We start from the raw sequence: 135,727 nt of genomic DNA on the forward strand, positions 1-135,727 counted from the left end.
TCACAGGGATGGCAGGAAGGACTTCTGATTGCATGAAAGAAAAGGGATTGGCTTAGATATGGGAAAAAAAGATTACTGAAAGTAATCTGAGCTTGATGCATCCATTTCTACCCATCCAAAAAAACCCAACAACAGCAAAAAAAGCAGTGTCTATGATGCTGCCTGTAGTCAGTGGAGAAATTGGGACCTAATTTTTAGGCAGGAAGAAGGAATTCATGTTCAAAACACTGACACCAAGCAACTACTATAGACACCATTTCTGGTAAAGCTGTGTATATATTTATTTTCAGTTCTGAGGCAGGTAATACTCAGAGCTCGTGGAGTTTGTGCATCTTGCACCCTTTCTTGCATACGTATACTTGTGTGTCTTTATTTACGTATATAAATAAGTTAAGAGATTATTTACATCACTGTACAGAATAGATCTAAACTCAGTTATCAAAATGCATACACCTGCCAGTGGATTTAGTCTGTTAACACTTTGCATTTCATCTTCAAAGCACCGAACAAACATTAATTATTTACCCAGGCAACTTCCCACTCACCAAAAGGATTAAGAATAACAGGCAGGGTAAGGGATGGAGCTGAGGGAGTGCAGTGTGTTCATAAAAAGGCAGTTTATTGTGTCTCTCTCTCCTGCCACGAGCACTGTAGATTTATGCCTTTATAAACTCTGCAGTCCAAGTGTAGGAGTAACCTTTGTTAACACCAACTTGGCAAAATGGGAAATCCTCATTCAAAAGCAAATGATCCGCCCTTCATCTTCAAAAGCCTTGGCCTCTTCTTGGCTTATCAGGTTCCCGTTCAAGCTGGAGGAGCACAACAAAAGGGATGTGAGAGAAAGTAAGGCAGTGACTGTTGCCCATCTCCTACTTTTCCAAGGCTTTGGTGCAGAGGTTTGCAATGCCACAGTGGGCTGCATGCTTCTCAGCTGGGAATGGGTGTTAGGATACAGCAGTGCTGTTCCCACTGCACAACCGAGGAACAAGGCTTCTCCCTCAGAAATAAACCATGAACACACACCTAAACTCCAGAAGCTGAACTCGGCATTGGAAACCCAGCTGTTTGCATCTCAGCAAGCAGCACAGAGCTGACAAAGGTTCTTACTGTGCAGTGGGCTGGTTTAAAGACATTTAAAGTCTCCAGAGCATCTTGTGTCTTCCATGACAACATGGGAGGAAAATTCGATGAACTACTCAGGCATTATTATTGTGAAATGACCAATAACAAAATTTTCAGTTCTGGCTTTGTAAAGATAATCTACATTGATACTTACACCCCTGAAAATGAGCAGCCTGGTTAAGTGCTGCTCTCAGAAATGCTGAAGACATTAAACCATTCAGATTTATGATACTACTTGGGTTAATGAATGCCTCTGAACATTCAGGCCAGAATCAAAAGACAGATTCAGAAGAATCTTCATTCTGAAGATTCAGAATGATCTAACGGGGAACTGATGCCTCTTCTGTAAGAAGAAAGCTGACAGTGGCTTTTGAAAAAAGTACCTCTTCCACATCTCCAGGGAACACACTAGTCAGACAGTGAGTCATTGTCTTTCTAAGCAAGAATTCAGTGTCCTTTCACTAAAACAAATACTTATATTTAAAAATAAATTTCATGTTTAATAATAAAGCAGCAGTGCTAAAACCAGCTCAGTTCTATTGACTCCTGAGCTCCCCGAGGTGAGGGAAGGAATGTGGCATTTGGCTTTCTGCCTTAAATGTACACGTGGGACTATGTGATGCCCACCTAATCTAAAACAAACAATTCCTACAAAAAGTTAATCTCCTTGTAGCTTAGCACTTTCAGTATATTTGGAGCACAGCCCAAAAAAAATCCAAGCACAAATTCTGTGAACCAGACTAGTAATGCTGATTAAGGGTAACCATCTCCTGCTTGTTTGGCATTTAGGTCCTGAAAAGCATGAACATATTCAGAAGTTTAAAAATAAAAAACAACAAGCAAAACTTGGACTCTAAATTCAGGCCCTGATTCTGCAAACACACACGTTCTACAAATCAGTGGTACAGACAGATGTGAACCAAGAAAACTGCCTGACATTCAGAACATACAAGGAAATGTTTCAGTGGCAGTGGCTTTTTCCCTGTTTGAAATCCACAGCTGGAAGTACAACCCCTGCCTCACATAAACTTGCTCTGAATTTTTTAGGCTGGGAAGTAGTAAGGCCAGTAGGGTTTTAAAGGGAAAGAAAGTTTACAAAGTGAGCCTTTGACAAAGGGACCTTTACCAGATTTCTTGAATAGTCGTGTTCTCCTTGAGAGCTTCACTGAGGCACTTCACCCCTTTGGCTGTAATTTGATTCTGGATAAGCCTAAAAAAAAAGCATTTCAAATCAATCTAACATGAGAACTATTTTGCAGCACATGCACAATCTATGCTCAGCTTGACATCAAGGAGCAAAGCTGTCTGCCACAAGAAAATGACTGTGATTTTATCTGCAAGAACGGTACACAGAATTGGTCAAATGCCCCACATGCACTTTCAGAAACAGAGCTCGGAGTATTAATATTTTCCTTTTAATCTTGCATGTGGTTGCATTCTGGAGATACTGAGCAATTTTATTACACAGCTGACAAATTTCTGCTATAAACTGTTCACTAGTGGTATGGGATTGTGGTGTTTGGACTGAGGCAGACAAACCCCTGAGCTCTGCTTTCTTACCAAGAAGACTGTGAGACATTTTTAAGTGATGTACAGAAAATTCTGGAGTACAGACCCTGTGTAGGCCTAGTGTTTTAGCAGTTCTGATCTAGAAGCTGCCAAATCCTCCCGTCTTGCTTATCAGACCAACAAGATCTTTGAAAAATAAAGCACTGATTTTGACTCTGGTATGAGCAGGTGCAAGATTCAGTGAAGCCAACTTACCAGCCATAAATTATGTCTCATCTGAGCTTAGGGAAGAAAAAAAAGCATACATAATATCCTCAAGCGGGGAAACTGATGAAGCAGTAGATAACTCTTATTAAATACTGTAGACTATCCCACTAGCTAAAGATGAACAAAGGCCACTCATCTGCATGAGTATAAAAATACTCATCAGCCTAGCTTAATTCAATACTCACCTTTGAGTCTGCCATGGTGAGCCCCATAGCTGTACCATCCCATGTGACTGGTTGCATGAATCCCTCAGGATTCAGGATGAGGCTGAAAATTGGAATGTATTGAACAATCTCATAGGGAGGGAGGGAAGCAGGCATTCCCATTAAAGGAGTTTCTGCACTTGGTATATGAATCAAAATGCAAAGGGATCCAGTAGAATCTTTCAGCTACTGGAAGAAGACTTTAACTCAGCCTCAAGTTCAATTATCTGTACAGGTCACCACCTTTTGGAGGTATCCACTGGTGTAACCAACAAAGTAGGATATGAATCTGTCCATTGGCAGGCACCCTTGGACAATACTGAGCCATGACAAAGACATTTATCTCGATTACTATGCCTGCTTTGGCTGGGCTAAGTTTTATTATGAATTCAGCCCAAACTGCTCAGTGAATTAGATCTGCAGCTGTGCACAAAGAAATCAAGCACTTCCCCCACTGCCTTTTCATTTTCAGGGTGATGGGCACCACAGCTTCTGCTGCTTTCAAAAGAGGCTACAAGTACTTGGCACCCATTACAGCCAGCATGCTTCCTAAGGGTCTGGAACTAGGATTTATACAGGGAGTGGCTACAGCATGGTCAGCCAAGTCTTTGTGAAGCATGTAAAGGGACTCCATGTCTGACGTTGCCTTGATCACTTGAAATGAATGGATGGCTGGTTTTTTTACAGCTCACATCTGCCCAGCCCCATCCATTGGCAACCTCTGGATTAGAAAAGCCAACGCTGCTTTTTCTTAGAAGTGTAAAATGTCTCACTGTGATTACGAGAAAAAAATCCTTGGTTTCCTGGGGATTGATGCCTTCTTGCATCAGTGGACTGCTAGCCCGAAAAGAAAGCACTGGGCAAATGTGACATGTCTTTAAGTGTCTGTCATGTAGGTTCTTGTTTTAAGAGTTACTTTCATAGCATGATGATAAACAGAATTGTAGTAACCTTATTCTATTCTAGCTGTCTGCTTGGGGCGTTGTTTTTTGGTTGGGGTTTTTTTTTGAAATTTTTGGTTTTGAGGCCGGTACTGCTCCCCTAATGAGAGATGAAATCAATCATTAGTTTGAAAGTTACCAGAAACAGCTTGAACTTTTTTCCCTGTATGAAAGCAGGTTCCAAATGCTAGACAGCAGCTTTATTAACTTCCCATTAGAACTGTCTACAAGCAGTCAGCTGCATCCAGACCATGCACAGAAGCTGTTACTCTGACCTACATAGACTTGGAAGGTGAAGCTTTAATGTAGTGTCTGCCAAAGAGCCTGTGCCACTGTGGAATGTAACTCACCATAAATGCACCAGTTTCTTGTTGACCTTCAGCATCTCTGCAAAACTCATTGCTGCCTCATCATCCAGCTCATTTTTAGTCAGCCTAAGTGGGAGAGAAAATGTTCACTTGGGATGTTGACATTATTTTTCAGCCCCCTGATTTTTCAGCTTGTCTGTGACTTAGCTTTAGACAGCCAAAGGGGGATGTGCCGTTCCTGCCTTCAGCATTTGTAAAGGCTGAACACAAAGAGATATTGAAGAGAAGCCCTGGAGGTAAAAGAGACAAGAGTATCAGACCTTTATTTCTCTGAGCAATGCTGCAGTGATACTTTCTGATGATGCTTTATAGTGTTTAAAAGGTAGATGAGGTGCAGTGGGAAATGGTACAGACAACAATGAAGAGGTGCAAAAACTGAGGACAAAGAACTTGACTTCAGATGATGGAAAGGAGAGAAGATGGGGAAAGCAAGACGGAGAGAGCAGAGCGAGGCATGACACTGGGTCACTGACATGGTGCTGCTGATCCATTACTCATGTCCACATTCTTCAAAAGGGATATCTTGTAGCTTGCTGGTAGTAAAAGCATAGGGGATGAGGGGAGGGAGAGAAGGAAGAGGGGAGAGCAGGAAGGGAAATGGGATTAGAGGAAATACAACACCATTTTGCTCTGGAAAAGGAAGCAGAGGAGAAAGAGACCACAGTGTCAATTACCAGAATATCCTCACGGAGTTGTTGTGCTGCATGGCTTCAGCAATACTTTTGCCTCCCTCTGTTGTGATACCGTTGAATGCGAGACTGTGAAGTAAAGATACAAATGTCTAAGAAGCAGCACCACTTGGCTCTCCCACTGCCAAACACAAGGCAATATCCTGGATAATCTGCTTCCCAGTTGTACAGCTCAGCATTTCTGTGTTTCAAAGGCTCACCTACTTCACAAACCACTGAGCCCTTACAAGTTTTACAAGTAAGAGCAATTCAAAGGCTGCAGCCTGAGTGCAGGTCTATCATACAGTCCACAAGGTTTGCTCTTGGGGCTGACAGCAGAGTTGCACCCAGTAATTTTGAGAGTTGAGGCTTTTAACAAGGACAAAGAGTTGTGCTTAGCAGTACACAGGTTTTTACATGCATTTATCATCCCTGTACAAACTGAGGCACTTTGTCCTTTAAGTCCTTCAGGCATCCAAATACCTCATTCTTCTTCCAAATACAACACCTTCTGTTGTGTATGGAGAGATGAGCTTGTAAATGCTTTCCATTGCAAACCAAAACCATTTCTTAGTCTGCCCTTCATTCTTTGAATAGACATTGGCAAAATCATCCAGTTAAAGTTAAGCTCTGGGCTTTCAGAATTCAAAAAGCATCTCTCCCCTCAAAATAATGCAAGGCATCAGAAAAGGTAGAAAAGGGAAGCAAAGAGAGCAATGGCACAAGTATGGATTGGCATGAGTCCATCCTAGCTTCAGCTTAACCTGGATATTCTCCGTCCATCATGACTGGGCCTAAAAATGGCAAATAAAGTAAACTGATGTAGTAGGGATTATCTTCCTTTGGTCTCCACGTAAAGCTACCACAGGTGCTTAATATGAATTCAAATCATGGAGCAGGATTAGCCAGTGGGAGATAAGAAACAAAACCAAGAGCAAGTACACTGCAGAGCAGAGGATTCACCTTGCACAAGTGCCAGCAAACCCGAGCTCAAGACGGCACAGTTACTCCTCTTTATTTCTGCAACCACGTTCATCAGCATATTTGCCCTTGTCTGAGAATCCCTGAGCTCTGATTCAAGTTCAAAATGTTTTCTTTTGAAAAACGCAAGTCTGCAAGTCTGATGCGTCTGGATGGATTGTGCAATTTTGGGAAGATGGCTATTTCAGATGGCTTTTAAGTTTAAATATATCTAGGTCACTGCACCTGTACAGCTTTTAATTTTTAAGCTTGACTACCCACTTGCAGAAAAGAGGACAAGGCACCAGCTCTGAAATCCCTGGATCTGAAGTGGCAGCAATAAACTCTCCAGAGATCCCCAAACTCCCAGAGTATTTCCGAAGAAACTAGTGCCATGTGCCACCTTGTGGGGAAACTAAGGAGCCTTGCCTGCTCCCTCACAGTGGAGGCCAGTGGAACTGGGAGACAAATGGAAAGGGTCCCCATGAACCCAGTGCTCCAGCTGTGTGGAAGGACTCCAAAACATCTTTAAATCCCCAGCCAGCATTTGAAAGTCTAGCAGGAATGGACTGTATAACACTGCTGGTTTCTGCTGTGCTTCCTACCTCACCCCTGTTATGGCTCCCAGAAGGCTGGTTTGAGATCCATCCCTGAACTCCAGTGAGGATGACATCTCACAAGCACTGAATGTGTGGTGGTGTAGCTCCACTGGAGCACAGGATGAGCCCAAATGTAAGAATGTCCCAGGCCCTACCCAAACATATTATGGCCTAGAAAGTACTTTGGTAAGAGCTGCTGGACTTTCTCAGTAGGAACTGTTAATACTGAGCCCACAGGGAACCCGATTCTGTGACAGCTGGTGCCTCCTTCTTCTAATGCTCCCAGATCAAAATGGCACCCACTGACCATGTGCCTTCACAAATGCCAGAACTCTGTGCAGCACGAGGGGAGGAGGTGCACAGAGAGGAAAGGATGCCAGTCCTGTGGTATTTTTAACTTGCCTAAAGGCTGCACAGGGCTCTTTGAGAGTCTGGCCTCTTGCTTGCACCAGGGACCTCTTGGTTGCACAGCAAAGGCTGCAATACCAGATGGCATTCCAGGCCAACACTTGGTAGAAAGAGTCATTGCTTCACAGCAGGATGGAAAACCCAGCACTACACCGAGCTGCCTGGCTGTGCCAGTATTTTACCTCACATTTGTTAACTTGGGGTGGTTCCTCAGGGCCTCTGCAAATGCCTTTGCTCCTTCATCTCCAACTTGATTACCCCACATCCTAGTGAAGAGACGAGAATAGGAGATATCAGTTGTGCTGTCCTACTGACTCTTGACAATGCATTCTCCCTGTTTCTTTCCCCTTCCCTTCCTCCTGATTACTTCACAGTCTTTCAGGCTTGTGAGAAACCTGGCAGGTACCCTCCCCACTGAGGCAGGTGTGTTCCACTCCCTGCACATCGCACCTGTAACCTCTGCTGACTCACCAGTACCCTCAGGCCACAGCACAGAGGCAGCTCTAGGAGACAGCCCCCTGCAGCAGGTGTGCTTTTTGGGATCACCTTGCTGCACACTGGTAAGAAATAGTATTTCAAATGGCAAAACAACCCTTGATTACACAAAGGGTTATTTTGTGAGAAGATAACATGGTACAAGTTGGAGAGATCTGACTGACATTTACTAGGAGTACCTGGACAAATGCTTTCTGTGCAGACTAACCACTTTGAAAATTCATCCTGCATTATGAGGTTTGAAAACACCTCTGCTGAGGTCTACATTGTTGGGTTTTTTACAGGGATCCTGGCTTGATGACTCAGAGCCACACTCAGATTATGGGTAATTAGTTGGCAGCTCTTTTAAAATCAATTGAGCTCTGTGGTACCTAAACACATGGACTTCCAGTAAGTTCCCCAGAACTTCCTTGTCCTTCAGAGCCAGTGCAGTTTGCTATTTAAATATTTCTGTCCAAGTTATCCTAAGTCCACTGGAGTGATCATTTCCTCCACAAGAGAAAATAATAGTCCTTCACTGAAATTACAGAAAGTACAGCACAGCAGACCCAGCTATATGGATGTGTCCAGGTTGCTCACTGTATTTATGAAATGTTGTAGAACAACAAAATTAAAGGCAAAAAATCTGATTGTACAAATCTGATTTTCATGTTTCATGGCTACTGTGATTTTCACAATGGCCAAACAGAGGCTTTAATTCCATGTATTCAAGTACTAAATTTTAAGAAATGTGCTCTCCTGTAGAGTGAAAAACTGGGATTTGCCAGAGGGGGCAGAAAAATAAGTAAAATAAACCTAGCACCTTTGCTGAGAAAGAGGGCAGGAACTAAAGGTTTGGAGTACATTCAGGCCTTGCTCCAATAATATCTCTCTGCAGTTAGGGACAGAATAAGCGAAAAGGATGATGTGAATTCCTTTTTATTCTCCCAGCTCACAACTTTATCAGGATGTGATGCAGAAGGTTTGACAGTTGTAACAATGACACTCAATAACTAGGTGCAGTACCGATTGTCATGAAACCACACAGACTTAAAAATAACCAAGTATCTCTAGAGGAGCTGTGCTGCCATAAAGAAAGTGGCTAGCTTTACATACTGTCCTCTTGTTTATTTGTCTCTCCTTTAAGGTTCTGTCAGAACAGTGAAAAAGAAAAAAAACAGATGCCAAAACCCAAACCAAACATTGTGTGAACTGAAGAACAACAAAGCAGCCCTCCTTTTCCATGGAAAATGTGGCTATGACTCTACACTCATTTGTTCTAATGCTGCTGTTGAAGAGAGAAGGTAAGCATGAAAAAAAGAATCCTAAGGGATTTACAGGTGCCTCAAGCCCTAAGTTCTGCTCCTTAGCACTGAACTTACCCAATTTCAAACATTGTCTTGCTCTTCTGGATGGCCTGGGCAAGGCACTTCCCTCCTTCGCTCGTTATTTTGTTTGCTCCTATTCTGCACAAAATACATAAATTGATGAGGAGCATCTCTTACAACTGCGCATCTATCAGAACACCAGTTCAGGGAGCCACACAAGTACTTAAGGGTAATTAACTCTGGAGGCTACCTGCAGTTATCAAAGATTAACCCAGAATGAAAAAATACTGCAGGCACTTGACCTTTGACTAAAAGACATGACTTTATGTTGTCTTTTGCATATTTTGCATGTCAGCCCTCCAAATCAGAAGTATTGCAGTAGAGTCTTGGGTTTGGTGCTCAGTATGTTAGAAATGAGCTTTAGGAACAGATGATCCTCAGGCTAAGGACCCCAGCCTTGTTTATAATATAATTCATAGTATCAGCAATTGCTACAGAGCTAGTGAATTACATGCAGTATGTTTCATGATGCCACAGGGAACAGAATATTTCTTGACTGTGTGTTTCCAGAGGAGACTGCAGCTCATAAGCATAGACTGCAATAATTCCAAGTCTTTCTGTTGTAAGCACAGGCTCTAGGCAGTGGCATAGGTCAGTGCAGTAGTCAGTCTCCGGCTGTCATTTTACACAAAGCTTTTTCTATTTTTGGCCTATGTGGATGTCAAATGGCTGGAGTTCAAGGGAGAGATAATTGCATATAGATTGATTTAAAGAACAGACCAAACCCAAATCCCCCAAGTCACTACATTTACATAAATCTGACTTGTTTGTCTGACTTCCGGCAAGTGAACCTGCACTCTATCTCAAAATAATCTCTAGGGTTACTATGTAGCCTGAAAGCAACCATCTTTCAACAGGCTTTTTTTTTTTTTTTGTTAAAGCTACATTAAATAAGCAAAGCACTGGCAAAGCGGTGAAAGAACCAGAGTGCTCCTGGGTTTCTAAATATTTCAAGTAGGAAGGATACAGCTAGAGTGGGGTTCCAAACCAAGTCAGATGTAGACCAAGGACTAGAACCCAGGAGTTCCCTGGCTGACAGTTCCTACATTCCCCCTCAAAAGCTGACATTGCTGCAGTTACCTCTAGTTTCTGCTATAGTTACAATTAACCATTGGTTAATGATCTACCTTTATGTCCAACCAATGTGCATGGCCAGACACTCTTATCTGGGGCAGTTCCAGGAATTCAAGGGAACAAGTCACCCAGTGAATTTGGGGAATTCCAGAGTTGAGGTATGACACCAACAGCCTGACCCCAGTGGCCCATAAAAGATCAGACACTAAAAAGCTTGGTACTAAATCCAAGGGATTTTGCCTGCTGGAAGCAGCAGCAAGGTCCATGTACAACTTAAGCCTTGCTCAGGTGCTCAAACTGGATTTAGGTAAAGAACAGGTCTCATGCACTCCTTTAACTCACTGCTATATTGCAGAAAAGACTATGGATTCAAGAGTTTCACCTGCTGCCATCCACTGCTAGACTACTGCAAAATAAATATACAACTGCAACCTAAATTATATTTCATTCCAAATACAATTTTAATCTTTTTTTTCTACTCTTCCTCCCCTTTCAAGTTGCTTAACCTTAATTAGGATAGTGCAGAAAGGAAAAAAAAATCCAACATACTTAACATATTCCAGGCTTGAACACTCTTCAATTAGTTTTGCAACGTATTTGGCTCCAACATCAGTGATTTGGTTGTTGTATAAGCTTAAAGAAAAATCACATTGGTAAAAATAGGTTATTACTGCTGTTAAATATTTACAACCTGAATGTTTTATAGCATCTATTTTTTCTGTATGGCTTTGTACATATTCACAGTTGCTTGTATTTCTGTTTTGATATATAATTCATATTGTGATGGGCTAGATAAAAAATATAAGGAGACCAGACTGCAAATCATGAATATTTATATAATTTTTTAAATAAATGTTCTCCACAAGCAAACAAAGCTTCCCTTTATTCCTGTGCTAGTACAGAAATAATATTGCCAGAAGATAAGTCAAAAGACAAAACACCATAATGTACTTTTGGTCTTTTGAAAGTCATAAAATCCCCTTGCAAATATTACTGAAGAGCAGATACCTGAGCAGTTGTACTTACATTAGGGCACTGGAGGAAAAAAGCTATTCTTGGTATTCATGTTCACCTTTCAAAAAGTCATTTTTATGTAGCTACTTAACCAAGAGCAGGAAGTCAGAGCTAACGTGCCTTCCAGCTTCGACTTCATTAAGAACTAATTAAGCTCTTGAAAGAAATTGGTATCATGAACATGACACTTGAAACTGCATGTTCCTGACACTAGTCTCTACCAAGCTGTATCTGCTTTGCATAGTTGAAATAAATCAGTTTACAGAAGAGAAAACAGCAGGCTATAACTACACATGCGCTCTTGGTTGCAGTCTATGCCTTCCACAGCAGAAGGCTGTTGGTATAAAAATTAGCATGCTCACACAGTTCAGTAACGTGACAGTGGTCCACACTGTCACAGAATGGTTTGATGCCAGCAGGAAGGAGGCTGTGAAGGAGTGTGATGGGAGAGGAAGCTGTGGTCCTTGTCCCAGTGAACTGTTACAGAACCATTTCTGACACAAAAAGCTGCTTTGCTTAAATTAGGAGGTAACTGTAGTTTCCACCCCACCTCTGCTGTGCCAGTACAGACAGCATTAGAGTTTTATTATCTGGTACCACTGCTGAGTGTTTTGCTCCCAACCTGGTACATACCCCAAGAAAGACACAATTTGGTACTTGGAGAGTTCTTCATACAAGATCCTTACGCCGTGATCTGTGACCTGATTTACACTGAGCCTGGAAAGAAGGGAATGCAAAGTCTGAATCAAAACATCTTACAAATGTTCATAACCCGGGAGTTAACAAATAACTGGAGGCCTATGCATTTTCCTTTGATATTTTAACAGGTCCTTATTCCACATATTAAAAGCTGTTAAGGGAAATGTGAGCTCAGCTTCATGTGGCTCACTCCAAACCGATTAAAATCAGAGAGCCCCAGATCTCCTAGGTAATGCCCTGGAAGCTGTCCACGGAACTGAGAACAATAAAATGTAGGAAGTCAGCCATCAGATAAACATCTCACCCTCCTCCTGTGCTTACTGTGATTTCAGGAAGAAAGCCTGCTTGACACCCCAGCAAAAGCTAGCTGTCCAAACTACTAGTCTTGCAATCTTCTCTCTGAGTATGCAGTGAAAGCCAGGCATCTTGAAAGTCACAACGCATTCAGGCTTCACCAAATAAAGGTTGTGAAAAGCCCTGGCCAGAAAACAGAACTGTGCTCCCATGGGTGTGCTAGATGTTTCCAATTTTATTGTCCCAGCCAGACACAAAACAAATCAATGTCAGTCATTCACAGAATAAAAATGCTTCCTCTCACAGTTGTTTTGGGGTGGGGTTTCTGTTGTTGTTGCTTTGGTTTTGTTGGTTTTTTTTGTTGTTGTTGTTTTTGGTTGGTTTTTGTTGTTGTTTTTGTTTTTGTTTTGTTTGTTTGTTTTGTTTTGTTTTGTAACTTCTCAAGCTTTTTCACCTTCACTAAAAGGACAGGTCCAAATGAAGCACTACAAATGCCATGAATCACATTTTCTGGATAAAGCTGTTCCTATGAAAACATTTTAACCAGGTTTAGTTTGCACACAAACTCACTAGCTGAGGCTTTCCTGCTGAGAGTCCCTTATCACCAACAGCCTCCCTAGCCTTTGCTAGTTAGCAACCTGGTCTCTTTGGAATGCACCAGCACACAGGAGAGATCAGCTGATTTCTGCAGATCAGAACAGTCTGCTTCTTTGAAAGGGATGGTCAAGCTGTTGGAAACAACATTTCCTGACCTGCAGAAATTGCTCATTAGAAATAAAAGTTCCAACCTCTGAAGATCCATAAAAACAAAAGGGCAACGAAAAAGACTGTTTAGGTGCAGGGAATGGTGTTAGGATCATGCTGTGTGTGGCACATGATCACAACTGGCACAGAGAACGAAAGGCTGGCGTTTTCTTCTTTGTTTTGTCTTACATACTTATACAGTTTCCCCAGGAGTTTCCTTATTGCTTTCTCTTGGGAGGTCAGTCAATTTGCAGATAACTGGGAAAAAAAACAAGAGTCACTGGCTTTGATTTATTCCTAGAGGAAAACAAGGCAAGGCACAGCCAAACAGGAGGAATAAATCCAGTTGTTAAAAAAAAAATCACATGAGACTGAAGGAGCTTTAAAAAAAAAAAAAAAAAAAAAATATATATATATATATATATCTCATATATATGTATATGATGGATGTTCCTGATTTTCTGCACCTAAATGTTTGGACAAATAAGATATAGCTACATGGTACAACCTCAAAGGGCTGCAGGTGAAACAATCTGGCCTGTGATGTTAGAGGAGTTAGTTCTCCCTGTCCACACCAAGCCATGCCCTCCCTTCACGTCACCTCAGGGAACTACCACATCTGAAAGCGTCAACTACATCCTTCCATGGATGTACATGATAGCTTTTGCCCTATGAAAGCCAGACATTTTGACAGGATGCAAAAGCAAGAGATGCAGAGCTTCAGATCAAGGGTTATTGTGAATAGGAGATCCTCCCTTACCCCTTATGACCAAGGGCAGAGATGGCCTCAGGCAATCTTCAGATAATGGAGGATGCCCTTATGTTTCCTTTTTCCCTTAGGTACCTTCTCTCATAAAAATCCTCTTCTGAGACAAAATAATTTGAGATGGAGCTGACTAAGCCTACAGGTTTAAATAGCCTGTGCTTCTAAGGACTTCTTACCACCCTTTTCATTTTGGTTTCCAAATTCACAGCTTATCTCTGCTCCTGTGACTAAACAAACAAAAATTTCAGAAGATCTGAAACATTAATTTCCAGCAGCACTAATCCTCATCTTTCTCCACTTGCGAGGTCAATTCCTTCAGCCCACCAGTTCGAGGAATAGACGAAGAATACGCAAGGACATGCTTACATACCAAGACTCCTACCTGATCACTGCAAGCTTGCTGAAACAAGGTTGCAGCTGTGTTATTCCATAGTCATTGATGTTGTTGTTGTCCAAATCCAGCGCCAGGTGCTTCTGGAAGTGGTGTACAACAAAGGAGATGGCGCTGCAGTCGGCAGAGCAGGCATTGCAGTAGGTCAGCTTGATGTAGTTGGCATGCATGCGGCGGGCTGCCATCCTCCCCACCTTCTCACTCTGCGTCTCGTACAGGCACCTCAGCATCCACACAAAGTTGGGCTGCACCTGCACCTGGTTGTAGCTTTTAAGCCTGGACCGAGTGTAGCCTTTCAGGTGGGATTTCATGCTCTTCCCAAGGTATGTGATGAGTGTTTTTCTCTTCCTCTTAATGACCGCAGGTGAAACTAAATGTCTGAAGAGCTTTTGCCTGGGTCCTGAAAGTAGGCCACAAAGAAACATGTTGATAAAATTGAAGTGTTCTTTATTTTGGAAAGGATCCTCCCCTGCTAGCTGTTTCTTCAGCCAGGGGATACGAAGGCAAGTAGGCTGGGCAGTCTCCATGGAAGAACATGCATTGAAAAACCCAAGTAACTCCTTGGTACCCACCTTCTCCTCCATAACCAAGAACAAAGCTGTGAAAAAAGATTGAAGGGTTAAGTGCAAGAACTCATAAGTGGCCTGACTGTCACAGCCACTGTAACCTTTAACTGTCCTGAGAAAGCCCAATTGCAAATCTTCTTCAGAGATGTTTGCCAATGAGACTTCCTCCTGCTCAAAGATAAAGGAAGAGTTCTCCATCCCTTTGTATGCCATTTTACCCAAAGCTAGAAGACTTTCCTTTCTTGATTTGAACATCTCTGCTTGGCTCCTGATATTGCTCTTCAGCAAACTTGTTTTCACAGATCGGTTCAGGTGGACTTCAATCATGAGCAAAAATACATCTGTTAATGTAACAGAACTGTCTGGAAGCTCGTGGCTGTCAAACATGGAGTGGAAGTGTTCAAAGCATTTAAAGATAATCCAGCAAAATAAAGGCACTGAACACAAACTGCAGAGATTTGGGTTAGCTTCCAACTGGTTTGATACCAGTGCTCGTCGCCGATCATCTTTGAAAAACATAGCTGTGTATTCCTTCAGGTTATTCCTGGAGAAACCGCGGAGCAACACTTTCTTCCTAATGATGTTTTTTTGGATCTCAGTACCTGTCCTGGCAGTAAGAATTTTCTTGGATCCCTTAAGAAGCTTTCCTCTGAGAAGGCTTACGAGCAGTGCCAGGGGGTGGATGGGTTCAGTGGGTGAGCATATCTCAGGTACGCTGCTGAGATCAAAGTTGGAATAGATCTCATCAAAGCCATCAAAAGTGAAAAGAACTGTATGAGGGAACTGCACGATGTGATGGAACACTTCTGTGGGGTCCTGGTCTGGGTAGCAATTATATTTGAAGAGCAGGTCTTTCAAACATATGGCTTCATCTTCCTTGAAGCAGCTAAACATCCTACACCGAAAACGGAAGAAAAACTTGGCCCCTATGTCCAATTCTTTTCTGGCCCAAAGGTTTTGTATCTTTTGCAGCAAGATGGATTTTCCAATTCCTGCATCACCGTAGACATAAACAGTCTCTCCATCTTCATTAATTAGCCCAACTGCATCATCAAAAAGGGCTTCTAATTGACCCACCTGGCCAAGACTCTCATTGGTAAAACTGATCAGCTCCATAATGCTGTTGGAGTAGATTTCTTCAAGCAGCATCTCCTCCTTCTGAGCGTACAACATAACAAACTTGGAGTCCCGTCCCAGTTCATGCCTGAGTTTCTGGCAATACCTGCTAACTAAAAAGACATTGAACTATTATTAAAGAGACTGTTATTTAAAAACTTATGTATACAGTGACCCACCTCTCTGGGAATTCAGAGGGGGTAATATACAAAAGTAATTCTAAAGTGAAAAGTGTTCTTTGGCAGATTAATTCTATTTGTGCTGCCATCATCACTCACTTGGGAAATTCATGTGCTAAAGAAAGGTGAGCCACCACTTCCTGAAAGCCAGTACTGATGCTGCGTTGGTTTAAGGGGTTGCTATCCTTCAGCTGAGGATCAAAGCCAAGCCCCTGACCCTTTGCTAAAGGCTGCTTAACTCTCTGCAAAGGCTTGTTGGAGTTGTTGGTTACTGACTTCACTGTACTTACATCCCACCTGCAGTTCTATCAGTTAGGTGGTTATTCTTTCCTAACTTCTTTAGTCATTTATATTATTAGAAATAGAAGTGGTTCTATTCTTCTTTTAGAAACCAAGTGCCAGGCACCCCCAAAGATTTTTTTTATCAGTTATTGTGCAATGTTGGCTTGTGTTTTTCAACAGAAACTTTGCTTCAGATGGGGAAAAATTTCTATATTTATGTAGTATGGAAAAACCTCTCCGGAAGAAATAATTTCTGCAATACTTAAACTCTGATTTTTAGGGTTGCTAAAAATCATCATTTAGGATGACAGAATAATTCTGGTTGGAAGGGACCTCAGAAGGTCTAGTCCTATCTCCTGCTGAGAACAGGATATTTCTGACATCAGATGAGGTTACTGAGGGCTTTGTCTAGTTGGATCTTGAAAACCCCCAAGCATGGGGACTGCACAGCCTCCCTGGGCCACCTGCCTCATTGCTTGACTGTTCTCATCATGAAAAACTGGCTAGTCCATGGCCAAAACATCGCAGTGTTGCTAATAAATTGTAGTAGAGGCCTAGAAAATACTTGAGCTGGCACAAGGTGCTTCTGCCACTATGTTACACACCCACAAACAAATGCAGAAAGAGCCTGAGTTTAACAAAAACAGGATGTAATTTATCAACATCACCCTTGTGTTATACAGTGTGCCTTTTAATTTGGATACCACTGCCAGCAAGCACACAGTTATTTCCTCTGGCTGTACCTGATCTCTTACTCTCCTGCCACTTGGTTGGACCTTCCTACACAGCAGGGCAGTTCTAAGGGAAGGGATAGAGATGCATGACCTTACCTGGATCTGTATTTACCACAAGTTTACTACAAATATTCTCTGAAGGCTCGTAGCCTATTTCATCCAGCCAAGGCTGAAGTTCATAGTAAGCATCAGTGACTTTCTGCAGGACATAGACAAAATATTCCGAAACTTCTTCTCCCTTGCTTTGAACCAAGTCTAGAATTTTGCGAACCTGAAGAAACACCACAGAAAAGATCATTGATACATAGCATTTTATCACAGTAATGCTTGTCAACCGCTTTAGGATCCTTTCTGGACTGGAGCAGGGGGCCAAAATCAAAACTGGTGCTTCAAAAAGGTGAAATGAAAATCTAGCTCTGAATTGGAATCATCAAAATCTCAACTGCTGTTTGTGCTTGAATGCTGCAAGAGAGTTGGTTCTGCAAGTTAAGGTCTGAACTTGTAGCTCAATCACACTAACCAGAAACAAAATGGATAAACACCACTCCTCAAGAAGGAACCCAAAGCTTGGCTAGATAGTGTATTTTAAATTCTGTGCTCTTTAAAATGAAAACAGAGATGGTTTCTCAGTGCCCTAAATTCACCCTCTGTTTTGTAAATACTCCAGTCACATTTGGCTTTACCTCAGGATCCAGCCAGGTCCAGAGTAGGGTAGGTTGAATCCCTCCCTGGATCTTAACACTGAGCCAAAACCCTACAACTTTTCCTTCCAACATAGCAACTCGATTCTCCAGGCTCTCTCTGTACAATGGCCCCACTGCCTGCAGTTATTACCAAAACTAATGGCTACCTGGAGCAGCTCAGGACTAAGTGTCACCTCCATGGGCAAGGCAGAAGGTGATCTCTGTGCACCAGTACAAGGCAGTCCTTACAAGTACAAAACCCTCTGCAAGACAGAGCAATCATCCAGGGGCACATTTTGAATGTCAGGATCCCCTTGCTAGAAATGAATGAAGAATGCAGTTCTAAACCAAAGGGTTTCCAGAGACTGTGGTCTCTTGTGAGCTTATATCAGGGTGATGTACACGCAGCACAGCAAACACATGGAGCTATTTCTGACTATTTGTATGCTCTAAAAAGCAATTTTATGCCTCCCAGAGAAGCTCCCACAGAGTCCACCACACTTACACTACTGTGGCCTGCTCTCTGTCTCTGCTTAGACTCCTGATGCATGGCCTCCCCCTCAGCTTTGGTACAACAACCATGCATATTATGCTGAACAATAAGAAATTGAGATAATCATACAGTGTGCATTTATTCAGCTTTGACCCTACACACAGCGTGAGCACTGTGTTACCATTTCAACATGCCAGCAAGAATGATTGTTTTATGAAAATCTGCACTGTTGGTGAAGTCCAAGGTCTTTGAATTTTTTATGGTTTGCCTGCCCCGAACTGTGACAGGGTTCTGAAGCTGCCTGATTGGTTGGTCTGGGAAACAATCTCCTCAGCTGTTTCAAGTTATGATGCAAAGACCAACTGTGTACATGCTAATTTTCTCCTAACAAAAGGAAATAATTTTTGCTACTGATGTCCAAAGATGAATTAAAACCTCAAATATGCCAGGGTACATCAATTTTCCATAGAAACATTTACAACATACATAGGTCTTTAAAGAGAAAGGAAGGTGTTCATGCAGACAACAAACAATCATTAACTTCTAAAACACCATTTAATTTCTGTCTCTCCTAAAGCAGGATGATCTGTCCCACAGCATCCTAAAGCAGATTCTCCTTGCTATACTCTAACAACCATGTGGCCACCACTTTATCAGAGGACAAAGCTGCAGCTGGGAGGGACAGAACAGCAATTATCACCCTGCTAAATTCTTACAGCTGCCAACGGGCAGAACCAGCAGTGCCAGCCCTGCTGGAAAGGGATGTGCTGGAGGCACTCATCCAGGAAGAATGGGGTGGGAAAACTCCAAAATAACAAAGATTAGAATACACACTATATGTAAAATTGTCGGATAAACCCTTAAAATCTTGTGATAAACTGAAAGTAGCCAAAAGCTTCACTGGCCAGAGAAAAAAAAAATATACCTTATCTGCTTGAGTAGGAAACTGGACCACGATCTCTGCATCTTCAGTGGAGAAGTAGTCGTTTTTAATCAAGTTATCAATCAAACACTGCGTGTTTCGGATCCTACTGACCAGGAGCTCTCGGTGAACCTTCAGCAAAGCAATGAAGGACTGAGGGCTTGCTCCTGGAGGTTTTTTCACAGAAACATCCACATTAGCACAAAGCTGGCCTTCCATAGTTGAGATACCAAGAAGCTGCTCCACCAAGCCTCATCTTTGAAAAACTGTCCATTTGTAGTGACAGGTCAGCTTGGATTTGATTTCAGGCAAAAAAGAAATCTGTCCTTCATTTCACTAAACCTGCAAAAAGTAATTGTACAGAGCCTCAGTTTAAACCTCATTTTATGCACATACATCCTTCAGTTAGACATCACAGAATACTCCCAAACTCTGTGTAGTATCATGGCCAATTTTTTAATAATGTTTCTTCCCCAGGTACTTCCACTTATTTGTTCAGGTTTTGAAAAATAAAATATCTACAACAGGCAGTCTCCCTCCTGTACCAGTATTTTACTCTACCTTGCCTCAAACACCACCACTGGCATCTGCTTTATTAACTGCCTATTCCTAGTGCATAATTTAATATTTTTTATTAGCTTTTCATGTTTCAGTAGACAAAGCAGGGCATCTGTCCAAACATAATCTGGACAAGGAAATAAATGGAATAAAATTATACTTCATAGCAATTAATTTTGTAGGAGGAATTAATTTATAGTAGCAATTCATGCTGCTTTTTCCTTGTTACAACAAGAGACTGTATAAAGTACTGCAAATATAATACCTGTTCCTGCAAGCAAGGTCTTGTGAACTCTCAGACAGTTTCAGCTAAGCTAGGGAAAAGAGTTTAGCTTCAGGACACCAGGTTCACCAACACCAGGAGGAATGTTATTTTGAAGCCATACTCTAGCATGAATGTTCTCTCTTTATCTGCAAATATAGGTATGCACAGTGTATGCCCTTGTTCCCTAGACCACCTCTTGGGAGCTCCTTTTAGATGTCCATTCATTCCTATTTTTCTCTACAAGGCATAAAGCAAGAGGAATCAGGATCAGAACTGCTCCCTACTGTATTACTAAAGCAGGGCTTCTTGTAACTGTAGTTAATGTGCCCACTGTATAGTAGGCATGAAGTTATATTGTAATTACAATTCAACAGTAAGTTCATTCAGGTACTATTTTGGTACCAACATGCACATACGATTACCCATGCAGGAAGCTAATTTTTTGCCAAGATGACAACTGAATCTCCTCCACACAGACAATGATTGTCTGCATGATCAATACAAACATCTGACAACCCCCAGTAAAAGTTAAAACATACTGTTGTTTCAGTAGGTCAAGGGATATCTGGAAGAATGTTCTTACATTCTGATTACAGTCATATTAACAAAACCAAAAGACAAAACCCTTCAACAATTCTGTAAATGTGCCAACTCTGCTGCTACAAAATTCTCACAATTTCCCAAGTCAGTGATGGCAAACTTTTTCAAATGCTCCCCAGCACTCCCTCATCAAGCCCTGCCAGCTCACAGATTATTCTAAGTGACCTGCCACTGGAACAATCTCACTTCTATGCGTTTTCCATATCAGAAACTGCTGTCTGCATCAGTGAAGCTCTTCCTGCTTGATGCTGGAGAAAGACAGAGTTTATGCTACTGCATTTTAGTGATACTAACTAGGTACATTCAAACCAGCAGGGCAAACCAGCTTAGCTCCTCTGATTTCCCAGTAGGTCCCAACTTAAGAGTTGCTGACCTGCATGGATGCAGATAACTGCATTAAGAGTTGGGCTCTCCAAGGGCTGAGACTTGGCAAACCCCCAGCATAACTGTTCTGGGTCACAGCCAACTCCCCAAACTGCAAAACTGTTTCAAACAAATGGAATGTAACCAAGTGATCTGAGTTTCTTACCACACCAGTGACTGCGTCTACTCAGACAAATCAACTTTTCATTACCCCATTCCGATGACCCACCCAAGGAAGTGGCTGATTTCTGAGTCACTCAGCTTCCTAGAAGCCACACTGGCACATCTCTTTGTTCAAGAAAGCTCATTCCAAGCATGTTGAAAACATAATTTAATCTTACATCTTTGTGGGCTTTAGTTAAAGAGATAGCATCATCTTAAAACATACAATAAAAATATTAACCCTATTCTTTCAAGATGCTGCATCCACCCAACATTCCCTGCTTGCTTTGGCTATTCTAGGACCATATTATTCTAATGCATACTCTTTCTTCCTACTTTGTAAGAAGAACCGAGACAAATATTCAGAAAGACATTAAGAACCAACCAACATGCTGCCAAGTGTACAAACCGAATAGAAGTATTTTCTTCACTATTTCAGTTCCATCTACAAAAAACATAAGAAAAAGAAGAAGAAATACAGCAGCAGGACAGAACATGAAAAATGTGGAATGACCAGAAGGTCTCAAAGATGTCTGCCATGCATCTGAGTACATCCAAGTCAGTACAAATCATGGTTGCTACTGGAAGGGGTGTGCGTACAAATGCTGCAGGACAGAGCATGTTCCCTTTCACACAGGGTGATCTGCAAGAGAATGGAGAAACAAGAAACCAAGCTAAAAGGAGTATAAAGTGAGGCTAAACATCAGGGAGAGAAGGAGAAACATCAAAAATGCCAAGCAGGGAAGTCAGGATTGGCAATATGAATTTCGTGCGTGCTGACATATTCAGTGATATTTTCAGTAAAAATATTACATTTAATGCAAAACCTCACACCATCCAGTACTACTTAGTACTTTTCATCAGTCCTTTTTAGTAAGAACAATGGAAATGTCCACCATTCACAGACTAAGAAACTCCATACCAGATGAAGAGCTGAACACTTTAAATGATGCTGGAACAGAAAGACTTCCTGCTACACGTATTCATAGCAAATTTTATCATATGAAGAAACTTGACATACATGATTCTGTTTCACTAGGGCTTTCTTTGTGTTGTTGGGATTTTTTTTACTGTTGGGTTTTTTTTGGTGGTGTTTCTAAAAATGTGAGGCCAGTGTGTGACAACATGAGGTCTCCAGCTTATCTGCAAGCCCATCACCTCTCTTTCTGGAAAGAGTCCCAGCTTCCTCAGTGCTTCAATGAGTTTTTCAGTGAGGGAACACAAAGTTACTATGTCTCTTGTGGAAGAGATCTGTCAGTTTTACAATGCTAGGTTACACATCTGGTATGTTTAAAGGTAAATGCTTATGCAGCTTATAAACAGGCATTGAAAGCACTTCCTTATTAGAGTGCATACAGTGTTCTTTGCCTTATCTTGGGCCCTCCAGATGCTGGATTCAATACCAGTGCAATTCGTGTGACTGATGCTCCATCAGTCATGGGGATGCTGTTAGAAAAGACTGAGACATACACTAATGTGAGACACCTCAGTGTACTGCCTTCCATTTCTGAAAGGGCTAAAGTGAATAAAATCGTATTTCTGAAAGACACCTTAAGGCTCTTACAAGTCATGGTCAAAACAGATCACCCATTCTAACAGCAACAGCTTGTGAACACGCCTGTATGGAGATATGAGCAAGAAAAAGGGAAAGATTTGCCAACTTGACAGAATAGCTGAAACAGCAGAACACCTATGGAGGAATGGAGACAGACAAGACAGATGATGCCTGAGTGAAGTAGGAGTCTGGTATGGGGAGACAAACAGGAGAAACACTCATGAGGAAAAGCTTCCTATCTGCGAACAGAATGGACTTCTTGTTCCTAAGAGGAAAAATAAAAAAACCCAATTAACTACTCAAGATGTTGCCAATGATGTTGGAGAGGAAATGCAGGAAATGTCCATTTTGAGGACAGCAAAGTCCATCAGGTGAAGAAGGCAGAAGGAATTAAAAAGAACATTTTTTGGAGCAGAATACTTACCCACCAGCTGTACAAGCCAAGAAGAAAGGGAAGACAGGGTCTTGGCCAAATGAAATGTTGATGGGGACTCAAATTATATGAGAAGCAACAGCAAGTGTGGCAAGCAATGCTATCATAAACCTGTGCAACTGAGAATAAAAAGAGGAAGTAAGATGGGGATCAGGCCAGGAATAAGGAGGGAAATGAAAAAGGGAAATGAAATTTGTCATAGTAAGAGGTACAGTAAAAGCACCAGTACTTCCAGCAAGGTTTTGTACAATCCATGTCAATAAGCTGCAGTGGCGCCGATGCCTTCTGCATGAAGGCACTGGCACTTTTATCTGTGTCTCCTCTGAGTTCCCTCTACTCTGAGCATTGTGCAACTTCTCCTGGCCCTGCCCTCCTCACATCCTCTTTTTACTAAGATCTCCTAGCTCTTTCTTCCAACAAAACTGCAATGCCTGTTCCAGTTCCAGTGCTGCAAGACCCCTGGCAGCAAAGAATGTGCTGGTTTATTGCAACAAGGTCTTGTCAAAGGTAAATGCTGTAGATAAAAGGTCTGAAGGATCTTACAGAACAGCTAAAAAAGATTTCAACTTTTGGGTCAGCTAGGGAATTGAGTCCTTACTAAGCTGGCTGCTCCCAAGGAGACTTGTGTAGGATGAGGCAGTAAAGGCAATACAATGAGCAACTTAATTAACAACTGTCCCTTAAAGCAACTGATTTGAGACCAATCTAGAATTTCTGAAGAGCTGAAAACTCAGTCAATACTACTTCTGCAGTCTTGCTATTCTGACAAGAACTGTTCCTCTAAACTGCCTGTGAAATAAAGTCCTGCACTACTTACCTAGTTACCTGCAAACAGTAGCTGGAATATCTTCACAGCACCTAGCAGCCAGCTCTGGCAGGACAACAGTGAAGCATACAGACCTGAGTGCCAGCCCAGGGCTAGCGGAGTCCCCACCAGCACAGCCTTCTGTCTGCAGCATTCAAAACACAATCACTCTTCCAGAGGTGCTGTATGAAAACTATGCTCCATTTCACATGAAATGGAGCCCTATGCCCTTTGTGTCTCCAAGTCAGTTTTGTTTCCCAAGAAAAGCTATTTTACAGTGCCAGTTCCTCACTACAGAGTCATTACAGCAAGAGGAGAACTGGAAACTTTACTATGCTTGGTAATCTGGATTCTGTCAGGCCAGTATAAATTCAACTTCTTGCTATCATTGGGAAAGACAGAAAAGGGACTGATTTTCAACATCTTATGTCATGCATGCAACAGCAGTCAGTCTATGACTATAATAAGTGAATAAAACACTATTTCCACACAGCAGCTCTCACATTTTAAAGAACTTCAGCTATTTTACTTAGTTCAAGAACAGTAAAAATATGCAGAAATTAGAGGCAAATGGGCACATACGCTGCACAAAAAGTCTGCATGTTTGATGAGAAGCAATGCAGTGTATTCCCAAAGGTACTAAAAAATAGCCTTTTATTATTATAGCAAAAATGGTGCATTGGTAGAGCTTGTACAGTGTCCCTGTGCAGATCTTAAATTATTCTGTTTGTGTGAATTAAAGCACACTCATCACACCCCACTTCACAATCTCTAACTATCATCACTGATGCTACATACATCAATAAATGCCCAGGGAGCCACATGTTAACATCATGTTCCTGTAAATCCATTACAACTCACATGCTCCTGCATCGCTCTGGGGTCACAGAGATCAGCATCTTTCAGTGGTTTTTCCTCCCTCCCCTCTCTCTCTCTTCTGACTGTATCATAAGCTTTTGTAAGCATCCCTAGTTAGTTGAAGAGCAACAGATATAAAAGTACACAGAAGAAATGATTTCTGCCTCCATCTGGTAAAATGACAAGCTTTTCTTTAAAAGGCACGGGCTTTGACAGAAATATTCACATCCCTCACAGGTTTTATTACTACATATCTTAACAGATTCCATTTGTGTAGAAAGAGAACTTTATATATAGTGTTTGGACGCATTAAGAAGCCCCTGTCAAGAAGACTTTATGCGGCTTCCTTGTAACTCCTTCCCGGTGGGAAAAGATCAATAAATAATAAGGAACCACTACTAGAAAGCAAAGAAACTTTGTCCAACCAGAGAAATCGTGGGGATTTTTTTTTTTAAGAGACAGAGGAGGAGGGGGCAATTTACTGCCGTCTATAAAGATGGAACTGCTTTTCTACTGTAATTTACTATTTCCACATTCAGCCAGCAGTGAATCCTACACTGGAAAGCTGCAGCTGATGGAATCACGGAACTGATGGAATCATGGCCAGGCCACGGGCACCATCCCACCCAGCGAACCGCTCCCGCCTCCCGCTCTTCCAGCTGCTTTCGCGTTAGGTGAGCAAAGCACCGGGGCCTAAGCGAGTGCTGCGCGAGCCCGCGCATGGATTGGGACCTCCGCTCCGGCTTTGGGGGAAGCGAATAGCTCATTGCACCCCGCTACCGCCGCTCTCGGGGCAGCCAGGCGGGGAGCGAGGCATTCCTCCCACCTCCTCCCTCCCTGGGACCTCGCCACCCTTCCCCAGCAGCCCTCAGGAACACCCCATCCTCGCCAGCATCTGGAACACCGTTTACGCCGGGCAGCGCTGCTGTGTTTCGTAGGAAGGCGCTGTCCCCACGCCCAGGAGCTGCGGGCGCTGCTGCCCTGCCCGCTCCCCGCTCCCTGTCACAGAGCGCCAGCCGCCGCCTCCCCGGCCGGGGGGGACCCTCCTGAGGAAACACGAAGGAGCGCCGAAGTTTCCAGCTCAGGAGCGGCGCAGCCCTTCCCCTCCCACCTGGCAAGCCTTTCAGGCGGCACCGCAGAAACTTTGCTTTACAGAAAGCAGACATTGCAGCTCACACCCGGCAGCCCTCTCCCCCGGCAGCCCGCCTGCGCCCCGGCCCTTCCCCGGCACTCACCGCGGCGGCCAAGGGACGGAGGCCAAGGGAGGAGCCCACGGGCGCTTCCCTCACCCCCTCCCGCCCCGCACACGGCCTCTCCTCCCCAACGGGAAGCGGCTCCTCCCCGCGCAGGAATGGCCGAAGGTTTCCCATTCAGCAGCATCGCATTCCCCTCCGCACACACCCCTCCTCCCCCGAGAGGTACCAGGGGTCCCTCGGCAGCGATCATTTCCCTCAGCCCAGCTCCCCCCGCGCAAGGATACTGCCAGGGTATTATTTCTGTTTTCTTCACCCATTTAAAGGTTGAAAAGCCCAAAGGAGCAAGGTAAGGGTAAGGCAAAAGAAGTGGTGCTGATGCAGAGTGTTTCACGCACAGTTTTGCGCTCCCCACTGACATTACATCCATTAAAAAACCCAAACAGCCGATGGAGGCTTCAGCTGTATTCCCACATCACCAGTTTTTTATTTACATAAGCAACGCAGTCTGCACAGGGAGATCGTGGAGTCGTCCTCTCCAGAGACCTTCCAAACCCACCTGGCTGTGTTCCTGTGTCCCCTGCTCAAGATGACCATGCCTTGACAGGGTGTTGGACTGGATCATCTCCAGAGGTCCCTTCCAACCTTAACAATCTGTGATTCTGTGATATTCTTGAGGGGTGGACACTGAACAGGCATGGCAGATGTTTGGTAATCACAATTTTATTTACTCAAACTAGACAGTGCTAATACAGAAAGTACAATGTTTTCCACCAGTCACCGTGCCCAGCTCTGGAGACAGGCATATTACATCAGGAGAGCAGCTACACATACCTGGCAGATGTTTATAGAAAACCTTGTATACAGAGAAGACATGGTCAGTCAGTTATTTTATCATTTGTTTATCTAAGCAGTCACACAGTGACATCAATTATATCTTACACCTCTCTGTACATCAAGAGAAAAAATACACTGTAGAGAAGATGAGCCAAATCTCAGTGATTTGACATCTTCCAGGTTGTCAATTTTTCCTCATCCCCCATAGACTAACTGCAGGGGTTGCAAAGTACCATGAAAATAAGCATGTTACAAAAGCTTCCAGTTTTGCATTGGATTGTCAAAACTGTTGGGAGAAGAAACAAACAAACAAACAAAAAAAAATACAAGAGGCCAAGTCTGTTCATTTAGGGTTTGAGACAAACAAAACCATAGAATAAATGTGTTAGGGTTCAAAGGAGACTTTCTGATTTCACCAAGGCCTAGATAGGCAAACAAGCCAGTCAAAAAGGTAATTAAAAGAAACCCTTGGCAATAACAAACCAAAATGAATTCTTTAAAAGTCTCTTGGTTACAGCTAACCAGTTCACCTATGACAATCACTAGACATTGAAAGGAGGAAGCTATGATGGTTTGAATGAGATGCTTTGCTGAATGCTGTCTTCAGGCCTAGGCTGCCTTTTGGACTTACGCTTTAAAACATGGAAGGAAATTAAAAAATGCTACTCTTCTTTTTTTCTTAACTATAAAACAGGAACAGGAAATCCATAGCATCAGATAGGCTGGGCTTTAAACCATTAAGAGAAGTAGCAGAGAAAAAGGTTTAGCTTTAAGAGTTTTGAGTTTACTTTGCATCTAATGAATGTAGTCACGTATCCATACAACTTTAACAAACAGATGACCTGATCCTGCAGCCCTTATTTCTCAGAAGGCAACAGGTGCCAAAACTCGTGGTCTTTTTCTTTTAAAAAGGTCAGTAAACTGGAGGTGAAGCACTAATTTGCATGCAGCACTGCATGACAATTACAGAAGGATAATTCCTAAATCTGCAATGTACTTGCAGCACGTACCCAAGATATACATACAAAAAGAAGTTACCAATGTCAGTATGTCTTCAGACTGCAAGTTATGTCTAATGGTTTACTGTAGATGCATAGCAAACTCATCTTTTCTTGATAAATAAAGAAACTGCTGATCAGCACAGTGAGGAGAGGTATCTAAGTCAAGGTGAATGGCCAAGAAAATGCAGAGGTATTCTATGCAGAATTTATTTTCTCTGCTTTAATAGCAGCTTCAATCTCTTCCATGATTGGCACCGGTCCTGCATAGTTATTAGTTTCAATAGCTTCTAATTTCTCCTGATAATCAGCTGGCAAGCCATTCTGTTTTGCACCCATGCAGATAACCTATAATCAAAAGGGAAAAAAAACCAAAACCTTCAGTAATACAACGGACAGACTCCTCCAAACAATCACTTGAGTAGGAAGAACCATTTAAGTTACCCAGAAAATTTATCTCAAATAGTGCTATTTGTACCTAAGGATAGCCAAAGGCTTCTGGGAGACCACTGAAGATCAGAACAGCATGAACAAAATTACTCTGAAAAGGCTTTTAACTACCCCTGAGATTCTGATGCGTTACTGAAGTGCACAAGGCTCTGTAATTAAGCTGTTACTCAGTTATTCCATTCTTTTTTCCAGACAGGATAACTTCAATAATATATGCTGCTTCTCACTCAGGTGTGACACTAAAGTTGGCTAAAGACTTAAAAAGCAGTTATTTTTAAAACTAAGCTGTCCAAAAGACAACAACAAGTACCTAGACAGGGTACAGGAATAACAGAAACAGATACTTAACTCAGTGAAAAAGCAGAGATTTCTTAGTTTGTTACTGCAGCTTTCCTTCCATACATAAAATAAACTGAAGTATTGGTGCAGAAGAAAGGATGGAACAGGGAGAGGAAAAGAGGAAGTTGTAGGAACACAGCTTAAAGGAGACACCAAGCAAGTTTGCATAGAGAAATGAACATTCTAAATATGCTTTCATGCATTTAACAGCATGCATTTCAAGGATGAGGTGTCTAAAAAGAATGAATTTTGCCACAAAAAGTACATAACAGTAGATGGATGTAGTTAAATGACTGTGTGCTGATGCAGTAATCTTTTTAAGTTTTTAGCTCTCCTGCCTGGTTAACATTAAAAAAACAAACAAACAAACAAACAAAAAACCACAACAAAAAATAAAAACAAACGTGGGGGCAGAGGAAAAGAACAGAGCTAACTGCTGCTCCTGACAGGACTAGGAGGGAATGATAAAGCTGCCAATAGTGGAGGTCTGCACTTACAGCATACCAATGAGAGCTGACACAGAGCAGCAGACTACGTATTAACTCCCTGAAAAGCCCTAAAGATCTGCCTTGCCACGAGGTGGGTTGGCAGGGAAGAGGTTTGTGGAAAAGTAGAGCCTGCTTTCTAAGCAAGCCTTCTCTTCAGCAGTCCCACAGTAGTTGGCCTTAGCTGTGCTCCTGAAAGTCAATTCATAGGAGTGAGTTCCTTAGCATGGAGAAGGCAGCACAACTTGGGATTTAACAGGCTCACTCCTGGTTTCTTTACTTCAGGGAGAGAAAGCCAGCTGCAGTGATGTCTGTGTAGCAGCACTGAAGCTGCAGCACTCAGACAGACACACAGCCACAGCAGCCCAGCCTGGGCCTGCACAGATCTCACAGGCTAAGCAGGTCAGGCCTGCTGCGTGACTGGATCATGTGTCTCTGCGGAGTCAGTGTTGCAGAACAGTGTTGAAACACTTGTGCCTCACCAGCCATCAAGGGGGAACCCTGCAGTGCTCTGCAATGCTGCTGGACTCCTGTGATGTGTCTGGTAAAAGGAGACATGCACTCCTGTATTAAGTGATGGCAAGTACTTCCCTAAAAAGCAAGGGTAATTCACATCCTGGAAACAAGCCAGGTGCTGTATTTTCCCCACAGAAGCTTCCCTCTGTCCTTTCAGTGGAGTACATTAATTTTTCAAACATAGAATTGCCGCATGTATGTGAACAACATCCTCCAGAAATCCTCATGCCAATCACAGCTAATTCTCAAGTTAAATAGGGGCTTCCTGTAAGGTATAACTAAACCAAAAACCCCACAGTGATTTAATAGGCCTGTAAGAGCTAGCAATCTCCTGTGAGCATCATTACAGCAGTACATTGCACAAGGACTGTTATACCTTTGCAGTAGTCGTGCCTTCCATCCCCTGTAATTAATGTACTTATTAAATAGCACAGAAGTACTGCATTATAAACCTCTGTACACTCTCCCAAAATTAAAGTGATGCAACACCTACCTTTTTATACTGTGGAGAAGGGGCACCAGAGACGTAGTCCTTCATCTGGTAGCTCCGACAGGTCAGTACCTTTCCTGCTTGAGTGTGGACATTAACTTCTATTGGGACATAAATGCCATCCTCAACTCCCTCCTGCCTGTAAAAGACAGATTCTTTTCATGTCAATTAACTGATCCATCTTTCAAACCAACCATGCAATTAATCATATGGATTTATTATAACAGAATTCAAGGCAGGCCACTGGTCTGTGCTTTAATATACTGAAAGAAAAATAAATAAAGCAAAACATATTTCAGTGCTTTTTGTGCAAACTTGTTTCATATTAAACAAAATGTTTCTAGAGAAGCAGCAGCATTCACTTTCATCATTTCAGCTCTGTAAGAAATGATGACTTGTGATTAACCTGCAAAATCAGAAAGGGAATACTCCTAAACTAATTACTGCGGAAGACAGGTAGTCTGAAAGAGAAACACAAGCAAGGTTATCAGAATTGATGAGCCAGACACATGTTCCTTAACTGCTACTCAGATAAAGAAACAATTGCAAAGTTTTATCTTGCCCATTGTGTTACATTTTAATAAGGGGAAATTTGCACAACTTGTGCAATGCACTTTCCAATGAATAATCCAAGACACCATTTAACTCGCACAAGACATACACAGCAGTAATGAGCTAGGTCAGGGCAAAAAAACATTTTGGTGGCTTTTTTTTTTTTTTTTTAAATAGCAAAATCATGCTTCAAAACCAAAAACCCAAAACCAAGGCAATTTATTGTCCTTAATCACTGGCATTTAGCCACTAATAAAAATCTAAAGAAACAGTAAGAAGTAAATGAGAAGCTTAAGCAATACAGGAGACTTTATAGCACAATGAACTTTAGATGTACTTTAGCTACAAGTCATAACATGGCTTTAACCCTGCTTGTCCAACATAAATTTAACAACTCATCTTTTTTTCAAAGACTTGTTACCATTTCAAGTTATTTAACATACATAATGTGGGCCATGTTAGGTGAGTAACTAGGTTGACTGCAAGTACAGACTGGAAGCTAACTGCAGATTCAAGGCCAAAAGACTACAAAATAAGTCACGTGGTTGTGTGAGAGCCAGAAAACTGTTTAGTAACATCCATTGCTAGACTCTATGAGGCAAAGTCATGATTTACTCTAACTTACAGATTTGTGAAGTACAGGGGACAAAAAACCCCATAGAAGTGACTGTGAGACAGCAAAAAAAAAAAAAAAAATTTGAAGCCACAGAGTTCTGCCATCTAAACAAAAAGTTCCCCTCCCATATTTGTTTTCTATATATTACATTGTGTTTTTTAGTATTTCAGCAATTACATGCAGCCTCAATTACACCTTCCCTCCTCTGCTTCTGGATAACAAAGCACAGACTACTTTACCCAGATTAGGAAGGGTAAAAAAAAAATAGGTGGGCTTTATTTTTTTGGATACATGGTAATTTCAGGAAATAACTTGGTGGAGAACCTACAAATATATCAGCTTGCACACAGCCTAAGGATCCCAAGACTTTCAGCAGGAGCACCTGCAAGCTCATTTGAGTGGGTTAGGAGCAATTCTTAGAAGAGCACTGTTGACTGTGATTATAAAAACCAAGAGCACATCCCATTTCCAGTTCACCTCCGTGACATCATTGAGGCAACTGGGAAAAAGTAATCTGTAGTGCTAGTGTCCATGCTGCAGATTTTGGTGGTGTTCCAGCACTCAAGTCTCTAGTACCTTAGCAAGCATTGAAATTTATCCCCTGTCAAACAAATACCAGGGACCTGCAGTCCTACACTATGTCAACTGTAAACACTGTGTAAACACTTAGGGAAGTCAAAGTCCAAAATACTGTCCCCATGGAAGGGGAACACAAAGGCAGATGCTGTCAGACAGGATCATCATGCTTAGGAAGTTTGTGCTTCAGGAAAGCATGGGAAATTAGGAGTTTTAAATAAAGGTGAGCAGAAGGGGGTCAGGATGTTGAAGTGCTACTGTAAGCAAGAGCAGAAGAACTCAGGAGATCATAAAGCAGGGACATGTGAAGCTGTCCCCGAGCACAAGCATGCCAGCTAGATGCCCATGCCCTCTTGCTTGAGGCTAACACTCCCAGCCAGGACAAGAGTGCTCAGAGTGGCCATTACCATAAGGTGCTAACAGAACTAGGGCAACGGTTTCTGTTGTATTTCAGGTTCACCCTAGGCAACAAAAAGCACATTGGAATCAAGTTTCACAGCCAGGGTTTTAAGGACATGTTTACACAGTGAAATTGCAACAGTACTAGAGGCAGGAGAACAGTACTGAGGTACTGCTTTCACTGGGTTTACTATTCCTGCCCCGTTGTTTTCACTAGCCCAGATTTCTACTGGAATTGTCAGTGATGAACTGCTCTGAACAAACAACCCTTGTGTACCAGCAGCACCATGATGTGCAGGCACATCTCAAAAGCTGCAACAAGCACATGGCAGCAGGCAAAGTTTTGGAGATTACATTCTAAGCCCTGAATTAAACCCTGCAAGAAGTCGTGCTATTCCTTGCTTTATTTAACCAGGTGGTCTTTTAGACTTCAGCCTGGAAGCAGTTTGCTCAGGGTTCTTTGAATGTCTCTTAATTACCAGGCACAGGTAGAACATTCTCCACCATGCCCTGAAAAAGGTGTAGTCAGGCTCTCTCATTCAAATGGGGAAACAGTAACACTCCAGCTCCCTGCTTGGATGTTCCTGAAGCTCACAAAAGTTTACATCCTTAGAAAATACATGTTGAATAACTTCCTCAAAAGGTCGCTGTTCCTGTATTGAAGATCTCTCTTCTGCAATCTTGTCCTTATCCCTTCCTTTTCTGCTTCAGCTGGAGTCTACAGACGTATACAGACAGACATTGATGTCAGTCTCAAAGAAAATTCTCCCTAAAGTAATGGGAAAAACACCATAGGACAAATACAGATTTTAGAATCTTATAAGAGACAGGAAATTGGAAGACAGGGTAAAAAAAAAGAAAAAGGAGCATGACCTATCAACTTCAAGACAAGGTCCACAGATTGTTAAAATACCCCTCAAAGTAGCTTTAGCTTGAAAACAAAGCTATTTTAATCACGGAAATGTCAGAAATGCAATACACATACTGTGAAATAGAATTCACACATTGAAATCAAAAGCACCTTCTTGATTCCAACACCAGAGTTTCCACACAGCTCTTTACCAAAAATTAACTAATTTCCATTTGCTCTCTAAAGTAGAAGAAGACAGCAAAAGTTAAGTCACCTACTTATCCAGCGAACTTAAATTGCAAGTGTTCATTTTCCACACTATTCCCCACACTTCATCTCCAGGGCTCTGAGCAATGGTAGCTGTACCTCCATGCCAGACAGAGCTTGTCCTCCCTTGATGATGGCCAAACTCGAGCTTAAAATCCTGCAAATGAAAGCAATGCAGAGAATCAACTTCCACTTAAAATAAGGGCTGTTGGCCGTCCTTGACATGAAAGGGGCAGCCAAAGGACAGTAGTACATGTAGGCAGTCGGAGAAGGAAGAACAGACAGGTGCCACCCGATGCCACCTACCTGGTGCCAAATCCTTTGCAGGTTTTTGTGATAAGACTGAAATGCCACTATGCAGGATCCAAGAAAATCATAAAGGTAAAGAAGTCTATAAGATGGTAAGCTTTGGGTCTTGTCCTCACGCACTAGTAAGACTACCCAATTATAAAATACCATCCCTTCTATTTTACAATGTTTTGTGCCATCTCATCACTCATCTGGAACATTCTTGGGTATTTTTAAGTCAAGGTATATGTCCTCTTCAGTGAGCTTATTCAGGTTTTTACAAGTAAAACATTCTTTAAGAAAAGAAGTATCACTTTTTCTTACAAGTAATATCAAATATTAGTATATATAAAAAAGAGAACAATGGGTTATTGAATGGTATCAATGTAATTTCTCACATGACTCAATACACTAAGTATCCTCTCCTACTTATTACCCAGTTTGTAGATCCTTCCCTAGCAGTACAGAAAGGAACAACCCCTCTCTTCCTCCCCTCAAAATCCAAACCACCAAGCTTTAAGGAAGACTACCTGCTTAATAACAACAAAAATAAACCCCAAACCTGGGCAGCCCCACAGCTTCATGTATTTCTTACGACGACCCTCTTGAAGCTATGATTTTGATTTGAAATATACACATGTACACATTAATATTCCCTCTGAGACACACACCCTCTCTTGTAATATGTCCTAATAGATATAGGAAAAAGTTTGCAAGAAGGAAAGAAAGGAAAGAAAGGAAAGAAAGGAAAGAAAGGAAAGAAAGGAAAGAAAGGAAAGAAAGGAAAGAAAGGAAAGAAAGGAAAGAAAGGAAAGAAAGGAAAGAAAGGAAAGAAAGGAAAGAAAGGAAAGAAAGGAAAGAAAGGAAAGAAAGGAAAGAAAGGAAAGAAAGGAAAGAAAGGAAAGAAAGGAAAGAGAGAGAAAAACAGTTGGCGGCTTACACACAGAAAAGCAGCACTTATCAGAAGACAAATCAATTTTTGTGTCTGTGCATAAGTGACAGCAACTTGGCAAAGCCACACTGTTTACTCCATCAACAGAGTCATCTTCCTGCCCCAAAAAATGTCCCCTTTTTAACCAATTCCACTAGAAAAAGGTTTACTTAGATGCACCAAGTTAGTTGCACAAAAGTCCAGTCAAGTCACAAACTGAAGTTACAGATAAGGACAAGTAATTGCAGGGCAGCCCCAAGGAAGTAGCTGGAGAGAATCAAGTACTCTCACTGTAGTCTCACTAAAAAAGAGAGAGAGAGAAAGGGGAAAAAAACCACCAATTTTTACTTTATTCCTCCAGTTATATTTTCTTGGACCTGACCTGCACTGAATAGCTGCAAGGAGCTGTATAAATTCATCAGGCACCACCCAAAAAAGAGCAACAGAGATTGCACAGAAACAGCACACCTCACTCTGGTTCTGGAAGCAGGAAACTCTAAGTTACACCATGTGTGCAACTGAGTCAGGCACGGCTGGGAAGATGGGAAAAAACACAGTAGATACTTTCTTGGGTGAAGAGATTGGTCTTTGATCCTTCTAAGTACCAGTGTAATACCCTGTCTGTGCTTGTTACACATCCCATTTCTTAGCAACTTTTGGCTAAAATTTAACAGAGCTTTAAAAAGTAACATTAGAGGGAAGTTTAGCTAAAGTTTAACTAAAGTTTTTACTTTTAGTTTAGGATCCAAAGTACTCTGGTTACAGGCTGTTTCTCCTTTTTTTAAGCCCAAGTGGCATTATCACAGAGCAATTTTAATAGGAGTCAGCTCCAACCTTCCTGCAGTCCTTCACTCCCTAGCATCAGTGATTTTCCAGCTGGAAGCAGGGGAGTGAAGCCACCCGGTGTCGGCAGGGAACATAGCAATCGGTCAAAGGCTGGCTAGAGAAGGCAGCCAACCTGCAGTGGGGCAAGAGGTGCTTCCTGGCTAACCTGGAAATGGACCTGAGAGCCAGGAGAGCTGAAGAAGCTTGGTTTAATTCAAAGATAGGCTCTAGTAGTGTGTGCTTTTCTCCCTGCCCTCAAGGTCTGATCCTGCAAGGTGCTGGGGTTCCTCACGCTTTACAGGAGCAGGCCTCAGCTGCCAGGTTGATAGTCCCAAGAGACACCAAGTATCTGACTATGGGGAGTTTATCAATGACAAGTTTTTGGAACTTCTTCATACACTCTAATATAGATAACTTCCTGCCAGGTACCCCAAGAGAACCTTCAAGTCATCTTTAAGTGGTATCAATTGATGCTCTGCTCCTCCAAGCATCCTCCCAGTTGCACAGATCTGTACATCAACAGCTTTAATGCCACAAGCTCGTGTTTCCAAGCCTACACTAAAGCCAAGCTGATACAATGGTATTTAATAACTTTGGCAGGGAGAGGAACTGCCCTGTAGGGTGCAGGAAGGTGTCAGCTGCCGATGTGCAGAGCTGGGTGAAAGCTCTCATCTGCCTGTCACACCAGAGACACCTCCCACTAGACTGGTTTGCTCAAAGCCCCATCCAACCTGCTCTTGAACATTTCCAGGGATGGGGCATCGACAGCTTCTCTGGGCAACCTGTTCCAGTGCCTCACCACCCTCGCAGTGAAGAATTTCTTCCTGCCACGCTACGTTTCAAAGTCCGCAGTGCTTTACACACCAGGCCATGGGTCATGGCAGGTAGCCTGAAAGGTTAAACCCTATCGGATAACCCAGCAGCAGTGGGACTACCACACACATTCCTTCTGCTGTGGGCAGCCCCGGCAGCGGGCCCTAGGTCAAGAAGCACAAGATAGCCAGGGTTAGAAGGGACTTCCCGAGATCATCTGTCCAACCCCTCCTGCCAAGGCAGGATCACCTCAAGCACATGACACAGGAACGCGCGTCCAGGTGGGTTTGGAGTATCTCCAGAGAGGGAGACTCCACAACTTCCCTGGAGAGCCTGTTCAGTGCCCTGCCTCCCTCAACGTAAAGAGGTTACTCCTCGTGCTGAGGTGAAACTTCTTCCGTTTTAGTCTACGTCCATCGCTCCTTGTCCTGTCACTGGGCACCACGGCACAGAACCTGCCACCATCGTCTTGACGAGGATCCCCCCGCCTGATCCGTGCTGGGCCCTCCCCCGCGGGAGGGACGGACGGGCTGCAGCACGGGACCGCAGGCGGCCGCGGGGACACGCGGCTCCCCGGCGACGCTCGGGCTCCCTGCAGGAACGCCGGGCTCCCTCAGCCCCCCCGCGGCCCCGCCGGCCGCCCCCTCACGCACCTGCAGGCGCGCCGGGGCGCAGAGCGCGGCCGAGGGGTTGCGCAGCAGCAGCCGCTCCCGCAGCAGGTTGCTGCCGTACGCGAAGTACAGGAACCAGCAGCCGCCCTCGCCGCCCGGCTCCATCGGCCCGGCACGGCCCGGCACGGCCCCGCCGCCGCTTTAACGCCGCCCTCCCGCCCCGCCTTCCCCGCTGCTTCCGCCGCCGGGCGGGAGCCGGCGCGGAGCGGGGTAGTGACGCAGAGCGGCGGCAGAGCCTGTGGAAGGCGTCAGGAGAGCTCCCGGCGGGGCAGTGACGGCAGAGGAGCGCTCCGCCCTCCATCCATCCATCCGTCCGTCCATCCAGCCGGAACCGGGGACCGGCGCTGGGCCGGAGCCGCCGCCGCTGGCAGGGCTGCGGGGCCGAGGCGCACGAACCCAGCCCTGAGCTCGGGGGCTCAGTGTCCTCCCTTATCTGGGTTAGTTCATAACATTGCAGTCTCGGTTTGAACGGCATGGAAAAGAACCCACATTTTAGGAGAAAATTTTCACCTTGTTCAAAATCTACATGCTCTTTGAAAAATCATCACGATTGTTAAAAGTCTTGAGTGCGGAGAAAAAACAGGGGGGGGTTCTTTTTTGTTTGTTTTAGTTTGGTTTGGTTTGGTTTTGGTTTTGTTTCTTTTTTTCTGTTTGTTTTGGTTTTTGTGTGTATATGTAGAATATCGAAAGTTCCAATAGTTTAAAAAGTGTTACAAAAAGCTGTTTGGCTTTCTTTTAGAAGAATAGCATTTTGATACAAAAGAGTATCAATTGCTACGCGCTTCGTTATAATCCCTGCGTGTAAGATTTTTCTATTGAGAAAGAAAAATCCACCTCAGCTTGCAAGGAGCGGCTCAGAGAAAGCCCAAACTGGTAGTATAGGATGCACTAACACCTGGAAAACCTACCTGTTCCAGCATCCCAGCTGCTTCCTGAGGGGCATCCTCTGTGGGGAGGAATAGGCTGTCAGTGAGCAGCGCCTGCAGCCCCTGGTACCCAAAAAAGCATCCTGGCCACCTCTGAGATAAACAGTGCCAATTTGTAAATACATTCCATGAGAAGAAAAGTAGACCAGCTTTTCCCAGCTGGGAGTGCTCAGAGCAGTGTAAGATGGGAATGTACAAAGATAAAAGGTGAGAAGATGCTGGTGTGGGCAGGCAGAGCTGCACACCCATGCACAGAGCACTTCCTCTCCTTCTCTGACATAAGCAATGCTGGAATGGGACAGGAGGAGCCCTTATTGCTGGCTGCTGAAACAATACATATATATATATATATATATATATATATATATATATATGTATGTATGTATGTATGTATGTATGTATGTATGTATAACACAGCCATGGAAGACAGTAATTAACAATAGCATAATCGTTAATGGTGAGATACCACTCATTGATGCAGTTAAAGTAGCCCTCAGCGCAAGTTGGCTTTCTGAACAGAGGCAGCTGCTGCAGGACTTAGCACAGGATCCTGGCATCTCTGGGCACATCCTCATCCTGCAATACAGAAGGGAAAGCAGCTCCTTCCTACAGTGATGTGTTCCAGTACTCCATTTGAGACCCTGCTTTAGTTTTCACAACACAGGCATTGGCAAAGACAGAGTCATCATGAAGCACGTAAAATGATAAAAGTGATTCTGATCCTTCTTGACTAGTACCTTTCTATTTTTAGAGATTATTTTTCTTATGTAGGAACCAAGTATTGTAAAGTGAGAGGCATTACACAGGTCATAGGAATACACAGCAAAACTCTCACTCTCACTTCTTACAACAATCAGTAGCTGAGCCTTTCTTTTGAAAACCTGCTTCTGGTATATGGTTTTAGTCCCTTTTCACTAAGGACATGCAAACTCCATGAGAAGTGTCTCTCTCTTTTCTTCCATCAGCTTCTGGACTGTTGCCTAATTTCAACCAGAAAGCAAGGGGTTTCAAAGATATCCAAATTTCTGCTGATCTCAAGGAAAGAGTCAAGAGGATGGCTGTGAGACAGCAGGGATCCCACGAGGGAAGCTTCCAGAGGAGCCTGTAAAGCCCAAGGAACTAAGCCTGCTGGTGAACAGGTTTTCCAGCCTAGAGCTTGCTGCACTACTTGTTTGGGCTTTATATGAGCTGTCCCTTGTGAGCTGAGATGGACATTTCTTACTAGCAGAAGAAACTTATATAGGAATTGCAGTGAAACATGTAACAATTGTTACTCTTTAATCTCAAAATGACTTTCTAAAAAAGCCCCAATCAGCCTTTTGTAACACTTTTTAGGTTATTGAAGCTTTTGACATTCTGCTCAAAAAAAGCCATTCTTTTTATCAATGCTCAGAGTTTCAACAACAATTGGGATGATTTTTTCATTCAAAAAGCATGTAGATTTTGAACAAGGTGAAGCTTTTCTCCTAAAGCTTTTGTTCTTTTCCGTGCTGTTCAAATCAAGATTTCAATGTTATAAGCTAAGTCAGATGATTGACAAATGAGGAGATGGAGCCCCTGATCTCATGGCTGGGTTTGTTCACCAGAAAGCCTCTGTTAGCAAAGGCAACTAGAAAAATTACCATCAAATTTATGGAAAGATAACCAGTTTAAAACACTGCCACTTGCAATTCCAAGTATTTAATCATTCAAAAAGACCTTTTCAAATTAAAATCTTGTGAGGTTTCCATTTTCTTGCAGTCTGTACTGAATACCAAGCCTATTCTCTTACCAAGAAACATGAGCCAATATTTCCAGGAGTGTGGTTTTGGTATGCATGGTGTCAAGATGTAACATGATGCTAACTCAGGTGCTATTTGAACTACCTAGGTAAACCTCAGATCTATGGTGATTATTTTTCTGAAACTGATTCAATCAATTTGCACTTTTAAAGTCCATTTCTTCCCAGCTGGCCAGTCGGATGGCAAGGCAGCATGGGAGGGAAGTGAATTTGCTCTGGAGTGAAAGCTTTGCAAGTCTTTCAGTGGTGCATGTCCAAATCATGACCAAATGGCTGTATGTGCGTAGATAAATACTTGAACTCTATGGGCAGACCTTGCTTGGAAACCAAGTTTACAACAGCAAAAGCAGGGAGGAGGACCTTTCCTGTAGGAATTTCAGTGGAAACCTGCCAGACTTTGGTGGTGCTACCAGATTTCACACTTCTGCTGCTTCGTGACCTTTCAGGTGAAAATTAACTCTCCAAGAGAGGAGTGTGTTAAATGAAATCCTGGGGCATTTTTTTGAGTTCAGTCAGTTCTAGGTGATCTCCAGAGCAGCTGACATGAAACCTGTGTTAACCTGTTTGAAGCCCCAAACAATTTGGAAGCATTGTTTCCCCTTGCCTGTCGCTACAAAACTGGCGCAGAGTAAGCAGTCAGGAATACGCCTCCCGTTCGGGACCTTCCCAAACATGGGCGAAAGCTCTGGATATCCACACAACTATTTGTACATTGTCTGTGGAGGAGATCAACAGGGTTATTTATGCTAAGAAAGCAGGAGTTTGTTTCCATCAGGTTTTTTGCCTAGATGCAATATATTCCTGAGCATATCTTATCGTAGGTTTTTAGGGGGGAGAGAAAGGAAATTAGGGAAAAATAAGGATTTAGGGGGGAAATGAGATGTAGTGGGATAAGTTAAACTGCCTGAAATGTCTTCCAGTCACTCAGCGTGCCTCCCTGTAACTCCCTTTACACCCCCTGGTTGTCACAGCATGAGCCATAATTGATAATGAAGAAAGAAAAGAGAACCTGGAGGAATAATAAGGACAACTGATGCAAATGAGGTGCGTGTGCAGTCCTCCCCACAGCTTTTCACTCCTCCCTGAGGAGACGTAGTAGGATGTGCTCTGCAATTAGTATTTCATCAAAATGATACCTTTTTGCTGCGAGATGGTTACAGCTGGTGGTAGCTTCTTAATACAGTGTGAAAGGTCTGGGGGTCTGCAGAGATTTCATGTTCATGCAAATGAATGCAAATGATTTTACAAGGTGTCATGATGTTGCTGCGCTTGTTCCTTCCCTACAATACAGGGACCATGCCATCCTGCAGAAACTCAGCCTCTTTCCCTGCCCTGCTTGACAGAATAGCCATGCATCTTGTGGGTTGACCCCACTGATAACCAGGAGAAATATCCAGAACTCATTTTGAAATTCTGTTCTCACGTTTCCACAAATAGTGCAGTCATTTAGGAGAGGAACTATTAAAATGGTTGAGTCTGTGCATGTATCCACCTGCCTTTTTTTTTGCTGTTCTGCCTGATGCCAGAGTGAGTTTTGGACCCATCCTGGGGCAGCCCTGAGCTCTCCCTGACTGCTGCACACTCGATGTGTTTCTGAGATGTCACTGATGCTGTCTGAGGTCTACAGATACTTGCATGTCTGACTTCAGCAACTGGTTTATAAATCTTGCCAAATACATTTTGTTTCAAAGGAAAAATGCTGTGTTGTACTGCAGAGACTGTACCTGGCACCCAGTGTTTTTTATCTTGTGTAGGAATGTACAGTGGGAACAACCTAATAGTGGGAACAACATGAAAAATCCCTGTGTGTCAGAAAAAGAGGTTGACCCTGATCATCTTTGTGGAAGTACATTCTTAATCTGTCTTTTTTTCCCAGGACCTAGTGTTTAACTTCCCTCATTGTAAAATTCTTCTGAATGATAGCAGTTCTCTACTGATATGACACAAATGGTTACAGGAGATTTTCTCAGTCCCTTCTTAATGAAATCTCTTAGTTTGCTGTGTCAACAGAATTTGTCAGTGTGATGTTTCTGTGTCCTGTTGTCTCAGGGTGCATTATCTTCTCCCACCACAGAAGTGATTGCTTCTTCCAGAGAAGCAGTTCACATTGCCATCTGCCTCTGGAAGGGACTTGTGTCTCACCAAATACCAAACAGGTTTTCTATCAAGTCTGTAAAGTACTTGAGCCTTTTTTCCCGTGAAAGTTATGACTATCAAATGCAGACCAGCATATGAAAAGGCTCTATCCTGCAGCTATGCTATTTAGTGTTATTTTTACAATATGCTTCTGGTTTTGGTTTTTAAAAATTAATACTTAGTATTATTTACAGGTTAATGTCAATTTGCTTTATTCCCATCCTTTTATCTTCTGTAGGTTGAGGGCACTGTTGTTTATTTATCCTTTTATTCTCTTCCAACACAGAAAAATTATCAAATAAAGTCAGTTCCAGATGGTGTTTTCCAGTCCTGTATTAACCCTAAGGCTTTACAGTTGAACCCTACAGTGTATTTCACACAAAGTTGATACTTCTCCTTTCATACTGCCATGTCTGTAATCATTTCTGTGCTGCAAACCTTCAGCCTGCAGAGACATCACATGGCTCCAGCCACAAAGCAGGAATGTGTCTCATAGCCACCTCCTTTCCCAGAAGCAACATCACTGAACTTCTTGAACTCTGAGGGCAACTATGAGCAGTTGGGATGGAGAAAGGCAGTAGTATTTCCCTGTTTGTAAGAGCAGTGCTAGAACAGTTGCAGGAACATATGACATGGCTGTCAAAACAGGCCCTGGTTGTACTGTTTCTCCTTGTTCTGCACAGACCTTACAAAACACAGTACAGATCCCCACTGATTCTGGGCAGAAAAGTAACAATTACTGGTAAATCCAATTCAGTCCTTCCACTGGGCTGGTGGCCTGTGTGGATGCTTTTGTTGTGGAATAAAGCGGCACTCTTTTTTCATTTGTTTTAAACTCATTTTAGCATGACATAAGCTAAACCAGAAAAATCCCTGTGTGTCAGAAAAAGACCCTGAGCATTGCATTGGTGGGACAACAGCAGTTTGAGCTCATGCTGTGGCTTGCCATTGCTCTGCTCCTCTGTGTAAGCAGATAGTTGAACCAGTGACAAGACCTGGTGCAGCTCAGCTGCACAGAACTTGACTGGGGTCAGGGGGTTGGCACTATTTTCCTCCCTTCCTTACTTGTTGGAGCAAGTCTAGAGAAGGACCACTAAGATGATTAGGGGAATGGAGCGCCTCTTGTATGAGAAAACGCTAAAAGAATTTAACGTTTTCTCATTTTGCCTTTTTCAGGATTGTTCAGCCTGGAGATGAGAATAGTCTGGGGTGACTTTATTGTGGTCTTCCAGTACCTGAAGAGAGTTGGCAAGGAAAATGGAGAGAAACTTCATACCAAGGGCATGTAGTGTCAGGACAAGGGGAATTTTGGTTAGAGTTAGGTTTAGATTAGAAATTAGTAAGAAATTCTTTACTGTTAGGGTGGTGAAACACTGGAACAGGTTGCTTAGAGAAGTTGTGGATGCCTCATCTCTGGGATTTTTCAGTGCCAGGTTGGATGGAGCTTGGAGCTACTTGCTGTAGAGGAAGGTGTCCCTGTTCATGGCAGGGGATTGAAACTAGACAATCTTTTAGGTCTTGTCCAACCCAAACCATTCTAGGATTCGATGATGATGATGATGCAATGCAAAACCAAGAGTGGAAGAGAGCAGCAAGTTCTGTATCTCGGGACATTGGGGCAAAAATATCAATGCCCCTCTTTCACCTTGGGCACACCTCAAGGAGAAACAAGAAAGGACAAACAACAAATAAGGAGAGACAAGAAATCCTTAGTCTCTCAAAGCTGTTTTTCTTTTCATCTTGCACTTCTACATTGTTGCCTTTTAATGACCATATTCTTATCATTTATTCCCAGTGATGGAGCACTTTGCCTACCTCTTCCCTAATTTGGCTCTTTCTTCCACAACCTCTGCCCTTGCATCAGGGATGTAACCCCTGGAGTGGAACAGGAGAAGAAACTTTCTGGTGAAAAGAGTGCTGGCACTTTGTTGTTTTCTTCACCAGAAGAACCTTCTGGGATACATCCAAGATACATCATGTACGATTTCTGTTACCTTGAGAGTCTTTCATGTTAAAAAAGCCATTCACAGGCTGTACCAGCATATCCCACTCTTCATTAAAATGGATAGCAGTGTTCACATTAAGTCAACTTTTCTCCAGTTGCTGCCTGTGTTGGAGCAGCACCAGACAGGTGGACATCCCTCTCTGAGTGCAGTTATGGTGCTTAGGAAGTGACCCTGGCACATAGGAAAGCCAGCCCTGGCAGCTTCCATGCTGTGGCAGTTGCTGTCTAATTGCCTCATCTTTGCTGTTATAATTTCTTTGCAGAACAACAGCTATGGAGAGATGGATTTTGTTTCATGCAGTCCCAGGCCTTCTAGTCTGTTTTCCTAAGGAAGTGCAACTCATGCTGTCACACTGTGTGCCCACACCACTTTGTGCATCCTTCACCGCCCATCCTGGTGACTGCTGAAAACATTGGGCAACTCCTACCAAGCCTGCAGACAGGTACCGATCTCTGAGACCGTGTGTTCCTGTGAATTCTAGGAAAGATGCAGCTGGGGAAAAAACAAGTCTCAAGCAGGGAAAGGCAGCAGTTTGAGCAAGCTGCTCTTAGACAACAAAGACATTGCCCAGGAGAGAAAGAGGGGCCAGGCTACACAAAAACTTCCAACAGGAGTTGGTTTGTCAAAAATAGAGACAGACAATCTATCAGAATCTGATTTCTAATGAAACAATCACCCTTCAGTCATACAAAAATCACTAGGCCACAAGATCTGAATACAATGGAAGCAGGTTGTCTTAGGTTCAGTGCTTTGTATGGGCTTGTTTTTGTGTTCATCTCTCAGAAAGAGCACTTCAGCACCAAAAATTCAGCTTGCCAGACAAGTTAACGATGTCAGGAGCAACCTTGGCAGAAATTCTGCTTCAGAGCACATCTATTATTCACAGGGTTTGCAGTGTGCAGGGATATACAGAAGTCATGTCCTGCCGAGGCACAGAATGTCTCAATGGCAGACAGAAGGAGAATAACAATATTTTCTTCCAAGGCACACGTGGCCCTGAGCATCTCTAGGGATGTGCATTTGGTAGCTGATTGGAAACAGACTTATTTTATTTCTGCCTACATAGAAGGCCCTGAAATTTATTTTTTTTAAAGAAGCCAGAAAAAAAAAAAAAAAAAAAAAAAAAGAAAAAAAAAAAAAAAGAAAGACATGTTTTCAGCAAGCTAGGACAGGTCTTCATTCCTTCCTTTCCACTCACAGGAGCATAATGAGTGGGCAGGAAGGCTCGTGCAGTGGGTGTGTTGCAAAAACAGTTGTACTTGAATGACAAGGAGCGTTGGAAAATAATGAGTAACAGGACTAATTGCAGCCGGCAGTCGTCACTGATCTAGTTAATCACGATTACTTTACACCGAGTGCTCCTCCGTCATTTTCACTCTACCATACCAAAAAAAAAAAAAAAAAAGTAATAAAAAAATCCGTCTGGCTAGTGCGAGGGCGTTGTGACCAGCAGATGCCACTCTGGCTCCACGGGGAATGCGAGGAGACTGTAAGGCTGGGCACCGTTGACAGGAAAAGCCGAATCGGGCGGCCATCGCTACTATTTCCATCTCTGGATCCTCCTACCGGCTGTACGTAGCTGGGACAGCAGCTTCTCCCCATCTTTCAGTAAGGAGGATGCTGGAAAACCGTGAGTACCACTCACCCTGGTCTACATTCGTTTGCCAGCAGCGTTTTTGCACAGGGAGGCAGGGATGGAGATGGAAAGATGAAAACTGGATCAGCTGCTTGAGAAGACTGCAGCCTCTTTGACCATCTCCTCATTTTGCCATACATGGGAGAAGTTGGTGCTTCCTCCAGCCCACATCCTGATGAACACCCTGTCGAGTTATTTAGCACTGAACAAAGATTTTGTAGTTGCTTTAAGTGCAAGAGTTGCCCCTTCAGTTTTGGCCATGGAATTCAAGCCTGAGGTTTCCACCATGTAGCCTTCCTGATTTTGCTCATCTTGTAGGCGCACTTTTCTGTGTCCTAGAGAACAGGGTCCTGGCGTTTCCTGGTCCTCATGTTCACTCCTGAATGAAATCAATCCCTCCTGGAGCCACAGCCACTGCCAGTCTCTTGGGCCCCAAGTACACTGGTTTTCATGGACAGAAGCTGCTTGTCACCATGAGAATTGTCTCAAAGGCTAACTGGTTACCAGTGTCTCCAGGGGGCAGCCTGTGATGGTGTGCATAAACAACAACATTTTTCAAGATGAAGGGAGTGGGAAAGCACAGTTAGCACTTCCACTCTTGATATTTTTTTTTGTTTGTTTTGGTGATTGGGGCTGATGTTTGAGTGCAGCAGTGTTTGAGAAGCAAAGGGCTTCTAGAGCTCTTAGGGTCAGATGGGCACCAAGTGTACTCCTGATGTAACCCAAATTCACTTTAATAAGTTCTGTTTTGCCTTCTGCTTGTCTTGCTTCTATCTTTCTGCAGGTCTCCATTCTGTCCTGCCCTTAAATGACTCATTAGACTTGTTTTCCGAGGTAGCCTGTAACATCCCAATTCACTTCTCTAATCATATCTCTTTCCATTTGAGTTCCCCGTGGACTAAACAAGCTTGACATTGCCCTTCTTGTCTACTGGTTTATCCTTTATGTGTTTACCTTTTCTCTTCCTAGTTCATGAATAAAAATGTTAAATACAAGGTCACTGGGGGCTGCTGATTTCCAGATCCAGGAGCTAGTGATATTTCAAGATAATTTCCATTATGTGATTATGTTTCACTTACTGAGTTTTCTCAGGGAAATCATTTGTCACAGAACAGCAGGCTCCAGCTTCCTGTAACCCTCTTAAATCAATCTCATCATATCACAGAAACCTTATTCTAATATCTTCTATTGTAATTGTTTAATTGTTTACTTGAAAGAGCCTTCCTGGTGTTTTTAGTAGCAATCAGGTTTTTAAATAGATTGCTATTTTTAAACAAAAGAGCTAAAAATGCTAACCCCCCCCCCCCATCAGCAAAGGAACACCCAAACAAATCCAGGTCTTCTGGAAAAATGATGAACTGAAAAATCTCTTGAAAACTGTCACTCTCATGTTGATGCTGGCCAGCTCTTTGGGGTCTGTCAGGTAGTGAGTGAGGTACCTTTTTTAGGGTTAATAGGAGTTTACAGTATTTTTGCAGGTTGAAAAGGGGGGAATAAAATGCCCTTACTTGAATCTAGGGTGGTTATCCCCATGGAGACTTTTGCAAGCACATTTTCCTGTTGTTCTGATGTGCTCCCTGGAGAAAACTGGATCAGCTGATCTGCAGAAACCTTAAAAAAGATTTTAATCTGCTGTCTTATGTTTTACATGTGTGTCCTGAAGAACCCATGCTTCTGTTAGAACAGGGTGATGTGTTTGTTGAGCTCAAAGTGGTATTTTCATTGAGAATTGGGAAAAAAAAGAATCACAGTCTCAAGAAATCCAAGCCATTGGCTTGGCATCCTGCTTCATATCTCACGTGAAGGATTCATGTCAGGGTGGGAAAAAAGCAAGTATGCTATGGCCTTTTCAACAATGTCCAACCACAGCTGTTGGTACAAGGAGGAGACGTTGCTGCTATTTCTAAAATAGTGGTATTTTGTTGGGCTTGGAGGCCTCTGTTATTCACACACCTGTGCCAGTGATAAGGACTCTATCCTGGCTGTGGCAGTTTTTGGTTAGCTAGAACATTTCACTCTGGACTGTACACTTAATGTTTAGTATCTAGCGTCAAAATCCTTCTACAGGCCAGCCTACAGGTGTGTTTCAGTGATGTGTAGAGAACAATCATCTATAGATTTGTCTGCACCTGCAGACAGACCTACCTGTACTGCAGAACAAGTTCTTCCTGCAGTGATAAACATGCAGAAAAATTTGTCAAATGCAAAGCTATTGCTTGAATAATCATGCTGGCTGATAAAAATTTGCACTTTGTTTTTCCCTCTCACCTCTCTTCCTGAAAGAAGTGTGCCTGTGCAAACGAGAAAGCAAATACCTCTGTTTGTTTTCTGCATGCCTAGTCCAGCTTGCCTCTTTGGAAAGTCTCTTTGCCCATTCTGAATCAGGAATCATCTCTGGAATTAGCCCTGGATCTCCTGCTCCTTCAGAGGCTTCTGATCTCATCTTCCACCCCTGCTCCCTGCTTTAACAAGCTAGGTGAGCCCAGTATGTGCCATCAGAGTGTTGGTTTTTCACACGTGGTCCCTCAGTGTGGTGAAAGAAAGGCGGTAATGGAAAGAATTGCTCCTGCCTCAGGGCTGGGGGAAATGCAGTGTGCCAGCACCAGAAAGACATGGCCCGGGTGTTCTTTCTAGTTCTTGTGTCATATGAAGGCAATACAGGATTATCAAAAGTATCTTTTTTTGTTCCAGGCAAAAACCTAGATGTGATCACATCGTGGGGAAAAGCCCCAGTGACTGTAACTCCTGAAAGGATAAACAAGCACTGTCTGAAAAAAACCCAAACAAACCAAAACAAAACCAAACAAAACCAAACAAACTTGGTGCATTTAAATGACCAGCAGTGATGCCTTGGTCTATAGGGTTGAATGCCTCTCCTAAAGCAGAGCTTTCCCTCATCTATTCTGAATTAACTGCAGTCGTTATTTGCTCTCTTGAGGGCTATACCTATTCCTAGAGCTAATTCAAATTAGCTGTCCCAATTAATTAAAGCATCTTAATTAAAGGAAAAATACAGAGTCTTTATCAGGCACTCCTTGGCTGGAAGCCTAAGAAACCACAGCTAAGCAGAAGAGAGACATTTTCTTTTATGCTTTAAATAGCTTGCCAATATGAAAATGTGGTTATAACTAAACTCTTATGAGGATGAAGTTGTTTTCCCACAACTATAACCCAAATGTGGATTGTTACTCCATTTCCACTCAAACTCCCACTGAAGACAGGGTGGTGTTGCCCGAGGAAGAGCTGGTTCTGTGTGGGATGACTCGCAGAGGAAATGCAAACAAAGATATAAGCAGGGGAGAGTGTGAAAACACTCTTACTCACTTCCCTGTGAGAGGAGAGAGGGGGTGACACACTGGAAGTGGCTGGTATTCTCCCCCTCTGCCCTCCCAGCCCTGTGGTCATCACCTGGGCCAAAGATGGCAAGGAGGAGGAAAGGGATAAGCCATGGTCCTTGCTCAGACACCCTGCCCCAAGCACAGGGTGTGACACCCAGTGGAGCCATCCAAACAATCCCACACGAGCAGCTGCATGGGCCAGGCAGCCAAAGCCACAAGTTCACCTTCCACCAGGACACACACAGTTGCCTCCTCATGGAGACAACATTCTTCTCTTGCTCTTTCCAGACTCATCAACTGAACAGGAGAATTTTATTTGGTCACTAACTTTCTTCTCTTCAGGTTTTCTGGGATTTTTTTCATTCCTGACTGGTGCTTGCAGCTTCTCTGCTGCCCAGGGTCATCTGGCTCCCAGCAGAAAAGGGTCTGAGCAGCAAAGGATGCAAGTGTTGGAACCCCCAGGAGTTCCCTCTGAACAACAGCAGCAAAAAAGAGAAGTATTTTATAAGCACTCACCACTAGGACAAATACAGTGGTACAGTTTTTAGAGGACACATTAAAACAAGCAAGGTAATTACTATGCAGTTTAATTAGCTCAGAATTTAATCACCCTTGCAACTGAGAAAAAAGACCAAAGTCTGTCTGTTTCTAAATTAGGCAGTACAAAATTTCTCAGTGCCTGTCCTGGAACATCAAGTAGGTAAATTTATGTACCTTTTATCTCTCAAGCATGTGACACAATCATCCCTTTTATTCCCCATTCCTCAGTGATTCCAGTGATCCACTGGAACAATTGGTAATAAACAAGAGTGATTGTGAAGCCCCCTAAGTTGCAGTCTGTGCAGTACTTTTTCCAGCACTTAATTTTTTCTGCTGCCACTGATAAAAATGTACTTGGCCGATCAGGACAGGAGAATCCCATTTTTATTCCTGCAATGTTTGCAGGAGAATGCCCCATCCATTCTGGTTTAGAGAGGGAGAGGGATGAGAAGCATTCCCCTTGTGAACACTTCACTGTGCAAAGGCCATGCAAGATGAATAGTTTCTGGTCTGTTACATCAACAAAGCAGAAAATTTCTTCCATTCTTCTTCAAGCTGTTGTGAGCTTCTTTATGCTTGACCCAGACCAGATCCCTCTCTTCCAGTTTGCCTTCATTTTTCTTTCCTGTATTGGCTTTCACTGAGACTGGGAAACTGTCTGACAGTCAGCTGGTGCCCCACTCAGGTGCATTAGGAAAAGAGAGGGAGGATTTTTCCAAACAGCAAAAGACATTGCTGTATTGGATACAAGGTCCTGGAAGGTAGGAACACAACTGCAATAAGGTGTTGTAGGTCCAGCTACCCTTATGGATAGCTGGGCAAGAGGAGTGTACTGAATGAACATCAGGGACATGAGAATAGAGGTAAGTTAGAATGCAGATCTGCAGAGTGTAACAGAGGTAGCTGGAGCTGCTATGAATTAAAAAAACCACCAGGTGATGAGGGTCATTAATGTAAGGATCAGAAAGTTGTAAGTAGAAGCAAAGCAGACTTTATCAAAATGTTAAGGAGAATGAGTATACTGAAGGATGAAATCAAGTCAAAGATGATTCAATCCAAGAGAGCGGTGTGCAATACTCCTCAGCTTGTCAGTATCTGCTTCTCATTATTTGCCATCATTTAAGGTGTCTGTAGCTGTACTGTTAATATGTTAATATGTCCAGTCACTACAATGAAGATTTATGTGCCATGCATGGAATCAAGCACAATACTGTCCTAGTAACCCTACTCCAAAAACACGGGTGAGGGTACCCAATGCACACAGGAATATGTATATTTGTCTGTGAAGAATAGACACACACACACACACACACACACACACATATAAAAATGTGTGTGTATGTGTGCATATATGTATGAGATATATATGAACTATTCTCTGGTATTTCCAAGAGGTGTAAGAGTTGTCTTGTCTCAAGACCAAGTCAAACAGGCACAGCCACCCAGAACTAGTCAGTCTGCGTGAAGGAAGGAAGAATAGGCGACCTCCTTTTCCCAGGCTCTTCCCAGGAAGAAGTAATATTCTTTTCTCTCAATGAATTTTTAGAAGCTCCTTTTACCATCCTGGATTATCTAAAACTTGCTCGATTTTGCAGTGGATTCCCTGGGATTAATATTTTAAGTGCTCCCGTAGTAAGCATTAACAAAATTTGGGAGAGGTCATTGCTGCCTTGTTGGATATTGATTTCTGTCTGATAAGGAAGCATTTTAACTGGGTTACACAGTGTTCTTCTCTAAGATGCTTAAAATAGGACTGAGGAACCATTATGATATAAACTCATCTGCTGGACATCAAATTCAGAGATGATCCTGAAATTGTTTAGACATCGATTCTTTGTTATCTTTTCCTGTGGAGCATATTGCTCAATCCTGTTACCATTGAACTGCTGTCAGAAGGACATTTCAGTGAGCAGCAGGAATATAGAAAATTTAAAAGTCAGGTCCTTTTTTTTTTTTTTTTTTGGTTTTTTTTTTTTTTTTGTTTTTTTTTTTTTTTTTTTGTTTTTTTTTTTGTTTTTTCTCTACGGAAGACTTTGGTCTTTCTGCTATTTTAACCATAGTGGTGTGTAATCAGAGAAATTGCAGTTTTTGTATATTTTTACTGCACCTCAATGGAACAAGGTTATTATTTATGGTTACTAAGCCAGTCGGGTATGAGAGAATGGATGTTTCAAATGTGTCACAATGCTACTCTCAAAACTGTGAAAAAGACATCAAATTAGAGGATATCAGGAAGTTACCTCGTCCCATAGAATTGGTTCATGCAAAAATAGGGAAAAATGGGGACACTTCTTCCCCTTCTAAGTTCATTCCTATTTGTTTACTACTTCTGAGAGCCTAGGATGAGAGGAACAATCCACAGCATGTGCAGTGGGGGCCATAGCCAAACCCCCAAAAATCAATTGGAAAATATCTTTCTTGGGAGATAGACTAAGCTTGGTATTAATCACAAGCTGCCAAACCTTAAGTAGTTGTCTCTGTGTTAATGCAACCTTGTATTGTATAACAGGCCCTGTTCTGATTTAAATCTCTTTCTTCCTGGAAGGGGTAGGTTTTATATTTTAGAGTGCTACTGGCATGAAGTTAACAGAAGCTTTCAAGAGCTGTGGGAAAATGTTCTGGGTTCCTTTTTGTATCTGAATGTGCTCTCATGAGTTTCTCAGTATTTGTGCATCTGAGAGCAGGTTTCACTAGGTAAATTAGAGTCCACCGGTGGTACAGTGCAAGACATGGCAGATCTTTCATCTGTTAGGAACATATGAAGGATTTTTTTCTTTTCAAACTGACCCAAACATCTCAGTCTAAATTATATTCTAAAACCAGCAAGGAAACTACCTGGAAAGAAGTAAAACCTTTCTGTTTCTTAGCTTGGCTCACCATCCTACCTGTGTTTGTTCTTCCCCTCCTTGAATGCATTAACACTTTTTCTCCCCCCATTTCCATCCCCAGCCTGGCAGGTCACAGTGCAGGCAGTGTTGTGGATAGCTTGGCTGTATTCTAAGCAAGTTGGAGCTACCATTTTAAAAATGGAAACATTCTTTTGATTCATGAAGACAATGAAAGAACTGGTCCCCCAAGTGTTCACAGGGCCACAGCTCTGTCCTGGCTCCATATAGTCTCGTACTGAAGGTCTAGATATAAAGCTAATGCATTCATAAAAAGACCCTGGGAAGAAATACTTGTAATTTTTTTTTTTTTTTTTAATAGGTGTTTTTTCCTCTTTACTCAGACCACATTATATTGCCTTTCAGGGTGGGATTAGCTGGGAAAACCAGTCTAACCCAAGAGCCTTGACCACAAACCCTGGGAAGGAAATTAGGTTTTTGCCATGGCTATTTCCTTGCTACCTGTATCCAGAGACAAGATACTGTGGTGAAACCTTTACTGTCTTTAACTCAGTTGATGGTTGAGGGTAGAAGTCCAGACCTAGCAGAGAAAATAGGTAACTCCCACACATTTATCTCCTGATGAAGAGCACAGCCATCAGCTAGTCCCTGTGGCTCTCTAGATTGTGCATGGAGGCAGAGAAGTGTCTCCAAACAGGCAGCTCCATGACATCCTCCTCAGAAGTGACAGCCACAGAAAACAGAGAGGAAAATACAGAGGAGTAAGTCTTAGTTCCTGTTTGTCTCCAGGAGGGAAGAGCCTAACTTTGTGTCACAGAGAACCACCTTGTTCCATTCAGGATGTGTGGCTTATCCTCCTTTTCTCCAAATGGGTATCAAGGTATTTTTTGGGAACTGGCAAAGGAAAATCACCCTTTGAAGCTAAGCAGATGGCAGGTGTTTTATGCCAGAAATAATGTCTGTTAAAAGCTCTCTTCCATGGCATGAGAGAGCCAGATCCAGTTATTGTCTCCTTCAGTGAGGATTGACATAGACACTCTCCCACAATGTTGGGACCAACAGACAATTAACTGTTGTGAGGGGAGGGCTGGGGAAGCACTTTCAGTCTTTTCCTGTTGAACTCAGCCCATTCTTGCATTTTCACCATTGTGTCTGTGGACTGATTTAATGTCATTTTTGCTGAAAAGGATATTTTTGATTTGGAATGAAAATTTTGATCAAAAAATGCCAATCTTATTGACAAAATTTCACCTCCTAGCAGCAGACTGATTTCTAAAAACACTTTTAGGTGAAGAGGTTTTTTAAAGTCTCTGCAGAGAGCAGAGTCAGTAGTCAGTAATGAAATTTTATGAAGAGACATCAATGTCATTTTTATTACAAGTGAAAAGTAGAATACATAAGACTCTTCTTTTGTGTCTCATTTCCATCCTTAGAGAGAGAATGTATCCAGAAGCAACTTTAGCTATCAGTAAAGAAAGAGTGATATGAATTTGTTGCATAAACTAATTAGTTCACACTGTTACTTTGTGTATGAAAAAAATCTGCAAAGAACAGGAGAATTTTGTCTGTGAAGTTTAGCTTTGTAAAATTTATGACTACAGAATTCAATAAAGTCAGTAGAATTGAATCAATAGAGAATCCAACTTCAAAAGAATGAATAACCCATGATCTCAACAGACCAGTTTGTTCGTGGGCTGTCAGCTCCTGAAAATCAACTGCATTTGCTCTGGAAAACAGGGATAACTGTAAACAACTCTAACAGAAACTTTAGAAAATATTACATTCTTTCATGTCTGGGTTTTCTGTTTCATGTACCCAGATCTAAATGCGGCAAAATTGCTACTGACTTGGAAAATGTATTGGGATGTCTCCAGGTAAAAGGGATGAGACAGGCATTGTTGGGAAGTGGAGTGAAAACAGCTGAAATAACTGAGAGCAACAAATTTGCTGTGCATTTTCTGTCATTTTTGTCTTATAGAAATATGAGGTACTTAATGAGAGCTGCTCCTCATAATACCATGCTTCCATGCCCTTGGTGGCAGTACAGAGGTCATATCTTCACAGAACACTTATTTGGTGATCTGTCTGATGTACTGAGCACAAACATGCTTTTCTTTGCCCCGGGCATGCTGTACTACTTCTATTCCCACTTGCTTCTTCAATAAACATGTGCATTGTGTCAGCAATGGAAAGCTGACACTGGCCCCATTTCTGCAAGCTGCCTCTGAGTCTGACTCAACTTATTTCACTGGGAGCCTGGCGATATAGGAGAGCACTTCTCATTTGAGCAGTCTCTTAATTTCCAGTCTGTCACCTTTGGTGAATAGTGACATAAATGTGGATGATCACTGCAGGCACACGTGACAGCAGTAGGTGTAATGTTTCTTAATATTTGACCCTTCTCAGCAAGCCCCTTTTCTGAAGGAAACCAGAATGGAAACATTGTGGGGTTGCTTGAATGTTTGAACTTCCTTTCTCAATTTTTTTTTTTTTGGGGGTTTTTTTTTTTTGTTGTTGTTGTTTTTTTTGTTTTTTTGTTTTTTTGTTTTTTTGGTTTGTTACTAGGATGAGGTGGCAGTAACAGTCTAGTTGTCCTGCTAGATTTTTTCTTATAACTGTATTCAGGAATGGATGCAATTTCTCCATAAGATCAGGTTGTTCTAAAAGTCTATGCAGTCATGCAAATGTATATAATTTAATGCAAAAGTGAGTCTTATGTTTTTCAGAGTGCATAGGCTGAGACTTTTGTTGGTTTTTAAATTCTTACCCTGGGAGCCCCTAAATCACATGGTTTTGTCATGTGTTTTAGTCCAAAAGTCTCATGAAGTTATACCTCATGTGAACTAAAGTCTACTAGAAAAACATGAAGGAGTGGTCAGAGGGACCTGCAGGAGGTGGCATGTGGGTCACAGGTCAGGCCCAGGGCAAGTGCTGACAGTCAGACTCCTAAAAAGAGGTGAAATTTGAAGTTCACGTTTGGGTAAGAAAGCTCTGCCCAGGTACAGCTGTAAAAGTGATCCATGTAATTAAGCTGATTATGAGACAGTTTAGTACCGATGAAATCCAGCTTGTGCAGGGAGCCAGCAGAAAGCCTCTGTACCCCATCACACTTCAATTAAGCTCTTTTTGTTGCTAAATACACCCCATGAAAAGACATTTCATGCACAGCAAAGGCCACATACACTCAATGAGATTTTGTCTGTGATGCTGTTGGAGTCCAGTGTTCTCTGACCAGGCTCCTTCAGATAATCCATGAGGGTGGTTCAAAGTTCAATATCAAATTATTAGTGTACAGACTTTTCTACTCTTACTTAGGCTTTCACAAACAGACTTAAGAATTTAAAGCAGTGACATTAGAGCAATTCATGATTACATTTTTCATCTCTACTTTAAAACTAATAACCCTATCATAAGCAGTAGGCAAACACAAATATACCCTAAAAAAGCCCCAACAGTTAAAAAAGTGGATAAGCATCAAAGTTTATGAAAGAATTAAGCATGTCTCAGAGAATTAAAAAAAAAAAAAAACCAAGAAATTTTTGGATGTTTCTCTGTACAAATCTGGAGCTTGCTGAGAGAGCCAAGCTGATTAAAACAGATCCCTTCTGGCATTCAAGCTCCATTTGAACCTTTAAGAAACAGGCACCTTGTGAATTTGCCTGCTGCACAAGCATTTGCTCAAAAAGCCATCAAATACATTCAGGGGCAGAGAGGTCCATGAGGTGCTATTAAACCAGATATAACATCTGGCTCAAGCAGTCTCTAAGGCCTGAGATGGCAGCAACTGAGAGAGTATTTCAGAGGAATTATCCACATGTGGTAGCCCTGTCCCAACAGCCTTCTCATCAACATCTGCTCCTCCTGATCCTTAAAAAGAAGGCACATCTACCTTCTGTCTGATCTCGTACATCTGTTAGTTCTTTTGTATTAGTCTTGGAAAGTGGGGTTAAATTACTGTGTTGAAGAAAGAGAAGCAAACTGGGAAATACAGTATTAAAGTACGCAGAGGCACACTCCTAAAATACTGCTAACCTTGCTCAGCAGATAAAAGTCAAAATGAAAATGCCTGCCTGGCAGCCTCTCACATGTAAAACCTTGCATATACAGGCTTATGTAAAAAGCTGTATATAGAGAGTGCAAAATGAATCTAATCTGTTCTTGGCAAATAAAACAGATTGGAAACCATAGAGAAGTGATTTGTTTTCCTGTGGGTGATGACTGCTTGCACTGATGTGAAGCGACCCCAGGGAGGTTAGCTTTTGTGCTCGTGGATCTTAATCGAAGTCAGCTGGACTAAAAGCATGTGTGGTTTCATGGAGCTCCATTTCAGGTTTATGATGATTAATGTATTTTGTCACGGCTCAATCCTGTACCCTGGCCAAACGAGGGCTCCACTGTTCTTGGCACCATGCCTCTGCCACTTCAGAGATAATCCCTCCCTCAGAGAGCTCTCTGCACAGACCATGACTTGGGGAAGATCAGAGAAGAGTGCTCTGTCTGTTGGCACAGATTATTCATATATGTATGCATATGCTTTTTGAAGGAGAGGATTTTTTTTAAACCCTGAATTTATCGAAAGGAAACTGCTACCACTGATAGGTAGGAACACTTTGGAGAGAGGTCTTACATGTGTGAGTCATTTGAGGAGGAAAACCAGAACAGCAGAACCAGTGGGAAGAGCTGAAGAAGCCTGAGCGAGGAGCAAAGCAAGACAGGTAAGGTGGTGCAGGATGACTGCCATGCTGAGGGACCAAACACTGGATTTGGCTTTGGAGGGAGAAGGGTAGGATAGGATACCATTAGGAAACCTGACTGGGAGAGGAAAAGAAAAAAACACTTGGGCAAACTGACACCAACTTTCAAAGCATCCTATCAAATCATCACCCTTCTTATTTTGTTCTTATAGGACTGATACGGGCAGGCAAGAAACTTCAGCGTTGACACTGAAGAGACAGACTCTCATGAGGGGCTGGCCAATGGAGTAGCTGCCTTTAACACGTCTGGCTTTACTGTGCATGCACAACAAATCCTGTGGCTGGCAGGGCTGACTGCTCAGGATCACCATAACAGACTCGAGCTGCAGGCAGGACCTCTGTCGTTCCGATTTTAGATTGTTTCTGGCACTCACTTTCGCCCAGGGCTGAGTCAAGGCACAAACCCGCCTGAGGCGCTACCTGTAAGGTTCACAAAGCCGTCAGTCAGTGCTAAAATGGTGTGTGTGAAATGCCCTTCTGCAGGTCATAAACACTCAGGGCACCAGAATGGAGACAAAAGGAATGAAAAAAAATTTTTTTTCACAGATATACCAAAAACTGGAGGCATTTTTCACACCAGGTGCATTATTTACTATTACTACCATGAACTAGATAGATGATACTGTACTTGTGGCTGCAAAAGTGAATGAAGATAATGAAACACAGTCAAGGTTGTAGGAACATCCCAATCAATGTGCACTTCATGCCCTCCACCAAATGCAGCCTTGCACTCCGTTTAGAAAGAAGTTCTCTTCCCCCATACTGGATAAGAAAAAGCTTTTCAATCTGTTGGAATCAAACCAGGCATCTAATTAAGTGCCTCTGTATTTGTTCAGCTAGTGAGAAAACAAGCTGTTTAGTGCAGGCTATTTTCGAGCAGGAACTACACAAGGGTGAGTCTGCAAATTAGGAATGGTTGTTAGAATCACTGTCATAGAGATCATTCTACTCTTCTGTGTGCTGCTTGTTTTCTCCCACAGGCTTCTCGTTCCATACAACTGACTTTAATGCTTACAGTTGCATTTCTGAGCCTGTGAAGGGTCCCAAACAACTGCAGTTTAATGTTAGTGAATGGAAAATGAAGAAAGAACTTGTTATATCAGCTTGGACTTAGGGAAACAAAGCAACACATAAATAACAGTACAGGCAGGTGAACTTGGAAAGAGCTGTAATAGACCTTTTTTCATCTACAGATCTACTCAAAGAGATAACCTGACCTGTACGGAGTTGCAACGGAGAGGATTTTACATAGAAATTTTAGAATTATTCAGCTGATTTGATCCATTTCTGGAAGAGCACAAAAACATGACAGAAATGTTGCCACAGGGATTACTTCATACTTTTTGAAAACATAGGGGGTGAATCTCTTCTCCTGAACCAGCAATTTGTCAGCAATTACTTCTGAGCCATGGAAAGTCAAACATTCCTTTACAGTTGTCAACTGCACAGAAATCTTCCGTGTTGAGCAGTTTTCCATGCAGTAATTTTTAAAGGATTAAATCCTAAGGAGTAGTTTCTGTAAATTTATCCCCATTCACAGGAGGTGGTGCATGTCTTCGAGTCCAATAGTGAATTTCTTTTAAGAGAAGGGTATTTCTTTGTCAGATTCCTGTGTCTGTTTTTATGACAATGGGATATATGAGTCGGGACATAACATATAAATTCACAGGCATGGCTAAAAAAAAACCGGGATGAGTTTGCTGAAAAGCTCGGTGAGCTTGGCTTGCAGCTGAAGGGCAGGGAGGAAAAGAATGGGAGCAGCCACTGTTACTCCTGGAAAGCAGCACTCTTTTCAGCAGCACAGCGTGGCACACACCCTCTCCTGCCGCTGCGGCAGCTCGTTTGCCTTGCTAAAACTCGGGCATAGCAAAACAGACAAAGGGGCTGCCTTTTTCTGCTGCCCCAGCAATCTGCTGCCCTAATTACGTGCCTACAACTTGCGCTGGCTCATAACCATGTGATGAAGGCTGTTCCTGAGGGTTTTTAACTGATTGAAGCAGCTCTTGGTTCTTAGGACAAGAGAGGCAAGGTATAAAGCTCTAAGCCTTAGGAAAGGAAATAAATACATTAGAAAACATTTTGCTTCAGCCTCAGAATGAAATTTTTATTTGTTTCAAAGCCTCCCAAGATGATGTGGACCAGAAAAGTGTTACTACAATACAGAGTCATATGTATGAGGCAGAAGATTCAGAAAATAAATCTAAGACACATCATTAGCTTTAGTGCTCCAGTACAGGAATAAAAGCATAAACCAACAAATAGCTCTCTAAGGTATTCAAAGAAGCCATCAGTGAAATGCTGAAAGAGACAAGGCAACATCTGTATCCAGCCATTACTCAAAACAATGACAGTACCTCGTGAGCAATGTATGAGAATGTATGAGCACTACATAAACTGAATTTCTCCTGCCATAGCTATGAATTTACTTTATGGGGTCTTCATGGGGGTGTGGTCATGCTGTTTGTCAGTAATGACAGAAAACTATAGGGCAGCAGATGCTTTAAGACTATTAAAAATCAGTTTTGCAATGGTGTAAAACAAAAAACCTGCATTCACGATCTCTGAAAAGAATTGCATCTAACATTGCATCTAAATGTAGAGTCCACATGTGGTTTGTGACTTCCTTGCTTGAAAGCCTGGAGAGCTATCTTCCTAAATCTGACAATTCACACAGTATGCTGCTATAATCACAGAATCACTCAGATTGAAAACACCTTTAATAAAATCGAGTCCTCCTGTTAACCCAGCACTGCCACATCCGCCACTAAACCATGTCCCTAAACACCACATCTACAGGTTTTTTAAATACCTCCAGGGATGATGACTCAACCACTTTCCTGTGCAGCCTGTTCCAATGCTTGACAGCCCCTTCAATGAAAGAATTTTTCCTGTTATCCAATCTAAACCTCCCCTGGCACAACTTGAGATAATTTCCTCTTGTCCTATCACTTGTTCCTTGGGAGAAGAGACCAACCCCCACTTGGCTACACCCTCCTATTTCAGGTAGTTCTAGAGAGCAATAAGGTCTCACCCTCTTTTTCTACAGGGTAAACAACCCCAGATCCCTCAGCTGCTCCTCACAGGACTTGTGCTCCAGACCCTTCACCAGCTTTGTTGCAATGCTTTAGATGCATAATATGTAGAATGTTTGTCTGAAACAAATAGAATAAGTGCTTTTTGCCTTGGAATAACATGTTAGTCACAAAAAAGGCCTAATTTTAATGTCCTGACTTATGCTGGCCCAGAGGGCTCCAAATTCTTTTGACAGCTCTGCCTGCATTGCCATTTGTCATAGATGATCCTGAGGTGAAGAGGTGAACGTGAAGGTAGGAGGTCTTTGGGAACAGAAATTGTGAATGGAGGCTCTTCGTCAACACTAAGACAAAGTCCCAGGAGGAAAGTATCCAGGAAGATTGATGGAAGTGATGAACTGAGTTGAAGGGCATCACACCAACCTGCTGACAACACAAATGGTGGGAAAGGCTGTGCAAAAAGCAACACCAATGGTGCAAAAAGCTTAGGATGAAGAAGAGAAGCCTTCTGTTTACTGGACCTTGAAAAGAATGCACAGAAATGAGGGATGGATCTTATTCCTATGAACTGGCAAAGTATGGTGCAAGAAAGCAAATTTCTCTTATTGGAGCTATCAGTGTCTTCTTACCTCCATTTGTTACATTAAGATTTCTCCCCATTTCACCCTTTCCTGTCTCATCAGAGGATACTTTGAGACCTCTTGATATTCCAGCACCCAATGCTGTATGAGCATTACACAAGGAACTGATGCAGTTCTTGGGATGTATAATCATCCTTCCTCTCTCCTGATGTTACTGCTGTCACTCCACAGGGAAATGGGGCAGTATCTGCTGTGGGTCCTGTGTAAGCATGATACCATAAATGCATTGCAGAAATGTGTCTGTAACAAATACTTTTTTCATATCCATAATGTTTTGGTGTCTAGTGACTTGGTATTGATCATAGACACTGGTATTCATGTATGAATCTGCCAATATCAGTAATTGTATCTTTACTCCACATATTCCTGCTCAATGGCAGCAAAAGCAATAAATTTTTCCTTGACACTGTTGGCAATCCAGCTCATTTGTCATTTTTAAATAGACACCTGGGGTAGGTTCTGTCCAAGCAAAACAAATCAATACAGTTAATTACATTAAGTGCATTTGAACAAGGATATCTGAAGGGGGAGAAGGGAAAGGTGCTGCAGCAAAGAAAATTATAGAGAGGTGTGTGTGTGCTGCAGGCTGAGAAAATGGCACCCAGCTTAATCTATGCCTTGGGAGTAAGGAAGGGATGGAGGATCAGGAGAAGAGAACTACAAAAGGGTAGACCAGGCTGAGAAAGAAACTTAAGAAAAGCCAAAGAAGAAGGCTTAGGAAAACAAGAAGATAAAGCAGTGGATCTAAGGTGGGTCCCCTGGGTTGAAGCAGAAGAACCAATGAAACACAGCCACTGGGCATGCTTGGAGGGGAATCTTGTTTCTAGTTTATTTGATTTTGGAGCAGTGTCCTGGACTTTGAACCAGCTGGGGGATTTTATAGCCCATATCACTCGTGCTTCTATCCTGATTTTAGAGTGGCAGTAATAGCCACAAGAAGAGCAGCTTGTGCAACAGCCCAGCTCTTGGAAATGGTGCAGAAAGAAAACAATCTTTTATGTCTATTTTTATAGAAGTAGATGATATCGAAGAGAGGGTTTGCTGTCTTTGCAAGCATTGAATTTTAGTCACTGGTGTAGGACTAGTTGACATTTTACTTTCTATTTCAAAATGTTCATGTTTGATTGTATAAAAATAATAAGCTTTGCCGTGGAGTAAGCAGTCCAGCTCACTTGTCCTTTTAAAATAACACCTGAGCAGATTCAGGTGACTGACCAATGCAGTCAGTTGGACCAAGGGCCTTTAATACATTTGGATGGGAGAAGAAAAATATGCCACATGAATGGAAATAATACAAAAGAAATAAATTACATGCAAAAGACAGGCAATCAGGAGGGATGGGAAGCTTTGTCTTCATGGGCTATAAATAACTGAACTGATCTCCCAAGATCATCATTAAATCAGATTTAATAATGCGTTGTCATCAAAAAGAGAAAATTGCTTCCACTCCCAAAATGAGTAGATTATGAAAAGATGCTTACAGATGGTTCACAAGCCTGCAGCTGGTTTCTTGTTCTCCTTTATTCAAAAATCAAACATACCGTAATTCTTCAAGATCTTTGTGAGAAAAAGAATCAAAGAGGTGCATTTGGGTTTTTACATTATGGGACTCTAAATCCTAGAACAAAGAGCAAATGGTGGCAAAGCAGCTGAAGTGTCTCACTGTGATTCCAGAGCTCGTGTCCATGGCAAACCCATCCAGCAGGCTGTAGGATGATCCTCGGCTGTAGCTGATCACACAGGTCACAGGTTGGACAGGGCAGGATGTGTGATGCTGCTTCTGGGAATGTGCTAGGTCCACTGAGCAGCCTAGGTTTGGCAAGAACTCCAGTAAAACTACAAAATTAGTGGTGCCTGTATGCTAAAACCTGGATGGAAAGGTAGCCCTAAAAGTGGAGGGACTGCTGATTTCTGGGGTCTGAGGAATGCCTTCCTGAGAAAGCACCGTTCCTTTTAGAAGACGCAGGGATTCTTTCACCCACATCTGGACAAACCCCTTTCTGCCCTCGCTTTGGGAGGGAACTGAGGAATGTGATTCAGGGGCGGCCAGCAGCACCGTGCCGCACCAGCTGCCGGCAAATCCCGAGCGGCGTATCCGGGAAGCGGGGAGCCGCCGGAGGAGGGGAGGGGAGGCACGGCCGTGCCCCGGGGGTTCTGCGGCAGAAACTCGGTGCCCTCCCAGCCCCGCTCCCGGTGCATCCTGCGCTGGGCACGGCCCCCGCCGCATCTCCCGCTGCGGTGACGCCTCGGGTGCGTCCGCTCGCCGCAGATCTCCTCCCTCCACTTCAGTCAGTCCATCCGGAATTTCTTTTTTTCTTTCCCCTTTTCAACCTGCAAGTTGTTTTTTCGCTTGTTCGTTTTCCATCGATTCGGAAATACAGGAGCGGAGGGCGGGCACCAACGCGGTGACTCTCCGCAAATTCCCCCGGGAGAGAGGCGCTCGCAGCCGCTCCGAGGGCGCAGCCGGCTCCGGGCACTCCTCATCCCGGGACCGGGCGGGCAAGCCCGGCTTGCGGAGGTACCTCGGGATGTGCTGGGGGCCGGGATCCCGCACCGGGGCCGGGCTGAGGTGAGGGGTGGGCGGCTGCCGCCCCGGCCGACGCGGCGAGGGTATCGCTGTGTCTCTCCGACCTTATTTTGGGGAGGATAATTTGGTGTTTTCTCGCAAATCGCAATCATCGTGTTGAGCTTTCTCATCCGGGACGGCGGTGAGCTGAGGGAAAGCTTCACCGGCAATTTTGTGCCCATGTGCTTGTTTTTACTTCATTTCTCCTCTGAAGGCAGGCGTGTGAAACTGCCTCGCAGGTTTTCATCATGGAGTTTTAAATGCTAAAGTGGATCTTGGGGTTTTAGTGCTATGGGTTTTGTTTTGTGGGGTTTTGTTGGTTTGGGGTTTTTTTTTGTTTGTTTGTTTGTTTGGTTTTTTTTTGTGGTTTGTTGTTGTTGTTGTTTTATATATTTTTTTTCCCCACAGCACTTAAAACATTCACTTGTCGACCTCGTCTGAAATAAATGGTAACGTGTTTGTATCTCTCAGGTTGTTGTGTAAAGAAAGGTGCATGTGCATACTTACCCACCCCTTGAACAAGCAGGTCAGTACCTAAAAAAAGTGGGTTTGGTGTTTCAGGTTACTTGGGAAAAGGAATTTCAGCATAGTCATTTTTATTGGTGTGCATTTAACTTAGTTAAAATGTTGGTGGCATGGAGAAGTTGAGTGTATTTTCCTTTGCAGGTAGGGATTCTTTTTGCTTGCAGGTAAGGTGAAGAAAATGATCCTTCCCGTGTGCTCACGTGTGGCCCAGGGTGATCAACTTGGTGTGGAAAATATGTATCAATGCTGTTTCTTGCTTCATGGATGATGATGTTTTATTAATGGAATGCAACTGGGTTTTGATACTCAGCTAACACCTTTTATTTGTCTTTTTACCAACAAGTGCACAGTGATAGCACGAGTTCCTTAGCTTACAACTCTGTGGAGTGAATGAGCTCCTCTCTGATATCTCTACAGATTTCACGGAATGGCCACATGTGATTGTATTGCCTGATGTGTGAGACTTAGATCTGAGTGTAGCCATAGGTAAACACAAACTTGTGCTTCTGATCCACTTATGTGGCAAGACAGCAAAAGTGTCAGCTGTGTGATGACCTGAAGGGGTCACAGAGTGTAAGAGGCTATTGTGTAAATCAGGATTTGCAGATTTTCTCTGATGAAATTGTACTGCTTGTTGATGGGACAAAATTCTGTGAGGATTGTCTTAAGACATCATTACCTTACATGGTCCCTCTCAAAAAAGATTTTTGAAAAGAGAAAAATCACCTCTGATGAAGAAAAATCCCAGTCCCAGGGAAGCACGTGGGAAATTCAACAAACCAAGATTTCCATTTTCCAGAAATGGAAGCAGAAAATATTTAATCATTCAAGACTTAAGTGTTAAGAGTCTAATAGTCTCTATTGCTTTGGTTTTTAGTTATGCTTTGGTTTTTCAAAGAGTAATTTGTCCTGCATGATTTTTCTTTGATGATGACTTGTTTTTTTTTCCAGCACTGGACATCAGTGCTTTGATTGAGGAGTGACTGGTATATATTAGGTAGTGAGCAGATACTTCTCTTTCAGTCACTTTATAATATTATATAGATATATCCATGTACAACTGAAAGCTAAAGAAAATGACTTTTTGTCCCCCTAAAGTATTTTATCCAGATGGTGATTCATAAATGTGTAGTTAAGAATCTGCTCTCTCCTTTCAAAAAAGAATTGATCTGTATAAATACTTCTAGTTAGTATGTCCTGACATTATCTTCAGGTTACAGTATAGGTGTTGACATATTTTGTAATTGGAAAATAAAGATTTCATTTTATCATTTGTGCACTGTGTGCATGATGTTTCAATGTCTCAGGATAGTAAAGCAATGAAGAGAAATAAATAGATGAGCAATGTGGCTGGTAATTTTCTCTTTAGACTGACTGATACTTAAGATGATAAAGCTATTACCAAGCCAAGAAAGAACATATTGAAAGAGTAGATAGGCAGTAAACAAGGAGCCCATATGGATTTAGAAAAGGGAGTTAATGAATGCAAAAAATGATATTTTAGAAGTAAGATGTGTAAAAAGAGTTTTCAAAAGCCAATCTGAGACAGTTTTCACAACAGAAATAGCAAGACAAAGAAGGAAAGTAATAGCTGTAGACAAAGCTCAGTGTGAAGCTAGTCCCAGAACAAAACAAATTTCTTTCTTCTCTTTTGAATGTGAACACAGATGTTGGACCGTGTGTACCCAGGCTGAAGTGCCCATGGGGTTTAGAAAAGGGAAACTGCGAGAAGCATTTATTCTGCTTTCTCCCTCAGCCCTCAGGCTCTGGTTGGAGCTAAGGACAAGACCATGTGTTGCAGGTACAACGGGGCTGACCCAGTGTGCTCTGGCCATGGACTGGAGACCACCTTTAAGCTCCTGTCCTCAGCACAGGTTGGCACTGGTGACTGCTGAAATAGCAGGACAGTCTTGAGCAGCCACTGCTATGTTCAACAGTCAGTATGGAAGAATTAGGAGATGTGACTCAGGATAGATCACGCCAGACTATGTGGGTGTTTCTGTGCCAAAACAAATGGCTCCTGAAACAAGAAAGGCAGACAAGTTCTCCTTGTTGCGTTCCTCTGACACTTCTAAGCTTGCCATATCCCTCCAGCTGCCTCTTTTCCTCCTCAACCCCTGGGGAGCACAAGGATTTTTGATATGTGGATTGTCAGTATTCAGAGGTACTGAATGGCCTCTTGGGGCTAAGAGATGTCTGGACAGGGACATGGAAAAGGATGAGCAGAAGTTCCAGGGAACCTAAACCACATTTGAATTCTAGGAAACTTCTCTGGAGGATATGAACCTATAAATAGCCTTATTGTAAGTATGCATGTTTCATGCCACCTTGGGGTTTGTCCAATATAACCGTGTCAGATTTACTTAGATTTAGTAACTTTTCATTGCAAAATCTCTGAGGTAAAGTGTGTATTTTATATTTTATGTGCAACGCAGAATGATAATAATAGGAATATGCAGACACACACACTCACACACATTTCATCAGCAGTTAGTAGAAAGATGCCTACTTTAATGTTTTCAAAACCTCCTTTTTTACTTTTTCTTGCTGAAGAAGCCTGTATCTCTTTAGACACCAACCTTTCACCTCTGGCAGAAACACCCAGCTGCACTCAGTGGAGCAGCCTCCCTCAGGTGTCTATGGGGCCGTGGTTGTGTCTGTGTCGTAGGAGCACAGGGGAGCTTTGGGTGAGCACCAGCCCTGGTCTGCCTGCCCACAGCCTGCCTTTCCTCAGGTGTGGGAGATGGGGAGCAGGCACCTACTCGTAGGGCACCGTGAGGGTGAAATCTGGCATCGTTAGCATGACAATACAGACACAGCCCTTCCAGACAATAAAAAGTTAGTGGTTGCAAAACACCAGGCAGTTCTTGAGGAGGAGATGGAATTTCCACTAGGTAATCCAGTTGATGAAATTAGATTTTATGATTTTCACCTGATACAGGGCTTCAGGATTTAAGAGAGAACAGTCAAATCCTTTCAAATTCCCTAAGTGTTTCCCATTTTGTCATTTCAGGATGCTCACCAGAACCCCGAGTGTTGTTGCCCAAGTGTTCCTTCTTGTAAGCATAGTTCTTGTTATTGCTATTGCAGTGATTCAGATAAATCAGCAACAGATCCTCTCCCCAGGGCTTAAGGTAAGTCATAGGATACCTCAGGAGGGAGAACAATGTTTTGATCTTTGATATTTAATAATATGCCTTTCTAAACTAATTTTTATGGGGTGATTCAAATAAGCTTACAGCCATAAATTAGTGTTTAATCATATCATTGTGGGAAAACTGAAGCTGAGAGAAAAGGAGAATTAGTCAAGAGTCAGTGGCAAAGCAGGAAAAGCATTTCTTGATTCCCTGTCTGTGGTGGCTGTTGCACAATGTCTTCTTCAGGACTGAAAGGCCAAATGGGGAGAATATCTCATTTCTTTTTTTTTTTTTTTTTAGTTTTGCCAGAGATCGGAAGTAATTTTAAAATAATTTTGATGTGGGAAATACCCAGAGTTTAAATTCTGCCCCCAAGCACAGCTGGGAAGTTTATGCTGACATCTTTGCAAATCGTGTTTTGCAAATTGTGCATCCTGTGTATCAAAAGCATTTGGGCTCTAAGTATGCACTTGATCCTTTACCACATGTTGGGACTTGCTGGATATTAACAGAAGCAAACTAACTTCATTAAGGGGGGCAGAGCAAACTGCAAAAGACAAACTATAATACTCTGAAGATCAGGCTTTGCCTTCTGCTGTGGAATGTGTGTGCAGGTTCTTCAATGAGAGATGTACACAACTGAGGAAAAGCTGTAGAAAATACCCTTCTAAGAAGCTGTGCAGCCTGGCATGTAGAGTTCTGGTTTTTCCCCACGATCCTCTTGTCAGGTTTTTCTTTCAAGTCCCTTCTACCTTTCTATCTGCATGGGTATTTAACTGGATAGTTCACATACTGATAACGATAGGCTAATGCCTCGTTGCACTTCATGGGATTATAAACACCTTTGGCTTTGTCTGAATCATTTGGTGGCGTGGGAGTCAGACAATGGGGTAAAACTGTAATTCTGATACCCATTTGATGTGTTTGTGTGGTGTGGCAGGGGGTGTGTGCTGGGATAGTGCATGGGGCCACAGTCCCTCAAAAATGTGCCCTGATGAGCCCCAAATGGATGCTTGCAGCAGCCTCACACCCCACCAATTTTCATGCAAGGCAAGACTGGACTGACACGTATCCCAGCTGAAGCCAGGACTAGGCTGAAGCCACTATCTAAAAGACAACCTACATACCTCTTGTGTTTGTCATTGATTCAGTTTCACATTCAGAATGATAAAACTGTTTACCCTACTCTTTGAGGAAGCACTGGAACCACCTGGACCATCTGGAGCTGGTTTAAGTGGAGAGGTTTGCTTACTGAATCACAGCAGCTTCACAGCTGCTTCTGCAGGAAGGCTGGTGTTTCTTCTACTGGGTGTGCCTTGGCTTTGGATTTGAGTTTGGACTGTAAGCCTGGTAATGGAGGTGATATGGTTTGATTTGACAGTTTGATTCCTGAGACACTGAGTCGTCCTCAGTGAGTAATTTACATTCACAAGAAATTCAGAGGTAGAAGGAGGACCTTGGCATGCCAGTGAAACCCTCCAGTATCTGGGTGATATGATGGAGCCTGGAAATGACAGCGTCCTGAACATAATGGTTGATTAAAATTAATTATGGCAACAACATGATGAAAGCAGATTTATTTTTTGTACACTGCCTTGTTCTTCTGTTACTACTGTTTGTGTTACCTGTGGCATAAAAGCTCTTTCCCAAGATGTATGTTGAGTGCATCCATTGTGGCACAAGAGATAAATTACATGCTATGCCACTGGTGTTTTAAGCTGTTGTGGCAAAATTGAATAATTTGGATCCTTGATGGTTGGATTATCTGAAGACTGAGCCACTGATTGGTGAAGGAAGGGCCTGCCCATTGCATGAGGTTGGGGCACTGAAAGATCTCATGACTCACTGATGCACACCATGAAGTGAGAAGAGTGATAAAGAAAACACAAATGTCCTCAGTGGAAAAGTCTGCAATTGTAAACAATGGTAGTGTAATAAGCCTTTGTACCAGCTCCAAAAAATAAATCTGTTTGTCTATTGTGTTTTGTGAGCCCTAGAGAAAAAAAAACCCCACTTCATAATTGTATTTCTTTAATTTGCCCCTTGAGGTGCTACAGTTTTCAAAACCTAAATTTTTCATGTCTCTTTTGGCTCTTAGGAAGTGTTTCGCATTGTTTGTGGATGTTGTACTTGATTAAAAATTGTTCAAGCCTATGTAGCTGAATTGAAGCATTCATCTAGCACAAATCCACTTTTGTGACCTCCATCTTCTCTGTAACTGATTTAGCTTGCTAGCTTCTCTTGGCAGTTTCCAAAGTGATTGGAAGGCAGGTGACCCATCATAACTGTGCCTGCTTTAAGGGTTTGTGCATCTCTGTGTCCTCCTATTGGAATGAAACTCAGGCTGAAAAGGTGTTTGATCCTGGGGCTTGTGCTTGCTTATCTGTTGGAATTATTACTCTACAGGATGTACTTACAAAGCCATATTCCCATAATAAGCATTTTCCTTCAAGTCATTTTGTTTCCCCCCTTTCTTCTTTCTTTTTTCTTCTGGATAAGAGAACAGAACTCTGAAGCTTTTCTGGCTCAATGTTGTCTCCCTGTCTTGTCTGACTAATCTAGTCCATTGAGTAGATGGTGCAGCTCTTAGGTATTAGGGAATCACCAGGCCTTTGAGATGATGGAAATACTCAGTGAGACACTTGAAGTAGAAAGGAAAGAAGGGAGAAAAAGCAGTTCTGTTCTTTAATAGCGGCTACCCTGGGATAAGGGTTTGTCTATGCTCTCACAGAGGTGCATTTCAAAGCAGGAAGGCATTGCTTGTCCTTAAAGGGCCACCAAAGATTATCCAACGTGCAACTTGGACAGAAATCTAATGTCTCTAGAAAATTTTAGCCAGTTCATCTTTGGCAACCTGCGAAGACAAGGCTTGTAGAATTCTCTCATCTTCTTAAGATGCATCATCCTGTGTCATTTCTGGTTTTTTAATTAAAGATTAATCTTGATCCTAACATGTGGCACAGTTGTCACTGATCACCACTTTTTGAGGCTGCATGGGCTAGTTTGCACACAGTGAACTCACACAAGTCCTGAGGAGCTTCAGGAATCACCCTGAAATGGGCCCAAGAGACCATTTCAAAAATGAGTATCTCTTTTAAGGAAGGAAGAGGCTGTAGAGGAAACATGGAGGAGGGAAGAAAGAAAATAAAAAAAAGTTGCCAGTCACACATTGATTCAGATAAGTGTGCCGCTTCTCTTTGGGATGGAAATCTCTCACTTCCAGAAGGGGGGCTGGGAAATGCTGGGGAAGGAGGAAGTAGCCCAAAAAGTCCACAGTTAACTGAGGTAAAAATATTTCAATTATCTTCCAGCTCTCCTTGGGCATGATAGTTAGCTCTAAAAGTAGTTAAGTTAAAAGCTTATGTTTGCCACTTTAAGCTGACTGAGACTAGATTTAATTAGTAGTCCTTGAGCAGATTGATCATTACTGTGTTATGTACCTCCAGAGTACTCATCTCGTCCAAGGAGAGGAAACACACTCAAATTATCTTTGCTAAAGTAGTTACTGAAACAGAACCTGATGATGTAGTGGTTTGATAGTATCTGTGGAGCCTAAAGCAGTTTAGTGGATCAGGGTAAATATTGTCTACATAAATATAAATGAAATTTTCATTATCTAACAGTCCTCTATGAAATAGACTAGACTGCTACTGCTGGTATTCTTTGGGGGCCAGGTGTTTTTAGGATTCCAGTAGAAGCTGGGAATAATCAGGTGTGGAAGCTGAATGGTTTGCCACCTGAAGCAGTGATCCTTCCCAGTCAGACTTGTTGGCCCTCCAGGGAGGAAGTGGGATGAAATTTACCAGCCTGCTACACGGGCTCTTACTGCTTTGCAGACAGATGGAGGCTCTCATTTTTCAGTATTGTCAGGCTCCTGGGCATCTGTCTGTTTCAAAAGAAAAAAGCTGACAGAAAAATGAACCCTATACTGTGTGACTCCTACCAATTACATGAGTTTGGAAAAGCTAAACATACTTTCAGGGATCATAAAGAGGATACCAAAATTGCATTTTGCTTCCCTTTATGAGATTGCCTTCCCAGTTACTACTGTTTTCTCCTGCCATAAAATATGGGAAAGGGGGAAGGACTGGGCAGTGGGATGGGATGGAGAAACCTGCGCTTTAATCCCAGAGTCCAAGGAACCTGGGGCAAGTAATTTAAATATCTCTCATTAATTTTATAAATAATCATGGGGTAATATTGATTCTCTTTCCCTCTGTGTTGTCTCATACTCTGACACAGCCTGTTCTCTGTGGCAAACTCTCAGGTGGACTAAACCATTCAAAGGGAGAGGTTTATGGGGCAATTAGGAAAGAACCAGACTTGTTACATCATTCTTACTGTCGACTGTTAGGTACTTTACCTCTTTGCTTATGGCTTTATGGATCCCTTGTGCATCCTTGAATCTAAAGCCTGTGCTTAGATATCAAACCCTTCAGTGTTCAGGGAATGGACTGAGATAAAGGAAAATGAACTTGCTCCAAAATCAGGCCCTAACACAGTGTTATCTATTTGACAGTGTGGGTTTTGAACCTGATGCTGAAAGGAGATGAGCATTCTCCATCCCCACTGAATTAATTATTGAAGATATGTAGGATGTTCCTTGGTTTGCAGCCAAATTCATTCTGTGCTTGGCTGTTGGATTCATGCCTAAGAGCCTAACACTCGAACTAATCTCTCTTGTAAATAATACACTGTGCATGCATTTTCTAAATGTCTGGTGGTGCAGTAAAGTGCAGCTGCATACAGGCATTTAAGATGTCATTGTTTGTTTCTTCATCTAACGTATTCTTTCTTAATCCTCAGTACGGAATAGTTCTTGATGCTGGATCCTCTCGGACTACAGTCTATGTCTATGAGTGGCCAGCAGAAAAAGAAAACAACACAGGAGTAGTGAGCCAAACCTTCAAGTGCAATGTGAAAGGTGAGCTCAAAGGAAAGTTCCTTAGTAGTTTTTAGCCTTGATTTTACTGTTTCTCTTCTCTTCTCTTCTCTTCTCTTCTCTTCTCTTCTCTTCTCTTCTCTTCTCTTCTCTTCTCTTCTCTTCTCTTCTCTTCTCTTCTCTTCTCTTCTCTTCTCTTCTCTTCTCTTCTCTTCTCTTCTCTTCTCTTCTCTTCTCTTCTCTCTTCCCTTTTCAGTGCTGTGGAGGCAAGACTGTCAAGACTTTGTCTGTTTCTGTCAGCATTAGTTCTTTTCCTACTGATACAGTAAGGTGCTCTAATCATTGCACCAGAGAAAGGAAATTGTAGCAAAATTTGACTTACTCCATGGCAGTGCATGATTGGTGCAGACAGAATTTAATCTAAAGAGAGCCAGAACCTGTAAATGTTCAGTCCTTGTGTTTCTTTCAGAATAAAAGACTTATATATTTTTTTAAATAGCTTGGAATAAAAAGAGTTTTAGAAGAATGGAAATCTAACTCTTGTTAAATGTTAGTTGTTAATTAAGCTTCTCTGTGCTACAGAACTAGGAAGTAGCTAATAAAATTATTGAGTGAAATAGCTAAATTGGCAGAACTATTTCTGACAGGATGTCATAGTTTTATCAAATGTGTAGGTTTCCTGGACTCTGTCTCAGGAAAACCTGTGTCTGTGTACAGCTAGAAGATGTCCCACAGGTACCACTGGCCACCTGCCCTGTCTTTTGTCTGAGGTTTTGACTTAATTCTTCACAGACAGACAGACTAGGCTGACTTCTGATCACACTCCAGTATGGTTAGCTGGTGTGGATTCCTTCATAGAAACTCTTAGTCAACTTCAGTGACATCTGACTCAGCTTACAAAGTTATGAAAATGCCACACATTTTGTGAAGAGAGATGGCCAGGCAGGGGAGGGAAATCAGAGTTTTTTGTTCTCTGATAATAACTCTGGTATTCAAAGAGAATATTTTCCTTCTCTCTCAGTCATGATCTCGCAAAGTCTTGCGTCTCTCTTTGTGTCTGGAAATAGATGCTGGAGGTGTACCCACAGAGGGCCATGAGTAACAGGGAGTAGAAAGCAATGGTTTCTTAACAGCACCAGCATTTCCATCTTCAGTGTTAAACATGTGTGGACATTCTTAGCTATTCTAGAACAAAGAAAGAAAAGCAAATGTAATGTGAACAGAAGTAATGCATTGTCATATCTCTAATGATGAAATGTCCTTACAAACTGCTGGAATGTTGGCCAGCCTGCCGAGGTGAGGGGTACACTCTGCTAACTCAGGTCTTGACTCATTAGGAATGTTTGCCTTTAGGAATTCTGATGAGAGAAAAATGCACAGAGAAACTGCATTATTCTTTGTCTCAGAAAAAAAACAGCAGTGCTTTGTGAATTTGAATGAATTGGTTTAGATTTTATTTTACCTCCAGGGAATTCAAATAAATTACAAAACAGAGGAGTCCAAATTGCTGTGAATTGTCTAGGTTCATGTCCTTATCCATGGTCACCCAAGTACTCCTCATCCCTGAGTGTACCAAATCACCAGGGTACACTCTTCTAGTCTTGGATAACTCTGCATTGAAGGAGACAGAGGGCTGGCTCATGGGAGATGTCCCCAGCTAAGCTGTGAGTGACAGTGATAAACATATCTGTCAGTGTTTCTTTAGTGACCCTCTAAACATATTCTTAAGCATTTAAATTGGGGGATGGTTCTGGACCATAATGAGAGGCAGGTTTTCACATGCCTATTGAACTTGAAGGGCAAATGATCAACTACTCTGCGAATTCTGTGGTGGTTTTATGATTTCATTTCTGCCTTTATTAGGTACATCTGCCCTTGTGCGTAGGAACCCGCCGCAGATGCAAATCCTTTCTTTAAAGTACAGTTAATCAGTCCTGGTAAGGCTCTAAGAACTGGCAAAACAGGCAGTTGTCCAGAAGAAAATGGTCACTGCCTTCTGACCTGTTCTGTCTGAAAACTGGAAGATGGGAAGTTGCCGGCACCAAAGGAGTGTGAGGCAATGGCAGCTGCTGAGGATGTGGCTGCTCTGTTTTCCTCCAGTAGCAGCTTTCCTTCCAGCTTCAGGCAGTTTGTGCTAGACTTAAGACTTTCAGAAAGTCTTATTTCAAAACCAAGGCTGTGAACATCTAATGATGACATGGTAATGTTTATGTTTAAATTCACACAGTCAAAAAAGGAATTTTGAAGTGTGGAATCTGTAAAGGCTTACGTATTTTTTTCTGTTTCTATCAGTGCAATGTGACTGAACATAAATGGTTTCTCATTTCAACTCAGTAAGAGCCTCTATTTGCTTAGCTTGGGACCAGGTTGTGCAAGACATGACTGTTACAGAAGTCGATGGAGTACAGGCAGTTGTTCTCTGTGAGGCAGTGGCTTCATGGCAGTGCCTGGATTGCTCCCCATGCAACTTCCTCAGCTAGGGAATTTTAGTAAGGAATATTTTATTCACACCCAAGCTGAGCCTGAACAAGTTGAGATCCTGATGGTCCTTGGAGTGTCGAGCAAGGCAGGACTTTGATGATAGTTGTTCAAACAGCTATGCCTTATGCAGCATGGTGTAACTCTCATTCCTGCTCTTTGAAGGCTTTGGAAATTTGGAAAGTTGTTTACTAGTTCATGTACCAGAGCAGGCTTGTAACTCTATGAATTCAAGAGCCATTTCTGTGCATCTTGAAATGCACAGGCACCACATTGTTTATTCCATAAGCACTCCTGGTTTTCAGCCATCCTACCCTTGATTGCAGTTACGGTGGTGGGGGGAAGGGGGAAATGTCTTTCTCTTAACACCTGTTTGCTAATTGGGCTAATTTGTAGTTGGCAAAGCAGGATGAAATCTATCTCCTTGTTCTCTTTTAGGCCCTGGTATATCCAGCTATGAGAGTAGCCCTGGAGCTCTTGCCAAGCCTCTTGATGACTGTCTGAATAAAGTAAAGGAGAGAATACCAGTTCATCTGCATAAAAACACTTCTGTTTATCTGGGGGCTACAGCTGGCATGAGACTGCTGAGGTATGGCAGAAACTTGAACCATTCTGTATGCATACTAGAATAGCAGTCTGTGAAAACAGAATGTGAAAAATGTACTGGATGCATTTTTACCCACTGGAAATTGGCCATCTCAAAAGAAAATGGAGCCCAGCCAATTTAATTTAATTAACTTTTTTGATAGTGAAAGCGTGTCTGCATAAAACCCCTCTGTTATGCAGTATTGAAAAGAAACTTGCTTTATTTTGGAGAAGGCAAGGGTTTGATTTTCTCTTTCACATCTGTTACAAAATACAGTGTTATGTAAATAGATAATGTTTGTGCACATCCATGGGCAGCAAACGCAGATTGAAGCTAGACACTGCATTCTGAGTGTGGATGTGATCTGATGTGATGTGGCTTTTGGGGTCTGTCTGTGGCTTTAGTCCTGGCACAAACTGGCTTTCTTGTATCTGTTCTGTGGTTAAACAGAGCTGGAAGAGAGATTTCAGGACTGTTTTAACCAGAAGCTGTGACATAAACACTCAGTTCATTAAGAATAAAGGTGTATAAAAGGAAAAAAACCCCCACCCATGAACTTGCATGATAAAGAGTGAAGTTGGTACATACTGAGGGAGCTGCTTGCTGAAACAATGCTGGATACTGCCTCTTCCCTTTAGGGAAACAATGTCTGTTTCATTTATTAGGTGATTATAGGTGTTTTCTTGAATTGCTAGTCAGTGAAAAATAAACATGAAATTGCCTTTCCAGATGCTCAGTGTCTCATGTTTTGTGAATTGCTTAGGTTGCAAAATGAAACGGCAGCCAATGAAGTCCTTGCAAGCATTCAAAACTACTTCAGAGCACAACCTTTTGAATTTAGGGGTGCGCAGATCATAACTGGGCCAGAGGAAGGGGTGTATGGATGGATAACGGCCAACTATTTAATGGGCAATTTCTTAGAGGTGTGTGGAAAAAACTGCATGATTTTCTTTTCACTGTTTCTCTCTTATAAATGAGAAGTTTGAGAGGACATGCCTGTTAAAGTGTCATAGTTGCTTTCTGTTTTCCCCTGAAGTCTCTAACAGGGTCTTTTTGTGGCAGTAATAGGGCAAACATAAATCAAAGAGTATGTTGTTATGGGAATGGGATATGGCAAAGGTAAAATTGTTGATTCACAAAAAAGAGCTCTTCTCTAAATGACATTGGGTGCCTTACCTAAAACCAAAAAGTTAGATCACTCTTAAAAGCATTGATATGTTAAGTGTGACAGGTGTTGATTGTCTTGACAGTGGTGCCAACTAAAGGTTTTTCTTCTGCTTATTTGCTGTCCCTGCTGCCCTACTGGTGAAGGACCTGCTGGCTTAGGGGTCTCCAAATTGTTTGGCACTGTTGGCTTACTTGTCTTAAGCAGGCAAGACTGTTTGAAGCACTGGAGGTGGTCAAATATGCCTCAGCTGAAGCAGAAATCACTCATACACAGCTCATTCCAAGACTGCTGAAAAGCTGCAGGCTACAAGCAGTAGGCTGCGACACAAACAGACTTGTGCAGACCAAGTGATACCAAAATAAACATACTCATGCTGTTCTCAGACTTGGAATAGGGTCAGGCAGGAGCCTTATAGCAGAGAGGGGGCCAGATGAGTAGGAAGATCCCTTTTTAGGTACAGGTATTCAGTGTGATTTCACTCAGAGTAAAAGCTGAACCAAGATGATCTGCAATCACTCATCTGCATTCGTGGCAGGAGTGTGCTGTCCTCAGCATCAACAGCACTTCTGCCAGATTGTCTTACTAGGCTGGAATGAATTTCCACCAGTACTGCTGAGTATTGCCAGCTGTCCTGACTGAGTGGTTCCTATCAGATCATGGCCATTAAATAAGAAGGAATTACTTGTTGGCACTGTGAGTGATAGCTCATGGTGAATGTGTCGTTGACTTGCAACTTTAAGAAAACAAGTATTGGAATCACCCACTCTGTAGGAGTTTTTCTCGTTGTGTGCACTTCATGCCACAAAAATGGCATCATGAACTTCAAGGTGGTGTCAGTCTTCTACCACGTGAATTTTAATAATTCAGATATCAAATTCCATATGGCAAATTCATAAAAATGGACTGCAAGAAGCTGTGATACCAGCTTAGTCTAGAGAGTTCTGTGAAGAAATACGTGTGGAATATCACTAGTAGAAGAGACAAATTCTGATCTTTTTTGTGACAACAGGCTAAGAGTCAAATTCTGTGAGGGATTGCTTATGGGAATTTTTCACTGTAGAATTTTATTGTGAGTGTATTTGCTAGCCCATAAACCCCATCGTTTCCCTTCTTGTGTATACATTCATCTCATCATGCTCATTGGGTAAATATTGACTTAGATAATCATAGAAAACCTGTATTTGGCACTGTGACTATGTAGATCAAATTCAGAATTTGGGGAATGTTTTTGTTAATAGGGGAAAAAGCCATCTGAATGGATCAGACTGCAGTTTCAGTGGAGGAAATGTGCAGATTAAGGGTCCTTGTTTTTTTGACTTTGACAGAGCTTTCATCTGACTTTTTTGCATTTTTCACTCTATTTTCACTCTCTTTTCACTCTCTGTCTCTGTGATCTCTTAGTATTCTAGTCCTTTAATATTTCTTCTTGCCTTGAAACAAGCAAATATTGATACCATTTCCATCCAGATTTGTTCAAGTTTTCATGGGTATCTGAACTTCAATTCCCTGCATTCTAGGATAGACATTGCTATGGCTAGTCTTATTCTTTGATCATTGTGCTGTCCTATTGAGTTGAACACTGCTGCATTCGTTTTCCCACCTTCCAAGATCATTTCACTCTCTGAAAGTATGTCACTCTTACATAAAACACCTGCATGTTTTCCTCATAGTTACTTTTTTTTTTTTGAAAGACTGCAGGATAAAGAGGGTGGGGGGAAGTTTCCAGAAGTAAACAGTAGAAAAGCTTGAGGGGAGAACAAGCAGATGATATTTCTAATTTGCCTTGTTTTTAATTTTACATGTAGAGAAACCTTTGGAGGACATGGGTCCATCCTTACAGAAAAGAGACTATGGGTGCGCTGGACCTTGGAGGAGCTTCCACTCAAATTTCATTCATCCCTGAGGACTCTGAGGAGCACTTCAATAGCACCTTGCAAGTGAAGTTGTATGGTTACAACTACAATGTCTACACTCACAGCTACCAGTGCTATGGGAGAGATGAAGCTGAGAAAAGGCTTTTAGCATTGCTGCTCCAGGTCTGTTTAAGACCCTTTGCTATGTAGCTCTTGCAAGTGTTCAGTAATTGTCTGAGCAGGGTCTTAGGCTCCTGTTCTCTTCCCTTTGCTGGAGTCTGGGAACCCCAGTAAGAGCACGGTTGTGCTTTGTTGTGGCCAAACACACTTAGGTTTCATACAAAGAACTTCATATTTGTTAAAAATTAGTGAGACTTCTGTACCATTTGACAAAAAGCCCTTGTAAATATTTTGCTGATTTTGCCAATGAATTCTGGAGAAAGGAGTTTCTATGAATTATAGTGATCAGCGGTGTTGTGCTGATCAGTCATGTCAGTAAACAAAACTACATGCATCTGCAGTTTAAAAAGATTCCTGTAGTTCATGCCAGATTAGGTCCTTCTTGCTTTTGACTAGTATTCATTGTTTGGGGTTTCTTGTTTGTTTTTGTTTGATTCTTTTTCCCCCCAGAAATCAAACGCCAGTGCCAATGTGGATAATCCCTGTTACCCTCAGAACTATAACACAGCATTAATGATGAAGTACTTCTTTGGTAGCCTTTGTACACAGTCTCTGAGACCAGCAAATTACCACCCAAACCAGCTTGTGAATTTCCATGGAACAGGAGACCCAGGTCTGTGCCAGGAGATGGTTTCTTTATTGTTTAACTTCACTGCTTGCAGAGACAGAGAGGACTGTCCATTTAATGGAATACATCAGCCAAAAGCGAAAGGGAATTTTGTGGTAGGTTTGCAAACACGGTGTGTTTCTTTTTGAGCTTGCTCGCTTTTGATTTCTGTAGTTCTGAAGGTAACCTGTCATCCACTCCTTTTCTATAGGCTTTCTCTGGATTCTACTATACAATGAACGCTTTGAATTTATCTGGGCACTTTTCCCTAGATGACTTCAATTCAAGTATGTGGTTTTTCTGTTCACAGAGCTGGACACAGGTAAGTGGGTTGGTTGGTTGGTTTTCAGTATTGTCGGGATTTTTCTTTTCCATTTTAAACCTCTAAAAGAGGGATATAAAAATAATATGGACTGGCTATGTGTTCAGAACCTTTCAGAATGTCTGTACCAACCTAGCATTTGTTTTTCCACTGTGCTTCAAACAATGTAGTATTTCTGTCACGCTTAATACTTGGAATAGGTTTCACAATTTCATTTCAAAGTTCTAACCATGCTGTAGAGATGACATGGAAATTTTAGAAACTATAACATCCTCAATCTTCAATGTGTAGTTTTATGTTTATTTTCATTGTGTACTACATAAGCTATGTCATTTTTAGTCTTTCTTTTACTGAATTCCTGTATCTAGTAGTTGTCTATGCCTTTACTTGGTGTTTCTGAAAAATGTTACTAACTTCTAATTAGAACCCAAATATTCTCTAGTTACCAAACCCCAAAGCATTTGCTTTTTCTATAATTAACATGTTTTTTTTAAAAAAACCCCTTTTGCTTTCAGCTCCAGTTTATGCTGCCTAAATTTGAAGAAATATATGCTAGATCCTACTGTTTCTCAGCCAATTTCATTTATTACTTGCTTGTACATGGTTACAACTTCAATGCAGAAACTTGGCCACAGATACATTTTCAAAAGGAGGTGAGTAATAATAATTTTCTCTTACTGTCATTTTAATCCAAAGAGGTTGAGGAGGAGACAGAAGATGCAGCAGCCTGCAAAAACAGAGTGGCTGTGAACAGCCTTAGTAAATGACTGTCAAATGTTTGGCATAAGACAAAGCCACTTTTCAAACCTCAGGAGCAATCTCAGCCTGTTTTCAGGGGTTGCAACATTACTTGGAGATGCTACATAGATTCTTTTGAAGAGCTTTAAGCAAAGATCAAACACTTGTGTTTAAAACATTTCCTCAATATTTTGCTCTAGGCAGTGATCTGCCTAAAACACCTCACCAGACAAGGTCAGTTTGAGCTAACCCTGCTCAGCCAGAGAGCAGAACTCTGCTTTGCTGTCTCCTGGCAGAGCCTTGGAGGAACTGGCAAAGCAGTCTGTAGTCCGTGAGTGGTGATGAAGCAACTAGGACAGTTTTCATCCTCACCCAGCTCATCCATCTGTACCATAATCTGGCTCTCTGGAATGAGAATGCATTTTGATGGGGTATTGCCTTTCAGTTGACAGAGAGAGAAGGCTTCCAATATCTGTGTAATAGATGCATTTATTTTCCTCTCTGCTACTGCACAAAGCCTTACTCTAAAACCCTATTCCAGACTGTCTCCTAATGTCCATACAGCTTGGAAATACTTCAGCACTTGCATGCAAAACCAAAAAAAAAAAAAAAATTAGGTTGTAGATGTTCATGGTGTATTCTTAAATCCCCTTAGATGCAGAGGATGCTGCCAAGCTGTGAATGAGAAATCAAAAGCAATGTTTTCTGAACAGTCATATCTATTACTCATGCACTAAGGAATCAAGCAGGATTTTCTTACCTTATTCTGGTGGATAATCACTAGCAGCTCTGGAGGAGTGTCCAAATTTTAGCTGTCCCACCAGGAAAACTGCACACACTTTACCTTGAGATCTTAAATCTCCACTGAGCAAGGGGGTGGGTGTGGATTTGTCTTGATATTTAAATATATATTGTATTGTCCCCAGCAGACAAGAGCAGCCACAAACAGCAACATTTTCTCATATTTATAGCCAAGACTATAAAAATACTGAGCAAAACAAAACCCCAAAAGGCTTATTTAAAATTAATACCTTTGTTGCCTAGATTTTTCACTAGGGTAATTATGAACCTCCAAAAGGCAAAACTGCATTCTCTTAATTAGATCTGCCCCTACTAAAATAGTAAGATCTAATGTTGGCTGATCAGTTAAGCTATCCCAGAGATAACAATCTCACTAGGACTGGAGGGTGGGTTTCTTGTCTATGCTAGGAGTATGTATTTCCTTTTAATTAGTGAAAACAAGCAACGAAAAGAACCTTGGCCTAATGCTAAGACCTGGACGAGATCCAGAGCTAGATGATTTGCAAAAATTAGAAGTTTTAAACCACATGATGAGAGGAAGACAAAGGACACTTTACCTTTTGATCTGCTTATCAAGTGCCAGGAGGATGACTCAATGAAAAGGACAGTGAAAAACTAGTTGCTCAAACTAGAAGTGGGCTAAGACAGCAAAGCAGGAGGACCATGGAGCAAATACAAACATACTTCCTTTGCTATTGTTTCACCCATTCTGAAGTAGTTTTTCATTTATGTTTATTTTTTAAATGGAAGAACCTAGTTTTGGTTCATTTGCAGGCACAAAACCAAACATGGAACAAAAGATGATAAATAGAGTTCCTGCTTTGGGGACTTTATCCTGACTTCCTCTTTGCCCACGTTGGTGAAACTCTTTGTGGGTTTGGGTTTTTTTTGGTTGTTTGTTTTTTGGGGTTTTTTGTTTGTTTGTTTGAACTCAAATGACATCCTGGGATTTCACTAAGGTGAGGGGCTAATTTTAGGAATTGGCATAGTAGTCATGGGGGCTTTTATTTGTTTGTTTAAAATGTGTTTCCTGCACAGAAAATTGCATAACTGGCTGTTGGCATATAGACCACACATCTTTGTACCCATCTCGGTACCTGTGTCTCACTTCTTTAAGCCCAGTGACCAATTTTATTACCATCCCCTGGAATGACAAAAAAAGGGTATTTAAAAATGGTTCTGTATCTCCTTTGTGTATTCCACTAAAGATTTCTCCTTGGTAATTTAAAGGACAGTTGCCATTAGCAGCAGTTGAGCTTTTGGAGTCTATTCTCTTTGACTGAAAACTCCATGGGAAAAGGACTCTTCTGTCTTTATTTCAGGTTGGTAACAGCAGTATAGCGTGGTCACTTGGTTACATGCTAAGCCTCACAAACATGATTCCAGCAGAAGGCAAGCTGATCCAATTACCTCTGAAACCTTCTCTGTTTGCTGGGCTCCTCATCTTCCTCACAGCTACAGCACTGCTGTGTCTCCTCTTCCTCCTCTACCTGTGCATTGTTTCGCATCATCGGAAGAACATCCCTCACGTTGAACATGTGTTTATTCCAGAATGAATCAACTCTGCTGAAGACAAAACAAAAATTTTATAGTGCTATTAAGCAGAACTTTAATTTGCCCCCCATTTTTTCAAAAATAAAGACAGCAAAAATGACTTCTGGACCAGAAGAATAAATAGGGAAGAGGCACAAAGGAATCTGTGATATGGTGAATTGGAGTGCTTTTGAAATATTTTGGTAATTGTTTCTGTAAACCTAATTTGTCCAGTGTGCTGCAGAGAAAACATGGGCAGATATGTCACTTTGTTTTATAAAAGATTACTTGCATTTTCCTGCCAGGTATGTTCTTTTTGTCGTTGTTGTTCATTAACTCTGTGCTAACCGGTAAGCTCAAGCAGTGATGGATTTGATCACAGTGACAGTTGTTTAAGATAAAACTAAACAAGCCAGTAGCAGCTGTGGGAGGTGGGAACATGGTAGCTGTCCTTGTGTGCAGTGCTGACACCAAAAGCCCTGAAGTAATCTAATTGCTGAAACTGGAACAAGCACTGGATAATGACAAGAACTGAAAGGAAGAGCTGTGATAGAATTATTTTTATTGCTGCTCCAAATGGATTGATCCCCATCACAAAAAAGTGTGATAAACAGCCAACACCTCTCAGGACTTTCGAGCCTGTCTTAAATAGAGCTGTATCTTTTGGTACCATGGAGACCCCAAAATGCCTCTGGTCTGGTACATAAGATTTGCTTTGGAGGTGGAACAAAATGCTTTCACACTTTAGTAACTGAACCTAAAATTAAATCTCATAGTTGCCTCCAGAAGGCACTGGAGTTTTCAGTATCCTTTTCTAAACTTCCACAGAAATGCTTTTTGTAGGTTCTTATACTGAAACCCTGACCTGTATACCCCACATATTGTTGGTCTCAGACAGTGACAGTGTATACTAATTTAACACATATGTATTATTTCAGCTGTCTGGATAGAGTCTCAGATCTGAACATTCCACTAACATGTTAAGCCCATCTTTCAAGGCCAAGAGGAACAGAAGCCAGTCTCCAGGCCAGCAAAACACCTTTTCTCTGTGGGTTCAGGAGTGTATTGCTGGAGCTGCAGTCATGGCTCTAGTGTCTTGATCAGCCTTTCCACTATCCTTCAGCAGCACTGGGATCCACCTGACAGACACTTCTCTCAAACAAATTGACTCCAGAGCTTTCCTTCAAGTGCTGCTGCCTTCATGCAGCAAACAGCTGGCTTCCTTGAAAGCTCAGGCACTCTTCACCAAACCTTGCACTCCCTTAAATCGTAGGACTATCTCAGCTTCATCTATTCCCAGTTTTGATTAGGGGATAGATAGGAGAACAGTGGCCAGTATTTTTACCCATAAAAATACTTTTTCCAGTCTTTTGTTTATATATCACCTTCTTATTTGTGTTCATTTGTGGGGTTGAGGTTTTGTTTTCTTTTGTGTTTTTTTCATAGGCTGACAGATGATTTGAAGGGAGCTAAATATCTTTTTAAATGAAAAAAAGAAAAAGGTGATTTTTCAAGCAGATCAATAGGGCTTTGTCCCTTCTCCATTGATACACTGCTAAATCTTGTCAGTCTTATTGGAATAGCAATAAGGTAAAAGGTATTATAGGATGATGAAGAGTACTGTGCCATGTAACTATAAAGTTCCATTTGATAGTATAAGATTTACTTCAGAGTGCATGGACATTACAGAGGCTGGCATGAGATATTTTGTGTGACGGATCTGTAAGTGCAGTTACGGGTGAAAAAAAACAACCCAGACAGTTGGATGAGAGCATTAAAATGTTTTCTTTAGATGCCAAGTTTCTGTGGAAAATTGTATTCTGGAATATTTACTTGCCCTATAAAACATTTGCTTTGTGAGTGGCAGGGCCACTCAGATGTGGTTTTACACAAATGGAACACACTTGGAAGTTAGTCTCTGTAGAGCTGGCAGCTAAAGAACAAGTAAATTTGTTCAAAAGCCATTTGGACTTCCAGATGTACTTGGATAGGCCCAGTATCTGTTCAAAGAATCAAATCCCCCTGTGAACCACTTGTTTTGCTTTTTAGTGGTTCCCTCTTGTCCTTATGTATATAATCTCCCTCAGTGTCACCAGGATACCCACCAGCTCAGTAGTACCTCTCCTGCCAGTTTCAGATGGGAAAGTTGAAGGCGCTGAAGTTCCAGCCAAGCAGCTCCAGTGACCACAGCTAACTCCTCCCCCAAGTGTGAGCTGAAACCAGATCAACAGGCCAGATCCCTGTCCTGCTGTCTAGAACTGAAAGGATCTCTGGGAGAGACAGGGAAGGTGACAACCCTTGGGAATGTGTAGAGACCAGAGGTTATTTCTCTTTTTATACTCTTCAGTGCCTGCTCATGAAGATTAATAAAACTGTGAAAAGTTAAGTCAAGTGTACTTTTTATTTTTATGTTTTCCCCCCTCCACCAGTATTTTCATGCTGGTAGAAAAGCTATTTGTAATAGAGGAGTAAGAGATCTCTGAAATGCTGTACCAGGGGGTGGAAATTTGCAAGCTGCATAACTGATCCAGATTCTGAAGTGGACAGGACTCATTATCTCTCGAATGCCACATTCTCAGCAAGGAAATCCTGATGGTTAAAAGCAAGCCATTCTTCTTTTTTTTTTTTTTTCCTAATATATTATTTTTTAATATGTATATATATATATAAACTGCCTGTTCACTGATAAGGTCTCCTTTCCTGCTGATTAGGCTTGAAAGTTGTGGTGGTTTCACCCCAGCCAGCAACCAAGCCCCAGGCAGCTGCCCAATCACTCCCCCACTAGCAGGATCAGGGTGAGAATGGACGGGTAAAAGCTGGAAAACTCATGAGTTAAGATGAAGACAGTTTAATACAGAAAGTAAAAACCACACACACAAATAAAAACAAATAATTAATTCATTGTTCCTTATGGGCAGGTTGCTGTTCAGCCATCTCCAGGAGAGCAGGGCTCCATCAGTGCATAGTGGTGACTTGGGAATACAAACATCATGTCATGGGTTTTGTAAAGAGCATATAATTCTATTCCATCTGGGTGGAGCAGAATTGCTTATCTTTGCTCAAAAGGGTCAGTGTCACTTATCAGATGGTGGAGCGCTACTTATCTCTCTTCATTGTTTCACTACTTCCATGGGAATGTCTTCTGCTAATGGACCATCAAGAGCTCATCAATGACATTACACATTACACTGCACTATTGTAAGCTGCTCCACACAGGGAGGAGGAGCCAAACCATCTTAACCTAGATAAAAAGGAGCCACAGTACCACTAGGTATCCAGTGTTTCCACCGGATCCCTGGAGGAAGACCGGACCCATCTCACCATTACTGGACCCTTTTTCTTCAACGGGACCATCTCTACTCCAACAGAACCACATCTGCCACTCCAGGAGGGCTTACTTTGGACGGCTTCCAACACCCTGGCCAACAGGGTGTCAGGTTGTATTTCTGACTCTGTCAGGGTTTTCTAGGATTTCTTGTTTGTTTATTTGTTTGCTTATTCTTCTGTACTACAACATCTGTATTTTTATATCCCTAGTAAAGAACTGCTCTACCTATTCCCAAAATCTTTGCCTGACAGCCTTTTAATTGCAAATTTATGATAATTTGGAAAAGGGGGGGGAGGGGCTTACATTTTAAGGGAGACTCCAACCCTCCCTGGCAGATACCTGTCTATCTAAACCAAGACACATCATCACTCTGAACATCCCCCTGCTTTCTCCTTCTCCCACCTTATAAACTTATGATGTTGTAAAGTCTGGAATCTGCCTTAGGTCATTCTGGGTCACCTGTCCCAGCTGTGTCTCCTCTCAGCCTCCCATGCACTCCCAAATTCCTTGCCTGTGTGGCAGTATGGACAGCAGAAAAGGCCTTGGCTCTGTGCAAGCCCTGCTCAGCAATAACAAACACATCTCCGTATTATCAACCCCGTGTTCAGCACAAATCCAAACACAGCCCCACACAAGCCACTGTGAAGAAAGTTAACCGTAGCAGCCTAAAGCGGCACAAAGTATACAACCTCTTACACCAAAGACCACTCTGACTTAAGCCGATCTCGATGTATCCCACACTCCGCAGTACAGGGTGGGCTCATGGTGGGCAGTGGGGGACCCAGAGAGGGACAGCATAATGCAGTGCTTATGGAGGAGGGTGGGACCTGCAGGTGGCTAGAGAAGAACTAGTTCTTTTGGAAAAGACCTCCTGCGGCCGTGGAGTCCCATGGAATGACACAGGGACAGGAGATCACGGACAGGAATGGGAAGGGACGGGAACGCGCCCCGCAGCGGCGCGCGGGACGCCACAGCGCATGCGCCCGGCGGAGCGACGGCCACGGCGCGCGTCCCCGCGGCCGCCCCGCCCCGCGCACGCGCAGCGGCGGAGCCGAGGCGGCTTCCGGGCGCCGGCGGGGCCGCCCCGCCCTCTCTGCTGCCGCCGCCATCATGGTACGTGCGGCCGTGCGCCTCTCCGCCGGCCTGGCGGGCCCGCCGCGCTCCCGCCGCTTCCCGCTCGCCGCCCCAGGGCTCCCGCCGGGCCTCCCTGCGCCGGCACCCGCGGCGGCGGCGGGGTGACCGCGCCCGCCTCGCCCGCGCCCGCCTCACCCGCTCTAGGCCGGGGCCGCGCTCCGCGTGGTGTGCGGGCTCGGGCAGGGCCGGGCTCGGAGCGCGGCGGGACCGTGGCTCCTTCGCTCAAGCGTGCGGGTTTCGTGCGGTTCGTGCAGCTTTCCAGGAGCTGAAGGGAACTTAGAGGAAAGATGGGGTAGGACTGTTCACAGGAGCATGTGGTGACGGGGCAGGGGGGAATGGCTTCAAACCGAAAGAGAGTAGGTTTAGATTATATAGTAGGAAAAATGCTTTACTGAGGGGATGTTGAGGCACTGGAACAGGTTGTCCAGAGAAATTGTGGATGCCCCATCCCTGGAAGTGTTAAAGACCTCTTTGGATGGAGCTCTGAGCAGCCTGGTGAAATGGAAGATGTCCCTGCCCACGGCAGGGCGGTCGGGACTTATTGATCTTAAGGGTCTCTGTCCGGCCCAAACTATTCTGTGATTTTTTTGGGGAGCTCTTTTAAAGGTTCTCAGAGCCTTGAATCTGAAAATGGCCTTGGGTGTGTTCTCGCCTAACTCTGTCCATTCCTGCCTGCTCTTCCAGGTGTTCAAGCGCTTCGTGGAGATCGGCAGAGTTGCCTTCATCTCCTTCGGGCCACATGCTGGCAAACTGGTGGCCATCGTGGATGTTATTGACCAAAATAGGGTAAGTTGTGAGTGCTACACCTATATTCCTTCCTTTCTGCCTTAACAGAAACTTGTATGCTAAGGCTGCGTGTATTGATTTCAATAGAAAATTTGTTTTCAAATGAGTAATTGATAAAAGGAAAGGAGTTAACAGCTGTTGTATTTGAAACCTTTAGGAGCACGCTTTTTCCCGCCAGCAAGTGATACATCCCCCTCTTTGCTGTGTTTCCTTGGTGTAGAAGTGGACAAGGGATGTCAGTTGGAGTCTAAAGCTTGTGAATGGAATGGCATTAATGTATGTGTAAAGTGAATATCCGGGCTAGGGGACTCTACCTGTGCACATCTTAGTTTTGTGTGCCTTTTTTTTTTAATTATTTCAGTTTGGTTTTATGTCAGAGGCAGGCCTTTAAAATTCTTTCTGCAAAGCTTGGGTTGTACAGGCAAGACTTAACAGTCTCCACTTTTGTCTGCATAATGTGTGTTTCAGTTTTGGATCAGGGTTGTCAAGATACTGTTCATACGTTTTTAGGGAGCAGCTGTCTAAATCAAATGCAATGGGAAAACTGCTGCAAACCCCCACATTTGTTTCCCTTTTTCAGGCACTGGTGGATGGCCCCTGCAGTGGTGTCAGGAGGCAGGCCATGCCCTTCAAGTGCATGCAGCTGACTGACTTTGTCCTGAAGTTCCCCCACAGGTGAGTTGGCGTTTAGCTTGACCTGCATAAAAAAACCCCCATGCTGTCATTTGATGACTGATCCTTGCTAAGTCTAGAAAGTTCAAACAGTTGTGGATTAACAGTAAAAGTTTGGCATACTGTGATATTGTAGATGAATATATCTAGGTTTTTATTGCCAGTGTTGGCTGATAGTTGCCATTCAGGAGCAAAGGAAGTCTCACAGCAGTCGAGGCATCTCACAGGGTAGTTCTGTGGTGGATTGTGTGGGGGAAAGCAGTGTAAATGCTGCTGCAGCTTTGCTTTTGCTACTGTTTAAGTCACCTTCAGGCATTAAATAGGTTCCCTGCCTACACAACTACACTGGAATTGCAGGAGGGTGGACTTATTCTGTTATTTTCGCTCAGTTAATGTATGACTTTCTGTAATTTAGAATCAAAAAAGGGCAGTAGTTCTGATGCTGAAGCAGTGCTGGAATAGCTGCTAATTTGAACAGTGAGGTGGACTGACGGCAGATCCCAGAGGTCCATGATCAGTGGCACAGGATCTGGTTGGAGGCTTGTCACCTGTGGTGTCCCCCAAGGTTCAGTACTGGTCCCAGTATTGTTTAATTTACTGATCAGGGACTTGGATGAAGGGGCAGATTGCTCAGCAGGTTCATTGATGACACAAATTTGGGAGGAGTGGCTGATACCTCAGGGTGCTGTGCTGCCAGTCAAAAGGATCTCAGCAGGCTGGAGAATTGGGCAGAGAGGAAACTTTGGAAGTTCAGCATGGGGGCAGGTGCAGGGTCCTGCAGCTGGGGAACAATAGTCCCGACCAACTGAACAAACTTGAGGCCAACTTGCTGGAAAGCAGCTCTGCAGAGAAGAGCCTGAGGGTCCTGGGGAACAACAAGCTGTCCCTGAGCCAGCAGCGTCCTTGTGGCCGAGAAGGCCAGTAGTGTCCTGGGGGTATTAGGGAGAGTGCAGCCAGCGGGGCGGGGGAGGTGATCCTGCCTCACCTGGAGTGAGACCACACCTGGAGTGCCGTGTCCAGTTCTGGACTCCTCAGGACAAGAGAGATGTGGATCTCCTGGAGCAGGTGGCCGAGCACTGGAACAGGTTGCCCAGAGAGGTGGTGGAGTCTCCCTCACTGGAGGTACTCCAGAACCCCCTGGACACAATCCTGTGCCATGTGCTCTGGGATGGCCCTGCTTGAGCAGGGAGGTTGGAGCAGGTGACCCCACTGCAGTGCCTTTCAACCTGACCCATTCTGTGATTCTAGCGACGCATTCTGTCAGTTCCAGTGAAGCATTTATTCAACAGAACGTTAATTAGGCCACAGAGATGCATGTGACATTGACGTGAAGTAAGGTGTCTGAAGTAATGCAGTAGAGTCATTTCCCCTTGAATGAAATTTGGGAGGCCAGAATCAGGGAGAACTTTTTTTTTAATAAAGCCTGAGAATGTGATTTTGTGACTGTTCCAATGCAGCGCTCGTCAGAAGTGTGTGCGACTTGCCTGGGAGAAGGAAAATATAAATGAAAAATGGTCAGCGACAAGATGGGCAAAGAAGATTGAAGCCCGAGAAAAGGTAACAGTGTTTCACTGGATGAGGAGTACATGTACTGCTCCTGCTTTGTAAAATTAGGTACAGTTGAAAGGCTGCATGTTTTCAATAGCTAGCTAGGATTAAGGATAGACAAGGCATAGGTTTTTAACTTATCAGCTTAAACTTCTTCTATTTTAACAGTGAATGTGGTTTTGTTCAGTTATTTCTGTAACAGCCTCTTTCCCTGCTCCTCTTTTCCTGCATCCTGGGGTGGTGCAAAGGCCTTAACTTGTGAGCTGCTTTCAGAAGTGCAACTAAAACTCATTTGGAGATGATCAGTTACTTTTGGAATGCTGAGTTTTACTACTTGTACGTATCAGAGTTTCATGACTGATTCCTTTCACACAGAAAGCCAAAATGACTGACTTTGATCGCTACAAGGTGATGAAAGCGAAGAAAATGGTAAGTCTTTGAGTGCTGCTTCTTTATGGGGTTAATGCTTGTAGCTTTCCCTTTAGAGTCACTTAACATATCCAGTGTTAGTAGCCTTACTTTCACATCTGGATTGGGTTATGGGGTGACACCATGGATGTGAACGCCTTGAATTTTCCATGCTTCTTTGTGTGTTACCACTCTTCTGTAATTGGTCAGACTTGAGCTTGTATAATCCATCTTTCAGTCCTCTCAAGTTGCAGCGGAGGAAGGAATTGCCTTGCTGATAAAATCAAACATTCTGGATGGGTTGCTGTTAATATTTCACCCTCTAATGAAAATTATTACACATGAAATATTGAGATGTCTGAGCTACCAGCCAGAATGATAATGTCCACTTGGTAGATTGGAACAGTTTTAGCTGGAATTTGACATTTCAAATATTATGCATGGTAAAGGGTGATAATGAAAAGAGGCAGAATCTGAAAGCTTAGAATTTGAATTAAGGCACAGTATTTGAACTCCTGCTCTTTTCATTCTGATAAAGTGTAAACATTTTTTTTTTTAACAGAGGAACAGAATCATCAAGCATGAAATGAAGAAGCTCCAGAGGCTGGCTTCTAAAAAAGGCAAGAAGCCAGGGAAGCCAGGGAAGCCAGTGAAGGCACCCAAGGGCAAAAAACCAGAGAAGGCACCCAAGGCTAAGAAGCCCGAGAAGGCACCAGCACCGAAGGCACAGAAGGCACAGAAATAAAATGAACTTCTCATTATGTATAACTCTGTGTCCTTGTTCTGATTTTAAAATTACAAACATTTGATTTAAATTGTAATCATACGTTTGTTTTTATTTCTGACCAAGAGCTGTTGTCTGTCTCATTTTTTAATGTCCGTGTGTTGGATTCTAGTATTCCCCAGGAACATGCAGGAATGCTTTTGCCATGCTATGCCCAGTACTCTATACCCAATGCCAGCTGAAATAATAGCATTCCCAGTTATTTGAAGTAGGTCAGATCCTGACATTTAAAACCAGTCAGCTATTGGATTTGGTTGGGAATGTACAAATGTACTTGCACAGTCTTAAGTGTAAAATACATGAAAATAATTACACTAATAGTTCTGTATAAATTCAGGCATATGCTGAAAGGATGTGTTCTGGTTAGAATACAAGAATGTCAGTGTTTGAAAGACTTGACAAATTATTTTCTAAAAAACTTCCAAAATTTTTTAGTAGTGACCTGGAATACTTGGATGCTTCAGATGTCAAACACCATAGTTGCCCTGTAAGCAGTTACAGTAATTTGTGGTGTATTAACAAGATGGAAATGGTTGGCATGTATTTCAGTATGTTTGTTTGCTGTTTGGAAAGTTTAAGGGTAAGATTTTGCGTCAAGACCTGGGATTTAACTCCAATTCCTTAAACTATGCAGCATATAATTTCCACTAAGCAAAACCATCAAGTAAAAAGGACCTAAAAATGAGTTTGTCTGAAACACCAAACAGCTCAATTTAGTCTTTGCATTATAAAATAATGTTTACAAATCTCGGTGTCAGCATCCATGTAATTTCCTGTGTTTCCTCCTGTAGTTTCTTGGCAGGAGATACGTTTTCCTCACATTGAATGGAGAAATCTTTCAAGTCTGAGGTATCTGGTAATTCAAAAGCGAATTACTTTTTCAGTCAAATATAAGTTGGAGGAGGAAATATATATTTTAAAGAATGAAGGTTGTGAGACCTTTATATTTTCATATACATACTCAAATATATGTTGCCAAATACACTGTTAAGCATATTTTAAAAACATGTGCTTTAACTATTTACATGGTTAGTGCGGCTTATTTCAGCCAGCGTTCGGCATACCCAAGCACTGAGAAGTATACAGTGTTGTCTTGAGCTATTTATATACCCTTGGAAATAAGAGTTCAAGCACATGGTTGATAGGGATAAAACTGCTAAGGGGAAAAAAATCAGAAATTGTGCAAAAAAAAGGCATGTTCAAGTGTCTGGAGACCTTGATTTTAAATTGGATTTTGAAGTGATAAAATCCACCTACTCTGAAACTGTTAACTTGAAAGTAACTTTAAAGTTCTGTCAACCTAGAGGTCCTTTAAGGTGAAAGATGTGTCCCTTACAGTTACTGATTTTTTTTATGTACTACTGTTAAGCTTGGTTATATAAGATGGAGGGGAAAAATGGTATAGAAAATAGACGTGCCTTCAATCATGAGCTCAGAAACACTTTTTTCTATGCCACTTACTCATTTTTAAAGGTACTGTCTTCCCCAGAACATCTTTGCCTATGACTGCAATTTATCCAGTGTTTTCATTCCTTCCACTTGGCAGCTGCTGAGGCAGCTGAAACTTTTCCACAGTATAAGGTGTACAGTAATCTTTGGGAGCTGGGATTATCCTGAAGCACTGTGCCACGAGAGTAGGGCAGTAAAGATTTAGGCACTGCTGGGGGGAGAGAGTATTCTGTGCCTTAAAAGAAAGCTGGGCTCTGTAACACCACGCCTGACAAGCAGGACTTCTGTCAAAGTACTGTTTTTTGCAGTTTGGCCAAAAGGAGAAAAGAGCAATAACAGAATATAGTGGAGTTTGGTACCTGCACAGAGCATTTCTGACCTGGTGTTCCATATCGGCAGCATTTGGTGCTCCTTTCAGCATCTCATGAAACCTCTCTGAAACCTGCAGGTCTGTATTGTGGGCAGCGCACCTTCCTTTCAGTCCACGGGCGTTTTCCAGCCCTCTGGGCTGGTTCTTCCTTTTTTGGAAAGCTAGGGGAATTCGAAAAACCTCAGGAGTGCAGTTTATTTCTGAAGGTTACCACACGATGGCAACGTTTGCTCTTCGGAAGGTTCTTCCTAAGGCCAGGCAATTGTGCTGCCTTCCCGTGCAAGGAATGGTGCCAAACAAAAGGGATGGCACAAACGCTTGAGAGCAATAGACGTGCTTAGCCAATTCTTCATTTTGCCTTTATAGTTGACTAGGGTGTACTTTGCTGGACTATGGTTATGCTTCCTAATTTACTTGGTGGAGCTGAGCATACAGAAATGGGGTCTGCTGCTAAGAAAGCTTGAGGTGAAGTCCCTGTGTTTGTTGTCTCGGATCACTTCACAACGAATGTGTAGTGGGCTTGCTGGGGGCAGAGCAGGGCATTTACCCCAGCCCAAAGATCAGCAGATATTTGCTGTACTTCCTGAACTGATACCAGTACTTGGCAAACCCAGTCCTAATCTCTGTGCTGCAAAGCCTGGGAGGCGTGAGCAATTTTAGGAGTAGGACTGGACTCCTTGGCATGATCTGTAGCTAAAAGGTGTAAAATCTGCTATTACCATGAATCAGGCACAGTTCTGGGTCAACTGATTTGCTGGTGATGCATATTTCTTCTTGAAAAATGCTGTATTTGCATGATTTTGGCTCTTGACTAGCATGTCTGTTTGGCATCTGAATGTGTTTCAATTTTTTCATTGAGATGTAATAGACTTGAAAGAGAAATCTCTGCATTTACTGATGGATTTGTGACAAATCTGGTCTAATTTATAGCTCCATTTATTTTGTCTTGCTTCAATTATAGTGCCCCTTAAATATTTCCAGCCCTGTAAGGTTTCTCTGCTTTTCTCCTGTGCACACTGATAAAGTGTCTCTGAAAGCTCCACGTGCCTGCTTTTTATCGAGATGAAGGGGTGCTAATTTCTATTCACAGCATTATTGGTATATAAGTAAGTACAGCTTGCAAGGAAGTGGTAAGTGGAGCAAATTACAGGGATGACAGCGTGGTCTACTCATTTCAGGTCTTCAGCTTTTTGTTATTCCACTCTGTAATTCCAGGGAGACGAAGGGGGGCTGGGTTGGTTTGTTTGGGGGTTTGATTTGGAATTTTTTTATGTTGTCTTGAGCTTGAAGTTGCATATACTATTGTCACAAGTATTGGTACTTTTGAGTTTGTACTGGCATTTCCTTCACTGAAGCAGAAAGATCAGCTTTCACCAGTTTAAACGCGACACCCCTGGTTGTCCTGCAGTCCTTGTCCCTGCCTTGCCACAGGCCCTGTGAATACTGGTGATGTACCCACACCCTTTTCCCTGCATAAGCTTCATTCCTGGGGGCTGTGCAACTTTCAGTTCATGGTGTCCTTAAGTGGGAACGTGGCCCAACCTTCACTTTGTGTAGCTGTCCCTGGATTATACTCTTGTTTTAGATAAACAAGGAGTTGGTCATCTTTTTCTCACCTCCCTTTCAGTGGTGATAAAACTGAGTTGGCTCCAGGTGAACTCTTCACCTTTCTGGCAAACTCTCCACCTCCCCCATAAACTTTCAGACCACTGCATGCATCCAAATTAGAGAAGTCTTCCATCCGCAGTCAGCTATTTGTGCTGGTCACCAACATAAAAATTATGCCATTGCCACCAGCACAGAGCCACTTCCTCCTTCCTAAAAGTGCATTGACCCAGTTCTTGTTACAGAGGAAGTACTTTTTAACATTTCCTTGGTGATCCCTGGTTGGAAGGTATTTTTCAGGATTATTTCGTTCTGGAACTGTTCCTCACCATAGTGAGGAGAGACCCTGACCTGTTCATCACAGCCTTCAGCAGAGCCGAGCTCTTCCCTTGCATCTGCTTTGGGCTGCTGGGGGAGCCATGGGTGGTGTTTTGGAGCTCTGTGTCCTGATAAAGGTTTATGTGGCAGGATCTTATTAGGAAGCTCTGATGAAGATGAGAGATACTTCAAAAAAGTCATGGTGTGCATATTTAAATAGCATGAAAGAACATTATTTTTGAGATCTGCTGGAGCTTTACCTGAGGACGCACAGTGGGAGAGCACAACATCTGAATATTTTCCACAATAACTCACCAGTCAAGACTTTTTATAGCCACTGTTTGAGCCTTCTATTTACAAAAGAAGGGGCCATTGCTAGCTGTGTAATTGCCACAGTCAGGTGCTGTGTAAAAATGTTCTAAAGAAGAGATGGAAAACAGGCTTGAGGGCTTTTTCTTTCTTCCTTCTCTTCCTCCCTGGAATCCATGAATAACTTTACAGGGAGGGGCTTCTTTCTTGCTTATCTTTTATTACTATTGCTTGTCTCATTCACATTGCACTTGTGAGTCTTAGCTCATCCTGGAAGTCTCTGTGGATAATGCAAAAAAAAAAAAAAAAAAAAAAAAAATCAGAGTTCACGGCATAATGAAATAAATTAAGTCTGACTAGCTGAAAGTGGCATCATTTTTGCTTGCTTAAAGCATTTTTCAAGGTCCAGGGAGAGGCTGACAAGCTGCTGCTGCTGGTGATGCATGCAGATCCTCATCCCAGATGTGAACAGGCATCCTCAACTCCTAGACACCCTGAAAGTGACCTTGGAAGGAAGGATGTTCATACTGGATATGCCAGCTCTCTGCTGGGATTGCAGCAGGTCTAGAGTGGGAGGCAGAGTTGCATTTAAATGTCAACGCAGGCAATTGTGCCACAGGACAATTATTCCAACAGGAAACTGAAAAGCATCCACACAGTCCGTACTGCAAAATAATTTCTAGCATCCTGTAGAAAATTTGAGATTGTTGTCAGGAGAAAGTCCCCATGCCGTGCCACAGGATGAGAGTGCTCAGGGTCACAGGCACTGCCAAACAGCCTTGGGTGGTCACTGCTCAGACAGGAAATTCGGTGTCTTCATGGTCCTTGGAAGGAGAACATGCCCAGCAAGCTAGACCCTGACAATCTGACCTTTCTTTCTGGCCACTCTGCTCAAAACTGGAGAAATTCGGCTCCAGGGCTAATGCTTTGTCCCACTAGCAGCTGATACAAAGCCATCCCTGGGGACATGGACATGAGGAATTCTCCATGCTCTTCAGTTCCCTCCTTTCTTGTATGCTGCTCTACTGGGAGCGACAAAGGTTCACTGCCCACTCCTCCTGTCTGAAAGTTCCAAGAACCTAATCCTCTGATGATTAGAAACTTTCTAATTGTCAACCTAAATTTATTCATGACCGATTTATAACCAGGAGGCTCCACTTCTTGCTTCTGTAACTGCAGGGCTGTCAGGAAAGATTCATGAGCCCATATGTTGGTCAGACCCTATTTTCTGCAGCCACAATTCAAAGCTCTCAGATTAAATACTGCCTGATTGCTCCATGTATTAGTGCATACGCTTTCCCCCGTCCTGGTATCACAGTGACAGAGGACTTTCCCTGGTGCAGAGGTATGTGCACAGCCCATAGTGTCTTTGTGGTCCCAACTCAAGCATATGCCAAGAACTCCTTCTAGGAAAAGAAACAGATTGCTTCTGTCCATGCATCAGTCTGTGTTCATTTCCCCCTTGTTTCTGTGTGATCCTGCAGGTTAGAGCTGGAGGTTTGCTGAGGAAAATGAGGTATACTCTGAGGAAAATGAAGCCATATGCTAGTTTGATGTCCCCTGGTCTCAGGACACTGGCGCACAGCAAACCCAGGAGAGCAGGCTCTGCCCCCAGGATCTGGCCTGTTCACATGCAGAGGTAGGGATTGACCTCTGGCAGGTCTTGGAGAGCCACAGTCATACTTTGTGGGGAGGCTGGGCATGCAGCACCAGCAGTTGCTAACATGAATCTCAGGCAGCAATGCTCTGTGCTCCCACCTGGCATTGCTGTGCTCCCTTTCAGGCTTTCTGAAAGCTGCCTGCAGATTTAAGCCATGCAGGGAGCTCTGGATGGTGCAGGAGAACTGAGGGATGAGCTGAGCTGCTCCTTGCAGAGCCCCACCACACCTTCTTTTCTTTCCCCAGGCACCTCCAGAGTAAGATGATCTTGAACAACTCTTGCTCAGGAGGCCAAGGGTTCCATCCCACTGGGTTCCATTGTTCCCAGCAGCTGGTATAACACCTTGAACTTCAACACTGACTTTCTACCTGTATTTCACCAAGTCATGCAACTCTCTGAACCCCTAATACTAAATCTTAGCCTCTCTAAGCCCACGTAACTTGTGCACTAATTTAGCAACTCTTCAGGAAATTTTTCTGTGGTGATACAGAACTTCCAGTGACTTTTTCCTGACCACCTTCCATAAGTGTGGTAGCATTGATGCCTTAAGTTTTAGCTTTCATATTATCCAGATTCTGTACTGCATTAGTACATAACTCTGAATTTCATATAAAGTGTTAGCAAGTTCTCTTCACAGAGTAGTTAGACAAAACAATCCTTTTCCAGCCTAAGAACCAAGGACACCATTGCAGCTTCAGGCCCAAAAAGTGTTAACAACAGCAAACTGAGGAGAGCAAATTGGGAGGATGGGACTTCATAACCTGAAGCTGTAACTAGACGATTAAACCCAATATGTAAACGGACCAAAACTTATAAAAGTGTGAAAATGTGTGACCCATCATCCATCTTGGGTGCAGCCTCAGCCAGGCTCTTGTACTGCCCAAGGTGTATTATTTGAAGGTCTTTTTAATAAGTACCTACTACTTTATTCCTTTTACACTGTTCTAGGTAGCCTCTCAAGGCATCAGCACAAGTGGGTGGCAAAGGCAAAGCCTTTGTTAAGAAAAAGCGAGAAGCTGTGAGTGTAAGGATTGCCAGCTAACATGGTTTCATGGTCAGTCACGCTCTTCACCTTCCCGAGGAGAGCACGGCATCTGTGCTGGCAGGGCACATCTGCCTTTGGGTGTCTCCAAAGCAACAGACACAGCACCGTACACCCTTTTTATTTTGCAAGCAGTATAATTTACAGGGACTGCTTTACATATTGGATGAGAAACTGTCTCAACAATCAACAGATCTCAAAATAAGACATCAGTGCTAAAGCTTTTGTATGCAGTGGGGTGGAATTGTTCTTCATCCAACATCCCGTATTTTCAAACAGTGATCAAGTTAAGGATACACAGACACACACGCATTTATTTGCTAGTGAAGATCACAGATGGTGCAGGATTAGTGGGATACTAAATAACAGAGATCTGAATCTCTTGATTTACATGGTGACAGTCCAAAAAAACCCGGTGTTTCAGATTCATTGGAGTGCTGAGGTTTGTATCTAGAAAGGAGAAAGAGAGAGGAAGAAAAGGCTTAAAAAAGGGGGAGCCCTGCCTTGGGAAGGACTGACTGAAGAGGACAGAGGAGCCTGGGGTGAAATACAGGTAGAAAGTCAGTGCTGAAGTTCAAGTTGTTATACTAGCTGTTGGGAGTAATGGAACCCAGTGGGATGGAACCCTGTTGGGGCACCCAGGTTGTGCCACCTGGAAAGTTCACCCTCTCCCATGGACTTGGGATGCCACAACATGGCTGGACTGTCAGTGACTGTTTTCACATGGGGCTGAAGTTCAATTTTTTCCATAAGCTGTTGGTGGATGGAGGCTGAGAGCCTTCGAGATGCAGAGTGGTCAGCTTTTCTTGGAGGAGCAGGCTAGGAAAAAGTTTCTTTTCTAATAACACAGCAATTGTCTTGGACACAGAACAGAGGTAATAATTTTTTTTTTTCTGGTTGAACATGGGAGATCTTTAAAAATAGCCCTTAGAAATTAAAAAATGAAAAGAGAACCCTAACTCATTTGACTCAGCTCATGTTCTGTAAAAACAATACTGTGTTCTGACAAGCGATTCAGGGTTTGTAGCGTTTATCTAAAATGTTAAATTGGAGGAATGAGTAATCACCTCTGAAGGACTTAATAACTCTTTGTCCCTTTCTCCATATGCTTGTGCTTGAGTCATGACAACAAGGAGGATACAATAGGTATTTGTGGGAAGTATAAAGTCTGTGCACTGAGGGAACGTGTGGTTCTCCACAGATGTTATTGTTTTCTCTGGCATCTTAAACACTGCTTATAAAGGATTACTCTCCCTTCAGGATGTGACCTCTCTGCCTTTTGTCTTGAGTCAGACAAATGGTGACAAAGGCACCCCAGCAGCATTAATTTACTCTAATTGCTGCACTGGGGGTGTGCAGCTTCTTCAGCATATTTATGAAAATTCAGTGCATTCCATAAATGACTTGGGTGGGCTTATTTCCATGTGAACAATGAGGAAAACCTGAGATGCACGAGTCGTTCCCACACAGTGAACTGAAAGAAATCACCCACATCCAGGTTTTTCTCTGAGTAAGGGACTCTTGCTTCTCCCCTGTAGAGATACTGATTGGGGAAGTGGGGCATGGGGTCACGTCATGCTTTGAAACCAGATGCAAAACTCAGTTTTGCACCTTACCTGCTTCTTAGCATCTTATGTGTCCCGGTGCCAGACCCAGTCTGAGCCCAAATCTCTCTTCATTATGCTTGATCCCTATAGCCTTAATTTCCCATCTCTTTCACACTTCCTGCAAAAAAAGGGTGAAGTACCAGGGTTTCCTCTACAGTTCCTTAGTAAAGCACTAAGACCCATTACCAACAGATACAGGAAATAGTGGAGTGGGAAGGGAAGAGAAATTTGAAGGCTTTCTGAATAGCTTGTTTTTAATCAGTGCTTGATAGGTATGATTTATCTGGACAGGGTTTGCGTATCAGAAATTCATTCAAGCTTATAATTATCTTGGCAGATGTGAAAAGTCATATTCATAGCCCCTCAAACCCATTAGAGCCTCACACTTTTCTGAAAGGAAGAAAAAACCCTTCAGCTTTACTTTCTGAGAGGCAGAATAACTTTCCTTGACAGCTCTTGAAATCCGTCCCCTTTCCACTGCCTGTCATTAGTTCCCAAGAGAGAAATGAATGCAGGTCCACTGGGACAGAAAAGGAAAGAAAGAAGTATTTCTGGGAAAGAAGAAGAAAAAAAAATTAGCCTGTTTTCATCCCTCTGCAGCAGGCATTTCTTTATGAGGACAAGCAAGTGGAAAGGCAAGTCAGTCTCTATGAAATGGAGTCAGGGTTATACCAGAAGATTTTGCCAGTGCCTACAGTCATTTGAGGGAGCACAGAGATGCTGCTGTGGGTGCAGCAGCACCCACGGCCTTCTTTGCTCTCCATTGGTTTCCTGGGATTTTGGCCTGCTTAGAGAACCTTAGGGAAAGGTCTCAGCTCTCCTGTTTCAAAGTACTTGCTCCTGGCTAAGCTGGTGGTCAGAGGATAGAGAAGAAAAAAAGACAGAAGAGAAGTGGTTTCCACTGTTCACATATTCACTGATCTTCCAGGATGCAGTAGCAGGGATGCTACTTATGAGATCTGGGGGCTGCAGTGGTGGGCTTAGGACTACCCAGCTCAGGTACAAGCTAGTCACAGTCCTATGGATTTGGAGAGCTCTCCTCAGGAAACTGTTTTTCAATGCACTTCGTTCTTAGGTCTGCTTTTTAAATCTGATTTTTGCACGGTGAATGTCATTAAAAAGCAGGGGAGGGAGGGGGAAATTTTTTGGAATTTCATAATGCCAAGATTGGAGCGTTTGTTTCATGGCCCACTAGGCTTACGTTACTGGTTTGGCCACTGATCACTTAAGTCTGTCTGCTACAGCAGCCATCCAAGCCTGTTTGTGATGTCAAATTCCTCAAATGTCAGGCGTGCATTTTGAGCGGTTATTTGCAGGGAGAGGCAATCCGGAGAGACCAGCCGGAGCGCTCGGCCTGTCAGTCAAGGTTCGCGGTGCTGCCACACTGACAGCAATCATTTTAACAGAAAATTGCATATAAATTGAATCATTTCAAAATTAAGAAAGGGAGATGAAAGCAAACGCTTCCAAAATGAGGTGCCACCAACGAGTTGTGATTCGCGGGATTCAGCCTCCAGAGCCCTGCAGATCCCTTTCCTGGCACTCGCTCTGTCTTCGGACAGGCCATCTCTGTGCCAAGGCCCACAGTAGGTTATTGCTAATTACTGCATATTGCTAATTGTATTAGAAGTATTAGGCTATTCTCTGCCCCCAGGGAACTGGCCTCAAGGGAAGTGTTTCAGGATGTTCAATGCTTCAGTGTCCAGGGCAGGCGGGGCTCAGTGAGATTGGTGGAGGCAGCAAGGAGGGGATGCAGGGCTTGGTTTCTGCACCTCTTCCTCATGCCCAAGGGTGGCATGGAGTGGGTTGTGCTGAAGCCAAAAGCAGGCACACTGCTTTGGTGCGTAACCTTCAAACCACTTCTTTTCTTAGCTATAGTTTTGAGTAGCAGTGGAAGGGATAGGGAGATGTACCATATTAAAATAAGATGCACTCACTGAACCAAGAGGTCATGAAGGCCCTGGGGCACTGGCACAAGAGCACACTGGGCGAGAGCACTGAGTTGCCATCATTGTTTACACCCAATGTGTTGCATCACCTTGTGAAATGAATGTGAAATGTGGACTGTGCCTGAATAGTGAGCTAGAATGGGGCTTGGGGACACAGGAGATTCCTCCTGGTCTATCACCATCCTCCCATGCTGCCTTGGTCAAGTAACTTGGCATAATTTCCCTCAGCCTCATCCTCTTCTCTTTTTAGACCACTGTATCTTCATTATACCTCACAAAACCCTATACTGTGCCTTTATCAGATTTTTTAAAGCTACAAATATCAGTAAAGAACAATGCTGTTCAATCTGGTTTGTTTTGTGGTTTCCTAGAGGAGGTAGTTGCACAGGTCAGGGATCTGGAAAGCCCCCACACCTGAGACAGAGGGTTTCCTCCTGTCCCCAAGCTGCGCTGACCGGGGCTGGAGCTAGTGCAGGGCTGGAGCAGTTGGCTGTCACCTGCCACGGTGAGGGACTGATGGGTTTTGCTTGGTTGCAGCCCAGGGCTGGAAGGGGAAAGTTACATGAAACAAAAATGGTTTGCAGCCTGGCAGCTTCCCGTGTATCCTGCTTGGCCATGGAGGGCTCTTGAAACAACACACTGCTTTCCAAAGCAAAGCCTCCAGACCCTCTTATCCCAGACGCCTGAGGAAATGGCACCTAGGATGCACCCTACACCAGGTGCTGGATGAGGGAACTGCACTGGGCACTGCAGGGCTCAGCATGCTGCAGTCTGCACTGCTGGGTGTGGTGAGGGTCCTCTTCCCCTGTGCCCCTCTCCTGGCTGCCTGCAGGCATTGTGTGCTCCAGAAAAACAGGTGCCTCAGCACCCTAAAAGTGGTTTTAATGCATTAATACCTTTTTGGGCAGATAAGAAATCTTCCATGTCTGCATCCACTCCAGGCACTGATGTGGCACAGCTTTTTGCTGGACCATTACTGAAAGGCAAAGAAATACTTAAAAAGACCTGCAAAGAGCATTTTCTTAGGCAGTCATGAGCAGACCTCTGGTTTGCTTTCCTGGCTCTTGGTCTCTGCAGCCCCTGGGGCTCTAGTAGTCCCTCTATTTGGCTGGCACCGGGGTCACTGGGAACAAATGGGCTTGGGAGGAGCATATGCATCTTCATCTCCTTCTGGCTCAAATTGGCCCTTGGTATTGAAAAAAAAAACCCAACAAAAAAGAAGAAAAAAACAAACCAGAAAAAAAGCAACAAGAAGGGCTTTTATTGTGAAAAAGAGACTTTTCAAACGCCTGTTCCCCCCTTCCCAGCCTCTCCACTCCCCTCCCCACAGGGAGGTGGGTCTGGGATGAGGCAGAGTTTGAAAACTCACAGCTGAAGTTTGAAGGGTGTCCTCCGCCCAGGGGGAAACGGAGGCACCCGCTGGCGTGTGGTGACAGGAGCCCAGCAGCCCCTGGAGTGCAGAACTGGGCAGCAGGAGCTGTGGACAGCCCGGCGGGGCACCCCTGGGTGACAACCCCCGGCTGTGATTAATGGCCTGGGGAGAGGAAGCGGGGCTGATTAGTTGCTGGATATATTTTTTTCTCATTGCTATTTTAAATTTTTTGTGTGTGTGTTCTGTGTGGGTTCCTGGTGTTGCATGGAAGTGCCACGGGCGGCCGGCACCCGACTGAGGAGGTGACCGTGTGCCGTGTCGCTCACAGGCGGTGGAAGCACATGAGGAGGAGTGCGCCGGCTGCTGCTGCTGCGAGACATGGTAGGATTTAGGGGTTTCCTTGCTGAGCTGATAGCGGGAAGCAATGCTGGGTTTGCCCCATGGGATGAGGTACAACGGCGTGTCCTGGGTGTCTCCATCCTGGGGGCAGCTTGTGCGGGACCACTCGGAGGGTCAGAGCATGGTGAGGCAGGGAACCACTACAGCACTTTTCTGTCCTTAAAAGCATTAGGGACGGACCAAGCTGATTGTAAGAATGCGCTAGGGATGGACAGAGCAGATTGTCAGGGTGTCCCTGAAGGCAGCGCCTGGGGCTGCTGCGGCTAAAGCACTGCTGTCAGCCAGGGGGTGATTACACTCTCTCAGCCAAAACCCACCTCCTTTAAGTGGCCAGGTGGCACTGCTTCAGGCAGGCGAGCAGCGTGGGGTGTAGCCATCGAAGTGCAGATAGAGATCACGAAGAGCCGCTCTGTGCTTTCTGTTTGTTCCAGACAAAGCGCAGCACTTCCATCAAAAAGCCACAAAATTGGCCAGTTTGGCAAGGGAAAACTTCACGTCCCTCTCAAGAAATGTTGTGCTTCCTCAGCATCAGAAGGTTTATCCACATCTGTAGCATATTCCAAACCTTAGGGTGGTGTTTCATGTCATCAAGTTTTAGTGCTTCAGTTTGGAACATCCCTTGGCAGACCCATCTGAGCAGGCACACATCAGCTGAGCTGGGATGGACCCTCGTGTCCCGTTACCCCTGGCCCACCAGAGGAGAGGGGGGGGAGTGTCATGGCAGGGAGTTTGCATTATCCCCTGGCCCACTGGGGCGAAGGGCTCTGTCCCTGCTTCGCCACCTCAGCCCTTGCCAAGCTTGTGTTGGGCAGGGATTGCAAACCTGTGATGGATGAGCTGAGGAGATGCCTGGTGCTGCTGCCAGAAACTGGTCATTTGTGTTACTGAAGCATTTTTATGTCCTCAAGAGTGTGCTGATGACTCGGGGCATCTCTGGGGACAATGCTGCTGTGCCAGCCTTCACTGGAGTGTGTGTTTGTGTATGTGGGACACTTGTGTCATGCTTTACACTTTCCTACAGTTTGCAAAGGCTGCTTTGGATTTCTTAATGAACTTCAGCAGCAGGAAAAAATGACAAGACTGGAGCTCATGTTACCCGTTTTGGGTTTGGAGATAACTCCTCCCTGTAAAAGGGAAAAGCAAAGCTACTCTCCTCATAGCAGCCTTTTGTCTGCAGTAACGGTTTTCTGTACAAGCCTTCACTATGATGCCTTTCAAAGCCTGTGCAGCCTGAGCCAGGTACCTGGTGTAGTTTCCCATGTGAGAGTGGGGTATTCACTTTTTGCCAGGATTTCCATTTTGGCTTGGCAAGGGAAGGTCTGCTTCTGCAGTCCTTTCCCCTTTGTGAGCTCCTGCATTGACTGCTTTGATTTTGCCCATAATCTGGGTTTGCTCTGGGCACCTGTAGGCAGGGCAGTGGTGGTTTTGAGGAATAAATCCAGGCTATGCCCCCAGCTGATCATCTTGTTGCTTCATATGCAGCAAAACCCCAAACAAAATGCTCAAGATGATTTTTGACTCCTTTCAAAACCACCGGGAGGGTGACCTCTTGCAGGAAGCCAGAGGGATGCCAGCTGTGAGCTCCCCTGTTGGTATGGAGAGCACGGCTGCAGCCGGCTCCTTGTTGGATCTGGCCGCTGCACATGCCCGACCTGCCGCAGCAGAGAGTGCTGGGGGATGACTGCATCACAGAAACATCTTCTTTCTTCTGGCTTCAAAATCTGCCAGCAAGGAGTTTCCAGTTGCTGTTGTTTGCCTAGTATGAGGCAGTCTAAATACGAGGGGCTGATTACACTGTATTAATCCTCTACCATAGATTCCAGATGCTTCAATTACCCCTTCCATTTCCAGGGCTCAGTAACTCCAGTCCACCTGCAGCTACTTGCCTTGCCCTGAAGGAAAACCCCCTTTTCTGTGAGCCTGGCTGCACTAGTGCTCGTGCCACATTTGCTTTTCTTGCTCACCCCATGGATTTTGCTAGGAGAAGAAGCAGGGGTGTCTGCCAGGAGGCTTTGCCCAGATTGGGGTGTGCAGGACACAGGCAGCACTCAGAGCCAAGTGGAAAGCAGTTTTCTTCCCCTTTTTTTCTCTTTCAGATGTAATGGCTTAACAGGAGGAGAATAGGGTTACCTTTCTGCAGCTGAGGCCAGGGCTGGTATGAACAATTCTGTTTTGAAGAAGGCCCAGAGGGCTGAAAGGCCCCGCTGTCCTCCTCCTTCTCCCTCCCCTTTGGAATCCCACGAATGCACTTTTCTGCACTCCAGGAAGGTAAAAAACCTGACAGTCAGCTCAGGGAAACCCAACTGTCTGACTTGGACAACCTACACTGAAACTCCAACAAGGGAATCCAGTGCTACTCCTTGCCAACACCCCAAAGAGGGGTTTGTGAGCCCCCAGTGGGCACCAAGCAAGCATTCCTGCTCCCTGGTGCTGGTCCACCAGTTAGAAACGAAAACTGAAAATATATGGGTCAAAATGCCTCCTCCCCAAAATACAGAAAAAACATGACCCCTGGTAAAATAAATAAAACTGTACCAAATGCCAAAATATGTGAGAGTTTTAACAGCATTCCAGGCACTCACAAGCAGGATTGGCAAACTCATCAAGAGCAGGAGGAAATAAAATGTGATTTTATTGTAATGTATTCCTCCCCATATTAAATACAGCCCAGAACATACGCAAGAGGGACATGGCTTTCTAGCACCTCCGCTCTTTGCCTCTGTTATGTGCAGAGCAGCTGCAGCAGCACAGCACAGCCCTCTGGGGATGCCAAACCAGAGCTGGGGAGCAGCCCTGAGGTGCAGCAAGAGAAGCTACCAGGGTGAGGGGAGTTGTGAGGAAGGGTTCCCAAATTCCAGTTCTTACATCCCTGGGTTTGGAAATCCCAAAGGAGTCGGCTCCGAAGCTATGGTCTGTGGCTGGAACCTGCTGAGGAGCAGGACTGTCAGTTCCAGAATGCCGCAGGAACAAAGCATATTCTTCTTCCCCAGAAGAAACTCAGGGTTGGAGGCAGTTTGTGTGTGGGACTTGAAGGGAAGGAGTCCAGCCCACGGGCCACAGGCTGCTGCCCTCCTCCAAAGCATCCCCGTACAAGCCCTCAGAAACAAAGGCAAGACTGTTCAAAATGAGCAGGGCATGAGGCGCAGATGTTGCACAAAGGCAAGCCACATCTGTTTCACTGGGGAAGGGGCCCCCTACTTGCTGGTTCAGCAGGCAGATGGGAAAGCTGCTCTAAAAACTTATGGAGCTGAGTGCAACAGGCTGTCCGGGAAACTGGGACGAGGGGAGGGGGAAAAGGGAAACCTGGCAGGAGCCTGCACGGCAGTGGTGGAGTGAGGGAGCAACAGCCTCCCAAAAGTGCTGCCTTCCCTCCCTGACATCCCTGCCAGGAATTTCTAGGTTGTGCTGCTCTCATGTAAGTGTGAGGGTTATATTAGGGGAATGAGCAGAGGGAGACGAGGGAAGATGAGGAGGACCTCCCTTGTCCCGTGAGAATAGCAGGAGAGTCGTGCATTCAGGGCTACCCAGGTCCTCACTGTGAACAGAGGGTGCTGTTTCAGGTCCTCAGTGATCTGGATGATTTGGGTGCAGATTGATATCACTTTTAGTGGTGAAAAGTAAGGGAGATGTTTGCACATGGGAAAGACAGCAGACCTGTGCATCTCAGTGACGTGTCCTGAAAGACTGACGTCAATCTCTTGGGAGATGTGTCTCCAAGAAGTAGAAGATCCAGCTAAGTGCAAGAATCTGCAGTAAAAGCCCTGACTCTGAACTTAAATAGGAGAAAGATAAGGCATCTGAAAGCTTTTAGTTTGCTTACTTTAAGCAGAAGTGTGGCATCCTGGAGTCTGTTTATTTTTGTGGTGCTTTTTGTTGACTTCTGGGATTAAACTAGAGTGGTCCTGAGCTGCAGTGTACATAGCACCAGGATGAAAAATTCCCTGTCCATCCCACACAGAGCTGACTATTATCTGTCTGCAAGCTGAGATTTACACAATGGGCGTGAGGAGAATTATGAATCTTTCCTTTTGCTCAGTGAAAATCACATGATTTTGGGGTAAGGACAGTGTCATCACAGGACAAGCAAGTCCCTGCTGGTATCCTGCGGGGCTTTAGTCCACACCAGGTGCAGGACAAGGTGTGTGTCCCCTCTGGGTCCCCCAAGCAGCAGCCCTGACCTTGACTGCATCAGCTGTACCCCATGGTGTGGTGTCCTCCAGCCAGGTGCTGGCCATCTGTTTCCTTCAAGGTGTGTCCTCTGTCTCCTGCTCCAGGTCTTCCTTCTTCAGAGATACTGAACAGGACATTTGGGGTGCTGGGGGTCTTGCTACTCTTGTAAGCTACTCCTGGAGAGGGGCAAGGAGTTTGCAAGCCTGTGTTTCTGCTGTACTTCTTTGGCACATAAGTCAACTGGGGGCAGACAGTGCAATGGGAATAGAGCTGTTAAACAGAGCAGTTTACAGCTATGGCCGAAGATTTTGTTCAAAATGGTCCTTTGGATGATGGATGTGTGAGAAGGGGCTGTACTCAGCCTATGGCTGTGCAGAGAAGAATCTCCAGGGCGAGAAGCCTCCCAAAAACCAGAAACAGTCAGTCTGGGTGGAAGGTTTAGAGGAAGAAACAGGACATTTCATCCCTGGGAAGCAAAATGCTGGAGGGGCTGATGCAGGGCCTGGAGCCAAGGACATGCCAGGTTATCACTAGAGAGAGGATGTGGAGCTCGAAGGTTTCCAGGTTTTTATAATTTGGTGCCCCAAGGCCATAGTGATAACTGGGAAGAATTGTGAAGGCAACACTATTTGAGTTAAAGGTGGTGTGTTGGCACCATCCCTTTGATGTCAGTGCTTAGACTGAATGGTGCCAACACTGTTCCATCTGTTTATGCTGCTGCCAGAGTGCTGCCCTCTGCTAGTGCAAAGCACACTTGTCTCACACTGAGGCTATGAATGATCCCAGAAACTTTGCCGACTGTCCAAAATTTAGCAAAGTACAGCATGTTTTAAGGTTTCATCCTAGGCAATTTAACTCAGTCATTTTCTGTTTTGTTTTTGGACATGTTGGTGGGGAGGTTTGTGTGCCAGCTCTGAGGACTTTGCTGATTCTGCAGGGAAGGACCCAGCACCATGTGGTGATGTGTCACATTTCCATTTCCCCAGCTTCAGCTGACCCAATGTTTGCTGTGACTCCGTTTCATAGGATTTATGGGAGCAATCCTCTTTTCCACCTTTTCAGTGCCTTGCTTGAGCTGGGGCTGGAGGAATGGGGCTAGATGAGCACCTTGAGCAGACAGGCATGGCCTACCTCCCACATCCCTGTCCTGTAACCAAGCAGGATGGTCTTCAGGGTGTCTGCAGAGTGCCAAAATATAGTAGGCTCATGGTTCTCCCCTCTGGAAGGGCATTTTTGAGGAAAAAAACTTTCATCTCTTCAGGGAAAAAACCCAGACAAAAGCTGGTGTGGGTCTGCTAGGAATTTCAGTCATTTTGATGGATCATGAGGCCAGATGAGGGGCTGTCTTATTCTTCATGCCCCATGGCAATGTGAGTGTTGGTGAGGCTGTCCCCATGTGCTGGGGGAACACAGCAGACCTGCGCTCCTGGGGAGCCACTCTGAGCCAGAACTACCTTTGGGACTGGCAATCATCATTTAATAGCTGTCTTTAGTAAATTCCCACTCTGCCAGCCATCTATCTTCCCTGAGCAAGATAATATAGGAAGGCACTTAGGCACTTGAATGATGGCCGACGGACACTGCCAAGCATTTCCTTCTGCTCAGACTTACCCAGAGTCACTCTGGGGATGGAGAGGTTTTGTCTCCTTCCATGTCCTCAGCACGGTTATGGGTCTCCAGTTCACATGCTGTGCCCTTAACAAACCAAGAAAACCTCCTGCACAATATGAAAAAGAAGAGGCTGATCCAATCCCAGATTGACATGCCTGCTCTCCCATTGCACTGGGAGCTGCTGTGAGCACCGTGTGTGGGTGCAAAGCTCTGGAGACATTCCCAGAGGTGGGGGGCAGGCAGAGAAGGTTTCCCACTTGTTTTCCAAGCAGTCTTTGTTAAAATTGGTCACGGCAGGCTGCACCTCCTGCTGCCCAGGCGGTTTTGCGGTTCATTGGGCGGGCAGGGAGCACAGAGCTGGGAGGGTGAGCACAGCCCTGTGCATTGCACCCCCCATGCAGAATGCACCCAGACAAATGCACGAGCCTGCGTCTAACCTGCTCATCAGCATCAGCAGGTTGCCTTTGGCAAAGACCTCTGAGCTTGGGAGTCTAGGGCAGGCAGGGGGCCAAGAGTGACATGGCCATGGCTGAGCCATCCTGGCTCCTTTGGGCACCTCTTTGGGATAGTGGGTTGCAGTGCCGGTGCAGGGGCGGGAGGACTCTTAAATGCCAGAGGAAAGCAGGAATCAATCCAGTTTTCAACAGCCACGTATTTCCGTGGCATCTTTCTAGTCTCAGGGCTGTTTCTTACATTCTTGGATAATGAAGTTTGGGGTTTGTTTTTCTTTTCTTTCAACCTCAACAAAGCCAATTTGATGCACTTTGAAAAGAAATTGAAAACAGGCTTCTCTGCTTCAAATTCTGCCAAGGTTCAAGCGTCCTGGGAATACAATGTCAAGGATAACCCTCCCCCACCTCACCCCCAGCAAGACTTAGAAAGTTTTATCTTCTAGCATCAAAGCTGTACAGCTCTCCACTGTGCCTTCAGACCCTGGGCTGTGCTGTATGTCCCTCTGATGAGTGAGAATATATATTATTTACTTATTGGCATCTTGGAACAAGTAGTACCTCTCTTAAGCCTTTTTATGGATTTTGCCTGCTGGGAAAAGGACCTAATTTCTGGCAAAGACATGCTGTACTGTCAGTATGTCAGCCTGGCAAAGCAGAGCTGTACGTATGGTTTGCATTTCAGGCTGAATCAAAGCCATAGCTTAAACTGCAGCATTTTTTTCCAGCATGGGCTAAGAGAAAGACTCTTTGGAAAAGTATTTACCCAGGGCTTGTAAATACAGTATTATTTCTGCCATGTTTTGTCACCAAGGTTATTATTAAATTTGTCATATCAACCACCAGAAATAACACAGTGGCTGTATTTGCACCTTTTTTGTTTCTTATTTGTTGTTGATGTAGCAGGGAAACCCTGAAAGGCCCTGGGAAAGGGAGCCTGCACTGGCCCTTGCCCAACTTCACAGCCCAGGGTTTCAAGTTCAGGGTGGGAAAGCAATGGGGCTCTAACCTGTGATGCCCAAATCCGAGCTCACTGACAAGAAAGACAAAGTGGGTTTGGACAATAGTGATTCCTTAACCACTTGGACTGTAAACTGACTTGACATTAAAAACCCAGCAATCGTTGCCATCCATTTGGCATACTCTGTTCTCCGGCTGTGGGTTAAAAAGGATTTTTCCTGCAGTGTTTCGAAGATTCTCCATGTGGCTCCCACATGCGTTCCCACCCCAGGATACTGAAATTTTGGCAGACAGGCTTTTTAGATACCCAGAGATAGTATAAGCAACCAGAGGGTTATTATCAGCTGGATAACAAAAACAATCCCCCTGAAAACCCTCCGTGCTGAAGAAAAGGGTTACGAGGGGTTTTGGTCTGAGTGGGATAGGCTGTGTCTCTCCAGAAGGGTGGGACAGGGGAGGTGCTGGGAAAAAATACCCAAGAAAGCACAGATTGAAGGGACTTGGCTGGATTCAGATAGGAATACTGAGATTTACAGATAGCCCTATCGTTTGGGATTGTTTCCATAGATATCACTGCTGCTAATTCAGCATACTTTGAGGCCAGAGGAGCAGATTATTCGGCACTTACAGTGATGATCTGAAAGGAATATGGGTATCAGGATACCAGGATCAGCCCTTTATATGCCAGACTTATTTTACTAAGGTTAAACTAAGATTTAGATATTGCACCTCCCCTAAACTCTTGCTCAGGAGGCCAGACATGGATTGCAGGTGTTTGGGAAAGAATATGTGACTGCACTCTGCAGAATTTGCTTGAAATCCGGGGCATGGGGGTTTTGAGTTGCTGAACTTGGTTGTTGCCTGTGTCACTTGGCATTGGCTGTGGTTTCACAGCAATTCATTATCCCATCCAAGTGGGAGAGAGCTGGGGAGGCATCACAACCTTGACAGAAGTCCTGCTGCCTCTCAGGGTGCTTAGGGGTGCTCATGCTCATCCCCTCCCCAGAAAGGCACCTAAGACAATGATTTAGTATGTAGTTTGATGCCTGGGACACTTAATGCCAAAACTTGAATCACCCTGCTGGTGATCTAGGACAGGACGTCCCTCTCTGGACAGTCTCACCCTGGACTAGGTCCTTTCCACTCTGGGAAGAGATAAAGCAGAGGTCCCCTGGCAGGTCCCAAAGCCCTGTACCAGACAGCCCCTGGTTCCTGGCTGAGGCTGGTGTAAACCTCTGCCAGGTGGTGTAACTCTGTCTGAAAAAAGGATTCGGCCCAGCAGATATATTTTGCTGCACTTCATTGTATTTCTGGGAGAGATGCAATTAAGTGAGAGCTATAAAGCTGAATCACTCCAAGTGCACCATCAATAGCTCTTATAAACAGCATTAAATCTGCTCAGCCCTTGAAAGGGAGGCATGGAAGGAACACCCCTATGGTTGAGGCTAGCAAGTTGGTGACTCCCCTTACCCACCTCAGCAGATGTAGTGTCTTTGCAAGGGATGTGGCCCCTCACCAGGGGGCTGTCTGAAGCAGTCTTCCCACACTGAGGACATGAAACCTGGTGGATTTCAGGATAGGGCTGTGTTAGCTCACAGGCTCATGCACTGGGGTCACCTGGGGCAGCTGCTCGTTAGGCAGGAGCTGTGCTGGTGGTGGGTCCCTGTGGTCAGTGGGAGCCTGTGGTCCTAAAGCCCCAGGGTTAGAAATGCTTTTGCTTGCCCAGCTGCTTTCTGGAAGTAATTCTGGCTGCTGGCTCTCACCTCCCCAGCTTTTTAGCTCTTTTTCTCAAGCTTTTCCTCTTATAAACAGTCTTTTATCCCTTCTTTGGCAATATATTGTCCTGCTGTGTCTGCCATGGATATGCTTGTGCTGCCAAAATAAATAATTGGAAAAAAATGTATCCACTTGACCATCGCCTTGACTTCCAATGTGGGTTTGAGCTGCTTGGAAATGCCTGCTGAAAGCAGAGAAACGGTGCCAAGGTGCTTTTTGTGGCTCCAACCTCCTGAAGTGTGTGAGGCTGCCCAAACCCGAATGAATGAGGCATGGGTGCAGCATGGTCCAGGGACTGGATTGGCTTGGAGTGTCACAGTGCTGCCCCACCACTGCCCTCTACCTCAACCTAAATGGGAATATCCTGTGCTTAGGGCAGCCCCAGCTGTTTAAAGGCAGTTCCTTAGTGCTGGGAATCAGAATACTTTAGGAATATAGCATACATATAGCAATACATACAGCATAGATTGTATCATGGAGTCATAGACGGATTTGGGTTGGAGTGAACCTTTAAGATATCTAATTTGAACCCACCCGTCATGGGCAAGGACACTTTCCACTAGACCAGGTTGCTCTGAGTTTGATCCAGTCCTGCCTGGAACACTGCAGGGTTGGGGCCTCCACAGCTTATCTGAGCAACCTGTTCCAATGCCTCAACACTCACACAGTTAAGATTTTTTTCCTAATATCCAATCCAAACCTCTCTTTCAGTTTAAAGTCCTTTTTCCTTGTCCTGTCACTCCACATCCTTGTAAAAAATCCTTCTCCTGCTCTCTTGTAGGCACAGCTCCCTTTAGGCACAGGAAGGCTAAAGTAAGTTCTCCCCAGAGCCTTCTCCAGTCTGAACAGCCCCAATTCTTTCAGCTTCTCTTCATAGGAGAGGTGTTCCTGCCCTCCAGGAGTTTGAACCCTTTTTATTAAAACATAGCCAGTCACAGATCTTCACTGACACTTGGAACTGCCTTGCTTTTGCCAGGTACAGTGATGGGCAGAGCTCCAGAATCGTTGTCTCAGCACACATTGAGATATCCAAGTTATGGGTTCAGTGTGCAACCAGAATAGGAACCAGTGAGGGTGCTCAGAGTAAGGTCTGAAAAATAAAACCTCTTAGGAACTGGAAAGTGTTTACATCTAGACAGGAATTTGCTCTGGTTTGGTTTTTTTGGTTTTGTTTTTTTTTTTTCCCATTTCATTTCTTGAGTCTTTAATGCAAAATATTTGACCATGAAAAGTTCATTGCCCATAAGGTCATCCTGTACCTCAGCACTGCAGATATGGCAAGCTCTGTGTGGGGAGTGAGCCCTTGCTCTGATCTGCTTCTGAAGGGACTGCAGCTAATTTCTGGCATAAATCATGGCACCAGCCATAACCGTCCTGCTGCAGTGCTGTGGAACACCTCTTGCAGCGATCACACAAGCAGAGGGGCTGCTTCTCTGAAGCAAACCCTACTGAGGACTCTGCCTGCAGTAACTCTCCAGTATCATTCCACCTTTCTGTCCCCGCAGGCCCAGCGACCGTGGCGAAGGACGGGGATGAAGCCCCCAGCCCCTGCAGCTGTCGGGGTGCTGCTGGCCCTGGCTCTGCTGGCTCTCATCCACCTGCCCCCACCACCGCACCACTCCCTGCTCCCACAGCCAGCCTTGTCTCCCCCAGGGCCCCCGAGGGAGGTGGCTGCCCCTCTGTCTGGAGGACAGGCCTCCAGAAGAAGGCTCCCTGTGCCCCGCACTCACCTGCGGCAGGAGCAGGCCCCTGGCCAGAGCAGGAGGCAGCAGGGGGTGGAGAGCAACACTCCCCCATGGCTCTCTGCTGACGACCTCCAGAAGATGTGGCTGCTGTCCAGGGGGCAGGTGGTCTCCAAAACCCGTGTCCCTGCCCATGGGCAAGTCATGCGAGTGGGGCTGCGTGCTGTGGGGGATGCCAAGGGGGATGTCTCCCAAGCCAGCCCAGAAGACGACTGCCAGGATGGGCGCTGTGGGCTCATCAAGCGTCCCGGGGACCTGTACGAGGTGCTGGCCTTCCACCTGGACAGGGTGCTGGGGCTGAACCGCAGCCTGCCCGCCGTGGCCCGGCGCTTCTCCAGCCGCCTCCTGCCCTACAGCTACACCGACGGTGCCCCGCGCCCTATCATCTGGTGGGCTCCTGACCTCCAGCACCTGGAGGATGCCAACAATGACCAGAACTCCTGTGCCCTGGGATGGCTGCAGTACCAGGAGATGCTGCGGCCACGCAGACCGATGCTGGTGGCCAGGGATGCTCCCTGCTCCAGCATCCCACACAGCGAGTGGAGCCGCCTGGCCCTCTTTGACTTTCTTCTCCAGGTAGGGTTGTGGTGATTGAGGCCACCTGTCCCATCAGCTGTGGCACCTGGGTTCTCCTGCACCTGCAGCTGTATTGTCTGACTATGGTCTCCTTCTGAGGGTTCACATAGGCTGTGGTTTCTTGGGATGTATTTTCACTCATCAACTGATGGGGAGCAGCAGAACTTTGTGCCAGAAGCATTTTGGCCTGAATATGGTCCATGTTTGGGACGTGCAGGGGAAACACAGGCAGCTTGCGGTGAGTGTGGGTGAGCTTTCAGCTGTTCATTTAGTGCTGGCAGAGGCTTGGGACATCCCTAAAGACATCCCTAGGGCATCCCTAGGGATAAGCAGCATGTCTTGCATCAGCCCCATCGCATCCAACTCAGGGATGTGCTGCTGGCATTGGAAATAAGGAGCCCTGCCTTGCACAGCACTGCCTTCCTCCTCCTCCTCAGCATTAATAGCACCTAATCTTCTGTCTGGAAAATCATACCCTGCTGCTACAAGGGATTACAACAGTATCCCAGAGAGTTATCAGGTCTTGGAGGGCAGCTGTGAGGAGGTAAAAGGGATTTCTGTTGAGAAAAAGAAAGCCTGTTTAGGCACCTGGGGGCTGGTTATCAGACAGAAGAAAACTGCCTGAAAGGTCAAGTATTAATTAAAAAAAAAATAGGGAAGAAAGAAAAAAAACCCCAAACTACTAAAATATGTTTTCCTTATTCTTGCTCTTTTTTTACAGCTATAGCTGGCAGAGGTGGAGCAGTTCTGGCTGGGCTTGAAAATATTTTAGCTGAAACAACCAGGGAAATGAGAAGATTAACCATTCCCCTTCCCCACCCCAGGCCAAAATACCGCTGAGTGCAGTGGAAAGGCTGAGACTGCAGGAGAAAGTATCTAGTTCTAAGGAGAGCTTCTCCTCAAGGGCTGAAGCAGTGCAATGATAAATTCAAGGGCAATCCACAGGTTCTCCTCAATAATTCTAATGGAATCCTTCTATGCAGAAAAGTCACATAAAGAGGATCTTATAGAAGTGGAGTAGCATCTTTCAGAAATGGCTTTACCTTTGCTGAGGAGGAAGAAGTTGTGAGATTTGAGCCCTGTTGTACATTGGCATTGAAATCTTGGTAGTTTTCTTCAATTGCTCTTAAAACTGGGCTTTTTCTATGTTGATTTATCTTGGTATTTGCCATAAGGGAACCCCCCACTACATGCAATGTTTTACTGGGGGCAAAATGCAGAACCTGGTAGAAAAGCGGCAGCTGCTGATGGCTTTGTTCTGCACTTTAAAGAGGACCAAAACCAAATCAACTCTGCAGCCACATCCCTGCCCTGGGACACCCTCTTCCCAGCCAGAGGGAGAGCAAGGAAACTTAGGGGAATCCATCCCCCAAGGCTGAATCAGAAGTGGAAAAACCTTTCAAGGGGGTGCCTCAGGATGGGCATAAGAGGGGCTGAAGGTGAGCTTCTGGTAGTGTTTGAGCTTGGATGGGAGGTGTGGCTCATGTATTTATGTTCTAGCAATAATACCAAAATTCCCATGAATTAGAGCTCTTTAAGTTCTGGAAACAAGAAATTAATACAAAAATCAGGGGAGGGCCAGGGGAAGGAGGGCTTGTCAGCATAACTGGGTACTCTCAGCATCTCCACAGCCATCTGGTCCCTCTCCTGGGGCTCCACTTGGACACCAGATCTGCCTCCACCTCACACCTCTGTGGGTTCAGCACCACCTTGGTTTCACAGGTGCTCGTGGGTGGGTGAGTAGAGCACTGAGCCTATTTAATGTCTCTGTAAGTTCTCTCAGGTTGTCTTCACCTTCTGTGCAGCCTGCAAAATAACATAGCAGGTGAGAGGAACTGGCGTGCTGAGCTCTCCAGTAGGCAGGCTGAGGAGATGTGTGGAGGAAATGTGATATTTTGTTCTGTTTCCATGTGTTTTGTGACAAGATGCTCAAGCAATTTTTAAGTGGAGTGTCTCCCAATGGAGAAATACTGACCTGAGTGCTTCAATAAACCTCAGGAAACAGAGAGGTTTAAGGGGCTCCAGTGTGGGACTAATTCTTCTTCTCAAAGAGTTATTAATGGAATGGCCATGGAGATCACAATTTGTGTTTCCCTGCAGCATCTTCTCCAGCGCTTGGTCAGTGTTTGGGTTCGGAATGAACTCTCTGTCAAAGCACAGCCAGTAATTGGTAACTTGTGCTAATTACCAGCGTAAAGAGAATAGGCAGCCACTGTGGTTCCCTTGGCTTCTGTCTCATTGTCACCTGTAGATCCCTTCTGGCTCACCTGAGATCTGCTCCAGCCCTCCCAGCGGCTCCAGGAGCCTCTCTGCACCCCGAGCCCTGCCTCCTGGGCTGGCACCGGCAATACCAAGCAAATCAGCCAGTCCGACATTTTCATGCTGCAACCAGAAAATATGTTTATTTTATATTTTATAAATATTTCATATATATTTAAAGGAGCATATATATGTATGGGGGTTTTTTGTAAACAGGCCTGGAGATCAGGAGGAGGTGGGGTGGCTCCCCTACAGGGTCATGTCAACACACAGCCATGGGGGGTCTGTTGGCAACCAACGAGGTCTTGTCTGCCCCACAAATCACCCCAGAGGATGTACCAGCTGCTCCTGAGAAAGCTGAGGAAGCTCCATAAATACTGAGGCCGGCTCTGACAGAGATTTATGTCTTTTAAAAGCCCTTCATTCCTCCAAGGGTGTGGAAACACTGGAAGTTGTCAAGCAGCTCCAGGGCTTCTGCAGGGAACTGGGATGGGAAGCAGGAGGTTTGACAGCCTGGACGATGTGGAGCCTTAGCAGCACCTGCAAATGATTAACACAAATGTAGCTAAAAGAAGTCACCATGGCCCAACTTAAATGTCAGACTTGCTCTGCATATGCACAGACTGCTTTTTCCCTTGCCAATACTTTTCCATTCATCTTTCCATTGAGAGCTGCTCAGGTTACCGTAGGGATGCGTGAAAGGTTGCATATGTGACAGGAACCGGATGAAACCATCATACAAAACACCAGGACTTGGAAAAATAAATTCTTTTTGAGGTTTCAGACTCTAGGTTTCCTTGGGTGCTTTGTTGGGTTTTTTAATTCAGTCGTCATCATGTACAACTTCATTTCAGCTGGAAGCCCAACCTCTTTGCTCTGTGCAGATATAGAATGTGGAGGTACCAGGTATCTGAACTCCATCAGAAAAGCCTGTCACCATCACCTTTGTCATCACCTTCTTCGTGCCAAAGGGGTTTTGCATGTGTGCTTCCCTTCCTCTCACTCACCAGTGTCTGCAGCTTTTCCATAGCACATCTCCTGAGGATCCCTAGAAGTGTTTTATTTGCCTCTGTACGAGAACAGCTCACAGCAGGACCTCCCCATCCCAGGCACGTCCCTGCCAAGGTCCTCAAATGTCTCCTGCAGGTTCATGACCGCCTGGACCGCTACTGCTGTGGGTTTCAGCCTGATCCCTCTGAGCCCTGCGTGGAGGAAATGCTCCATGAGAAGTGCCGGAATCCAGCCGAGCTAGTCTTGGTCCACATCCTGGTATGTCTCCCTGCTGTCCAAGGGCTGCTCTGGGGCTAACATGAGGGTGCCTGGGAGGCCTTTCCAGGTGGTAGCAAAGGGAATGTAGGTCCCATGGTGATGCTGGGTCCCTGGTGGGAGGTATGCCCAGGCATGGAGGGATATAGACGTTGGCATCTGCTTTGCCCCAAATACTCTCAGGTTTTCTCACTGCATTAAAAAGCAGCCTAAACCCCCCCAGTGGTGACCCTGCACTGAGTGAACTTCTCCTTCCCATCCTGCTGGCAGGTCCGGAGGAGCGCGCCATCCCGCCTGGTGTTCATCGACAACGCGGGCAGGCCACAGCACCCTGAGGAGAAGCTCAACTTCAGGCTCCTGCAAGGCATAGACAGGTAGGAATGTGCACGTGCCAGGTGAGGGCTGAGCTGGCACACGGGGGATGTCCAGCAGCCCTGTGTGTGCTCACCTTCTTGCTGCTCCTGGCCTCCCTGATGGGGCATCCCTCTGAATCAGGGCCATCTCCCACCCAGAACAGGGTGGGCGGCTTGGCTCACAAAAACATCCCACATGCCCCTGCCCTGAAACTAACTCTTTATTCTGCTCGGGGTGGCTGATAGCAGGCTCCAAAGCCTGTTGCCCCTCTTTAACTGGCAGCTGCACAAAAATAATGAATAATCAGGTATTTCAGCATTTCTTGCGCCATTGCCCATGAGGCATTTTGGCATGCTAGAGGCCTCTTGATTCAGAATTTGTTTGGATCTGTGTCTGATGGAGCTATCCCGCATGCTCACCGTGGGTAGAGTTTTAAGTAGAAGGCTCCTTGTCCTGCATTCTTCCGGGTAGACATGCATTTCCTCTTGAAGCATCTTTGTTCGAGTGTCCCGCTGCTCCCTTCCTCTGTGCTCAGCTTTCCCTGGATAAGCCTTTCCCTCCCTGTCTCTTCTGCTCCTCCCCTGCAGCTTCCCAGCGGCGGCGGTGGCCACGCTGCAGACGGGCAGATTGCAGAACCTGCTGCTGGAGTCCCTGCGCCTGGACCGGGAGCTCTGGGAGAGCCAGGGTGGCACCGAGGGGCTGAGACCGCTGCTCCGGACCATTGACAGGCGGGCACAAATCCTGCTCCGCCATATCCAACAGCACAACCTGACGGTGTTTGAGGACTCGCCGTGCTGAACTGGCCTCCGGCGGGCTCACGGTGCCTGCCTTGCCCGTCCCAGCAGCCATGGAGGTACCTCATGCCCTCGGCATGGACCGTGGTGCTGGTGCGCTCTGAGCTGGTGCTCGGCTCTCCACGAGGTGTTTCCCCTCATCTCGTAGGATGATCTGAAGAAGCAGATGGAATCACAGGGAGTAGGAAAGACGGGGAGGAGATGTCTCCTAAGACAACCCACAGCTGCTTGGGAAAGGCAGCCGTCATCAAGTTATGGTCTCAGCATGGATTTTCAAAGGAAGGGCATATCTGTGAGGGGTTTTGGGTGCCTTTACTGACACGCACACAAACACACACACAGCAACTATGAAAACTGGAGGCTTGGACAGTTGAACAGCTGACAGGGACCCTGGAAAGTATTAAAGAAGCGCTGGAAGAAGCCACTGGCAGCCTTTCCATGGCTTGTACTGGACTTTTTGATGATGCTTTCACTATTTCCAAAACATCCTGGACAGAGAGTCAGGGGGAAAGCAGAGGGGAGCTTTCTAAGTGGATTAAACAAAGACAAGACACTAGAGCTGAGCTCTGCCTTTCCCCCTGCAGAAGAGATGATGTGTGCCTGGAAGTGAATGTGAGCCACTGCCTGAAGCTGAGACTAGGCAGGACCCTGGAGCTTAGCAGCACTGGGCAGCAGCTGCCCTCACGTAGCCCATGGTACCATCCCCAGTGAGAGCCATGTGCTGTGTGTCATGTGCCGTGATCCATGCATGTGCCTTGGTGGGCCTGGGCTGCTGCTAATGCTCTCAATGTCAGATTTGAGGATTTAAATCTCTCGTTCACTCTTTCCCTTCACTGTCAGGGAAATAAAGGAAAAACTACCCCACTTCTGAAAAGCACTCCTGGCTCCTCTCTTAGGCATGACTGCATGTAACTCTTCCCCAGGCTTGCAGAAATAAGTTTTAACAAAAATGCCAGGCTATTTTAGCAGAAGGCAGTCAAGTGCAAAATGCTTTCTGAGGATGCTGGCACCTCCAGCAGAGCCCATCCCGTTCCTGTCACCCCTCAGGCTCTTGCCCAGCAGCCCACTCTGATGAAGAACAGCAGCATCCCAGCTAGGCAGGTCCTCAAGTGTCAGGGCTGAGAGATAATTCAAAACCAAAATGAACAGGAGGAAAAAAGACGCAGGGATGGGCTCCATCTTTCCCGGCAGTGTGTTTCCCAGGACTGTGGGTTTATGGTTCGCCACCAGAAGGCTTTGAAAAGGCCTCCATTTCTCCAGTGTTACAGGCAGAGCATCCATGCTTCAGGCACTCCAGTTCACTTGTGCCTTTGGAAAGGCGCAGTGAAACTGGCATGGATACCGAGCTGCACCATGGTGCAGCTGTCCCATTGCAATAGCTTTGGAGAACACGGCCACACATGCAGTGGGAGAGGAAAAGCTGGGTATGGATACCTTCCCTGCTCCATCCTTCTCAGCACAATGTCAGTTTGAGAGCCTGCAAGGGGATGCTTTAACACCCATGCTGATAAGCACTGGCAATTACCTTTTTTTCCCCTTTTTCCCTCTTGCTGAAGAGAGGATAAAGTGAGACGGTGGTGACATGAATCAACAAGCAAGCACGAGTGCTCTCAGGAAGCATCAGCACTCAGCATCTCAGGCACAGCATCATCCAAAGTGCAATCAGCTTGTTCCTGGAGTCCTGCCCTCCAATTAGCCAGGGAGAGCCTTTCCCCCAGCACTCTCTCCACCCCGTGAATTATCACCCCATTTACTGTGCCATGAGATGGATGACAGTCATGGAAACCCCGCTAAAGCCTGAATCATGGGGATTTATTACTGGGAGGTGAGCTTAGCTTGTAAGCTTTAAAGAGGACAAAATAACTCATCCTGGGTCCCATGAAAAGCCATGCCCAGGCATGGCTGTGTAAAAGTAAAGGATATTAAATGTAACATAATTAAATCCAAAAAATACGCTGGGAAAAACTATGAGGTAACAGGAGCGTAAGTTATGATGTACAGCATCAGTCAGAGTCTTGCTTTTTCTCATTAAAGTGAGACATTTCATTAAAGGAGAGGTTTCTTCCCATGTAAGACAAGTTCTCAGTGAGAATCAAGAGACAGGTGGGGGCTCTGTGCAGTGGTCAAAGCTGTGGACATTGCTGAGCTGGACCAGCAGCTTTTGCCTTGCCTCTGGTTGCATCTGCTGGACCTTAACATTGCACAAGGTATTTTTTTTGCATTTCTTTGGTTGTAATGTGAGTTTGCTGGCTAAACGCATGTGGGAACATCTGTAAGCAGTTATACACATGAATAAAAATCCCTCATGATTTAACAAAGAGCCATGTATGGATAAATGAGTGAAGCAAAAGCCAAGATCTTGCTGAGACTGATCATTAATCTTCTTTAATTAGTCCATTTTTCCATGGGCTTGCCTATGTAGCCAGCACAGGCTCTGAACAGCAGTCATGGCTGTTCAGAGGAATCCTGAGGACTGCTTGAGTCAGCCTTTACCATGTTTTGTTGGGTTTGGTTTGCTCCAGCTATCAACATGTCGTATTGCCTGTCATAAACTCACTTTTATGGTTATAACTACTATACAGTTATAAATATTCATGCGGGGCCATGCTTGACAAACTAGATTTCATCTGAGCAGGGATGCTGTTTTACCAAATTTTACTGCACATCACCAGCACTACAGATCGTGTTGGGGTGTGGTTGCAAAAAAAGATGGTCCAAGCTGGCTGCAGGATGGCTTTGTCTTTAAGAAAGCAGTAGCAACAGCTAAGCTAAAAAATAAAAGCCAGTGGAGAGACAAGGGCTCCTTGACTGGGGAGGAATCCCTGCGGCACGCTCCTGCTCACCCTTGGCACCACAGGAATGTGCTCCGAGAGCAGCGTTTGGGAGCGCGGGCACGCACCTCCACGGAGCTCCACCGGGAGGGAGCTGTTTCATTCCGCACTGATTCGAGTGACACGATCCGTGTTTAACAGCTCTCTGGCTGTGCACAGCCTTCCAGTTGGCGGAAAATAGGGCTGGGGGCTGGAAGGCAGGGGCCAGAGTGACTCCAACCTGCCGAGCACACACACTCACACGTGTCACTGCTCCTGTTCGGCCTGATCTTAACCCCCCAAAGCTGGTGATCTCTGGGCACCTCTGCTCCAGTACTTTGCTGGCCTCACCCTCTGTAAACTAAATGCCCATTTGCTGCTCTTCTTGAGCTGGACACAGGACACTAAGTAGTCTTTTCTGCAGCCCCATATGGACCTCGCAGCGCAGCCCCAGCACCCACTGAACCCACCCAGTGGCCAGGGGTGACACCAGTGGGGTGGCACTCGGGTATGACATGATGACCCACCCTTGTGCTTCCTTCCCCTTTAAGGGTGGGTTGTCACAGGTGCCCCTCAGAGACCCCACAGGGTGCTCTGCAAAACCCACCCAAGCATCCCCATGCAACACAGGGGAAGCCTGGGCTGACTGCTGCCTGAAAGGCAAGATCTAGCAAGTATATCCAAATTCATTGTTAAATCTCTGGATATAAAAATAATCTGACTTTTAGAAAGCAATTTATTAATGCTTTCAGTACTTACTTAAATATTTATGCGAAAAAGGGGGGAAAAGTCTGCTCTGACATAGGACTATTGTTGTAGCAATGGTCTTTGAAATTAATGGAAGTAAATTAGCCTGATGTTTTATTTACATCCAGAAAAGCAATAGATAAACTCTCCTTGTGATGGATTTTCTTCATTAGCTGGGCGAACGCCTAAGGTACAGCTCTTGACATTGTTTCTTCCATGCGGTTAGACAAACAGTTTATCAAAAGAGTATAAAATTGTCAGGAAAAGAAGCAGATTAATGGCCAGTAAAGTGAAGATCATTGAATTTATGATATAAGTAGCAGTATCACTGGAGCTCAAGAAATGGCTTATTAGATAACCACCATGTACACACACAGGGAAGTGCTGAGCCCCCCCCGGATCTGCTGCATTGTCAGCGGCTGGTTCTCAAATCCCAGTGGGGTGGTCTTCACACTGAAGCTTCACCTCCCTCCTCCTTCCCTCCAAACCCATTTAGGTCTGGGTTTATTATGTAACTCTCTCATTTGAGTTTGTGAACATGTGATTTCTTCCCAATTAAAAACCCCTAAGACTTCAGAGAGAGTAACCTTGTCTTCATGTCTGTGCTGCTGTAACCATTTCTGCAACCTGTTTTGTCAATTTTGGCTGCTTTTACACCAGGGGTAATCATGCCAATATCAACAACAATAATGTACAGTTCTCATGAATCTTTGTAAAAAATCCCCCAGCATTAGCAGCTTATGGATCCCATATGGCTCTTGCAGCAATTATCTCTGGAAGGATAATTACCTGCCAGGTAAGGCAAATGGAAGAAAGGAGACAGGGAACCTGGGAGAAACTAAACTTTCCTGGGGATGGCAGAGGGGCTGTGTTTATGGGTTCCCGAGGTCTCTGCCCTGCCAGACATGGGCTCGGGTTTTCAAGCTTCAGAAGAGGGATTTTGGGTACCAGGACAACGAAAAACCATGAATTTAACTGGTGCAATGGATCTTGGTGTCCGAGTGCTGTCTCCAGCAGGTGGCATTGGCTCGACAGGCTGTCTTTTCCCAGTGCTTGCCAAGAGCGTCTTAAAAGTTTCATCTCTGGACTGGCAGATTTCAAGCTGCTAAAGCATCATTAAGTCCCTAATTCCTTTGCAGCCTAATCCACCCAGCTGTACTTTATATCTCTTTACCAGCACCACCTTCCCATCCGCACCCCCTCACCCCCCATTACTGTCCTTCTAACAAAAATCTAGATTTATGGAAGCAGAGTGTTGCTCCAAGCTGGGAGCAAGACAGCAAGTGGCTGCTTGAAGAACGAAATGCCGCAGCACCCAGGGCTCTTCGCACCCTAGTGTGGACCCAAATGTGGATCTAGGTGCACAGCACCCACAGGATTTTTGGGTTGAAGATCTCAAATGGTGGTCAAGTCCAGGAGTTTTTCCCTTGAGCTATTTTGGATAGCTGCTGCTTCGGTAGGATTGTTTCTGTTCCAGAGAAGTCATAAAGTTCAGGACATTTTGAACAGGCCCTGCAGCTGTCCCTGGGATGGATTTTAAAAAGATGCATCTCTTAGAGCTGTGTGCATCCAACCAGCAGATAACAAAAATCCAACCATGCTCTGGGGCTTTGAAATCCAGTTTGTATGAAACATTTGTCCAGTTTGGACAAATGAAGTTTGTAAGCAAGGCAAGCCAAAGATGGGAACAGCCTCTCCCAAACAGGAGTAGTTTTCTACCCCCACACTATCACTATGTGGTCCTTGGGAATTTCCCATTGGTTTTTACCTTTGCTGCTGACTGAAGGACCTGCCTTGCATTTCCCCCTCTTCTGGGTTGAGCCAGTTTTTATTCCCCTGAGCCACACCCAGCATCACTAATCCAAGAGATGATGTGGGTGCAAAGGGATTTCTTGCACCTGGCACCCTGGGAGCCCTCCTGGGACCCCCTGCTGCCAGCCATCAGGCAGGGCGCTGCTCTTGCCCCCATGCAAGCGGTGGTGAGGCAATGCATGTCCCTCCAGCTTCTGGCTGTGGCTTGGGTTTGGATACCACGTGAGCTTTTTTCCCCTCCTCAGTCCCTGTCCAAGTTCCAGGTTAGGCAATCGGACTCACCATTTTACTTCCTTTCGGGATGGGAGGCTGTAGTTGGTGATGTCTCTGCATCACCAGGCAGAAGGGAGGCTCCTGTAGCAGGACAGGTGAGGAGAGGCAAGGACTGAGACATCAGCACTTTTCTTTCAATCTGTGAGAGGTGTTGCCAATGCCAGGAACTAGTATGTCAGTCTGCAGAGGTATTAACGCAGCAAATGGGCTGCCTGGCCTTTCCCCAGCTGTCTGGAGGAGGCAGCATGTGGTGATGCCTTCGGGAAGCACCTCAAAGGGATGAGTGAAGATTTTTTCCCACTAGGTGCTGGGAAAGCAAACAGAAATTCTCCATGGATGGTGGTTCAATCCTGTCCCCAGTTGAGCGAGATGAATATGGTGGTATTCTTCTTCATTCATATTTCAAACCAGGTACAAGGAGGAGCCCAAGGAAAACCTGAGCCCTGACTCTGCATAGAAATTGAACAGGATGTGCCCATGCAGGGGTATTTACCTGGCAAGAGGTGAGCACAACTCCATGGTGCTGCTGGCAAGGCTCTCTGCTTGAGCAGGTATGGTACCACCTCTTCCAGTCCTGCTTTTTGAGTGAGTTTTGCTCCCTTGGATTTAATGTTTGGCTGTATCTAAGCAGGGATGGAGTTTTTATTGAGGATGAGGTGAGTGGATAGAGTGGCACAGGCTACACTGTAAATGTTGCCGTATTTTTGCATGTGTTTGGTTTTAATTGCCCATTTTGGGCATCTGGGAAAGCTTGGAGTAAGCAGAGCATGTTACATCCCAGGGCTCTTTATGTACATAAACAATTGGAGGTTTATTGCCTTGACCTTCCCTGAAACAAGTTCTTGGCTCCTCTGAGTTAAATCTTGGGGAAAAAACGAGATCTAATAAGCTGAGCTGCAGATTTGGGCTTCTAGGTGCCAAGAAGATACCAGGAGGCTGAGATTTGCCACAATTGGGACAAATCTTTTTTAATGGCTCTTGTTCAGTTCACCGGGGTCTGCCAGCTCTCCTCCTTGCCAACAGTAAATAGTCAGAGAGTAGGGAATTGGTGATTATATTAAATTTAAGGTAATTCAACATGGTTTTACTTGATTTGGAGCATGGGGGAGAGGTGGCACAACATCTATGCGCAGAATGGACTGGTTAGGTCAGACACTTCCTGCTTTATTATCTGAGCATGAAACATGGCATTACATGGAAAGAGCCACAATGAGGTGTTCAGGAAGAAGTCATCCTGCCCATTTGAGTTGAAGTTGAAAACTAAGAGGGGAGAGATCAAAGGCTTCTACCCAAGGCCAGAGCAATTTGCTGAGGAGCTTAACTGGAGGGTAGCACTCAGCGCCCATGTGGGGGCAACATGTCAGCTGCAGCCTCTTCCTTGCCTTTATTTTTACTCCTCTTCCAGAAACGGGAAACAACGAATGTGTGGGAGATATCTCTACTTTAGCTGGGCATGGCCTTTTCAAGCCTGTTCACAGTGCAAGAGGTGGGGGGAAAAAACTCCAAAAGGCACAGCCGTACTTCCGTGGAGACAGCCCCTGGGTGGGCAAAGTGACTTCACGTCGTGGGGCTCCACTCCAGCACTGCCCCAGGCTGTGCAGAGAGAAAATCTGCTCAGTCCTTCCCTGCCTCTCCCACCTGGTGATGCTTTTGCACTTACTCTTCAAAAAATCTCATCTTCCTGAGGCATTTTGATTGCTCTAGGTAGACACTGCCCTTTTTATGTCTGCAGCATTATCCCTTCCCTGCCCCTGCCTGCTGGAGCTGCCTCTTGCATGCTCCACAAAGCAGCCAGGCACTGTCTTCTGTTTTAATTGTTTTTGCCCACTTCCTGGCTTGCCCTCACATTAGTTTTAGGGGATATGGGGCAGGGGAAGGCTTGGAAATAGGGAATATTTGGGTGCTGAGAGGCAGGGGAAGGAGGGTAAGCAGGTACCTGCTGGCTTGGTGGATTCAAGCCCTGGCGTGGTGGGATCAGATGTGTCAGCGCAGGCACCTGCATGGATATGGGCAATAATTTCTCTGTCTTTGCAGAGTTACGGCCTTGAAGTTTGTCTCTTTTATTCTGTAGGGACCACTGACTGCAGAAAACAGATGCCATCTGTCCACCGTGCCTTGTAAATCAGATTTTAATCATCTCAGGGAGAGGTCTGTCTCCAGCTGAGTGCTGCAAACCAGGTCTGCAGGAGTTACTCTGCAAAATTTACATTTCTGAGATAGGTTAGTGATTAGGGCCCCAGCTTCATACCAGGGAGGCTGAAATCCAATTTCTTCCCCTCTCACAGATTTCCTGGCTGATGGTGGAAAATAGCTTAGGCCATGCCTGAATTGATCAGGTAAGTACAGATCTGTTTTTCACCTCCCAGCTGACCTCCTTCCCCAACATGCTCACTCTGCAGCGTATCTGTATTCAGCATGGGCAGAGAGGCTCCCAAAATGAAGGACACCACTGAGTCAGGACCAAGAGAGGCACCTCTGAGATCCAGTTTTGTCCCATGAAAACTGAAGCCACAGATTGCAGAGGAGCTGGTGTTGGAGTTGCTCTCCCCTCCAGCACTGCCAGTGCCTGATTTACAGCAGCTACAGGCTTGCCTGGTGGATAATACATTTGTTCCAAGAGTTGCTGCAGTAGGTTGCAGTGGGCAGTCAGGGAGGGAAATGGCACAAGATCTGACTCTCTCTGGTCTTGTACAGCCCTTACACAGGTCGGTAAGGCAAACGGTGTATTCCTACAACAATAATAATGTGCTGCTGAGGATGGACACAAGCACAGGTGAACTGTCCTTGTCCCTTCTTTCAAATCATTATATATTGCAAAATCATTGCAAGTATTACAGGGAGGCGGCAAAGCAACCTCTTTGTGAGTAAAGAATCAATAATTTATTTTCTTCTTCCTTATATGAAAACAATACCATAAAATCATCTTGGTTTATTAAAAAGGCAATACCCTCCAAGCACAAATGGCAAGGTTGATCACAGCCTGTCCATGGGCAGTACAGCTCTTTTATCCACAGCCTTTGTGGACTTATTTTTCAAAAAAGAGCTTAGCAAAGCCTCTAAAAACATGGTTATTTGTCAGTTGGCATTGCCAAATTTTGACTCCCATCAGAAGAACTCGCAGGGGCTGAGCAGATGGAGCCCAGCATTACCTACTGGAAGCTTTGAAACAAATCCCTTCTCCTTCTCCTCCATCCTCAAAAAGGAGATTTGCCAGGATCCATCCAAAAAGGATGGCTCCTAACAGCTGTCCCAGGTCACTCACCTCTGCACACAAAAGAAGTGCATCCTCCCAGGCTGCATATCATCACATCACAAGAGGGTGGTTACAGCAATCATATCCTGGGATGAGTCAAGTCCTGTCAGCTCATCAAAACCCAAATCTAATGGTTATAATGATCATACCATTAATATTTTGAATGTGATGCCATTAGAGTTTAAGCTCTTGCAAGGCTACAGGAGAAGAAAGGTGCTTCGTGTCAGCATCTTCTGACATGCCGCAGAAGCAAACCTGCATCCTTGGTTCACACAAGTTGGGGCAGCCATCATTCATTCTGCACAAAATCTTTTTCCCCTATCTCTGCAGTGCAGGGGAGATTGCAGCTGGGCCACAGAGTCATGAACTGGATGGGTTGAGGGCACAAAGGCAGCATGGTTTGTGTGGAAACCATTTAATGGGGAATCAGTAAAGAAAATGCCCCCTTGTCCCCCACTTTCCTGCCCGTTACACACCCTCAGGGAGTCGTTCTGCATGATATCTCCATGGAGATTCTTAGGCTGGAACTCTCTAAAGGTTTGGGCAGGGCTCATGAGGCTGGTATGAGGTGTCTGATGAGCAAATTCTAGAAATAAGGGCAAAAAAGCTTATTTGTAAAAATGGGCTAATGAGGGGTAATGTGGCACCCAGCTAATGGGCAGAGCCCAGGCTCCACTGCATAAGCCTCCCACAGTGCTGGGATTCATTTTAATCAGCACTTAGACAGGAAGAGAAAATATTCCTCATCTCGTTTCCTTAAAGATTAAATCATTCATTCAACCAACACCCTAATGAGGCACCAACAGACATGTAATGAATGAATATTTTAAAAATAGTTAACTTAAACATTAAAAACCATCTCAGTTCTGTAGGTAGTGTTTGGGGAACTAGGCTGGAGTGGGGAGAAGAGCTAGGGAGACTGCAGATTAAACCAATTCTTGAGCTGGTTTCTAATGAGCCTGCTGCAGCTTGTCCAGGTGAATCAAAGAACTGAAAAACCTTGGTCAAAACAAATATTTCCATTCAAATCCTGTTGTCTTCCTATTCTCTAATCTTCCCCCCAAATCCTTATTGCTGACCCAGATGCTCACCCAGTCTCAGTTATGAGGAAGCTGGGACTGAGGGGTCACACCTATTTCCAGGTGAGGCTGTGTTGTCTGGAGGCTGTTGGAACCATGACCTTACTGGAGCCCAGGGAGCCCTCACCAAGGTTGGCTTTGTCCTACATCCCTCCAAGAGATTCTTCACTTGTGGTCCTTCTCACAAGCACCATGATTTCTCTTTTCTTTCTTCCTCTGCAAAGGAAGAGAATTTAAAGATTAAATCCCTCTCAGAAATTAAAAAAAACACAGGTCCCTTGAGACATAAAGTACAGCTAAACCAAACTGCATGAGCAGGGAAACAGCTTTTCTACATGTTGGGGGAAGTTTGGCAGGTAGGAAAATATTTCTCAGCTGAACACTCTCCCTCTGGTTTGGATTAATAGCTTGGGTCCAACTTCACTACTCCCATAACAAATAAATCTTAAACCATAACTAGCCCAAGAGAAGAAGTATCTGCTGGATGTCTTTTCAATGCCGTAATTTTTCCTCTGTAAAGCATTCCTCTTTTAAAAGCTCTCTGGCTCTTCACAGCTTATTTTCCTTGGATTTTATAGAGATGTCGGTACCAAACACATGCAGACAACTAAGTTTCCAGGTAGCAACATACATAAGATACATGTGACAAAAGTACAAGGCAAGATGTTCCCGGCAAAACAATGTTGAATTTACTACTTGTGAATTATCCATGAGGAAACCCCGACTTTTTTTTTTTTTTTTTTTACATATTCAGCTATTGGTCAAAATTATTTGACACTCTGCAAGACCAGGGTCCACAACCCCTCTGCAACCATCTCTGTCACAGGCTTCTCCTGCCCGTGGGGATGGAGGTTTGCATGTTTTTTTCCCACAGTTTTGGGATCTTCTCCAGCTTGAGAGAGGATCCTGGGCTGAGATTGAGTTGCCATTGTGTTGGAGCACTGGGGCAAGTTATTAAAAAAACCTCAATGTATCATTTGTACTTCTCATAAACTAATAAACAATAGATGTTCTCTTCAAAGGTAAAGGAACAGCTAATTAAACACTCACAAGCTCTTTTAACCCCCAAAATATCACAGTCAGATGCCAAAGAAATTCTTAAACCCAAGCATTGAACTCGATGTTGAAACATCAGCCCCCAAATGTGAGAGGAGTATGTCCATTTCTTCAATGTGCATTTCTTCAGTGTGCCTGGGGAGAGCCAGAGTTTGGAGGGCTTAATCTTTCACTTTTGCCATCAGGTAGAACGAAACGTTTCACCTAAAACCTGGTAGTTATAAATCAGGTCTTTGAATGTTTGCAGAGAAGTCCTCAAGCAGTTCTCAGCTTCAGATGTGGAATGAGTTAGGACAGACTTTTATCTCCATTTTAGCACAACAGAGAAAAACATGTTCTACTCCACAATTTTTTTTTACAGTCCCCTCAAATGAAACCCTTAATCAGGTGTCTTTCTTTATTCATTGCACTGTCTCTGAATCTTCAAAGACAAAGAAAGAAGGAGGAAAGAAAGTAAATGTGGAGAATAAAGAGGAACATAACATGGCTGCACTGAGATAATGCTCTTGCATGGCAGAGGTCCCCTGTCTGGGTGGAGAACTTGAAACGCTTCAAGAAGGAAACAACTCTGATAAATGATGGGGAGCAAGGCCACCCACAGGTTGTCCACGGTCCTTCGACTTGGCCAGTAAACAGTGGAAGAGAACATGGAAGCTGCCACCAAATGCAGAGAGGCTTTAATCCCACTTTTGCAAAGAGTCCAAGAGCAAACTTCTGAGGTGGGAAGTGATGCACCAGTCCCATCCAGACCTGGCAAAGCCTAGCCTTGCACCACTGGTGCAAGCCCACTTGGTCTTTTCCTTGGCTTGCTGCTACTCTGCTGGCACCAGGGGAGTGGCTGATGAGAGCTGGCAGGAGCCTGGGCACGTGTTTGAAAGCCAGAGAGAAACGAGAAAGATGTGGCATTAATTATGATGGCTTGGGACCAGCTGGAACTGTCAAACTGAGTTAACTGAGGAGAAAATGGCTCACAGCTCAGGGACAAGGCGACCTGGGGGCTTGGCAGGGGCCACCTGATGAAAACCACCACCATGTGCCAACCCCCTGCTCTTTCCCAGCCTTGGCCCTAGAACATCACCCTCATGTCACCACGGATGCAGCTTGGATAATGATAAAACAGAGTGAGCCCACTGTCAGCAGCATTTTCTTTTGAAGCCCTGCCATCACATGTGGGATCCCACTCTGGCAGAGTTGGAGCTGCCTTCTTAGCTAAACTGGGAAATTATTTACCCCGAGCCACACCTCCAAGTGAACAACGGCAACTTGGTCTTTGGAATGCCTGGTATCAAGCAACTAAATCAAGCTCAGTGAAGCAGTCCAGAGCCTCATCACTCAGTCTGCTGTAGGACCATGGCTTCCAGTGGGCAGGATGTTGAAAGAAATGCTGTACATCGAGGTCTGAAATACCTAGAGCTCTTGGCAGCTGGAGAGCTGGGCTGGGGTAGCAGCAGGTGCACATCAGGTGGGCATAGAGGTACCAGTGTGTTATCCACATGCTTTAAATGGAAACAGACAAAACCTATTAAAATATATTGCACTGGGGTTATGCTTCTTGTTGCCTCTGCTTCAAGCCGTAGATTTGCAATTAGTTTGCATTTATGGGTAGTTTACATTTTTAAAGCATTTCAAAACACTTCAGCCTAAAAACATGCATTTCCAGTCTGTTTAGATTTCGTGGAGAGAAACAGGTTCCCCCATGAGCCAGGCAGCTTCAGAGTTAAACAATAAACAGATCCCTTTTACAGTCACTGTCAGATTTCCCCTCCTGCTGTGCATCCATGCAAAGGCAAGTAGGCTCCCAAGGCAGTGCAGGTGGCTGGAGTCCCCCACTATGGCAGAGCCCCAGCAAAGGTGACTGTGCCTGCAGTGCTGCACACGTGTTTCACGGAGCTCCACATCAGTCTCTTTCCTGGTAAGCAATGACAGTCAAGGGCCTGATTTTTGTTTATTCCACTGCAACCCGTGTGGTTGTTTACATGAAGGCAAAGGGTATGGAAAAAAGCTATCAGACCTGAACAGGGATAAAAAGGGAAAAGGTCCATGCAGCTACAGCTGGACGCACTGACTGCACCTGGCTGTGTTCAGGCATGTTTGCTTGCTCCTGAAGCTGTTGATCACCTAATGGTGATCTGGTTTTCCTACAGATTATGTGGGATTGGCAGTAAGATACCCTTTAATTCCACCAAGCTGAGAGGATTTCCAGGTAAATTATTTGTCTGGCCTGGAGTAGCACAAACCAAGGTGCACTCCTGCTCCACATGGGTCATTTTGTGGATCTCTTTTGCCCCTGAAATGTTACAGCTTTGAAACAGAGCTGAGGAAGCAGAGCCAAAATCCTTGCCTAGAACTGTGCAGCTTAGTTGTGTGTGGTGCTTATGTAGGCGGCCCTCACCTGAGCTACTGGTGGGGATGCATCAAACTGGCCACCAATATGCTCTTGCTTTTTATGGGACAAGGATTAACTCAGCAGGAGCAGGGTTAGAGCAGTGGTGCTCACCTTGGGAAAAACCAGATTGGCAACTGTGTCCATCACAGCCTGGGGTTACATACCTGCCACCCTTCCCCACACCACTGCTGTGGTAAGTGTACTCTGCTGGTCAGAGATTTCCCAAACCTGGCCTGTAAGAAATATGGGGGGGTTTTTTCTGAAGAGAATGCTCCATTTAGGTACCTGCTCAGAAAGGTGTTGACACCTAGAAGGGAAACGTGCAATGTAGAGAATGAAGCTAATTGTTCTTTAGTAGTTTTCTTTCTGCCTACCAGCTTTACAGCACAGTTTTGAGAGGAAAAGGCTGCCCTGAGACTTCCACTGAAAATTCTGCACTGCAGATAGGGACTATCAAGGTCAGCCCCACCAATTTCCCATCCCTTCCTCTAGCCTGGGAAAAGGAAAGTGGTATAAACAAACCACTGTCTAATCAGACCCCCTCACCCCCCCCCCCCCCGACCCTAATCAATTGTTGAAAAATGTTTAAAAAACAGTTTTGAGTGGAAAGATAGCTCTGAAATTTAGATATTTCATCAAAAATTTTCCCTAATAGAGTTTGCTTCTTTTGTTTTGCTTGGTTTGCTTTTATTTGCTTGGGTTTTTTTGCGGAGGAAGGAAAAGTTGTCAAAGAAATGATATGTTTCTCACAGAAGCAGTTGGGACATGTGACTGTGGTGTTTGACCCTTTGGAGCTTCAGCAGCAATGTCTCTTTGTCCCCTTTCTCCAAGGACACAGCATCTTCCAGGGATCAGCATTAACCAGAGGATGTCTTACAGAGTCACCTCCTGCCCAAAATTAAGCAAGTGAGAGGTGGAAAAAGAACAAGAACCCAAAACATCTGAAACCCTCACTCCCAGACACCTGAATCCCATTCTTCCCCTTAAGCAAAAGGCATTTCAAATTGGTCCTCTGAAGCACCATCACCATCCTGAGGAAAGAATTTGGAGGAAGAAGAAAGGAAAGAGATTTTTCACAGCTGTCTGGCTCTGAAACGGAAAAGTATTCATGTGTGGAGGAAAGCACCTTTCCCTGTCAGAAGGAAATAGATTTTAAAAAATTGTATGAAATATGGAAGGCAGCACTCACCCTCCATTATCCTGCAGAAGCATTGCTATCAGGGGTTTCCTGGCCATAGCTGGAAACACAGGTGTCTTCTCATGGAGCTCTCCCCCTACTCCCCTCTGCCTAAAGTCCAGCTCAAATTTTTCATCTTCTAATAGCAAAACAGAAGATGGAATCTGGAGAAGAGCAAACAAAAAGGACAAACTAATAGAGAATGATATAAATCCTTGAAACAGAGGACCAGGATTGGGATGAGGACTTGTACACACAGCACGGGTGAAATCACCCCAAAGCAGGAGATCCATTGGAGCCCACACAGCATCTGCTGCCCCAGTACCTATTCATGGATAGCAACAGGGACCTGGCAGGTTTTTGCCAGGCAGACTGAAGAAGCAGGAGGAATTGACTCATCACAGAAACATCACACCGCTAGGAACATCCACAGGATAACACTGCTGGAAACGCATAGCAGGAAAACAACATTGCTGCTAGGGATGGAGTGCCTGCAGACTGTCCCACCTCCATCCACCTCAGCCACACGCTGGCTGGCTACTGCTAGAGGCCAGGATAATATTAAAGCAAGGAGGGACAAAGGAGCAGGGAGTCTCTAGGGCATGGAACAGAGATGTTACCCTGAGTGGATCTGTTGGTGGGTGCTACATTATGCATACAGGGACAGGGCTAACCCAGAAGGTAAATCGGGCAATTGGAGCGAGCTGTTTGAATACACACCCAACAAAGGGAAACTCAATTAAATTTTAAAGGCAACACATTTGAAAATGGCAGGACTAAGTGGCATTTAAAGGTGGCAATCGTTGCCAAGTTATTTCGAGCAAACAGGAGGCTATTCCATGCATCTGTTTGAACATGCCAACAATTAATTTAGTAATCAGCATGTTCTGAAGGGACAACTTGAGAGGGTGACAAACAAGGACTAGGCCCTCGATCAGTGTAAATTCACCATGGCTCTCTGTGCTGCAGCCAGCCCCACGCTAGCAGAGGGTTTGGCTGAAAGCCCCTCAGGAGGGACATGCTGGGGGAGGTGACTTCACTTACATAAGGACGGTGATGTGCCTCACACACGTGCAGATGGTGATGCTTCTCATACCACCCACAGCACAGATGGACTGTCAGTCATCACATTGAAAGCCATTCCAAGAGTGTGCCTACCCCAAGTCCAGCAGGGAAAAATTAAGTGCTCTTTTATCCACTAAACCTATCCTACCTTATACCAGCATAGACACCAGAAGCAAAAATATTATAGAAGTAAGTCTGCTATTTATACAGCTCAGCAGAAGAGATACAGCAATAAAGATGCTGATGTCACTATTTTGTTCAATGCAAATTAAATGATGGTGTGCTTATAGAGTTCCTTTCACCCAGACAGCAACAATGTCCTTGCTGTGGACTTGGACCAACTCCTGCCCTGAGGAGGCTAAGGGCTTGTATCAGGGCCCTTGCCAGTCCATCTGCAGTAAATGTGCCTCTGCCTTGGATGCATCTACACCAACAGCCTACAGGGTGTTGAAATGAATAATGTCCTAAGTGTCTTCACTTAATTTGGGTCCTGTGAGGTGTTGGTGTCTTGGGACAAGGGACATCCACAGATCCCAGAGCACTGGAAATGCAAAGCCCTAAGAGATGGAGGCAAAAAAGTGGCTTGAAATACAAGAAAGAAAAAAAAAATTAAAAATCAAGACAGCTTTAACAAATAATCCTGTCATATGTTTACCTTGAGCAATATATTTAGCTCTTAGAGATTGAGGTGATAAAGCCAAAAAGGGTGCTTTGCAAAGTCCCAAGTTACTGCTCTTAAGAGTTGTAACCTCCTTAAGTAAAGGATCTGTCAAAAAAGAATCAGGAGAGGGAAGAAGACAGAAACATCTCAATTTGAACTCTGCAGACCCAAGCATTTTGATTAACTATCTCCAGTCACCTTCTGGAGCTGTAAAACCCACCCTGGGTGACCAACCTGGGCTGCAACTAGCCCATCGCTGCCCGCCCCTACCACCCATGGAGGTATTAGCATCAACCTGCAGCTCCTGCTCCAACACCTCCATTCAGTTCCTCTTCATCCTCATACATGTCAGCAAGAGCCCTCCCAAAGCCACTGGCTGGTCCCTGCACTTGAGCTATTTAGAAGGAGATACAAAATTGCAGCCAGAGGAAATTTTCCTGGATGATCCATCTCTGCAAGCATGGACAAACCCAGCAGCAGCGAGTTCAAGACCAGCACCCTGCACTGCCCCCAGAGGGTTCTGGATTTAATCCCAGCTACTTCTCTTCTTCCAGGACAGCGTGGCCAGACAGCGCCAGAGAGCATATTGTATTCCCTCTGGGAGCAGAAACAAATGATGCAGTGGTAGAAGTTCCAAGTCTCTAGCACAAAGCAACTCGTCAAAAGGAGCCCCACAAGTTCACCCAATGAAAAAGCTCTCCTGGAAATAGACTAATCCAGCTCCAGTTCCTGCCTTCCTGCACGCTGAGAGATGCAGCCTGAGCATTCACTATCGGACAGAACTTTAAATGATGCCAGGCAAACATTCCTTCTGAACCATCAAGAAATGGCACTGACAGAGAGAAGCAAGGGAAACAAAGAGCCCATGGGACAGGGGACGTCTGGGGCTGAGAAATGGAATGGGCCTGCAAAGCACTGATGGCAAAGTAATTAAAAGAAAGAAAATTTACTATGGAAAGATGCCAGCACTCCAGACCAGTTCTTGAGGTAGTATAAATCAGCATAACATTACCGTGCCCAATTTGTGACAGCTACAGGCTGCACCAGGGGCTCTCACTGCTGTGGGCTCTGGCAGAGAAAATCAGGTATAGCAGTGAGGTGCCAGCACTTTTACACTGGGCAGGTGTTGGAGGCAAATGGC

At 44.3% G+C, this 135,727-nt stretch overlaps 5 protein-coding genes across 12 annotated transcripts; 3 read left to right on the forward strand and 2 right to left on the reverse strand.

The window, feature by feature from the left end:
• Positions 1–208: 208 nt before the first annotated feature.
• On the reverse strand, positions 209–25,730 carry NOD1 (nucleotide binding oligomerization domain containing 1). Of its 5 annotated transcripts, XM_066193704.1 has the most exons (13): positions 25,699–25,715; positions 22,792–22,919; positions 18,868–19,206; positions 16,863–17,037; positions 13,881–15,684; positions 11,629–11,712; positions 10,531–10,614; positions 8,902–8,985; positions 7,228–7,311; positions 5,085–5,168; positions 4,393–4,476; positions 2,243–2,332; positions 731–809 (listed from the first exon to the last, which is right to left on the reverse strand). In XM_066193704.1, exons 3-12 carry the CDS (start codon positions 19,081–19,083, stop codon positions 2,245–2,247), a joined length of 2,787 nt encoding a protein of 928 aa, XP_066049801.1. In that variant the 5' UTR covers positions 19,084–19,206; positions 22,792–22,919; positions 25,699–25,715; the 3' UTR covers positions 731–809; positions 2,243–2,244. The 5 variants fall into 5 exon arrangements, with proteins under 5 accessions (XP_066049795.1, XP_066049788.1, XP_066049801.1 ...); XM_066193698.1 differs by lacking the exons at positions 22,792–22,919; positions 25,699–25,715 and adding an exon at positions 25,575–25,648 and having other exon boundaries at positions 209–809; positions 2,249–2,332; XM_066193691.1 differs by lacking the exon at positions 25,699–25,715 and having other exon boundaries at positions 209–809; positions 2,249–2,332.
• Positions 25,731–26,363: 633 nt separating this feature from the next.
• Positions 26,364–36,716, reverse strand: GGCT (gamma-glutamylcyclotransferase). Its single transcript, XM_066193734.1, has 4 exons — positions 36,542–36,716; positions 33,043–33,188; positions 29,775–29,910; positions 26,364–27,839 (listed from the first exon to the last, which is right to left on the reverse strand). The coding sequence occupies exons 1-4, from the start codon at positions 36,662–36,664 to the stop codon at positions 27,690–27,692; spliced, it is 555 nt and encodes a 184-aa protein (XP_066049831.1). The 5' UTR covers positions 36,665–36,716; the 3' UTR covers positions 26,364–27,689.
• A 25,916-nt stretch (positions 36,717–62,632) lies between these two features.
• Positions 62,633–85,129, forward strand: ENTPD3 (ectonucleoside triphosphate diphosphohydrolase 3). 4 transcript variants are annotated; one of them, XM_066193768.1, is made up of 11 exons: positions 62,633–62,763; positions 63,169–63,209; positions 66,299–66,419; positions 71,229–71,346; positions 74,221–74,371; positions 75,132–75,291; positions 77,342–77,572; positions 78,020–78,292; positions 78,388–78,498; positions 79,014–79,151; positions 81,360–85,129. In XM_066193768.1, exons 3-11 carry the CDS (start codon positions 66,300–66,302, stop codon positions 81,591–81,593), a joined length of 1,536 nt encoding a protein of 511 aa, XP_066049865.1. In that variant the 5' UTR covers positions 62,633–62,763; positions 63,169–63,209; position 66,299; the 3' UTR covers positions 81,594–85,129. The 4 variants fall into 4 exon arrangements, with proteins under 4 accessions (XP_066049865.1, XP_066049855.1, XP_066049845.1 ...); XM_066193758.1 differs by having other exon boundaries at positions 62,657–62,712; positions 63,169–63,286; XM_066193748.1 differs by lacking the exon at positions 62,633–62,763 and having other exon boundaries at positions 62,895–63,286.
• An 825-nt stretch (positions 85,130–85,954) lies between these two features.
• On the forward strand, positions 85,955–90,295 carry RPL14 (ribosomal protein L14). The gene is made up of 6 exons (XM_066193780.1): positions 85,955–86,011; positions 86,717–86,818; positions 87,399–87,493; positions 88,948–89,047; positions 89,414–89,467; positions 90,009–90,295. The coding sequence occupies exons 1-6, from the start codon at positions 86,009–86,011 to the stop codon at positions 90,189–90,191; spliced, it is 537 nt and encodes a 178-aa protein (XP_066049877.1). The 5' UTR covers positions 85,955–86,008; the 3' UTR covers positions 90,192–90,295.
• A 12,061-nt stretch (positions 90,296–102,356) lies between these two features.
• Positions 102,357–120,546, forward strand: GASK1A (golgi associated kinase 1A). Its single transcript, XM_066189876.1, has 5 exons — positions 102,357–102,434; positions 112,782–113,594; positions 117,000–117,122; positions 117,390–117,493; positions 118,061–120,546. Exons 1-5 carry the CDS (start codon positions 102,357–102,359, stop codon positions 118,269–118,271), a joined length of 1,329 nt encoding a protein of 442 aa, XP_066045973.1. The 3' UTR covers positions 118,272–120,546.
• Positions 120,547–135,727: the final 15,181 nt, after the last annotated feature.

Source organism: Chamaea fasciata, unplaced genomic scaffold, assembly GCF_029207755.1.
Source record: "Chamaea fasciata isolate MVZ Bird 193981 ecotype frontalis unplaced genomic scaffold, bChaFas1.0.hap1 SCAF_1, whole genome shotgun sequence".
Taxonomy (NCBI): domain Eukaryota; kingdom Metazoa; phylum Chordata; class Aves; order Passeriformes; family Sylviidae; genus Chamaea; species Chamaea fasciata.

Coding starts and splice junctions, on each gene's coding strand:
- NOD1 (XM_066193698.1), bottom strand. CDS start 19,083: ATGGAAGGCCAGCTTTGTGCTAATGTGGATGTTTCTGTGAAAAAACCT. Junction 11,713..13,880: donor AGCAAGCTTGCAGTGATCAG/GTAGGAGTCTTG, acceptor CCTTCTTTCCAG/GCTCAGTGTAAATCAGGTCA. Junction 4,477..5,084: donor AACTCCGTGAGGATATTCTG/GTAATTGACACT, acceptor TCTCCCACTTAG/GCTGACTAAAAATGAGCTGG.
- GGCT (XM_066193734.1), bottom strand. CDS start 36,664: ATGGAGCCGGGCGGCGAGGGCGGCTGCTGGTTCCTGTACTTCGCGTAC. Junction 33,189..36,541: donor GCGCCCCGGCGCGCCTGCAG/GTGCGTGAGGGG, acceptor TTTCATTTGCAG/GATTTTAAGCTCGAGTTTGG. Junction 27,840..29,774: donor CTTCTCCACAGTATAAAAAG/GTAGGTGTTGCA, acceptor TTTTGATTATAG/GTTATCTGCATGGGTGCAAA.
- ENTPD3 (XM_066193768.1), top strand. CDS start 66,300: ATGCTCACCAGAACCCCGAGTGTTGTTGCCCAAGTGTTCCTTCTTGTA. Junction 77,573..78,019: donor TTTTAGCATTGCTGCTCCAG/GTCTGTTTAAGA, acceptor TTTTCCCCCCAG/AAATCAAACGCCAGTGCCAA. Junction 78,499..79,013: donor GTTCACAGAGCTGGACACAG/GTAAGTGGGTTG, acceptor TTTTGCTTTCAG/CTCCAGTTTATGCTGCCTAA.
- RPL14 (XM_066193780.1), top strand. Junction 86,819..87,398: donor ATGTTATTGACCAAAATAGG/GTAAGTTGTGAG, acceptor TCCCTTTTTCAG/GCACTGGTGGATGGCCCCTG. Junction 89,048..89,413: donor AGATTGAAGCCCGAGAAAAG/GTAACAGTGTTT, acceptor CCTTTCACACAG/AAAGCCAAAATGACTGACTT.
- GASK1A (XM_066189876.1), top strand. CDS start 102,357: ATGAGGTACAACGGCGTGTCCTGGGTGTCTCCATCCTGGGGGCAGCTT. Junction 117,123..117,389: donor TAGTCTTGGTCCACATCCTG/GTATGTCTCCCT, acceptor TCCTGCTGGCAG/GTCCGGAGGAGCGCGCCATC. Junction 117,494..118,060: donor CTCCTGCAAGGCATAGACAG/GTAGGAATGTGC, acceptor CCTCCCCTGCAG/CTTCCCAGCGGCGGCGGTGG.